At 40.8% G+C, this 113,473-nt stretch overlaps 12 protein-coding genes across 27 annotated transcripts; 7 read left to right on the top strand and 5 right to left on the bottom strand.

Annotated features, from left to right (window-relative positions):
• The first annotated feature begins 2,408 nt into the window (after window positions 1-2,408).
• On the top strand, window positions 2,409-6,233 carry LOC113146323 (zinc finger protein with KRAB and SCAN domains 5-like). 2 transcript variants are annotated; one of them, XM_026333748.1, is made up of 4 exons: window positions 2,409-2,835; window positions 2,937-3,030; window positions 3,407-3,535; window positions 3,679-6,233. In XM_026333748.1, exons 1-4 carry the CDS (start codon window positions 2,637-2,639, stop codon window positions 3,692-3,694), a joined length of 438 nt encoding a protein of 145 aa, XP_026189533.1. In that variant the 5' UTR covers window positions 2,409-2,636; the 3' UTR covers window positions 3,695-6,233. The 2 variants fall into 2 exon arrangements, with proteins under 2 accessions (XP_026189533.1, XP_026189532.1); XM_026333747.1 differs by having other exon boundaries at window positions 3,407-3,557.
• A 1,631-nt stretch (window positions 6,234-7,864) lies between these two features.
• Window positions 7,865-13,808, top strand: LOC113145763 (protein-serine O-palmitoleoyltransferase porcupine). Of its 4 annotated transcripts, XM_026332828.1 has the most exons (14): window positions 7,865-8,000; window positions 8,161-8,353; window positions 8,508-8,551; window positions 8,691-8,872; window positions 8,992-9,122; window positions 9,215-9,235; window positions 9,537-9,551; window positions 9,660-9,785; window positions 9,879-9,979; window positions 10,102-10,178; window positions 10,263-10,326; window positions 10,516-10,601; window positions 12,069-12,179; window positions 12,621-13,808. In XM_026332828.1, the coding sequence occupies exons 1-14, from the start codon at window positions 7,865-7,867 to the stop codon at window positions 12,720-12,722; spliced, it is 1,389 nt and encodes a 462-aa protein (XP_026188613.1). In that variant the 3' UTR covers window positions 12,723-13,808. The 4 variants fall into 4 exon arrangements, with proteins under 4 accessions (XP_026188613.1, XP_026188615.1, XP_026188611.1 ...); XM_026332830.1 differs by lacking the exon at window positions 9,215-9,235; XM_026332826.1 differs by lacking the exon at window positions 9,537-9,551.
• Window positions 13,809-16,719: 2,911 nt separating this feature from the next.
• On the top strand, window positions 16,720-23,080 carry wdr13 (WD repeat domain 13). The gene is made up of 10 exons (XM_026333268.1): window positions 16,720-16,795; window positions 17,246-17,333; window positions 17,472-17,703; window positions 18,118-18,227; window positions 18,323-18,453; window positions 18,550-18,857; window positions 20,543-20,723; window positions 20,900-21,041; window positions 21,198-21,316; window positions 22,183-23,080. The coding sequence occupies exons 2-10, from the start codon at window positions 17,293-17,295 to the stop codon at window positions 22,365-22,367; spliced, it is 1,449 nt and encodes a 482-aa protein (XP_026189053.1). The 5' UTR covers window positions 16,720-16,795; window positions 17,246-17,292; the 3' UTR covers window positions 22,368-23,080.
• Window positions 23,081-26,674: 3,594 nt separating this feature from the next.
• On the bottom strand, window positions 26,675-33,208 carry LOC113145078 (probable G-protein coupled receptor 173). 2 transcript variants are annotated; one of them, XM_026331443.1, is made up of 2 exons: window positions 33,094-33,208; window positions 26,675-29,111 (listed from the first exon to the last, which is right to left on the bottom strand). In XM_026331443.1, the coding sequence occupies exon 2, from the start codon at window positions 28,944-28,946 to the stop codon at window positions 27,738-27,740; it is 1,209 nt and encodes a 402-aa protein (XP_026187228.1). In that variant the 5' UTR covers window positions 28,947-29,111; window positions 33,094-33,208; the 3' UTR covers window positions 26,675-27,737. The 2 variants fall into 2 exon arrangements, with proteins under 2 accessions (XP_026187228.1, XP_026187229.1); XM_026331444.1 differs by lacking the exon at window positions 33,094-33,208 and adding an exon at window positions 30,169-30,452.
• A 247-nt stretch (window positions 33,209-33,455) lies between these two features.
• ppp1r3f (protein phosphatase 1, regulatory subunit 3F) lies at window positions 33,456-43,201 on the bottom strand. Of its 2 annotated transcripts, none has more exons than XM_026333678.1 (4): window positions 41,897-43,201; window positions 38,478-38,524; window positions 37,704-37,789; window positions 33,456-35,377 (listed from the first exon to the last, which is right to left on the bottom strand). In XM_026333678.1, the coding sequence occupies exons 1-4, from the start codon at window positions 42,763-42,765 to the stop codon at window positions 34,424-34,426; spliced, it is 1,956 nt and encodes a 651-aa protein (XP_026189463.1). In that variant the 5' UTR covers window positions 42,766-43,201; the 3' UTR covers window positions 33,456-34,423. The 2 variants fall into 2 exon arrangements, with proteins under 2 accessions (XP_026189463.1, XP_026189464.1); XM_026333679.2 differs by having other exon boundaries at window positions 37,704-37,786; window positions 41,897-43,135.
• Window positions 43,202-43,396: 195 nt separating this feature from the next.
• Window positions 43,397-49,484, top strand: tspy (testis specific protein Y-linked). 4 transcript variants are annotated; one of them, XM_026333681.2, is made up of 8 exons: window positions 43,397-45,243; window positions 45,347-45,424; window positions 45,514-45,625; window positions 46,288-46,442; window positions 46,846-46,922; window positions 47,177-47,343; window positions 47,693-47,740; window positions 47,974-49,484. In XM_026333681.2, exons 1-8 carry the CDS (start codon window positions 44,305-44,307, stop codon window positions 48,006-48,008), a joined length of 1,611 nt encoding a protein of 536 aa, XP_026189466.1. In that variant the 5' UTR covers window positions 43,397-44,304; the 3' UTR covers window positions 48,009-49,484. The 4 variants fall into 4 exon arrangements, with proteins under 4 accessions (XP_026189466.1, XP_026189465.1, XP_026189468.1 ...); XM_026333680.2 differs by having other exon boundaries at window positions 47,675-47,740; XM_026333683.2 differs by having other exon boundaries at window positions 47,671-47,740.
• A 4,223-nt stretch (window positions 49,485-53,707) lies between these two features.
• On the top strand, window positions 53,708-64,220 carry LOC113145293 (semaphorin-3F-like). Of its 2 annotated transcripts, none has more exons than XM_026331844.2 (19): window positions 53,708-53,891; window positions 53,994-54,157; window positions 55,840-55,976; window positions 58,913-59,073; window positions 59,198-59,260; window positions 59,377-59,496; window positions 59,672-59,765; window positions 59,860-59,979; window positions 60,096-60,241; window positions 60,330-60,444; window positions 60,548-60,617; window positions 60,753-60,897; window positions 61,012-61,234; window positions 61,322-61,410; window positions 61,504-61,545; window positions 61,645-61,802; window positions 61,902-61,969; window positions 62,062-62,189; window positions 62,574-64,220. In XM_026331844.2, the coding sequence occupies exons 3-19, from the start codon at window positions 55,865-55,867 to the stop codon at window positions 62,946-62,948; spliced, it is 2,229 nt and encodes a 742-aa protein (XP_026187629.1). In that variant the 5' UTR covers window positions 53,708-53,891; window positions 53,994-54,157; window positions 55,840-55,864; the 3' UTR covers window positions 62,949-64,220. The 2 variants fall into 2 exon arrangements, with proteins under 2 accessions (XP_026187629.1, XP_026187630.1); XM_026331845.2 differs by having other exon boundaries at window positions 53,708-53,899.
• A 7-nt stretch (window positions 64,221-64,227) lies between these two features.
• Window positions 64,228-68,981, bottom strand: LOC113145295 (WASP actin nucleation promoting factor). 2 transcript variants are annotated; one of them, XM_026331848.2, is made up of 11 exons: window positions 68,695-68,981; window positions 67,725-67,865; window positions 67,449-67,535; window positions 67,194-67,290; window positions 66,708-66,737; window positions 66,446-66,481; window positions 66,139-66,325; window positions 65,846-66,021; window positions 65,167-65,738; window positions 64,922-65,033; window positions 64,228-64,470 (listed from the first exon to the last, which is right to left on the bottom strand). In XM_026331848.2, the coding sequence occupies exons 1-11, from the start codon at window positions 68,794-68,796 to the stop codon at window positions 64,412-64,414; spliced, it is 1,599 nt and encodes a 532-aa protein (XP_026187633.1). In that variant the 5' UTR covers window positions 68,797-68,981; the 3' UTR covers window positions 64,228-64,411. The 2 variants fall into 2 exon arrangements, with proteins under 2 accessions (XP_026187633.1, XP_026187634.1); XM_026331849.2 differs by having other exon boundaries at window positions 68,702-68,981.
• A 1,128-nt stretch (window positions 68,982-70,109) lies between these two features.
• On the bottom strand, window positions 70,110-79,174 carry LOC113145296 (sodium-coupled neutral amino acid transporter 3-like). Of its 3 annotated transcripts, XM_026331852.2 has the most exons (17): window positions 79,019-79,169; window positions 78,711-78,785; window positions 75,529-75,652; window positions 75,367-75,451; window positions 75,139-75,254; window positions 74,006-74,079; window positions 73,821-73,913; window positions 73,605-73,686; window positions 73,438-73,520; window positions 73,230-73,288; window positions 73,002-73,142; window positions 72,741-72,820; window positions 72,517-72,617; window positions 72,289-72,413; window positions 70,713-70,857; window positions 70,475-70,578; window positions 70,110-70,355 (listed from the first exon to the last, which is right to left on the bottom strand). In XM_026331852.2, exons 3-17 carry the CDS (start codon window positions 75,567-75,569, stop codon window positions 70,251-70,253), a joined length of 1,434 nt encoding a protein of 477 aa, XP_026187637.1. In that variant the 5' UTR covers window positions 75,570-75,652; window positions 78,711-78,785; window positions 79,019-79,169; the 3' UTR covers window positions 70,110-70,250. The 3 variants fall into 3 exon arrangements, with proteins under 3 accessions (XP_026187637.1, XP_026187635.1, XP_026187636.1); XM_026331850.1 differs by lacking the exon at window positions 78,711-78,785 and having other exon boundaries at window positions 79,019-79,174; XM_026331851.2 differs by lacking the exons at window positions 78,711-78,785; window positions 79,019-79,169 and adding an exon at window positions 77,463-77,778.
• A 654-nt stretch (window positions 79,175-79,828) lies between these two features.
• apex2 (APEX nuclease (apurinic/apyrimidinic endonuclease) 2) lies at window positions 79,829-82,672 on the bottom strand. The gene is made up of 6 exons (XM_026331846.2): window positions 82,434-82,672; window positions 82,249-82,332; window positions 81,887-82,067; window positions 81,555-81,698; window positions 81,134-81,203; window positions 79,829-81,037 (listed from the first exon to the last, which is right to left on the bottom strand). The coding sequence occupies exons 1-6, from the start codon at window positions 82,546-82,548 to the stop codon at window positions 79,889-79,891; spliced, it is 1,743 nt and encodes a 580-aa protein (XP_026187631.1). The 5' UTR covers window positions 82,549-82,672; the 3' UTR covers window positions 79,829-79,888.
• Window positions 82,673-82,680: 8 nt separating this feature from the next.
• Window positions 82,681-96,981, top strand: LOC113145291 (protein bicaudal D homolog 2). 3 transcript variants are annotated; one of them, XM_026331841.2, is made up of 10 exons: window positions 82,681-83,005; window positions 84,285-84,608; window positions 86,471-86,683; window positions 86,868-87,020; window positions 88,018-88,527; window positions 89,535-90,410; window positions 90,657-90,836; window positions 91,888-92,039; window positions 93,115-93,475; window positions 94,565-96,981. In XM_026331841.2, the coding sequence occupies exons 2-10, from the start codon at window positions 84,357-84,359 to the stop codon at window positions 94,568-94,570; spliced, it is 2,703 nt and encodes a 900-aa protein (XP_026187626.1). In that variant the 5' UTR covers window positions 82,681-83,005; window positions 84,285-84,356; the 3' UTR covers window positions 94,571-96,981. The 3 variants fall into 3 exon arrangements, with proteins under 3 accessions (XP_026187626.1, XP_026187628.1, XP_026187627.1); XM_026331842.2 differs by lacking the exon at window positions 82,681-83,005 and adding an exon at window positions 83,406-83,767; XM_026331843.2 differs by lacking the exons at window positions 93,115-93,475; window positions 94,565-96,981 and adding an exon at window positions 90,942-91,009 and having other exon boundaries at window positions 91,888-92,017.
• Window positions 96,982-99,112: 2,131 nt separating this feature from the next.
• nt5dc2 (5'-nucleotidase domain containing 2) lies at window positions 99,113-107,517 on the top strand. Its single transcript, XM_026333126.2, has 14 exons — window positions 99,113-99,561; window positions 101,567-101,751; window positions 101,845-101,919; window positions 102,010-102,065; window positions 102,309-102,402; window positions 103,560-103,688; window positions 104,161-104,221; window positions 104,330-104,432; window positions 104,511-104,612; window positions 104,747-104,828; window positions 105,003-105,089; window positions 105,614-105,754; window positions 105,994-106,058; window positions 106,895-107,517. Exons 1-14 carry the CDS (start codon window positions 99,183-99,185, stop codon window positions 107,154-107,156), a joined length of 1,821 nt encoding a protein of 606 aa, XP_026188911.1. The 5' UTR covers window positions 99,113-99,182; the 3' UTR covers window positions 107,157-107,517.
• Window positions 107,518-113,473: the final 5,956 nt, after the last annotated feature.

Here is a 113,473-nt window from a genome sequence, read left to right as displayed (position 1 = left end):
AACAGACTGCACGGTACAACGTAAAAGAACCAGTGTGCATCATTTGTTCCTTGGGCTCCATACTGCCCAAACTTTCTTAATGCATCATTTCTTAGTTACATTCAGCTCTGGAATACCAGATATCCAACAATGACTCGTATCATATACATATTAGTCTACATGTGTTGTCCCTTGTATTGAAGTAGTGCATTATGTTGAGCTTTTAACAAGTATGCATCATTATTTCACAGCAACCTTTCCATTAGCTCTCCATTTTGAATAATTCCAAAACTAATTGTCAGCTGTGTACACAATTATTCCTGGTTTATTTGTAAATAATTAATTGGTAATTACTCAGAATAAAAAAACAAAATATACACACAGTATGTTATTTCAAACTGTACCATGAAAGGATCAGCAGGCTAGTGTGTGACCAACAATAACTAGGAGAGCATCTGTGATCTTTTCAAAAAAGGGGTTTAAATTAATGCCACGTGTGTAGCAGTGCTTTAAGCTAAACTCAGGGACAATTTAAATTCAACATGTCAGAGAAAAATGAAATGACCACTTATCACATGCTAAAATAGCGAGAGGGAGAACAGTGCACTCAGCACTGTATGGGCCTCTGTCCTCAAAACTACCATCTTAAAAGGTTTATTTAGTTACAAGATAGAGGCTAGTGCAGCTTTGGGAGCATTATGACTGTGTATTAGGCAGAGGAAAGCCTTTAATGTTGAAATGCTTCAAATTTGAAAGAGCCCTTGACTACATTTGGAAAGATTCACTCGGTTGGCTACATTGGTTATTGAAAATTATTTGATTTAAACCTTTATTGAGAAGCTCAAGGATAAATGTACTTCTTGAGTGCAGACTCATCTGGTGTGCAAATTTCACACAAACACTGTACCTTTCTAAATTTAACATGTTATAAAACTACTTCGGATAGAATATAAAATATGCACATAAAAGTATGCTTACTTGTTTATTTTTTCATTATTTTCTTGTTTATTTTTTCATTATTTTCCTGCATCACACATTTAATCTATCATAGCAAATGCCATAACCAATCAAATTAGCTGTCATCAGCACATAAATATACCATTATTTTTTTATAGTTAAAACCTACATTTGCTACAGCTTGTAAAATTAATGTAAACTTGTTATTGTTTTCTAAGTATAACAATCTTCGCTGCAGATTACAGGTGTTGGGATCTGAAATATTTTGTCATACATGTATCCCAATCTGTATTTTAATAGATGTTACTGAAAATGGTGCCATCATGGACAGTAAACAATTGGTTCACAGTTTTTTCATATTGTGAACTGACAGTGTCAGTCCCTGCAGGTGTTGCTTATTGTTCATGCTATTTCAGTTCATGAAACAAGTTAATAGTGCTCATATTTCAGTGTCCATAGTTTTTAATGTTTGTCTGCAGCAAGGGTCATATTATAATTTGTATTGTGGAGCACTAGCAGCTTACATTGATTGCAGTTTCACAGAAAATGGACTTCTAGAGCACTTTTTCACACTCAAGTGTACTAAAAGTGCTTTACACTATTTGTCCATTTGCACACACAGTCATTCACCAATGAAACAGCCACTTGGAACAATTACGGTTTTAGTGTTGTGGACTAGAGAAGGAAGGGCTCAAACCACTGACCCTTTGGTTACAGGACAAAATGCTTTTCCTCCTGAGCTACAGTTGCCCAGGCAACCCTTCACTGACTAGTTCCACTTCTGTACTACAAAATCTGCCACTGAGGCAAACGGGGTAAAACGGGCAAAGTGCGCCAAATATTTTGTGTTTCATAATTTGATTAATCACAAATTTGTCAGAACTTTACACGAATGACAGGCCCTGCATTCTACATTTTGTGACGCAGTAGAGACCCTTTGTAATAATCTAGTTGTAATACATAAAAATGCTTTAGTTTATATTTTTCTAATTTGTTGTATAGTTTTATAAAATATATTACATTAGTCTTGTTGCTAAGTAATTAACAGATTAGTGGAAAAGTGGAAAATTTTCATAATTACACCAAAAGGTCCAGCTTTTTAAAATCTGAACAGCCCAATACCCAAAGATGTTGAGTTTGTTATCATAAAAACTACAACTAGCACTAATTACAACTGAGACAATAATATTAGTGATAGTTGGATATTTTTGTTCTGAAGAAAGATTGAATCAATTGAATCTATAGTAATTATTGCCAATTTATTAATCAAACACCTGCAGTTTTAGATGCCTGGGCTGTTATGTTGTGTACAGTGGGGTTAAATTTGCCCAACAACAATCTTTCTGACCCAATCTTTTTGTGTGGCCTTTTACTCTTGGCCTCCTTTACAGAGATAATCAGTAGCACGGGTCTGCCAGCAGGGGTCCTCAGCGCTCCGCTCACACATTGTGCTGCTCCAGTGGACGCTCAACAACAGTCCGCCCTTACCGAAGCCGCTCTACGTAAAAGGAGCAGACAGAGTGCCGGTAACTATAACTGGTTAACTCTGACCGTGAACATAAACCGGTGCCGTTATTCACACACTATGCTGACGTCTGCACGAGGATGCGCGCGCGTCTTGGCAACGGAAATGGAGTTAGTGGCTGCCGATAACTTCCTTTACCGAAGCTAAACACTAATCTTATCAGTTTCAAGCAACAATGTCGGCCTGTTGTTTGTCTGGATGTAAAAATAGACATTCCTCTACCACTAAACTCAAATTTTACAGAATACCGTCTGGATACCGGCCGTTTCAGGCGAACAGGAGGCGTTTATGGCTCCAAGCAATCCAAGCAGTGAACGGCAGCACCGACGGACTCGGGGGAAACGCTCGTGTCTGTAGCGCCCATTTTATATCAGGTAGGTTTTTTCCACCAGACCACCGACTTAAATTTAGAGAAAGGAGAGGTGTAACAACCTTTAAAACTGACTGCAAACTTCTCTGTTTTTATATTCCTCAGGCGAGGCGTCCATGGACCACGACAGTCCTGACTTCGTGCCTTCTGTGTTTACATGCAGCAAACCGGGTCCGAAGCCCAGGAGAAAAGTGAAAGGGTAGGAAATGTAAATTTTTGTTGTTAAACTCAGTGATGTAGCTGTTCATGTTTTAAAACGGCACGTCCACAATGTACAAATACTCTTTTACAACGCTTTTATTACAATGCACATTTTCTGTTAACTTAAATTCAAATTCTGTAATTAGCAGCATCAAAGTTAATTAATTTCAGAATATTGTTTACTAGATTGTTGGATTGTTATTAATAATGCATTAATGTGTAACATCACTTTAATATTGTTGATCATGAAGGAGAGGTTATGTAGGGGTATGCTGGGTAATTTGTGAATTCCACTCTTAAGGATTTTTTTATGTGTGACCTATTTTCCATGCACTTAGATGGCTTTGTTTTTAATTCATTTATTTTTCCCAAAGGTTTTACAGTCGTAGGAGAAGGCGCCGTTGTAAAGCCAGCGCCGAAAAGGAAGAAAAATCGACTGTGGGCCTCCAGCCTTCTGATCTGATGGAAACCGAATGTGAACATTCACAAGAAATCCAGACAACGTCAGTCCTATCAGTGCTGAAGGTAGCAACAACCTTCTATATGACATTTTTCTGTCATATAGAAGGAGTTTCCTCCATATAGAAATGGTTGTCCTACTGTCTTGAATTTCTCTCCCTTTTTCTTGTGTGTGTATGTTTTCTAGGAAGGAGAAACACTGACTAAAGAGGTTGAGACTGAAGCTGAAACCAAAACAAGTACATCACCTACAACCCCCATCCTAAACAAGACATTGCCATCATTTAGAGCACTAGCAGAAAGGCTAAAGCTAGATAAAAAGTGTCCTGTTGTGATCCTAAAACATGTAGTTGCACCAGCGGGCGGGTATCGGTGTGAGGTGTGCGGTCAGAACTTCATCAGTGTCTCACAACTTGTAAAGCACAGTCAGCTGCATGAAGAAGGGTCCTTCATCTGTGAAATTTGTGGAAAGTTCTTCACAGTTCTGGGTGATTTCACTGAGCACCAACGTGTCCACAAGGCTGAATCTTTTTCATGCAACATGTGTGATCGATCTTTCTCTACGAATCATAAACTCAAGCGTCATAAATTGTTGCATGTCAAAGATGGCAGGAAGTGCAGCAAGTGTGGCGTACTGTTCTGTCAACGTCATAACCACGTTTTATTTCTGCCGCAGCCTGAGCCTCTAACCAAGTCTGAACAGGGTTCCTTCATTATTGAGTCACAAAATGGAAACAGTGATTTAATGCTAGAAAATGGCATATTGGAGAAGCCTGGGCCAAGCAAGACTGCTCACCTGGGTGACAACGATCAGAGCCTCAGTGTTCTACCTTTCTTGATAACTACAGTGCAGGCTGTTTTGCCTACACCCCCAAACCCTGAACCTTCATCCAGCACTTGTAAGGACCCATCTCCACCCTTACACACAAAGACTGCATCAGACATCCCTGTACAAATGATGCTAAAAAGTTCCCCCCTACCCTGCCCACCCCCACCAGTACCCAGGTGTTCAGTAAACCGAGGTACCTCCTTTCAGTGTAAGCAGCCCCTGCCCGACTACCCTGCGACCTTCGTTCAGCCCCATCTTCCTCAACATCCAGAACTCCCACCCTCACTAAAGATCTTTTCACCCCAGTTCCTCACCTCGGCACTACTTGAGGTTAAACGAAATTATAAATATATTTTAAGCAAACCAGGGAATGTTAAGAAGGAAGAACAATGTCAGCAGCCACTGATATCTCCAGGTGAGCAAGGCGTTGAGCCTGTCAAAAAGGAAAGAACAGCTTATGATCTGGAGATTGTGCTCTGACCTGATGAGGCAAAATGTCTCATTTTTAAAACCAGACATTGATCTGTACATTATTTAACTATAACCTTTTGCCTCAGTCATAATGCCTCAGCTTGTCAAATTTTGTGTAGTGTTCCTGTGATGTATGTAAACTTTGAATGTGCACATCTCAGTGCTTCTCTTTGGCAGTCAGGCCTAATCGGGTTCAGCACAGTATATTTTAAATGTGATTGAATTGCTGCTATTTTTTATTTTCTGAGAGTTGAGGTGGTGTCATTTCTTAATCACTGATAAGACGAAATTTGTTTTACCACTACCATTTTCTAAATAATACGTATGTATTATTGTACATGGGATGTAACTGACCTGGATTGTAAAGCTGTGCACCAGGTGGCATTTTGGCTCCAGGCTATGTTGTGTACTTGACAGTCTGTGGAAGACTAATTAGTTTAGTCTGTGAGCAACTGCACTGTCTTATAAACAGGAATGATGTAATTATCTAGCATTGTGTTTGATCATTTTAAGTGGGTCCAGTTTTCCCATCTACCTCAGCCACCAGGAATGACATTGGTTTTTTATTATCTAAATCTGTTGGCAGAAAATATGCATGTATGCAAAGAAAACTATAGGTTGAGTTGGTTTGTGTGTAGTAAAATATGGAATTGGAAGAATGCAAGGTGCTATGGTGTAAGATGAAACAGCCCAGACAAAGTCGTGATTGGCTGAACAGCAAGCACCTAATCTGCTAAACAGTAAGTGAACAAGACACTAGTTCCCTCCCTATCAGCTCAGGGCTGCAGTTTTCTATCTGATTCTGCCTTTTAAGACCCTTTTTTACTGTTAGATATTAGATCACCTTTTATATCAATTTCAGTCACTACAGTCAATGGATGGTACAGAACAGTATTTTATTTCACTGTCATCGCATTGACTCTTCACAAGACAGGCATTAACACTATCCTTTTTAAAATGGATAAAATTACAACATTACATTGTTGGCTTTGCTTCATATGTCAAATGGATTTACTAAAATAGATGCACTGGAGTCAAGGAACCTAAAAAAAAGAACAGTGTGCATTTACATTGTGCATCTACATTGTGTCTTTATCAGGTTGACTTTCAATTAGATAAAGGAAAAAATTAACTCTTAATATGTCTAAACTGAAATATAGTCTGTACATAACTGGAAATATAATTGCCACACTTTATTTGTAGGAATGTTTTGTTAGAACAAATATCATAGAGGAAATCTTTTGAAGATTTATGGTCCAAGTCTTACCATTTGTTTTCATAGTGGCAGTACAGAGGTTGTTAAATTAACCCAAAAATGTCTCCCTGCCTTTCTTAGTCCGAACGTTCACCCATGGGTCATATTACATTAACATGACCAGCTTGTTCTGTGAGCTGCCATACAATCCCACTGCAGAAAAAAAGCCCACTGTACTACAACAATAAAGTGCCTTCAAGCCTTCACACCTTTTTTGTTACTATCTGTGGTTGTGGTTTATAAAGAGTACTCTTAAAACAATCACTACAACGTGGTTTGAAAGTAAAATAAAAACAGGTTGTTGCTCAATAATACAACTTAAAGCTAATGTATATGGTTTTTTTGGCGTTAATGAGGAGTAGCCTTAACCTTAGCCTTAAGTATTTACTGCAACCTGGCAACCCAAGCCTTGTTTTCAGTATCTTGTAGCTAATGTGTAAAGAATCATTGGATGTTTTTTGAACTATTCATGAAACCAGTATTTACATATTAAAAACTTTTTAAAAGGGTGACTTACTACTTGCGTCACATAGAAATCCAAATTTCAGCAAACTCCCTTCTATGCACCTAGTGTATACATGATAAAAGGGTTGGTACAGTTTTCTGGATTTTTTTTTTTTTTTTTTTTTTTTTTGTGGATAGACTCATTATAAATATTGATTAAAGTTAGGGTATATTGGTTTTGTTGAACATATCCACAGTGCATTCCCCTCTTGCACCACATCTCAGCCAGATCTGAATTCAGTCTCCTGTCAGTCCGTCTGCTCGCTGTACACATCCTATTGGTGGGAAGGCACCTGTAACGGTGGGCGCTGTTTCTGATTGGTGTTTTCGGCTGTCATTTAAACCCAACCAAAGTCGTGATTGGCTAAAGTCAAGGTATCTAAGAAGCAGATTGGTTGGTGTGTGCTCGCGTGGCTGCTTAGACGACAAGGCAAGCGGTGCTGATGCTGTGACAATGGGAGTCATCCAGATAAGCATCATCTGGACGGAGAGTTCTTGAACACAGCACCACGCGTAGTGACTGCAAAGGAGGACAACAGCTGGGTAGAGGCACAGGGAGGGACCTCCAGCTGCTGCTCTGAAGGGGTAAGTTTTGCCCTGGAAAACAAAGTGACATGCCCGGGGGCTTCCAGTTTGCTGTTTGTGAGTGGGGGCTGGGGGGGGGGGGGGGGGGACGCAGCTCTCACGTACTGTGGTAGCAAGACCGCAAATCCCGCTGGCCGAGTGAACCGAGGTTAGCAGCCTTTACCAGCTTTAAACCGAATAGATTTAAGACGCTTTCCTGTGTTGGAGGTCGCCCAGCGCTGAGTAAATAACGTTACTGTACTATATGTGCAGCTGTTTTTGGCAGCTCTGAGTCAACTCATCCCTCATCCCCCTTGGTCGACTGCATTGCGGAGAGAGCATGTGTCTAACATTCTTCATCCTGCCCAGTGAATAAGTGTTCAGTACAAACAACACCAGGGTGAAATAAACCTGTGCTGTCTGTGCCGTGGATTTGACGCTGTGTGTCATGTTCAGAGTTCAGCCTGTCTGACACGAATTTATCATCTAGTTGATGCATTTGTCTAAATACAATGATCACACTGTACATACAAAAACACATCATTATCATCATTGATTACATGCATTTGCACATGTAGTGAGTTGCTTTGCATGCTGGGATTTGAAGTTGGAAGTGTGAGTGAATTTAGTGAGTGTTGTGTGCTTGCCTGAGTGCAGTACATATACAGTATATTATAGCATTATGCAGGTATCACTTTGGTTGATGTGACAATGCAGTGTTCAGCTTCCCTCTGCTTTTTCAGTCCAGTGATGGGAACATTCAGCAGACAGAAGTTTTTCCAGGAGCTTGCTCATGGCTGCCTGCTGCCTACAGCTCAGCAGGGCCTGGAGCAGGTATGGCAGCTGCTACTTATCTGCCTGCTCTGTCGGCTTCTCTGGATGTTGGGTAAGAGTCTGGTTATTTTGCATTGTTCTGTGTTTGTATACAGTAGCCTGCGTCATCACAATCCCATGTTCTATTCCTTTGTGTATGTGTGTGTGTGTGTGTGTGTGTGTGTGTGTGTGTGTGTGTGTGTGTGTGTGTTTTTTTCATCTTTCCATGTCAGGCCTCCCTTCTTATGTGAAACACCTGACTACGGTGGCTGGAGGTTTCTACACTCTCTATCTGTTCTTTGAGCTTCATATGATCTGGGTGGTCCTCCTCAGCCTTCTCTGCTACCTCTTCCTCTTCTTGTGCCGCCACTCTACCATCCGAGGCACCTTCCTCTCCATCACAGTTCTCATTTACCTGCTGCTGGGGTAAGAATGTTCTTCTCTGATATCTGACAATCTAGGAGATACGTCAAGTATGTGTTTGAAAAAAAGTCCTTCAGAGCCAGTGCCTTATTTAAAGTTGGAGGTTTCAGTGAGAGCTATATGAAAGCTCACACTATTCTTATTCCAATTTTATCAGAGAACTGCACATGATGGATGCCACCAACTGGCACAAGATGAGAGGTAGGTCCAGCATCTCTTCTCTAAGTAACAATATACGTCATTACGCTGCTGTTAATATAGGTTCACCTTTATATTCTGCATCAGCAAGGGTTTTATTTTGGAGTCGAGTGACTGTTTGAGCCCTGCTGCTGTCATCCAGGTTCACAGATGGTGGTTGCAATGAAAGCCATCTCACTGGCCTTCGATTTAGACCGGGGCGTTGTCACCAGTGTACCCTCACCCATTGAGTTCATGGGCTATATTTATTTTGTGGGCACAGTCATCTTTGGTCCCTGGATTAGCTTCAATAGCTACAAAGAAGCTCTGGAAGGACGCAAGCTGGTATGTGTGATACAGTATCTCTAAAGTAAGGAAGAAGGTGGGGTGAGGATTATTTAAAAGGTTTATCCTGAGAGCAGCTGTTAACTCTTCGAATCTGTGGGTCTTTTTTCCCCCCTCAGAGCTTTTCGTGGCTTTTCAAAGTGTCTGCAAGCTGGGTGAAGAGCCAGGTCTGTCTTGTTATTTCCAACTGTGTGGCACCATACCTCTTCCCTTATTTCATACCTGTCTATGGAGACAAGCTGCTACGAAGGTGAAAGAAATAGTGATACAATTTCTTTAACAATATGGTTGTTTACTCCAAGCCTTTTACTTCTTTCTAATTATTTCCATCTTTGCTTACAGCAAAAAGAGGAGGAAGATCAGGTAAGACTCTGAACATGCTCAAAACTGAAGACATGTTTATTTTCTGTTTACCCTTTGTGTATGACCATCACCTGTATCCATGCATGCATATATCCACATCATTCCCCTTCTCTGTGCAGCCACATGTGTGCCAGGACACCTGTCTCTTCTTCTCATTAACCACAACTGTTTCACCCTCTTTAAAAACCATTGTGAGACCATGGGGGATCATCACATGGCAAGTCAGTAAAACTTTTGTATGAATCTAATATATCACTAACATTAATTGCTACAACTTCTCTCTTTATTTGTTGCTTCTCAGAGGTACGCCGGCAAAGTATGTGTTTTAATGTTGCTTAATAATGATTTTATTTTAGACAGATTTTACCTGTAAGTGGAATGCAATATCTAACTGTTTCTTTATGTTTTAATGTCATTTCATTAGGTGGTTGCTGGCGTATGAGAACACACTCTCTTTCCACTTCAGCAATTATTTTGTTGGTTATTTGAGCGAGACGACTACTAGTCTGGCTGGAGCAGGCTTCACTGAGGAGAAGGATAATCTAAAATGGTCAGAACTGCATGAACAGCATTAACATATAGTGTGGTCCTCTGTATTTGCACTTTTAAACATGCTCTCTATCCTTTAACATTTATTTTGTAGGGATATTACCGTGTCCAAGCCCCTGAATGTAGAGTTCCCCCGCTCCATGGTGGAGGTGGTAACATCATGGAATCTGCCCATGTCTCGCTTTTTGCACACCTGTGAGTTACATATTAACTGAGATTGCTTGAGTGCAGCAGCTGTTTTGGTCTCTTTATGAATGGAATGATAATGGCTCATCTGAACAGACACTGTTATGCAAGCTGATGCTCTTGTCTCACAGATGTTTTTAAGAGCGCTCTTAAATTTGGTACGTTCTCTGCTATCATGGTGACGTATACAGCCAGCGCCCTTTTGCATGTGAGTACTGTCTTACCTCACAGTCTGTCTATGTGTCTGTGTCAACAAACAGAATGTTTTGATTCGCACTTTTGTGTCTGGTAGGGGTTGAGTTTTCATCTGGGTGCAGTGCTAATATCACTGGGCTTCATAACGTACATTGAGCATGGTAAGAATCTGCCTAATGTAACTTTTCCACATTACAACCTTTCCACTTAAAAAAGATGCTTAGCTTTGCAGTAATGGTTAATTTCACTCACTATTACAAAGTTTCTGTTCACCACAGTGCTCATAACTTGCCTCTCGTGGTTGGGAAGAAATTCTTCCCCAGCTTCTTTTTAATTCTTTGGTGTTTCAGTGTTGCGGAAGAGGCTTGCAGTGGTTTTTAATGCCTGTATACTGTCCAGGAAATGCCAGTCAAACTGCACTCACCAGAACAAAAAGGTAATAAGCACCTTTTTCTTTCTTTCTGTCTTTGAGAGAACAACCTTTATTATCAGTCAATTACCATTATCATTGTGGTGAGCATGCATAGGCTGTTTGTTTCCTTGTTGAGAGTTAATAAGAAATATATGAAGTTAATATAAAGCTACAGCCAGGCAATGATTAGTTTAGATATAGCCTTAAAACTGATAGCAGGAGGAGACCACTGGGCTTGCTCTGGCTGAAAGTAATACAAAAACAAGTCAAACTGATTTATGAGGAGTTATGTGCTGGACTATTTCTTGGCCGGTCAGAGTGACTTCCTGGTGTCACAGATTTTCTTTGGCTGGGGCAAGGCAAGCTTTTTCCTCCATACTAAGCTAAGCTAACTGGGTCCCAGCTTAGTCATCTTTAATGCAAAGATGCGCATAGCTCTACAAGAAAATAAATAGATGAGAGGTGACGTATTAGAATGACATAAAAAATATCATTAAAAACCAGTTAATAAAACCAGACAAAATAAAACACGTCAAAAATGTAGGTAAAATACATAAAATGAAAAAATATGTAGAAATAGAAAAAGATAAAAGAAAACGAAATACAACTATAGTGCAGGTAGAGTGCAGTAATTGTAAGCTAGCCCCAAATGAGGCAGAGGAAACATATGTGCAGCAGAGATACCGATCAATCAAAAGCACAGGAAAACAACAGAATTTTCAGTTTGGATTTGAACGTGGCGAGAGTTGGCGCACATTCAAGGATATGATGAAGCTTGTTCCTTCTGTGTGCAGCGTAGTGACTAACATGTTAAATTCTTGACTTCAGGCTCTCCAAGCTCATTGTTTCCTGAAGAGTTTACAACCCTGCTGGGTTTTTATTGTCCAAGGAGATCAGAGATGTATTTTTGACCCCATACCACTGCTTTATAAAGTAGCAATAGCACTTATAGTCACTAGTATACAGATCTAAAACAGGACTGATGTGCTCAGTTCTCCTGGTTGTTGTTAAAACTCTGGCACTGAGTCTGAATGAGATGAATTGGGTTGTTTTTTCTGGGAATACCAATAAAAAGACTGAAAATAGTCCACCTTGCTTACGATGGAGGCTGTTTCTTTAAGATGATAAAATATGTGTTCATATGTGTTCCTCATTGTACACACATAGAAATGGGCTGTCTTTTTTTTTCTAGATCATTTATCTCTGAAAATGTCCATTTGCACTGTCACTAGTGGCACATCCTTTCTGGCAGGAGGTGCTAGAGGGGTGTTGGGGGTGGGGGGTAGTGTATCTTAGAATGTCTTCTGTCCCAGTTAGCAAAATAGTGCAACATAGTTAAAGAAAAATGTTTTCATTATGAGTTTCACATTCAAACACCCAGAATAGTTTTTCAGGAAAAGACAGGCCACACAGATTAAGTAAAAAGATAAGGATAACGGTGTCTGCAATAATTTCTTGCTCTTATATGATGCTTGGTCTGTCTCTCTGCAGGAGCTGTGGGTGTACATGATTAACATAGCATTCAGTGCATTGGCAATACTCCACCTGACATACCTGGGCTCTGTGTTCAACTCCAGTGTGGACTACATGGAGGAGGATGAGGTACAGGTAGATAAGAATATATTGATCACTGAGAGGAAATTTACATGTTCCTGCAGTAAATGAAACAGTATTCAAGAGCAGGAAACAGATAAAGATCTATGCAAAATATGCAAAGTTGTCCAATTGTATATGTACAGAAGTAAAGTGACTAGTCTTATTCAGGTAAAAGTGTGTCACAAGGTTGAAGGTCACAACATGTTTGGAAGAGTGTATGTCTGTACTCACACTATATTACATGAAATGGTATAAAAAGTAACCTGTAGTATTTTTTCTTCGAAGCATAGAAGTGCACTGTCATATTATTGTTTTGATGGTTAATCTTTTCATAAAGTAGGATCAAATGATGAATAATTTTTTTGTGAAAATATGTTATTGAAGGCTATAAATAATTTTATACATTGAGATATTGAGCTTACATTGGACATTGTATGGCCGTTACAGGATGATATCACCCATCATACCATTCAAAAGTGGTCAGAGCTGAGCTGGACAAGCCACTGGGTCACGTTTGGATGCTGGATACTGTACCGTCTCATTCTCTAATTATAAGAGACAGAGAAAGGGTGAAGGAAGCAATAATAAGAGATGTAAGGCTGGTTCTCCATTTCTGCACTGTGACTTTATCCTGCATCAGACCGAAGGGAAAAGAAGCATCCTGTATACAACAATAAACCAACGCACAGTGTTCAGGTTGCACCTCGGCGTGGCTGGGTGATCTCAGATTCTAACCTCCTGGAGACTAGTTTTGATATCCAAGTTCTCTTCTCCCTTCTGTTCTCCATATCACATCCTTTCTATCTGTGCCACAGTTGTTGAGCCCTCATGTTATGACAGCAGACACCAATGTCTCACTGTGAGGCACGGTCAATATCTGACAGCATGGTGGAGATTGGCTGCTCCTTTCTGCAGACACATGATAGAGCCCGTTATCTAGGTTTCACTGTCAACCACGACAGCCAATTTTCTTTCAAGTGTTTTACATTCATATTGTTAGGCTGACAAGTTTCTACAGTTTTCTTATTGTCAATAAATCCCTTTAAAAAAGCAAAACTAACAATGTGACTATACATCTCTCAATACTTTCTGCCTGTCTTCCTGTGGCCTATTAATTATACTTTGATTAAAAAAAAAAGGATAATTATTCTCCTAAAACAACTGGGCCCTCTACTTTTTAACAAACATTACTCATACAGGAGTGCATTTGTCGGGAACTATTTTCAATGACTGATTTATATACCTTTGGTACTCTAGGGACTGTTTATGGCAACAGAAAGGTTAAGGTAGTTCTAACTATGGTGCTGTTGTTTGTTATAATGAAGGAACATGTCACTCACTGCAAAAACAACAGTGGCTCATAGATACCTTTTTAGGTCTATGATAAAGAAGAATAAGCTATATCAAAATTTTGGGTATACAGGCAGCACTCTTACTGTTGGCTTTTGGATTTTTATGGGATTTGTTGGCAGTAAGAAAAATATAGAATATCACTAGACTTATTCTTTAACAGAGCTTGTCTGCAGAGACTATGTAAAACAACAAAGAGCACAGGTTACGATTATACGGCAGCAGCTGTATTCCTAAAACAATTTCCCCAACTGTGAATTTTAGAATTTTATTTATTTTATTTTATTTTTTTTTTTGGTGCAATTTCGTAAATGTATTTGTATTTTGTGTTATTTTGATGATTATCTCTAAGTTGAATTCCTTGCCTTTGCTTTGAGAAGGTGTTAATAGTATTTGTATTTTAATTATACTTTCATTTGTCAGTATTGGAAATAAAAGTTTAGAATCAGGGTATTACACGTGTTACTGTAAAAATGTTTAAATATCTCTCATAGTGTCCTATTACAGAAACAAGATGAAATTATACAGTACACTATATTAAATATATATCCTTAAGTGCAGATTTTTTTTATTGCACTGCTGCTTTCAATGATCCATTTATGTAATGATTACCTGATGAAAGAACATTAGCATTTGTTTCAGACTGTGGGCACGTTCTGTCTTTATCTTTCTAAATAGAAGCTCAAATGATTTGCTTGACTAAGATGTAGTGTTTTAGATTAGAGCCTGAATGTTAGTTCATGCCTGAGCACAGTGCTCAATCTGCATATGAAATACCACTCAAGTATTTTAAACCTTGTTCCAATATGTACTTTAACTTTTTTCCCTGTAAATGTGAAGGCACTGATCCACTTGTGATATTTTTATAAAATTTTACATGAAACCTGGATTAATGTCTTTGTTTAATTCAGTGTGGAGAAGTCATGCATGTCTGGATCTCAGGTATAAAAATGGACTGCTGTAAGAAATCGTTGTTTATTTAATCATCATTATTTACAAGAAGAATGCAGGCACTGTTGGACAGTCGGTCATTTTATGCGGATGAGGTAGGGAAGGCTTTCAAAAGGGTGACACAGTTTTTTTCTGCTTGAAGCAATTTTTCAGTTTAACCTGTAGAATGTTTCTGAGTCTTCAATAAGCCAGATGAGACAGAAAAAATTGAGGGGGGAATCGAGGGGTTGAACAACAGATACGATGGATGGCGATCAGGTTGACTTTCTGCCTCTGTGAGAGCTGAGCAGACCACACAGCAGCCCAGTCTACAGGCTCAGGGGGGAAAAGTGCGGAGGGGAGGGGAGGTGCAATCAGCCCTGTCTGCCCCGAGGACCCCCATGTTTACGACGGCAGGACCCCAGCAGTGTCTCCAAAGCCATCTTCACAAAAGCCTGGAAGTTACTGCTTCTCTCCCTTCGGCTGTCCTGCGAGGAGATGAAACACAGACAGATACCTTCACTGGGGACTCAGCAATCACAGCATCTCATTTCTGTGCTGTGCACCAGACAGAGGAAAGGCGTGTATTGAGTCTGTACAAAACTGGAGATTTATTTTTTTTAAATTGGGAATCATGTAGTCTCTGCACAGGTTTGCTTCACTGGGTTCAAAGAACATCCTGACATAAAATGAAAAATACATTTCAGTTCATAAAAAAGCTTACCTCCTTGCTTCTTGTTATCATCTCCTTTCTGATCACCTTTCTTCGGCTGCTCTTTAGGACTCTGAGGTTGCTGTGAAATAAAAACAAAAATAAATATAGTGAAGCAAAAAACTTACAGATTGAGAAAGAAAAATTACAATTTTAATGATTTCCCTACCTTGGTAGTTGATTTCTTGTCCGACTTATTACCTGAAAATTGTGGTAAACAGACATATGACAGTTATTTGAAAGCAAGGTCACTTTTGCTATTTTTTTCTATTTGTTGTAGAACTTTTTATGTTTCAATTAATATATAACTTTCATGGTATTTTGATAGACTGATTGATAAAAAAAATGTTTTGTAACATATAATTTTTATTGCCAGTACCTACCTTTCGTTCCTGGCATTTTGGCTGTGCTCCAGAGTCAGTGCTGTTTTTTTTGAGAATGCTGTGCCTAATGTGGTGTTCACCTCGGTCATTTATGGCCTGTGCCTCTCAATGGCTCTGTTGGTGGGGCCCTTTCGAGAAAGAGCACCATGAACAAGCAAAGAGCCCTGTCAGCTGAGCAGTATGCCCCATAGCTCTACAGGTCTTTGCTGAGCCAGGCGAAACCTCAGAGCTGACCTTGTAATACTGCCATTGTGGACCCACTGGAACTGTGATTTCATCCATTGTCCATGACAAGAAAGCATTTTCATCATGCTACAGGTGAAGTGGTGAGGGACTTTATCTGTTTGTAATGCTAGGTCATGAATCACACTCGATCAGCTACATTGGACTATCATTTAGCCCATAAAACCCAGATGAAGGAATTAAGCTTTCTTATATGACTACAGTAAAATAGTCATCAATGACATCAGTACTGTAAGAGGAGTACAGCTGCATCATTAGGCAATGCTCAAAACCACAGGATGACTCTGCACAGGCCCTGTGGCTCAATGTGTCAGGGGACCCCTAGACCACAGATCTGTGAAGGGGCTGTTGACTTTCTGTTTGAAAGTTAGTCGAATGAATGCACAATGACCACCAAAAACTCAAAAGGAGAGAACATCTACAAAAAGATACAAAACCATTAAAATGACAACATAAAATTACTGAAAAAAAGACCGTAGGCAGCGAAATAACTACACACATACTCAAAACAACAAAAAGAGACACAAAAGACACACAGAGATGTAAAAGTAATAAAGGAACACAACATGACTAAAAAAAAAAAAGAAAACAACTACAAAATGATACAAAATACCCACAGTGACACAGTGACTCTTTGCTCACTCTGTGGTTCTTGCTCCCAGAGGTGCAGGAGAGGTAGGGGCTTTTTACATGTCTGTGCACAGGAGCCCACTGTCTCATTATCCACCCATGTCAAAATCCTTCCACTCTATGTGGACTGATATAGTCCCTATAACATCGTATGCAAATATAGGAAAACATTCATGAAACATGGCACTGCAGTCAGGATGTTGTTACTCTCATACTGTCTGTTTTGGACACTGTGCAAATATTAATCAGATCTGAGACCTGATCAAACGCCAGTCGCTGTCAATCATCAGCTGGTCCACATCAATGAGTGGGCGGGGTACGCCGTGTCACGTGACCCGACAGAAAAACGCAGCTATGGAGAAAAGCTAAGGAAGGTGAGGCGTTTTCCAAAGTATTTCTCGCTCTGCCTTTGTAGTATTTCCACAGTGAACGGCGTACACCGTGTATACAGTTGCTAACGAATAGACTGTCTATGTGCGTCGACGAGTGTGTGTAAAAACTGTTTTTTATGCGAGGACGTGGCATGTGATGCTGTGGCTAACAGGCTAGTTGCTAGCTAAGGTGAGGCTCGCCTGCTGTTGGTGCTGCTGTGTGGCTGCAACAATGTCAAGCCCTCCATCCTGTAGACATTTGACTGTTTAGGTTCACTTTTCTGGTGACAGAACAATGTCTTTTTCCCATTATAGTCAGCATGCTCACCTGACCCAACACTGTGGATGGGAGGGTGCGGGCCATGGTTCACTTATACGAGAGTAATATGGGCTGTTTGAATGTGAAGATGTTTAGTTAGGGTAGCTAACGGTCTGAGCTGTGTATTTTGACAGGGATCTGCCCTGGCTGTGTCTTCCTCATTACCCAGAGTGCTTGTGGTATGGCAGCAGTTTGGCAGCAGGTTTTGGCAGTGGACGCAAGGTGAGACTGAGTCAGGTCACAGGACTGAAGACTTTGAACTGATGAAGACACTATTCAGACGTGTAATTGCTTAAAGGATCTGGCTGTAAAACTGGCCCATTGTTGTGTGTGTGTTGTGTCACTTCCTTCTCTCCCCAGGTACAATGCTTACCGCACGCCTACCTTTCCACAGTTCCGAACTCAGTACATCCGCAGACGCAGCCAGCTGCTCAGAGAGAACGCCAAGTGTGGCTTTGAGCCGGGGCTGCGCAGGCAGTACCTGAGGCTGCGCAGTCAGCTGCTGGCCCTGCGCTACGGGCCCCTGTCTGAGCAGAGCAGCTTCAGGGCCAGCAGTGTGCGCAGCTCCCGCACCACACTGGACCGCATGGAGGTCAGACCCGGTGAAACAGAAAGGACAGGGAAAGTAGAAGAGAAATATTAGGAGGGGGTGTGTGTACTAATTTGGAGAGGGTGATATGAAAATATCTTATTGGTGGAATAACATTAGGAATACAACATTATGAGAGCCATTTAAATGGCTAGACTTTATCAGCAGTGTAGTCAGACAGCACTTTGGTGCCCATGCATATTAAACTGAGCAGCTTGGTTGAAATGGCTGGAATTGCCCATGTGTAGGGGCAGTATCATTACAATTGCATGGTAATATCAGTAGGTTTTTAATATTTGATAGTTATTTTATTATTTGTGGTCAACAATTTCTGTCTTGGCTTGCACTCACTCCTACAAGGTTCTGTCTCCACCTATGGCTCCCCTCCGTGTTTTTTTGTCTCCTGTTTTTGTGCAGGACTTTGAGGAGGACCCCCGTGCCCAAGGGGCTCGTGGTCACCGCCGGTCCGTCAGCAGAGGCTCCTACCAGCTACAGGCCCAGATGAACCGAGCTGTCTATGATGAGAGGTACCAGGAAAAAAACAAGCTGAGATTCTTGGCTGTAATTATCAGATCGTCCATAGATTACATGTTTAACTGGTGGTGTCTTTGTCTGGCCACAGGCCTCCGGGCAGTTTGGTGCCCACCTCAGTGGCAGAGGCCAGTCGTGCCATGGCAGGGGACACAACTTTGGGTGAAAATTACGCTTTTGCTGGCATGCACCATATATTTGACCAACATGTAGACTCTGCTGGTAAGGAAATTAAATGTATAATAATCAGTTTGTGAACATGACGTGTCACCATTTATTTTAAACTTGCCTTTCTCCCCTGTTTATTTATTTTTTAAGTTCCACGGCTGCAGTTTGCCAATGATGACAAGCACCTCCTTGCATGCTGCTCACTGGATGGCACCCTATCAATCATGACATTGTCCCCGCCCCCTCCCAGCGTGAAGGTGAGCCTGAAAGGTCACGGAGGTCCCGTCACAGACTTTGCCTGGTCTCTCAGCAATGACATCATTGTGTCAACATCACTGGATGGGACTCTTCGAATCTGGAACACAGAGGATGGTCGGTGCATCCGAGAGGTCAGGGACCCAGAATCTAGCGAGTTGCTCTGCTGCACTTTCCAGCCCATGAATAACAATCTTACAGTGGTAAGTTCCTTTTGAGATATGTTATCAGAGAAGCACATTTAAACACTCAGCTAGGTAACCTCTGAGAACCAGCATATTAATCAGTCTGTCTTCAGTCAAGCTGTTAATCATGAACATGCAAAATAAACTTCCCCTCATTAACTAAATTAATATCCCTGCTTTGCTTTACTGACCTCAACTCCTCCATGGTGACCATCATTCTGTTTTTTGTTGGGTCCTTCAGGCTCATCTGAAGATCCAAATATAATTTGAGAAATAAGATAAGTGTCTGAGTTTGTACCTCTCGTATGATCAGAACATTATGATCAAGGTATTAATTAAACCATTTATTTGTGCAGGCAAATTAAAAATTTGTTCTCCCACTGCTTTTAAGCAAATAATCATATTTTGAAGCATAGGCCTCAGGCTCCCACTAATATCCAGATAATGAAGCGGCACATTCATTTGTGCACCTTTGTGCATCACCTTATTGTTTAGGCCCTGAACATGTGATAGTCAGTGTTATGCATTACAATGCGTCTTTACAGTGCACAGATATTCAAAGCATTCCATGTCTCATACTATTTTGAAAGTCTAGATTTTTCTTTTTTAGAACACAAAGATAACATGAACAAGCATGAATTACTTTTGTTGTAAGTCATATGGGAAACATTAGTATTAAATAGGAACAGGACCGACCTATATTAAAACCGCTGGGAAAATGAGGTAAGACACCAGTTAAAACTAAAAAACATCACAATATCCGTAGTGTCATGTATCAGAAACGCACAGCCAGCTGTGTTGTCCAAAACATCTTTACTATGTTTTTGATAGCAAGAAGTAGAAGTCCAAATTTGATGACATATGGCATCTAGAGAGCCCAACTGTGAAATTTTGTTCTGCTTCTGGTATACACAGAAACCTCAAATGACAATGACTTTTTCATAACATGCAGTCACATTAATTATTTGTCATAAATCTGGGTTTAATTAAAACATGTTTCAGTTTTGTGTCTCTGACGTATATTGACAAAATTCTGCATGCAGAGGAAAAAAAAACTCCAGTTAATGTCCTTTTATCAAATTTTCAGTAATGGCATGCATTATTTATATCATGAACACATTGACTGAAATTTAGAATTAAACAAACAAAAAAAGTGCTAAATGTCTTGGCTGTTTTATTTTTAATTTAACTGTATTTTCAATTGCAAATTAATTAATGAGGAGGATAGAAAATGAAACCAATGTGGTGATCAATAGAGCCCATTTCTCCCTTAAGTGGAACATGAGTGAGATGGATATTTGTTGTAGCAACAATAAGAAAATGAGAAGTAAAACACTGGTTTCTGTAGAACAAACTTTATAATTTGTACCGTTTTTAACAGGCCTGTCAACCAGTGCCACCCTGCAATGGTCTCAGCTACCTCATCCTCATTCCTCATTTACAGCAAGGCAGCTGATGATTTCTGTTTGTGTGCACAGTGTCTCTGTTGTCATATTGCTGTATTACACACAATATTTAGTGTATTTCCAACACTCTACACATTATTGCTTTATAAGCAGAGTATAGAGCAGAGTAGTATTTCTCAAAGAAATATTTTGCATTTTACAAAGATAAGCACTATAAACAGTGCTTTTCCCCAGTCAGTTTCTCAGTACTGCCATGTGGAAATAATAAAGGTCATCACTCCCAGTTCTGTGTTCCAGGTAGGAAACAGCAAGCACCACCTGCAGGTGGTGAACATCTCCACTGGGAAGAAGGTGAAGGGGGGCTCCAGTAAGCTGACAGGACGCGTGCTGTCTCTGTCCTTTGATGCTCCGGGGAGGATCCTTTGGGCTGGCGATGACAGGGGCAGCATCTTCTCCTTCCTCTTTGACATGGCCACAGGTATTTCCACAACATTTACATTTGGCAGAAGGCAAAGTGATGGACAGGGTGCCATCCAGTGATCACATTACAAATTTTTAAGGTGTCATGAATTGAGCAGTGTCTTTGGTTGATAGAGAAAGCGGTTGTTACAGTATATCTGTGCTGGTCTCCACTGTTTCTACCCCATCCCACAGGGAAGCTGACCAAAGCCAAGCGTCTGGTTGTGAGTGAAGGCAGTTCCATCTGCAGCATTTCTGCTCGGTCCTGGATTAGCAGAGAGGCCAGAGACCCATCCCTGCTGGTCAATGCCTGTGTCAATAAGCTGCTGCTATACAGGTCAGTCTGTGAGGACAAGTCACTGTTCATTTATTTGTCTGCTGTGAAGAAATGAAATTTGAAGCTGCACTATCTTCAGTGATGTAACATGTATATGTAGATATATTTGTATTGTTGCATTGAATTTGATCAGTTATGTCACCTTTTCTTTGGCAGGGTGGTGGACAATGAGGGCACACTACAGCTGAAGAGAAGTTTCCCTATCCAGCACGGTTCCCAACACGTTCATAGCATCTTCTGCCCCCTCATGTCTTTCAGGCAGGGGGCCTGTGTGGGTAAGACGTCTCCTAGTGTTCATGCTGTGGTATTTGAATAGAAAATGAGACCACAGTTCATTACTTGCTTCAGGCTATACAGTGTGTGGGGGAAAAAGATATGGATGCAATTGGGATAAATAAAAAAACACAAATTGGCAGACTCTCAACAACAATGCAACCCACCTTGATCTTAGGTTGTGTTTTGAGTGAAATTAATTGGTGTTGTAACGTTCATCCACCAGGAGTTATAGAATTTTCAGCAATCACAGAAATATGTAATGAATTGAAGTTATACAATACAAAGTTGTTTACATGAGAGCAGTGATATCATTGCTCTGCCTTGGCGCTTACTTCACCTTCCTGGATTGTTCTCACCTTTTTTTTTTTTCTCAAGAATCAACTTTTTATTTTATGCAAAGCTCGTCAGTGTTTAAATTGTCAGCTTTGTGTCTCCAATTAACAGTTTCTCACTCATAAAAATATCCTCGAGAGTCTTCCGTTAAGGTCGTGTTGTAAATTAATTATTACAAAAGCTACTGATATTTTGCACAGCAGTTACTTACATGATTTACAAAAGAACACAAACCTGACAAAGAGTGAAGACACCTGAGAAGTATTTGTGTCAAAATTGACAGCATTTAAATTCTTTTGTTCTGTTAGAAATGTAAAGGGTATAATCTGCATACATGTGATTTTTTTTTTTTTTTTTTTTTTTTTTTATGGTTGTAAGAACAGTAACTTTTTTTTTTTTTTTTTTTTTTTGAACTGAGTGAACTGATTTCTAATGCAAAATAATTTGTTTTAATGAGACGTTTAGCGTTTGTTTACAAACTGCTACTTGTAATTTCTCTTAACTCTGGTCTTTCTGGTTTTTACTTTGACAGTGACAGGCAGTGAGGATGGCTGTGTCTACTTCTTTGATGTTGAACGCAACACCAAGGCAATAGTGAACAAGCTGCAGGGTCATGGGGGACCAGTGCTGGATGTCAGCTTCAACTGTGACGAGAGTTTACTGGCATCTGCCGATTCCACTGGCATGGTCATCATCTGGAGGCGGGAGCAAAAGTGACTGATTGATAGATGAAATGCTTCCATACACTGTACAAACAACCTGCCCTTCTTATCCGTCCAATAATAAGCGTGTAGATTTTTCACTGGAATGTAACAGGCTACATTAATGTTAAGCATAATGATATTCAAGTGCAATCACAGAGAGCACCATGCTGTGTAGGTGGCAGGGTTGTCTTAGAAATTTAAGGGTGAGTGTAGGTGTATGTGTGTGTGTGTGTGTGTGTGTGTGTGTGTGTCGGTCAGTACTCCTACAGGTGTGGCTGAGGGCTTGCTTCTCAACAAAGAGAAATCACTGCTCCCGTGCATGTGTCATGGTTTTACCTCCAACTCGTATGGAAATGACTAAATTGATGTGGCGAGGACACGGCATAATCTTTGTGAAAAATCCAGCAGTTCATATCACACTGAGTCCCTCTGGCAGACATCTACAGTAGTTCACTACTTATGTAACTGTTATTCAAGCAGTGTGTTCGAGTGTAGTAAAACCGCATTATTTGCTTTCAGTTCTGCTATTGCCTGTTTGCCTTTTGAGACCATGTGCATGAGACTAAACTCAGAATCGGTCAATAGCCGTATCAGATTGATCATAAAAATATACAAGTGTGTTTTAAGTATGTTTGTACCATTTGTGTGTGTGTGTTCAGTTCATGCTGGTAGCAAATTCATAATATTTATTTAGCGCACATACAGAATAAACTGCTGTAACTAACAGATGTCTTTGTTTCCTTTCTCACAAACTGAAATTTAAAAGTGGAAATTCCAATGTCAGAGGAGCTCAGTGCAGTAGGGTGGTCAAACCTACAGTGTAGGAGATTGTTAGTCATTGTGTGGGTCTTCAAGCTTCAAGGATTCCCCTTACATGGGTGACTAACAGGTGTGTAGAAATATACTGTTTCTGTAATATTGTTATGACCATAAAGCAGCCTGGTTGCCTGGTAGTTATTAGCCACCATAGTATCTAATGTTTTCATAGGTGGCAGTGTCAGTCACACCTGTACTATTGGGGAAAACAAGAGGTTAACATTGTCATTTGGGAGTTAAATAGCTTGTTGGATGAATTGGTGTTAAATTTATTCCATTAAAGATTCCCAGAGAACAAATTTAAAATAAATTATAATCCAGCTACTGAAAATGTTTGTCCAATACAATCCTAGTTTATGACAAGATGCCTGAAAAACTGTATGGACATCCTCTAACATACCTGAATTTCCCTTCGGGGATTAATAAAGTTTATCTCATCTTCATCTCATTCCCATCATTGTCAGCTGTACTTTGTATGAAATGCTCATTAGCAAATGTCAGCATGTTATCGCACTAATCCAAGATGGTGAACATGGGAAACAGGCTAAACACTCATGTTGACATTCTCATGAGCATGTTAGCAAGATGTTAGCATTTAGCACATTTTGTTTATCAGTTTTTAACGAAGGAAAAATTATTTTTTAATGTAAATTTAGCTAATATTTCACTTAAAAAAACAATAGTTTGTTTATCAGAAATGTCTGATGACCCATCTAAGTTGTCTTGGGACCCTTTAATGGGTCCTAGTGCCAATCTTGGGAACCACTGAGGCAGATCAGAATCACACCTTCAATCTTACATATGTAGAAATGTCTATTTCCTAGGTCTTGATCAGCTATAACAATGATTGATTAACATTAGCATTGCATTGACAAACTAATGTAGTGTATCATGGTGCTGTAAGGCATTAGTCTCACAGTCCCATCTCCACACTATTTGCACCACAGCATCTCAGTGCAGGAGAAAGACAGACAAATATAATTAACTCAAAATTGTAAGGGAAAAAAAGCCACAGAGAAGTACAGAACGCATCTTGGGTTGTACACAGTCAATGATTTCTCCACAAACCCAACACTTTCAGACTTGACTGTTTTCCTCTTAGGGCTGCTGAGGGTATTGGGATGTATAAATGTGGCTGTGTGGGAGTGAAAGCACAGTGAATGGTTGCTGTCTGGGCAGGTCAGGGCTTGTCTTTGAAACACTAGGTGCTGATAAAAAAAAATACAGAAACCTATCTCAGAGGGCAACACAAAACTTCTCCTGTGTAAACCTGCGTGCACTGATAGGAACGAGGGCTCTACACAGCTCTGCATCTGTCGAACATACATAAGTTTGTACAGATGAGTAAGACAGGCCTTTGTTGTGGTTTGTCGTGGAGGGAAGTGGTAAGGAAACTAAAAATAAGCACTTTAGATGAATCTCCAACATCAGATGTGGAGAGACAGAGGCACGTTTGGCTAAAACCTGTTAAAGCTCATCTATTTAGAGGATGTTCACACAGCTGATGCTGCTCACTATGGAAACATCTTTCCCATCAGTACCAATAAAGACAATGGAAATTATCTCTCTTTCAAATTCAAAGTACAGTCTAATTGCTTATCTGGAGAATACACAATCATTGGATGGCTGCATATCCATCAGGCCTGAATTAAGAGTGAAAAACAGAGTTTTATTTGCCCAATATTATGGGCAAATAAATGTCAGAAGCATTTTAAAGCTATGTCATTTCAGTGGATTCATGCGGATTGGATACCACCTTAAACCCATTCTTCAGTTTACACAAATAGAAAACCTGGCACAGAGGAGCAGTCATCTTACTTCTATGGTATTATAGTCTCTACTTCTAGATTTTGAGTTGTTTTTAAATGTTTTTATTTGTATCATGTGATAAAATGATAACGTTTTGTTTTTGAATGCAAATTTCAATGTCTCCTGTACATAATGTTGCTAAACTGAACTCATGATCTTTGCTTACTCTTTTTGGATAATAATATGCAAAGTCCCTCTTGTCTTTTTTTTAAAATGCATTTCAGGGATACAGAATCTGAATTTGTTCTGCTTTTTTGATAATAGAAATAACACATACATGCAAAACGTTGAAGTCATAAAAACAAACATTCATCCCTGATTATCACTTATTGTTTTTGCTTTTATGGCCATCCCTCCTCTGGTATCACCAGTTAATTATGGCAGCTAGTGTAATGTTAGCAAAAGATTTTAGGTTTTACTATTTGTGGTACTGTGACACTATATTTTAGCATTTAACATCATCCTGTAATTTTCATTCATAACCACACTGGCTCCTGTTAAGCAAATGTTACATTGTCTTACTTTGCATTTTGTTAAAGGAAGGTTAAAATTAGACCACTAGCTTAAGAAATGTATTGGATCTACATTTTTTCCACTTAGATGTTCAGGTCAAACCTTGGATGACATTTCAAATTCACAGACATCTCTATACTGTTTTGTGTATTTGCACATCTGTCTCCACAGATTTGCAGGGTTGGTATTGAGTAAATAAACCACAAATCCTTTTGACTCTACAGTGGTTGTTGGTCAGTGCTCAGTGGAGAGGAAATAGTCAAGATGGCCTTTTCATTTTGTGCAGTGAAGTGTACAAAACTAGACTGATGCATCACAAATCCATCTTTTCTGAACATGCCGAGGAACTAAAATGCCCCCAGAATAAATTTTGAGTAACATACACTGTGAAGTGGTGTATTTCCTGTGAAGTGATCTCTACAGAGATCCAGCCATGTCAACATCCAGGCAGGTCAGAACTCAGTTTGCATCAAAAGTAGAGTCTTTATTGATGAGTGGGCAAAAGAACCACCTCAGTTAAACTGTACAGTTACAGGATATCATCTCACAAAGGAATGCCAGACGTAAAAGTTATGGACCTCAGTTCACTTTTCACCTTGTCTTTCCATATCAACATCTGTACAAGTTGTAATCCCCAGTCCTGAATCTATGAAATGCAGTGGAATGCATGCTAATACAGTATGCTGTGCAAGTGTCCACGTTTAGAAAATTGACTGCACAAATATATCTATGCCTAACATACTGTAGGTCAGACATTTGCATTACACAAATCTTAATTTGGAGAGACAGCTTAATGTAGTCTAAGCCGGTTTCAATACATCAAACATCTCTAGGGTCATACCCAGGCTGAAGACGTTTTGATTTTGAACCATCCGGATACTCAAATATTGACGTTTATGGTGAGGAGAAATATAAGAGGGCCTGGCAGCATTCAAGTTTCCTTCACATTAAGTGCCACTTCATATCTTCTTTTTTTGTATTCTCATATGAGCTTACCAACACTTTACAACATTCCCAAGATCATCATTTGCAAATAAATGTTCATTTGCTAATGAGTTGGTTTTTTTTTTATACATTTTTTAGTCATTTCATCCTATGGCCTGTTTGCAATGTACAAGTGTTTTTTTTTTTGTTTTTTTTTTAATTATCCCCCCACCCCCCACCCCCTTTTCATTATCCTTCTGTATTTCACATTTGCTTGTACATTAAAAAGCAGACTACATTTTCAGCTATGGAAATCCATTTAAAGGATACATTTCCATGTGGTGACTGCTCAGTTTCGCATGATTTTGAGACCACAAGATGAGGCTGCTTTCATATTTACTCAATGTTACTGGAACCTATTCTATCATCATTATTTCTCTCTCTCTCTTTCTTTCTCCTCTCTTTCCCTTCTACCTCTTCCTCTCACACACACATACACACAAATGCTATATAAAAAGACACAAGCAGGAATATAGATTCCTGTACAGTCTATACAATATGAAATCAAGTCATATTTCAAAATAGTGTCATCTGCTTAACATGTATTGTTTACAAATAAAGGAAAACAGGCAATTTTTATGATACAAAGAAACCTGACACGCCCTAAAATCAAGTCCAAAAAATCAAGCATGTTAGGGGCTTCTTGGGTTCACAACAGCTATTTAAATCTATCCAGGGTTATTGGGTCCATTCGGTATTCTGCAGTGTCCTTTGAATTACATGAAAAGGCGTCCAAGGTAGTCTATCAATCCACTCAGACCCTTTGAGTTCCTTGAAAGTGTTTCAGAATTAGTAACACTCTCGTCAACACTTTCTATTCACAATCCACAGCTCATTTCTTCAAGGATTTCAACCCTCTGTCTTTTTTGTGCCTCATCTGACACAGAAACTAATTCTCAGTTGAAAGCTCTGGGGCGTGTCCCTCCGAGATAAGGCAACAATATTTTAAAATGGCATCTCTCACACTTAAGAGTGATGATTGTTGTGACCTTTCCTACTTTTGAATCATACTGTACATCATCAGAAATAAAACACCGTTAAAAGTGTTACCAGGGCATTTCTGTTGCCCCATTCAGCCTTTGCACCTGACACTTTTATTCAAAACATTCTTCATAAAATGGCGCTATGCCTGCATTTGATGGCAAAATTTGGATTTTGTCGTGCAAAACAACAAAACACACACTGACACTAAACCAAGGTGCATTACATCACGTCTACTTTTCACGTTTCCCTGTAAAACCTGAAACATTCCCTTATCTTATCACATAATGCAGTAGGCCTCATCCTGGGGCAGGTGTTGTTTAGTCCTCCAGTAGGTGGGCAGGTGAGCTCTCAGCACTTTCCTCAGGTCCTCATTGAGCAGGAGGCAGAAGATGGGGTTGACTCCAGCCTGGGCGAAGCTCATCCACACCGTAATGGAGAGGTACCTCTGAGGGATGGTGCAGGACTTGACGAACACCCTCCAGAAGCATGCCACGATGTAGGGAGCCCAGAGCACCAGGAAGAGTAGAGTGATGGTGTAGAACATCCTGCCCAGCCTCCTCTCTGACCTCACCTCTTCCATCCCAAGCAGCCGCCGGTGTTGATTGTGTAAATTTTGCCTGATGCCCAACAGAGTGGGTGGCATGGGACCACGACCGAATCCTGCAATCCAGTTAGCCGCAGCTTGACCAGTGGCCCCAGGACCGTGGAAGGTCCAGTTCTGGCTGATAGCTGGCACTAGCTGGACAGGTTTCATCTTGCGGTGCCTGTACTCAAACAGCAGCAGCTTGGCGTAGAAACCGTGGGTGGCTAGAACCACCACAGCCAGCATGAGCATGAAGCCCAGGGTGTCGTTGGTCTTCAGGTAGCGGTGTTCAAAAATACACTGATCTTCATCACGGATGAACTTGTATGTCCCCACATCAAAGACAGGTGGGAATGCCATGGCAACAGCCAGAGTCCACACCATGCAAATGATGGCGGCGCAGGTCCATATGGTCATGCGCTTGGCATAGAATCGGTGGTGGGCGATGGCAAGGTACCGGGTGACAGCGACACAAAACAGCATGAAGGCAGCGTGAAAACAAAACAGCACAGCCATGAAAGCCACAACTTTACAACTCAAGGCACTGTAAGTCCAGGCCGAGCTGTTGTGGACGGAAACCAGCACAAATGGGAAGCAGGCAGCAGAGCGAACTGCATCGGCCAGGCACAGGTCCAGCAGAAAGAAGTAGGGAGCTTTGTGAAGTGTCCTGTCTCGTAGGACCAGCAGGGAGACCAAGAGGTTGCCTACAAGGCTGACACAGATGATCAACCCCAAAAAGACCAGCTTAAAGTAGGCAGACACATCTGTGGCAGAGACTCCTCCACCGTTACTGCTGCCGTCACTGCTGCTGCTGCTGCTGCCGCCTCTTGCCAGTCCACTCTGTGAAGCCAGCACAGCCAGCAAACTGCCAGGGCCGTCGATGGCAAAGCTCTGGTTAGCCATTCTATCTCCTTCCACAAGAGCCTGCCTGGTGCAGCCCTTTCTGAACGCTACTGATCCTCCAACAGCCGTCGTCACCCACGGCTCTCTTGTCTTTACAAGGAGAGGCCGTAAGGATCTTTTCTACATGACAGACTCATCTTTCCTCTTTGTCCACAAGCTCACCACCTGTGAACAGAGACACACATTTTGAAGAATGAAAAACAAGATGTCTGATGTGCTTGTTAGGTGTTAATGGCTACACCAAACAGGAACAAATCTTATATTTAACAGTAGGAATATAAGAAATGCTGTGTTGGGCACCACAGTGGAAATCTCTGCCTTCCTGTTTCTATAAGACTGGGATCAGATCAGCAGCTCTACAGCATGCCAGCTCCTTGGCTCTCTCAGTAATTACCTTGCCCGTTGCTAAGATACAACAGCTCACATACTTTGTGCAAGTGTGGGTGTTTGAGTGAATGCATGGGGGTGTACAGGGGGATGGAGCAGACACGGTACAACCGACACTAGGCATGTCCAAGAAACAGAGGTGTTGTAAACGAGCAAAGAACATTTTATGCTTTCTCTCTGCTGCTCTGTTCGTGTGTGTGTGTGTGTGTGTGTGTGTGTGCGTGACAGTTCGTTAAAGAGCCGAGGGTGTAATCTGCACCATTCACAGCACACAACAAATATGAGAATATAATGGCAGAACAGGCAGCCATTTGGCTTTCACTGTAGGCCTGTATGTGTGAAGTGTGGAATTTTACTCAGCAGGAGGAGAAAATTGTCATTGTGATTATCACGGGCAGGCCTTGGTGTTGAAGCAAGCAGACATGAATCAGTCTTGATTAAAGACAACATGATTAAAAACATAAAAAATAATCAGTTAAAAACAGATTTGACATGCAGCCTCTGCTAAAAACCAGCCATAGGGTGATAATAAATCATTAGCTGTGCTTGCCTGGGTGGGCCTTGTCTATGTAGGCCATGAAACACAATATGATTTGCTGTAACTGTAGGCATATTTCCCCCCCCCCCCATACAGCAGCCCTCTGCCACCTCAACAAATATCATTCCACCTAATTAGATGGATGCCATGTCAGCTAGGCCTGAAACACAAGCAGGACTGAAAAACAGATGAACAGGTGTCAAAATCTCCTCTGCTGTGTGTTACTGTGTGTTCCTGTGTGTGTGTGTGTGTGTGTGTGTGTGTGTGAGACAGACACAGAGGGAAATCATAACCTACCTTTCAGCCCCTCATGTTCTGGGGAATATGTTCCTCTGTCACGGTAAAAACAAAGCAAGAAAAAAAAAAAACCGATCCCTGTCGCTGTGTTTCACTGTTTGTCAAACCGAGGGAACAACACATAATAAAGCCTCATGCTCTCGCTGTGCTCTCGGGCTCAAACAACACCTGTTATGCATAAATCCATCGCAAGGAAATCGAAGTGAGCAACATATAATAATAAACATAAGACGGCAGATGCGATCTACTAATCAGCAGCTGATCAAACACCCCGGGATGAGTCCTCTGCTGTCAAGCCACATTTAAGAGCTATATGTGTAGACAACAAAAAAAAAAAAAAAAAAAAAAAAAAAAAGATCCACTGCCTCCCTTCTACAGTTTCATGGAGAGGGATGTGTCCATTCGGGTCTGTGTCTGAAAATCATCCGAGAAACAGATTTTATGTTGCATCACGTCGAAGAGGAGTTTCCAGAAGGCTGGAAAGAGACGCGATAAAAACATATCTTGTTGTCTTCATATATCCAAATGATGTCAGATTTTCAATGCTTATAATAACCCACCCACAAACGGTAGAGAGGAAAAAAAGATCGCGCATCCCCTAAATGAATCGCCTTGGCATGTACATTGGCTAGTAGCACCGGAACAATTAGTCCGCACAGACAACAGGCTCGATACGGCTCTTTTTGCCATCTTTCATTAAAAAAAATGATATTAATAATAATTTTTTTTTTTTTTTTTAAAAAGCCGGTGTATTTACCCTGCACTGTTAATATGCAGTCTTTGTTTTGCTGTCCAGCGAAGGTGGACTACATTTTAATAGTCCCCAGGAAAAAAAAAAAAAAGCCTCCGTGAGAGAACACATATATTTTTGGACAAATCCAGCGATGTCAGAGCGAAATTCACATCGCAAAGGCTGTCGAGACCGCGATGTAAATGTCTAGGCTGTATATTTAACAAGACAAACAAAGACAACACGGCTGGATTAGACGAATTATTCCTGAATAATCCCAATTATGGCTGCTTGCAAGGAGGCAGCTCGCACATTCGCGGAAACCGTCGGTTTTATTCGGAGAGAGGAGGAGGAGGAGGGGGGGAGGGGGGAGCAGACCTGTGCAGCAACACTGAGGACCATAACTGGAAAGTGATGTTTTATTCCATCCATCTCTCTGACTACGGAGGGTTTTTGGCCTCCATATTCATTTCCCATTTCATTTTGCGATTGGCAATTCAATGTGCACTGAAACTGAACTGAACTACAACTGAATAAAGAGAGCAAAATAATTAAAAAAAACACACACACGAAAACAAAACATGGCAGTATTGTGAATTCTGATTGGTGATATTTGGATCCAATTATTGATCATCATGTTAATCATTGAAGTTTTATTAGCCCTGCTAGTTGGGGAACTGGTGGTCCAGACACTGATATTCAGGATAATGAATCTTAATGATTTTGGTGATCCCTCAAATTTTCCCTTAGCATACACATCCTGGTTCCCCACAGAGCTGCCACAGCTTTGGTGATCCCCTGACAGCTCACTGAACATCACAATCAGGTCCACATTCACACATGAAACTCCAATAACCCTCAGCTGCACTTTGTATTTGGAGCAAATATTAATGCTAAAAAACATGATAAACATTAGACCTGCTGAACATCAGCATGTTAACATTCATCACTGAACGTGTTAACATGCTGATGTTAGCAATCAGCTCAGGCCATGTAATTCTGCCTGTATAGCATATTGCTTAACCCCTTTATGGAAGTTTTAAATGACAAAACTCCTAAATCCTTAATTCAATATAAACATTCTTAACTGAAAGACCAATAGGTTTGTTTATTTTATAGATTAAGGGAATTCTGTCCTTATTTGCTCTCAGACAGCAGATAGGTGGCAGAAAATGAGTGATGCAACAAGGCTCCCATGGGGGATGTGAAAGCTGAGACATTGCATGGTCAGCATAGACCCCTAGGGCAACACAACACTCCATTGTTTGCAGTATTGATTAATCTAAGGCTTTTTGTTAAACAAATGTGAATGATGTAAGATTTTTCATTATATCAATAAGGTTTCAAAGCTTCATTTAACGTTAGAAGTGAAAGGTTTTTTGCTTCAGAATGGGTGGAACCATGGGAGCTTGAGGAACAGACCAAACAGATGTCTGTTTTGGACAAAAGTCGTGTAGCAAACAGTCACATTTCAGGCTAAATAGCAGCTGTGATGGACCAGATAAATCCAATAAACATCCATGGACCATGGGTGCTACTTCTTTTAAAGTACAATGACATGTTAAAGGAGGGGTATTACAGAAAACAAGATTTGTCTTGTCTCAGGGGATTTTGCTGTCAAAGATTTTATCTCAGTAAAAGCTGGTATTCATCCCTGTTTCAGCAGCTTTTTGTGATAAAAAAGAACCATTTGAGAAAGCCAGGTGGCCCTCAGAGTGATGTCATACTGAACGAGCAACAAAGAGTGAGAAAATAACCGATTTAACTGCTGTTTGTTAATACGCCACATCCTCTTCTGAAATCACTGCTTAACATGGCTTTCAGTGGTGTAGATTACTGCTTCAAAAGGAATTAATTATTACAAAGTGAGCGTCTGTTGTAGAATTCACACTGCTTATCCTTCTTGGGTCAGTTTTAAGTCTGCTTAAATTTTTAATACTTTCCACACTGCAGCTATGTGACCATCACACAAATTAATCACTCCCACCCTTTGCCTTGCACAAGTCTATGTAATGCTAGTGTGCTCTGATTAATAATTTTGTTTTTAGCCAAATACATAGTCAACATATAACTCAATGGATACCTAACATCCAAGGACTATTTATCAACTCAACAGAAGATGCAATGAGCTGATTCAGCAGAAAAACACTGAAGTAGTTTCCCTAAAGACAAGGTAAAAAATAAAGATGTCTTACAAATAGGAGCCTATCGCCACTCCCATCAGAGATAGGCTGTGACAGCTCACCACGTAGCACCTGAGGAGCTTTCTTGAGAACTGTCGGCTTCCAAAGACTACTCTCAGTTCCTAATGGCCACTGTGCACTATACTCTTCACCATGACTTCATTGCAATGCATGACCTTTGGCTTATGTCTCACATTGCCGTCTGTGTATTTCCACTTCAAGCAAAAGAGTCAGAGGCGCTAAAGGCTGTGATGTTATTTTAGTGCCACGTCGGTCGCTCCGACAGTTTCTGCTCTGCACTGCAGCATCATTACTGTGCACAGATTTCAGAATGGATGAAAAGAAAGAGAAATAAACAAAGACACATAGCAGTACAGGGTATAAGGCCAGGTTTAATGGCAATACACTGCAAAAACTTTGATCACTTCAAACATGTCATTCAGCGCCTCAGTCTACCTGTGAGGTTGTCAGAGTAGTGCTACAAAGTGTGATGTTGTGCGACAACAACAATGTGGGTTCGCTAACAAGAATCAACAGGAACACATCAAATGATTTGTGCAATAGTGAGGAGGCTGGTGTTTTCTAATGATAAATATCACTTTCACATGTCCCACCGACAATTTTCCACTTTGCTTTTTCCCTCGAGCAGCATCCATTTCAGTCTGACGTTAATGAAGGTCATTAGGTTTATGTTTTTTACACATTAAGGCCATGTTTTGCTTTTGCATTTTGTAAACAAAATTCCATCTCGGTAATACATCTCTTTAGTCTCTCTCTATGGTAATGTTTCGTTTTTTTTTTTTTTTGTTGTTGTTTTTTTGCCTCTCATTAAAGCCATGATATCAGATGGAATTCACAACAGATAAATTTACGGCTGTATGGTTAAACAACAACCTAATCTACACTGACAACAATCAACAAACAAGTGCATTGTAGGACAGATTGAATAAATCAGAATATAACACCACATGTACACATCTCCACGTGTCAAAAAAAGTAATTACAGACCACTTAAAACTATTTCTGATAATATACTGTGTTATAGTATTAGTGGTCAGAACAATGTGGTAAAAATAGCATAATATTTGACACTACCATTCTCTTAATGCTTAAAATATTGCCAATATATTTATATTTACGTTCTACTTGCATGGAAATAGAATCTATCCAAAAGTTTTTTCATCTGATGAAAATAATAATCTAAAATCTCACACAGTGATGTACAACTTCAACAGGAGACGTGCATGTGTTTTGTTTTGTTTTTAACTCGATGGCTTTTAACTGGGAATCACGAAAAGGCACTTAACTTGAAAGCATGGCAAAATTTTCTTTTGCGGCATAATCAGAAATGGTGCAAGACCAGAAGCAGTCCAATGAAGAAGAGGTTACTGGGTTCCTGCATTACTATGGAGATTGAGACAACTCCACTCAGAAAGATGATGGCTGGCATCAGATTCCTGTTTACACCATGCTCGGGCTGGGGCTGGGGCTGGGAAACCTCTGACAATGTATCTGGTAGATTCTCTAATAATGTGTCAGGGGAAATCTGGGGAGCATCTTCTTTCTCTTCCAAGGGTGAGACAGACTGAAGAGCTGGGTTTTGACTCACCTCAGTGACACCTGTGCTCACTGAGCTGTTCTCTGTGAGTTCAGGCGATGGTGGAGCTTCACCTTCTGCTCCCGCAGATGCCTGACTCTCTGCCACAGGAGAAGAGAGTGCAGGCACACTGCCTTCATACTGTGCTGCAAACCCGGTGGAACCTTCCCATAATCCTGCAACAATTTCATTTGATCCCACTGCAACCTCTCGCTCATAGCCTTGAGTCACACTGGGAGCAGAAACACACTCAGCAGGTAGTTCAAGGCCACAACGAATGGCTGAGCTTTCAGTCGATCCATCCTTTCCTCCTGGCCGCAGATCTGGCTCTGTGCTAGGAAGATGTATGCACAAGGCCTCTGAGGAAGGGATTTCCTCACCACCAGCCTGGGAGCTGTTTGATTTCAGCACTGACTCTTGCAGTGGAGACGGCAGCAGTGCAGAAGAACTACTGTCTATTGGCTGCTCTGATATTTGGTTGCCTAATTCACAGTGGAGTGCAGGTAAGGGCTGTGACTTATTTGACTGGGCTAATTCACTGTCACAGATTACAGAGCATGAATTTTTTGGAAGTGTGGTTTCAGAAGACATACAAGTGAAGTGTTCACCTGGGATTACAGTGTGAGCGGACAGTGCTCCATCAACAGATGGAAGCTCTTGGTTGGGTAGGATAGAAGGAGCAGATGGGTGAACTCCATCCTGTTAAAGTAAGACAGTGAGACAACAGTGACAGCTAAAAGAGTATAAAGACAAGGCAGAACGGTTTGTATTCTACAGTAATGTTGCAGAGAAGAAAAGCATTTTACTGCATACTAATGCTTTTCTGTATAATGGATCCCATGCTGACATTGTAATTGAAAGGAATTGCAATAATAATGGTATTGACTGACATTTTTATAAAACTGTTGGCAGAAATGAACATTGTAACGCCTTGTCAAGACTACAAAATGATAAATATACTTCCAAAATAATTTTCTTTAACTGGTTTCCACACAGCCTCTAAGCAGAAAAATAATGTGATCCTTATGTGTATATTTTCACAGATTGAAGTGGAAGGTGAATGTTTCATCCTAACACCAGGTATTGGAACTGAATGCTGTCCCTACAACATTATTTTCATTTTCATTTTGAAAAGATGCAGCTTTGAGGCTGCAGTGAAAAACACCCAAGGTCGAATCGAAGATAAAATCATATCAATAAAAGTAAAACCAAAAGACAGATTACTAAAATACCACCCCGAACGACAAGGGCAAGAGCAAGACACAAAACAAAACAAAAAAATAACAGAAAGGCTAAGACAAAGCAGATAGGGGTTAGGCAGTGTGGAAGGCATAGATGAATATGACTTTAACATCATATTCTTTGTTAATGTGACCTGCTATTATTTCTGAAGGCAAAAATAAATAAATACATAAAATACAGAATGACATCACTTATGAGTAAAACACACAACTATAACTTTGTGTGCTGCAGTTTTATTACTGGAATTCAATGTTTCATAAATTTACACCAAATACTTTCCAGGTAGTTTGACTCAAGAGACCACTTTGTTTAAATCTTAGAGGTAAAATCTATTGAGAAATTACTTAAAAGGATCATGAAATGAGTAAAAACTTAAAGGGAAACCACACCGTTGCACAGATGTGAACACTTAGCAGGCAAAGGATTAAAACAGTGGATACGAACAATTATACTGCCAACATTTAACTTATTACAAAATTGATTATCAGGAATGATGTTGTTTGAAAGTGTAACCCCTGAATACTGAAGGTAACAACTGGAGGCTGCTCTTCATACAATAGTTGACTGGTTCATCTTTAATTGCTCTACCAGAGGGAAAGAACATGCATGTGAATATTGATGTAGAACAAACAGCTAGATGAGCACATGCCTAATAGATATATTTGATATATCACTGAGTTGTGAATATCACATCACATTATTTTGTTATTCTGTTAGATGGGATGTCATCAACTGACTCTGGGCTGTCTGAAGTAGTTTGATCAGTGATGTGCGGACGGGCAGTAACTGCCACCTGTTTCTGAAATGCACATTTCTTCCAGTCTAATATGTTTTATTTACGGAACTGCTACAAAATCAACTTTTGTTTATCTGAATGCTGATGCAAACCCTCTTGCAATCCTAGTTTTAAAGACCTCAACACCATTTTGTCTTTCAACATTTTATAATAAAGAAAAAAAGATGGTTAGCTTAACATAAAAACTAAAAGTGGTTAATCCCACAAGGTGAAAAACAAAAACTGATTCTTTTACTCTTCAGTTTTAGTGATCAAAAATAAGTTTCAGTAACATTTTAATACAACAAAAAAAATCATAAACAAGTTGCAAGCATAAAAATAGTTCAGTATCATATTCACAAATAATGGAGACATACACAATATTAGACATGATAACACATGGTGTGAATGAATATTAGTGTTCGGAATCAATTAACTGAAAAAAGACATTAATTCAAATGTAACATGGAGAACTTCAAAAGGTGAAAAAACATGAACAGCATGCATCATGATATGAAAACAATAAGAAGCCGCCATATGGAATAGCATACAGTGCTCGTGCTACAGCGGTGAAAAGTGAGACATTACCTAAGTTGTTGCTGAAGCTTCAATGAGCTGTGAACAATATAAACAACCAAGCCAATGATGATAAGCTTTAAAAGTTGAAAAGAAATGTTTGTTATGTTTTATTAGACACACAATCCACATAAAGGGATAAAGCACTTTTGCCTGCTTACCTGTTAAATGGGAATGTGTCAACAACTGCATGCAAATCAAGATAATATGAACATAATCCAGCAAGTAATCTGCTAAATGTGTGCCCTCTGTTGGCAGGTAAGCCAACAAGCTACAGTAGCACATTCCAAATGTGAGACTATTTCAACTTTTGCAGGTCGTTCAAGATTTATCAAAAAAAAAAAAAAAAAAAAAAGAGCCATCCCGTTAGTTCATGATTTATGTCATTAAAAGCTGCTTCTTTCTTTCCAGTTCAACTTATGTTCCTCTTACCTCTATATCAATCTCTGGCTGTAAGATGTCTGGGCTGGCAGGTGTAGGTCTGACAAGTACAGTCTCGGAGGTCCCTGCTTCTTCTGCTGATGAAAAACAGATCAAACACTCTGTGAAACCATGAACAGTCTGAACAGAGAAAAAACCATCGACTTGGTTAAGAAAACACCAATTATCCACATGTTTAAACTACAGTATATCAATAATTAAAGATGGTTTGTCACTAATTTCACATTTGAAGCATTAAAGGGAGGGCTACTCGGCCTGTAAAAACATTACATAATGTTGTAGACTTCTGGGGCTGTGAAGGGAGATCTGTCAATTCAAAGAAAATAACCATGATTATGTCATCATGGTTTGGGCTACAGACTTAGGTAGGCCTCAGAGTCAGAATCAGCTTTATTGGCCAAATATGTTGGACACACAAGGAATTTGCCTCCAGTACAGCAGCTCTCAGTGTGTTCTGTAGGCAACAAGAAAATGAATTTAAAAAGAAAACAAACGAGACAAAACAAGTTGCATCACAAACTGGAGGTGGTGGGTTTTAACAGATGTGCATTTACATGTTCATGACAATACTGAAAGATGCCAGTGAGTTGCATTATGGGAAATGCAGAATTCACCGGCCTTGCTACTAAATAAACACTAAATACTAAAAGACAGGATATCTATACCTCATTAACTTTTTCAAATCGTTGTGGAAGTGTAATACATTTTTGCACAATTCTATATCCTAAGCTATGAGAGGCTATGATATTTGCATCCATACTGTACCTTCTTCCTTTTCCTGCTCTTCCTCTGAATCTAAATCATCATTCAAACTGAAAAAGGGAAGACATTTGGGTTAAAACACAAAATAACAGCACACACACATTCAAAAGAAGTACTTGAAACACAGCCATATGTTGCCATGATTTTATATTCTTACATACAAGGCGGCTGAAACCACACACAGATATCTTATGCTTAGATGCCAACGTGGTAAAAGCCATACAATTTAGAATGGTCTGTTTACAGTGTCGATCTGACTGAGCTGGAATGCATGAGGCCCGTGAAAAGAAAAACACTGATAAAAACAACAAGACTATGGATTTATGGCCAAATCTTATATGTGTACTGAGACAGTTTGATATTTCAAGCTTTTTGTGTGATAATGGCAACATCTGACACAAATGCAGTGGCCATGTCTGAAAAGAAATGATGCCATTTTGGGCCTCGCGATGTACTGTTTAAATAGCAGTTCATGTATAAAGAAGGTACTGAAAGCGACAGAAGGAGATGGTTATATACCAACTTTCTAGATAATCAGCCTCATTATTTGCTGATGCACTTTAGCTGTTAATGTGCTAAATTGGCCATTTTAATCTACCAGAGCAAAACCTTTTTCTACTGCATGCTTTGTACAATTCTATTTCAGCTGCTGCTCTGGCTACCTCAGAGCCCTTTGAAGCCAAATCCCCCAGCGATGACCCATTGCATTAGACTGTTTGTTAAAATAGATGGCGAGGTGGGAAATAACTGAGTCAAACATTGTTGACTGAGGGGACGGGTCATTGTAAAGTGCAAACTAACAGAAGTCCTATTTTTATATCAAAGTTGATGTCTCAAATGTGATTGTCGTGATGGCAATTAATCACAGGTAATTTATCTAAATAGCTTTCTTTGGATATAATGTTGTGTTGTGTGCTATAAGTAGGTACATCAGAACCAACATATTTTTAATCTGACAGGAGGGTTTACAAACTATAGCTATGGTTCATTGTCTTCAATATCATGAAGCATTAATATTTTCTCTAAGAAGCCTCAAAGGGGTGGAGGCAACATTGCCAGGAGCCCTGCAAAGGTTGCCAAATGAAATAAAGGTCAAGAGATATGTGGTGAGCATGTGACAGAAGCTACACAAATAGAGTGGGAATAACCTGACAAGCTGTTCACACTCCCTGCACTTCCAGTTTTATAGAAGAGGGGCACATTTAAAATCTGATAGATCTTTGCATTTTACTTCAGAAAATATATTTTCATTTTGCACACTTTGCAATTTAACTTTGAATGGATAAGATTTCTGTTATGCACATATTCACACCCAACAATTGCAAATGGAAACATGAATTCAGAAATGTATTAAAAGTTAAAAACTCCATGGTCAGGTACACTCTGTTTGGTTTAATTATTCTTGAGATAACTGTGTCTGCCTGTAGCAAGCTGAACTGATTAGAAATAGTTTAAAAAGGCACACACCTGTGTATATAAGATCCCACATTTCACACTGCATGTCAGGAAAAAAACCAAGCCCTAGGGACTATCTGTAGACCTCTGCAATAAAACTGTGGCAAGGCATAGATCAGGCAAGAGTATAAAACCATTTCCAAAGCTTTGAGTGGTCCCAGGAGAACAGTGGTCTCAATGATTGTGAAATGGAAGAAGTCTGGAACCACCAGCATCTCAGCAGCACTCCATCAATCAGGTCTTTATGGTAGAGTGGCTAGACAGGAGCCATTCTGAGTAAAAGACATTAACACTACGGTGAAGCATGATGGTGGCAGCCTGGTGCAATATTTGGGCAGGAGAGTGCAAAGGTCTACATACACAGAACTGAAGAAAAAAAATCTAAATACTCATTTAAATACAGTTAACATAACTAACTCTGCTACTCCTGCTCTATCCTAGTCTGGAGATGTGGTCCAGTTTGGCCCAGGTCACAATGCAGTCCTCTAGACTGACTCAGCAGCAAGTTGATAAGAAAAAAAAGAAGAAAAAAAGATTGAGACAGGCAAAACTCAGCATCACCACTTGGCAATGAAGGCAAATGACACTGAAATAGAAGCACACCGTGGATCCTGTTCTGGCCTTCTTCACATACAGCACAATAATGTGGGATAGCTATATTTACTTGGGGTGGATACATTTTGGTTAAATATAAACTAAAGCAGTGTTAGCCTTGCTTCAGAGTAGACACTAAACCATGGAGCTGATATTAAGGAATTAAGGAACTGATATTAAAGAATACATTCAACTTTCCGATCCTTTCCTCCTGTCTTGTTCACGTCTTAAAATCCAATTATCAGGTCATTTCAAAGCACCTAGTGATTGTATAATAGATGACACGATGGGGGTGCCAATACACTTTCTGTTCCCTAAACTCCTCCTTTTCAATCAGTGGCTTATCTAGCCATGACAGCCCATTTGGTCCCGCCCTGCTTGCTAACAGCTACAGCAATGAAGATCTACAGTACATTACAACTACAACAGTTTATACTCTGTTTTCTCCTTTGATAAGTCCTTATAAGCATTGGTGACCTTCCCTGTTGCCTTCTGTCTCTGACAGATGCACAGTGTGAGATTCATCATGCACTTTCATGTTGATGTATCAATAAATCAGAGGATTAGTTCACTTTTAAAGAGTAAAGCAGGAAGAGAAGCGGTTTGCAATTCAGCCTCTGTCTATGTAAGTGAATGAGGTCGTTCTTCAACTCAACCCTTCAAAGGTCAGAGGTAAAAATTTAGTGCAGAGAAACGCCAGGGCTGAAAACGACACCTGCCCTTTGCCTATTTTGATCGTCCTCACACACCACTGGATGGCTGGCATTCTGGGAGGTGTGTACTCTCTCCAAAACGCTCTCTATCTGACACTGCAGTCACTGAAGACACCAAAACGGTAAAGAGTCAAACCATTCATACACAATCTTTTATGAGAGCATAACTAGTTAAACAGGGCCCTTGTGCTCTCATTATGAAACAGACTGTGTAAGTGTGTTTAATAACATCCTGTTGTTCTTCAGGCTTGAGATTTTGCCATGCTAAAGGCAATCTCCAGGCAGAGCCACTGAAAACAGCTGAATGCTCTTTTCAGTCACAAAACCTCTCAGGGAATTAGTAAGCAACTGGAGCTCTGCAGCTGTCGCACAACCCCAATGTCAAGCGCTATTGTGGCTTTGTTTACATCTAGCTCTTTTGGATTTGATGGCCAGTGTGGTCTCCATGCTGAAATTAGCCTGGACCTGAAACTTTAATCTGAAAGTTTTATAATTGCATCCTAGTTTTCTCTTTGATTAAAACGATGTGCAGCTTGCAAGGATTTGAATAGAGGTTTAACACTAAGCTGAGCAAGTGTGGATGTCAGAGGTCAATTAAATCTCAGGCAAATAGTGGCCAGAATATTGCAGAGACAGCACACTGGATGACTGGATGATTACCTGTAAGCTTTTGGAGGTTTGAGGATACTTCTTTTTTGCTGTATGCTGAGGTTTGTTTGAGATGAATCATCCTCATAGGACAACAGCAGAGTTACCACATAATTTGCAGAGGAGTTATTTGCCCAGAAATCACCATCAGCGGTTTCATAGCGAACAACAAACTCAATGCTAGAGCCATCTGTGATATAAGGTGGTGCAAAAGACAGCTTGAAGGAGAACTGATCAGTGTCCCCATCATAAGATCCCTGGACATACTCTGCAGGGTGGTCAAAGTATGTAGCCCATTTGTCCATGGTCGATCTGATGTAAACTGCCTTGTGGAAGGAGATGTTCAGGACTCGTACTAGCCCAGTGAAGGCCAGAGGCTCATTCTCAACTGGAGACAGCTGCTCAACCTCCACTTTATTAGCGCGCACAGCCTGCAGCAGTGCACTGCCGACCAGTGCCTCAAACTCTGGGCGCACATGATAGGTCGGCTCTCGCTGCGGCTTTCGGTACTTTGCATCCTCTTCTTTCCACCTTGCACTATCCTCTTCCTCATCCGAGTCAAAGGCAACAAATTCCTTCACATCCACCAGGTCCCCACCTGTTGTATCGGCGAATGACACTCTCTTTCCGCCAGCCAGAGCCAAATGGATCCGCATATACTCGGCCGTCTCATCGTAGATGGACGGGCCCCGCTTTCTGGGCACCGGGGAGGATCTAGGGATGAGGCGCACGTCCTCGGTGTCATCATCTTCATCATCATCTTCATAATCGTTATTATTCTCGTCATCCATGTCAGAGCGACTCATTCCCTGTTGAGCTGCCTTCCCAGTTTTAATCGTGGTAAAAAGACCCTCTTGACTTGGTATGGTTAAAAATGACATTTCGATGTGCGCTGAAGATAGTACATATGGCGTCTCCAAAAAAACATCAGATACTCATGATATGCGCAGCATTGGCCAGTGGAGATCCAGCGCTGCCCCTGCGTTACGCACAGAGTCTCCTCAGTCAGCGTGTGGCGTCAAATGTCAGCCATGGAAAACTTGTCTTTACTGCCAGCCCTTGTGATAGCGGATCCCACGGTGGACATGACTTTATGCATCGCTGTTTGGCTGCTATCGCGGAAGGAGCAGCCTCTAATTTTAGCACTGACCTACTGGGATCTCCATTCCCCAAATGTGCCTTTTATATTGGTATAATCCTGCGACTCCCCCTCTTCTGTTTGGTTCCGGCTGGCTAAACGCTCGAATTGAGATATTAAAGTCGAATTTGGTTATATCGCTGTTATATCGCCAGTATGAGTAAGACAGGAAGATACGTGTGACCCAGTTAGAACCAGTAGTCTCTGTAGACGTGATCATGAGGAAATGATTTCAGGATGGGGTGTATTTCCTCACCAAGAGATCGTTATGTTTAACAATGAATTACGCACCAAACAAAAACAAAATGTGCCTTGAATGTGATTGTTTGAGTCTCCATTCCAACTGTGGCCTATTAAAACATCAGGAGGGATGGATCCCAGACTGGTTTTACATGGATGTCCCTGCAAGCACCAGAATCCTCATCATAGTAGACACATATTAAGTCAAAGGAGACCTGAAAGGGTAAAACCAGCTATACAGATCTGACTTTATTTATTTATAGCTGTGCTTCTTCAAACCAAGCCATTGTTTACCGCCTGAGCCGCATTCATAAAGACCTTGTTTATATCTGGCTTGACATTTGGAGTCTTGAACCATGTGTGTGATTAATAGCCAATTCCCCTGGCTAAATCCCTCCGACAGAAGCGCAGCGTTAAAGTGGAGCAGCTTACAGTCTGTGGCGCGTCCGTAAACCTGTGCGGGGCAGTGTGAGTGTGTTGACGCGGGGCTCGCTGCGCAGTTAAACAGGCTGATTACCGTGTAAACACACCCTTGTAGCTGATTGGTGGAGAGGTTTTAGCGCGGCGTGCCGCAGCCAATCACAACATTGTTTTCTTGTGTACGTCGGTGCAAAGGTAGTAAGCTAACGGATAATGCAAACATAAACTAACGTAAAGAAGTCGGATAGCGACTAAAGGCGGTGTAGCAGGGGAAGGTTTGATAATGCGGGCCGACTCTTTTTTGTTGGACTACTATTCGTGAAAATGTGGCGCGGCCGTGACTGCGAGGACACGCGAACTGGGTAACGTAGGCTAGCTAGCGTTAGCAACAGCCTGCTAATTGTAACGCTGCTTAAGGCCGCTGATAAATAACGACGAGAGCCGCTTCCTGTCTGGCTCCTTTGACAATGTAGCTCACATTACTGTCCGAGTGGTAACATCGCGGCGGGTATCTGCGTACTTGGGTCCGCGGAGCAGTCGATTGCATTTACGCTTGTTTTAGTTGGGTTTGTGGGCCATCTAGCTAATTTGTTAGCTACTTGGCTAGCTAACGTTAGGCAGCATGAGCGAGGTGACTGGCTGCAAACAGTCCGCTGACTCCGCAGCGAGGAAACGGGGTCCATCACCGGACCAGGATGGAGGCAACGCGATTCCCCACAAGTCCACAAAAGTCAGTGACGCTTCAAACGAAGCGGGGGTTACTTCGGAAAGTTGCAAAAACACTGAAGATGAGAGTAAAGAAGCAGCTGGAAGCGAGTGCCAGGCAAAAGAGAGCGTGGAAGAAACAGCTACCGTACCAGCGGATCAAGGTTCAGGTGACACCGGTACACCACCTGTCAACAACTCCGCTGGCAACACCGAAAAACCACAGTTTTCAGACGCACAGGGGTCTTCTGACGCAAAGGAAGCTGCAGAGAAATCAGCAGAAACAGAACAGCTTCCCCCGACACCTCTGGACCAGTCCGACTCTGCAGCCATAGCAGCTGCTGAAGCACTTGCCAGTCTCACAGGGGGAGACGGGGAAGACAGTCAAGAGACTCCTTGCTCATCTGAAAAGGCCAAACAGGTGAGACAGGGAAGCAAATTCAAACAACGCGGGGGACTCCAGTCCTCCAGAGCCGGCTCTAAAACACAGGCAGCTGCAGCAGACAGCTCCACATCTGTGCATAGCACTGACAGAGAGGATGCAGATGATGTGCCAGAAGCAGAAGAAGGCGATGAATCCATATCTGGATCTTCATCCACACCAAGCTCTTCTTTCCCATCAGAAAATGAGGACAATGATGATGGAGAGTGTGCCATTGTGTCGGTTAAGATGGCCCCTGAGATGAGACAGTCAGTGGCTCTCCTGGCACAGGTGCAGATGCGACTGGAAGCCCTTGAGAAGAAAAGCGCCCGGCTTCACCAACGTCTGGAGCTGAAGATTAGTCGCCAGCGGCGCCCGCACCTGGATCAGCGCAGCTCCATTACAAAAACTATCCCAGGTTTCTGGGTGACAGCTGTATCCTTAAAATAAAGAACTTCACTCTTTCTTAAATACTGCTTTGTTTTGGGGTATTTGAAATAACTAGATGTTGATTTTTTTCATAACTTTAATGTACCAGCTGCTGAACCATCCTCATCTCTCAGCTCACATCGATGAGACTGATGAAGATGCTCTTAGTTATATGACTGATCTTGAGGTATGTGATGTTTGTGTTGTGTCCTACAAAGTCTGGTTATTCCATACTCCTACTAACAAAATTCAGGCTTTTCCTTGTGTCTTTCCCAGATTGAGTCTTTCAGGAATAACAAACTGGGCTATAGGATCCGCTTCCACTTCAGACGAAATCCGTACTTCCAGAACAACATCATAATGAAGGAGCTGCACCTCGGCATGGGAGGTAAAAATAAGCATGCAGAACTTTGCATCCTGGAACTATAAATGCAGTTTATACAGAGGATTATCTGAATTCTTTACCAAAACGGATATATTTGCCATGTACATTTTGATTTTCATTAGGTACCTTTTCTGGGTCACCTACCAAAAACTGCTGAGTGAAGAGTTTAACAAACATCTAAACTTTACATCCACAGTCTTCAAAAAATCCAGCTGTGCAGTGCGAGCGTGTAAAACAGAGTATATTGTGAGAATATTGTAGTTCTGTGCTTCTTGTTTATAAATGTGGATTAAGAAAACGTTTGCAATGCCTTCCAATACAATACAACTGAGTGTAATGCAGATACTTAAAATAACACTAACTAGTGTATACATCTGACTCAGTTGCATCAGAAACCTGTATTATAATATTTCATAAATATTGCATTCCAGGAATTGTGCATTGCATTGCAGTATACAGGCCTTTCTAGTTTTTGGGGGCAGTCAGTGTGTTTTCTTATATACTGTAAACCAGCAACTGTTCTGTAATTAAAAGATCAACATTTAGGATATTCAGTGTAAAAGGCGAAGGGTTTATTACATGAATATTATCATCTGTATGTAATGTCTGACCATTACCGGCCTGTTCACATTTTCAGTTCTAATCGCATGCTCTTGTATGTTCAGGATCTCCCATGTCTTTCTCCAACCCCATCCTATGGCACCGTGGACAGAACCTGACGGCCCACAGCGAACCCAGGAAGTCATCACGTGGGGTCTACAAGACTTTTTTCAACTGGTTTAGTGACCATAGCAACCCAGGACAAGACGATGTAGCGCAGGTAAAGATGCCAGTGCCTTCATACTGGCGTGAGTTCATGATTACAGCACACACAGATAAGCAGGTTGAACATTAATTCTACAACCTTTGGAGTCAATGGTCTCCTGCTTTTAACTTTGCATTCCTCTGGCATATTCAGACCTGGCAACCTGGCTTTAATATTATGTAAAATTTTATCCCACTAGATCGGCGTCAGTAGCTTATCTCTATGTCCCAAATGTATGCTTGAAGATGGTTAAAGCTATTATACCACGTAGATCAACAAATACATTTAATGACACTTTGATAATGTGCTGAGTGGTATTCCTACTGAACCTGTGTTCTTTGTATGCTGTTTTAAAGCACCTACAGAAAGTATGTGCTTATTAAAATGTACTGAAAATGACATTGTTTCTGGTGTTTAGATACTTAAGGATGACCTGTACAGAGACCCTCTGAGATACTACCTCACTCCTCTTTGGGAGCCGAGGGAGAATGGCAGGTATGACCCACACCTGCTCAGCTGTGAATATAATGTGTAGTCAGTGGACAAACCACTTATTAAGCGCTAATGTCATGAAGATATTTTGAGCCGCAGGGTCTTGAAATTATAGTTCAGGACTTTTAATTGACTTTGACTTGACTTTTTAACAGTTTCCTGATAGTGTATATATATATATTTTTCTCTTAAGAACAGCTGGGTTGCATACCAAGACAATGAGCGCATTTATTGTATGTGTGCATGTTCTTCTCCAGTGGTGGCAGTGGAGCAAGACCAGCTGACAATGGAAATGGTGATGAGTGCGTTGTAATCTCTGACTCGGACGATGAGCCTGGTGAGGAGACTGGTGAGGCTGAACAAAGCCAGAGTAGGGAGGAGGAAGAGGAGGAAGAAGAAGAGGTGGACAGAGGGGCAAGCGCAGGTCAGTGCAATAGTAAAACTCACAGACAACACTTTATACCCCACTGGTCCAGACAGCTGGTCAGAATACAGTTCAGAGTTACGTATATATATATATATATATATATATATATATATAGGTACACAGACTTCCACGCTGAATTTGATTTTATGCAGATCAAGATATATTTTATCTTATTTTAAAAGATGGATTTCCACAAAGTTGTAGAACAATTGTTGCTGTTTCTGATGTTGTGAATGAGAGGCCAAGGCTTGCGAGCATCAAATTGACTGCCTTGTTTTGTAGCTGAAATATAAATGTCTGAGTAATGCAGGCTAAACTGAATAGACAGGAAATATTTCCTCCTCAGATGAGAGCCCAGAGGAGGAGGATGATGGTGGAGAAATTGTGATTGACGGTAAGACACCACTCTCAACAGTAGTGTTGTAAATTCACCCACTATCACCAACAAATCAGTGGGACGTTGGGGAACCTGTGGGGTGGCAGTTTATTTAGTTTATTTCGATTTTCACTCTTTTTGAGTATCCTGCTTTTATGTTTCACAATCTGCCCTCTGCATTACCGCTAAGAGTGTTTGGTGTCACAACAACCATCTTTTGAAATGATAGCTGTCGTACTTCTGTCCCGTAGGCTCTGATGACAGCGACCAAGAGGAAGACGCCTAAGAGCAAGTGAAGAGAAGAACGAGGTACATGTCGAAGAAGGCGAGTCATCAAGGGACCAGAGACCAAGAAGATGCAGAGGCTTAGGTCAATGAAGGATACCAGAACAAACATTAAGTCCTTCTTCCTAATGTTAGTCATTTTTATGCACATATCTGTGTTTGTTTATTTTCTACTTAAATTACATTGAAGCATTTCAATTCAGGGTTAACTGTAATAATAAAGCCAAGGCAGCATGTTTCCCCTCCATTTTATACAGTTGGTACTGTGTATTCTAACATCCTCTGATTTTTGCGAAACGTTTTCCTCTTCATACATGTGGTGTTCTTCTGTTCACCGAAGAACATTGTGTGACAGCCTAGAGGCATGCGGGTTACATTTTAACTGCCACTACCTGCTGGCATTAAATTTTAACATTACAGTTCTCTAAACAAATAACACAGAAATCTTCAGAGGCATTATTAGTGCTCATCTCATTGCATTCATCATTGGCTATTTTTAGATTTGTCTTTTAGAAGTGTGACCAGGCGGACATGTCACACACTAAATTTGATATTACGACAGTACATTACAGATGCACTGAGTACTGAATTAAAATTTGTTCTCAGGGATGATCATGGCGATAATTTTATTCAAAGATCCTTACTGATTTTCAGACATTTACACTCTGGTTACTGTTGGCTGTGTATAAGGAAACGTGTACTCTACTGTAGTAATAGGAACAGATATTGTTTTAGTATGCTACCTGTGTTTTTCCCATCCTCTTCTATATGTTCGGTCTTATCACACACCAACCGCCACTTCTCTAAGTCCATCTCTGATGTTTAAAATCATTGTGTAGTTTGACTATTGTTTCTGTGGGTTTCTATGTTTTTGTAATACACTTCTAGTGTAAGTGGCTTTGTTTTGTACTTCTCTTGTTTCCTTAAACTCTAACTTAAGTTGAATTTGCTTTCTAAAACATTTAAGGTTTGTTTCTCTGTTACATGTTTTCAAATTTGATTTATCTCCTTTTTAAATAAGATGGTATTTATTACATTGTGCACTTCCACATTATGGCATGCCTGTGAACATGAACTGTTAGATAGGAAATTACATTACTTGCAAGACTGCATAGAGCATATGTGACGCACAGTGTCACGGTGTCAGGAAATGTTATTTTCACAGCAACATCATGAGGTGCACTGTAACAAAACTAATATTTGCTTACTTTTCTTGGCAATGAACCTGTAAATAATATTTCAGCATTGTCTTTTGGATAAGACAGTACATGTTTAATCGGTGAATAAATTTATCAAATAATCAGGAGTTTTTTTCATAAACATGATCAGAAAGTTATATTTTATGTGCTGTGTTTTATAGAACACTGTAGTTTTAAGATACCTACTTGTTTGTTGCTTTGGTTACTTTTGTTTTGCTTAAAGGTAAATGTCCACCTTCTGACGTTAACCTAATAAAATAGGCAGTTGTTTCACCTTACTGTTTGTTGTGCTTTAATATCAAAACAGCAACAAAAACACTTTGACCAATGAGCTTGTTCTACACTCCGGTAGAAACTGCTTAAAGGAGCCATAAGATGGCAGTGTAGTTCAACTTATTACACTTTGTACATTTAGGTTACGTGTGGAAGTAGTATGGAATATAGAGCTTTAATACCAGTATGTTACACTCTCAGATGTAAATAAATGACAAACACAAATTAAAAAATGTCAAAAACTTCAAATTTTAGAAAATCCTAAAAACAAAGGATACGTGTAATGCCTTTTGGCATAAAAGTCACCTCTGATATGCTTGGCTGCAACATGTTCCCACTGCAGGAAAGAATCAAACAGTATCCAGTGAGATACAGCTGTTCTTTAATGTATTCCTTTGATATGACAGCAGTGTGTGATGTCACTGACATTTTCAGTGTAGCACTGCAAATAGCTTCAGGCAAGACATTTTTGGACAGGCCCAGACAAAGGAACAGCGGTGGTGTTGCAATGGTACACTTAAACCTTTGATTCCACTTTTAATGCACAGCTATAAATATTCCACTAGCAAAAACCTGTCCTGCTGTGGGCCCAGCAGCACCCAGAGTATGCAGTCTAGGATGGGCCTATACTATTAATACTGATGATGGAAACACATTACACCCCATGAAATGATCCCATGTGAAACACAGTGTTTGTCTCCTCTTTGAAGCAGCTTTATTCAGCCTACCTCAGGGCACAACATGTTTTCATGACTATGAATTAATAATGGGTTTGGTTCCTACAATATTGATTGTGACAAACTAAGTACAGATTGCTGGGACAACAAAGCCATCCTCCGGCTGCTTTGTGGTCTGAGGGTTTTCTGTGAAGCCTTTGTTATGTATAGGGTGGCAAAAACCGAAATGGATTTCCCAACGTAAACTACACTCCCCTGGGTTAAGCTGGTGTTGCTACTGTACACAAATCATCTTGTCATGCTGCTTCATGCTCTCATGTTTCATAAAGTAGTCCCCTGGAATCTTCTACTGACACCGATTCAGCGTAGCCTGAAGAATGAAAAGATAACACAGCAGCTTGCTTTTCATCTGTGTGATTGATGTTGGGAAGAGCATTTTCTGCTCCAAAGTGTACAAGAAAAGGGCTTCTGCTTCTCTCTGAGGATCATCTATAGGTAATCTGAGAGGTTGAGGTAGGGCCTCTGAATACCAACTACCTGTGTGTGTGTGTGTGTGTGTGTGTGTGTGTGTTTATCCACGTGCACATGCTTGTAAGCGTGTTTGTGAAAGCTTGTGTTCTTTTAAGCACCTCCATGCATACATTCTTGCAGAACCTGCACGTCTCACATATTTGCCCGTTTTCAGCACTACAGTGCACGTATGCGTGATTGTCTGCTTGTCAGCTAATCAAGATGAAGCACAGCATTTGAACTGTGCAGAGGGGAAAACAGAAAGGAGCGGGGAAAGAGAATAGAATGAGTATGACTGAGGGAAATGGATGAGCGCAGTGATAAGCGGGGCTGCCTGGGCCCTGACAGATACACACAGCAGATGGATGACTCTTATCTGGGAAATCTCAGAGTGCATGCTCGCGCCTAGACCCAGTTACAGACAGCCATGATCACACCAGACAGATGAATAACCCCCCCCCCCCCCAAATAACTCTACACATACTGTATACACACAAGTACATGTGTGCACCTACACACGCAATTACTTTACAGAATGAACAGATTGCGGCACTTTCGTTACCTTCATGACACTGACATTGAAATTCACCTGGAGTCCAGTGTCTGAAGGATGTGCACAAGGTGAGGAGAGAGGAAGGGTGTGAGGGGGAGAGATAAGAGAAATCAATTCACTTTTAATTCAAGCTGCAGACCAAGTGCACGTCAGCTTGTGCATCTGTGTCTGCATGCACACACTGTATACATGTGTTTTTTGCACTCAGAATCATCTGCCAACACGCACTCTAGTCTCACTTTTTTCAGCATGACAGATTTTTTCGCTGGTTCTTTGATCACAGACAGTGTCTGTCACAGCGGTTAAGATGGAGCTGAAGTCACACATGTCCAAAAACATTTTGGGCTGTTTTTGGGCCTAATCATTAACAGGTTATTACCAGAGGCTTTTGCAAGATTGCTGACAGATTTACCTTAAGGACTGTACTTTCACTTATCCTCCTCACATTCTCCCTATCCTCCTTTTCTTGTGCAGTAACTCCCTCCCACCCTGACACACACCCCTTTTTATTTGAAACAAAAGGTCTTCTTCAACAGCTGTTGATTCCCCCAGCTGTATTTTATTGTGAAGCAGAGTGCCAGTCTTGTCTTCAGGGCAGATGGTGGCTGGCTGCCCCGGCGGACACGTGGCATGTTGGATGACAGCAGACGGTGCTTCATCTCAGGGAAGCTGCAGCTAGGACAGTGTATGTTACTCTTTTTAAAAACCTGGAATCACCTCACTTCTACAGCACAAGCCGAGCAGGCTGTGACTGGAATGTGCGCCACGTATGCGCCCTTCGTGTCAAAGATGTTTTCCGAAGTTGCTCCCCATTGATAGTAACTGGTGTGTGAAGTTCATTGATGTCACACAGCACCTGTTCTCTTATCTTGCATTTTGATGTTTACATTTTTTTTTCCTGACCTGTAAGATAATAATTATAAGACTTGTAAAGTCATGTGAGAGGAGTTGTGGTTGAAAATAGAGCGGCTAATCCTGGTGACTGTTGTACCTTTATTTTCTCTACTCTATTATTTCCTCACAAGGTCGTGGTAGTACACGGTGATGCCCTGAACTTTCTGTAGCAGGCATGTTCAAACACTCTTCAATTCATCAGTAGGTTATACTGTCTGAGAAACAATTTGTGGGCCAAATAATGGGTTGTTTTTCCCCAAGGGGACAATGCTCTGCCTCTGGAAATGTCATGATTGATGTGTCTGAGGGCCTCGACCTACGGGGATACACGTCTACCTCACATTTCACATTACCTATCCATTAAATGAGAAGGTCCTTCTGTCAGAGCTTTTTGTGGGATCAAAAAAATGGGCTAATTCTAATCCACATTGTCCGTCTCCACGATACAAAATCCCTCCATCATGCTTAACATCCCTCGTACTCACATGCACATAAAAAAGTACAGCAAAGTTGAGGCAGTAGTGGGTGCATGCTGTTCAGATAAGTCCAGAGGATGGAGGATGACAAAGTTAGAGACAGTGACGTTAATAGGTGCTTATCAAGCTGTGGGAGCTGGTCGGTGTAATAGTGTCCATGGCCAAAGTTGAGAGCACACGGAAACCTGAACTCAGCACATACTCGTGACTCATTTCCTCAGCTGGAAACAGGAGGCTGCCTCCTGTGGGGCGGGAAACAAAAGACTCCCTCCTGGACATGGATCTTGACACATTACTGCCTGTGCATCACATCTGGCTGATGCCCAATCTGAGATAAGGTCACTGCTTACACGCTCTCTTCCACAAGCGATAATGAATACAACCCAAGAATGTGGAGTAAAAGTAAATTCAGAAAGTAAGAATTAAAGCTTCCTCACACTTGCTGCCCCCCTCAGGCTTTTTATAAACCGACACACCACATTGCCTCATGTGTTTATTTGGTTTTACTGTCTTTCAGAACCATTGCTCAGAATAGATTCACTCTGTGCTTTTGTGTCTTCGCTGCACCATACTCCGTCAGAGCTCACCACAAAGCCCAAGCTGTTTTAATTTCAACCTCAAGGCTTTGTTAACAGGATAGATGTCCTATAGGTCCAGTGCCCCCCCCCACTTCTGACTGCTTTGTCACTGTTGTCATGAGCACGGGGCCCAGCCAGAGAGGCATCCCAGGAATCTTTTTCGGCTGACCTGGCTCTCATGTAGAGCTGAAGAATAATTGTGACATGGTCCAAGTAGCAGACTATGGGCTCCTCTTTAATAGTGAATCACAGCCCCTGCATCATGTATAAGAATAGTCCTTTGGCCCCACTGCTGGATGAGAAAAGCCTTTATATAAACTGTCTGCCCGTCAACATTCAGCTGAATTATTCAGGTTAAATAAACTTCACCAGGAGAAAACTTAGCGCAGTGACAGAAATTATTAGCAGTTTGCAGGAGAGTGGAGCAGTGTGCTGAACTCATCAGCAGTGACAGGGTTAATCATACCCATATGGTGTACCAAGAGGTTTGGTCCAATGCTGCTGTGGGCCAACAGGAGAGGGAAGGCTGGGTGGGGGCAGAACAGACGGGAGAGGACAGCGGGGCAGACGCTCTCCCCACACCTGCACCTGGTCATTTGACTCACATTCAAACACCCTCAAACTCCCTTCAGAGGATCAATGGACCAACATCTAGACCACGACGCGCTGATGGTTTTTGCCTTCCAGGTTTAAACTTTGGGAAAGAATGAGACAAGCGTCTAAGGTTGAGCTGTGCGCTGTTCTGGTTTTCTTTTAATATTGGGCTACAAGGAAGAAACGTGGTAACAGCGAGTGATTAGTTAGAGTTTTTTTCTTTCTTTTCAAGGGGAATTTGCAAACCTATCGGATTGTTTTATGACTGCGCAGCAAGGCGGAGAGAGATTTTCCAATCCAGCTCCGAGGCGCAAAACGCGGGGAATGCAGCGGTAACATCCCGCAAGTTTTGGATCCGAGAAGCGTAGCGGCCGTCGAGAAACTCAGAAATCAAAGGTAGGACATTTAACTTGTCTCTGGTTTAACTTTTAACTCAGGTTTGGTTACTCTGTACCGTAGCCTGAATGGGAGGTGACTCAAGTACACACATTTGTTCGGCTCCTATTTCTGGATGTTGAGTTCACAGGTAAATGCGCACTCTGCGGAAAAAGAAGCTGGGTTATAGAAATCCTGTAATTATTTTTTTTTTTAGGAAAAGCATTTATTATTACAGCCGAACTGTCCTGCCGTCACCACCCAGTACAGAAACCCAGCAGAAATTCCAAATACCACAAAGTGCCATCATGCATGGAGCCCCTCTGGCACAATATTACGTTTTAGTCACATTCCTCTATTGGCTGTTGAGGCTTAGTGGTAGTTACTTTCATTTTAATAATCCTGAGATAAATTCATCTTCAGCCTGTTGCCTGACCACATTAACATTTTCAAATATGGATTGAAAAAGCGTCTGTGGTGATCAGATGGATGATTGGCTGAATAACAATAAATATTTATTTATCTAGTTCTTATTTATAAAGTCACCCTGGCCCAGTGCTGTTATCTGTTTTTTAGTCTCTTCATAATAAATAATGTGTCCACATGATGTTGATTGAACATCTCATTGTGCTTAATTATTATTAACAGTTACCTATGAGGTGTTTGATAAGAATAATAGAGATCAAGCCCCCCTGCTGAGAAGCTACAGTATAAGGCGACTGTATGATTATGCCTGTGATGCCTTCCCAGTGACTTCTGCTTCCAATTTCAGCTTTCCAGTCATTTCATCAGACTTATTTTTTATAGCGTTAACATAAAAACACATAAATTAATGCCTTATTGAGAAATTTAGGAACATCTAGTGAAATCTCATAGGTGCCTCACCCTAAAAGCCTTAATTTTATGGCTTGTACCTTGTGCCACTGGAGGCCCTGGTTACATGGGTAACATGAGATAAAGGAAAGCCCGCGGGATGGCTTATAGCCTGAGCAAAGCACACCTTCAGGGAGACAATTTAATGGATGTTATGGACTCAGCTTTTAGTATTCATAATTTATATGGGATCCTCTCCAGCAAAGTGCAGATGCATAATGAATGCTTGAGTTAAAGTCTAACAGTTAGGGTACGTTTCAACACCCCTTAACTGTCAGAAATTGTTTCAGAGAGGGCTACCTGTTTCTTTGAACTGTCATGTATTTCGCTCGTCAGCGTCTGATAGAATATTGACATGCTTTGTTGAAAGGCTCAGAGAGAGCAGAGGGAATCGCTGATGGGCATCAGGGTCTGGTTTTATACAGTCTTCTTTGGAAATGTGGGTGAAATATATATTTAGGAAAGTGTTGTATGTTTAGTAAAATGTATAAGATGAAGACAGCAAGATGTTAACCTCATTTTTTTTCATGTGGCTGTGATTGCAAAACCATTATACAGTCTTAACACATAGCTCACTACATTTGCACTTTAAATAAATAATAGGGCTGTCATATTTTCCAGAGCAGGTGTGAAGGGTTGGACGTTGTTCTTTCCTGCCAAACTATACATCTCGCCTTGGAAGGCTGCAGGCCAAACTTCTGATCAGAGACATCAGAGAAAGAGAGAGAGTCTCTTGTCTGTCTCCTTCTTTTTCTGTCTCATATTCCTCATGGGGCACTCTATAATAATAGTTCATTCCTCTTTTTTTTTTTTTTTTTTTTTTTGTCCAGATTTAGATCTCTGTGGGCTACCTGCATGGCTGTTACCATGACAGCATCTGGAGCCCAAGTCCTCCTGTTGGCCTTATGTGTTTACAGAGGCTTGGGCATGCAGCAGACTGCTCCGCGGGTTCGCCTGTCCTTCAAAGGTGAGTTCATACAGATGAACTAAAACTCCTCTGACAGCAGAGATTGTTGTAAGTGGTTCTTTTTACTTTGTGTTTCTCCCACTAAGTCATTTGTGCACAAACAAACTCATGCACATACCAGCGCCCGCATCTACACCATGCAGTTATGTTTCCTCTTTATACATATGTACAGAACGTATTTCCTGCCACATGTCAAACAGTGCAACACTGAAAACAAAAGGTGGATATTACGTGTAGTTGGTTACTGGTAGTGCCCTTCAACAGAGTTTCTTCCCACACCCTAAAACCCACACGCACTGTAGCCTGACCTGTCAGTTCTTTGTTTTTGATGTCTGACATGATGACACAAGAAGGAAACACCTGAAATCTGATCATAAAGGAAAAAAGATACTTTAGAACCGTAATGTTTTGGCCGCAAGGTGTAAATTCAAAAAGAGGGTGGATCATGTTTTTTGCAGGCATTTGGGATTTTCCCATAGAGTCTGCTCCCTGCCCTCATTATCTCTAATGACGATTGGAGTTTCACGTTACTAATACATGGATGACACCTTTGATCAGAACGATTCTGTTTGATTTTTGTGTCCTGCATCTCTATCATGTTGTCACTTCAAATGCACATGTGCATGTGTATGCACATTCTCCCAAACACACAAACGTCACACCTGAAGTACCTGTAAGTGGGAGTTTGAGGTGCCAGTCAGGTTTATAAGATCCTTTAGTGCTTTGATATGGAAGTGGTCTGGGCCTATGTTGGATGTAGGCAGAGTGGGTGTGGTTGCCTTATCTGGGTAAAGTACAGTAATTCAATGAGAGATTTTTATAATTTTGTACTTTTTCAACAAGAGACATCTGAAGCAAATTAGAGGTGAGCTAATCGTGACATCTGTGCTTGATAACTGGCACTTGGCGCCTACATGCAGTGCTGTTTTGAATTCAGCTGATTTTGTAACAGTGAAAACAGCTGTATACACGCTGTTCGCTCCATCTGAGGCTCGAGAGGGTAATTGCAGTGCATTTTTATATGACCTCCAGCACTAATCCCCTTTCAATAAACAGCTTATACACACCAGTGTGTTCTTGCAGCAGAGTGCACAAAGTGGTAGTCTGACCAATTACACAAGTTTGGTCTTGAACTTGGTCATGTTCCCACCCTGTGTAGGATACAGGAATTCACATCTCTGCAGAGCTCGCCAGCACAAATTCACACACGTTTAAAGCAGCTGGGAGGTGTTGAATTATTTGATCGCTGGTAAGGTTTTGTAGATAAAGCTGCCACATTCACAGGCCTCGCTCACCCTTCCCCCTAATTCCAAACAAAAAGGAAAAAAGTTGGATTTACTCGCCAACTGTTTTCTGCCACTCAGAGGATTTATTGTTCATTGTTTGTGACAGCGAGTCTCTTTGTTCCCCGAGGCGCCTGTGGAGGAGGCTTCGGGGCGGCTGGAGGACATGTGACTCCTGTGGACAAATGAGCCTTCCAGAGTGACACTCTGGGGTACAGGAGGGCTTCAGAGAATAGAGATCTTGTATTGTTTCCTCCCTCGCTGGGAAGCTGTGTCAGTTGTGCACACTTCAAAGGAAGTTTCATTGAAGAGAATTAGTCAGCATTGCTAGACAGCAAAATGTGCAGAGTAACTGAAGCCATGTTTTAGGATCTCATGCCCTCACGGAGCTGTCACCAGTTTGTTCATACTTGAGATAGGGAATAGGCAGCAGTGGTCATTAGTGCTTTGGTGACAATATGTTGTCAAGCTGTAACATGAGCGCTTATAGTGGCCCAGCTGTAGCTCCATACTTCAATCTTCTGTCCTTCCCAGTGTTTCCCTAGCCGTGTCAGAATGTTGTCAGGGGATAATGTTTGCTGAATGTTTACCAGATGATGGCAGTACATTGTTTGCTATTTTTGGAGAATAGAGACATGTATAGGGGTGTGGTGTTTCTACATTTAGCCTGTTCACTGAATCCACTATAGCCCAGTGGAGCTTGGCCAGAGGCTTGTTATCCTGTGTTTACCTCTCAGGAACAGAACCAGACCCCATCCCACTTCTTAAGACTCCATCTCATGTTGTCCGGAGATCCGATTGCATAGCATATTTTTGTGGCACCTTGACTGCATCCTGTTAACATTGACCTCAGGAGGAAGATGGAAGGCACTTTGATGTGAATAGAGACTGTGCTTCCTCTTGAATCCCTATAAGCCGACTGCTGGGGGTCTTTGTGAACATTTGTCACTATATAAGCCTGCTGTGTTTTAAAATGGCAGTGTATATATATATGGTGGTCAATATCTTACACATACCACAGATATATGTGTGTGTGCGTGTGCTCCTGCCTTACTTTTTCAGTTTTTTTTATGTGTTTAAAATGATGCAATCAATTGCTATATGGAAGAATGGAAACCAGAATCACATTTAGAGTGCAAAGAAGAGTCCATTTGTCTTGCAGCAGATGAAAAATTTTCAATCAAAGCTTTCAGAAGAACAAAAAAAGAGAAACACTTTCCACCGCAGCGTGCCTTAACAGGTTATGCTCTGCTGAACACAATCCTGATCTTAAGAATTAGCTGCAAGTTCCACTGACCGTGTTTCCTAAGAGACTGGCTTTTTTGTCTAACTCCACATGGCATGTGGCGCCTCAAACTCTATCAGACAGTCAGGACACATAAAATATTGAGATCTTAAAAGCAAATATGTTTCTTAAAATGCTCTAAGTTGAGTTATATTTAATCAGTGACACACATTTTCCAGAGAAATAGCGAGAAGTTTGTTGTTCAAGGCACCAGAAGTTCATCCAAGTCAGTAATGAGACCTTAAAAGCATAAAGGGAATAATGTGAACAGATGTTCAGATGTAGCCTCTGGACACCCTGGTGTTGGTTTTCCAAATGGTGTAAATGTTTTTTAACAAGCCTGCAACTTTCCCCTCCGCCACACACAGAACTGATGGACACAAGGGCAGCACGACCCTTCAGTTTCACCTTCAACACCAGTGATTACCGCGTCCTCCTGATGGATCAGGATCAGGGCCGTCTGTACCTGGGCAGCCGGGAGTACCTGGTGGCTCTGGACATGCAGAATGTTAACAAGGAGCCACTCATAGTGCGTATAAGCTTCTTTTATTTAAATCCAGTCTGTTTTTTGGTATGTGGCATTAAGTCTCTTAATGCAATGATCCTCACTAATCCAATATTTATGGGTGTTTTTTAAAAAAAAAACAAAATAGATCCACTGGCCAGCATCTGCTAAGAGAAAAGGAGAATGTCAGATGACAGGAAAGGGAAGACAGGTGGGCTCATTTATTTACATCCTGTCCTTTTAAAAGTCACAGACTTGTTCTTTCAAGATAGAACAATGATGATGATGATGCTTGAATTCCATTTTGTCTTGCTCCTATTTATCCAGGGTGAATGTGCCAATTTTGTGAGGTTGATCGAGCCGTGGAACCGCACCCACCTCTACACCTGTGGAACAGGGGCGTACCAACCTATCTGCACATTCATTAACAGAGGCTGGAGGGCAGAGGTGAACACAAAGAAAAAAATCTCTCTGCAGTGGACTTGGAAAGCGTTGTCCCTGCTAAATATTTCAAGACTACAAACTGGGACGCTGATTTTGTTTATGATTTTCCCACACTCTCTTGGGATGTTTCAGCAGCCTATTTTTAACATCATTTTTCCTGTCTCATCTGTCCCTGCAGGACTACCTGTTTAGGCTGGTCCCTGGGTACGTGGATTCGGGGAAGGGCAAATGTTCCTATGATCCCAAACAGGAGAGCGTTGCAGTTCTGATAAGTAAGAAATGCTGTAAAACACAAAATCTTTAAACATTTTATGCAGCTGAATCACAGCCTTACCTGTCTGTTCTCTTGTTGTCTCACCTGTACAGATGGTAACCTATATGCAGGGGTCCATATTGACTTCATGAGTACAGATGCTGCTCTGTTTAGGACTATGGGAGGGAGAACAGCCATCAGGACAGAGCAGTATGACTCCAGGTGGCTCAACGGTGAGTATGTGTGGGTGTGAGGAGGCAAACGTTGATTATAGGTTACGGTTCTTCTCATTTTATTTGACAACCACTTGCCTTAATCCTCTCTCTGCTTATCTGTTTTTACCTCCTAGAGCCTGTGTTTGTTCAGATCCAGCAGATCCCTGACAGCGCAGAAAGGAATGACGACAAACTTTATTTTTTCTTTCGTGAGAAGACCTTAGATTCCAGCGGTGGGACGAGCCCCAGCGTTTTAGCCAGGGTGGGACGAGTGTGTCTGGTGAGCCAAAGCACATTGTTACTGTGACGATCATACAAGAACCTTACCTCATACAAATTGACTCATGGCCTAATTTCTTTCTGTCTAGAATGATGAAGGAGGGCAGAAGTCCCTGGTGAACCGCTGGACGACTTTCCTGAAAGCTCGTCTTATCTGCTCAGTGATAGGAGAAGATGGAGTGGAGACTCGATTTGATGAACTACGTGAGGCCACGTTACAAATAAGCACTGCTTTTAATCTGATTGTGTTTTAATTGCAACCACATTTGCTGTTGTGTTATTGATTTGTGCATAATTCTTCTTCCAGGGGATGTTTTTATTCAACCCACGCAGGATGAGCGAAACCCTATGGTCTATGCTCTCTTCACCACAGCTGGGTGAGTCCTTTTTGGAGGCTTGTCTTGTAAATGCACATACAACCAACATTTTTTAGACATATTTTAGTGGACGGTTCATGCTTCAAGCTGGTTCCTAACTCTATGTTTTAATTTAACTGCCTGTTTCTGTTTAAGTTCTGTGTTTAAGGGCTCAGCTGTCTGTGTGTACTCAATGGCTGATATCCGCAACGTCTTCAATGGACCATTTGCTCACAAACATGGTCATAATTACCAATGGACAGAATACACTGGCAAGATCCCCTACCCACGGCCTGGGACTGTACGTTTCAGTCACATTGTCACCTAAGTGTCATCCTTACACAACCTTTTTACAACAGGTATATACATATATGTGTATCTAAATTCAACCTCATGCTTCTTTCTTTCCATTCAGTGCCCAGGAGGAACTTTCACTCCTGGTATCCGTTCCTCCAAGAACTTTTCAGATGAGGCTGTGAATTTCATTAGAGCCCATCCTCTCATGTTCCATCCAGTTTATCCTATCCACCGACGCCCCCTGGTGGTCCGAACCGGGGTGGACTACCGCTACACCGCCATGGTGGTAGACCAGGTGGATGCTGTGGATGGACGTTATGAGGTGCTTTTCCTAGGAACAGGTGAGACAGCTACAGGTCTGAAGGTCTACAGGTCTACAGGTTTATACTGGCAAGAAATCAAACATAAACAATTTCTCTCCCTTCTAGATCATGGCACCGTGCAAAAAGTTATTGTTTTGCCTAAGGACCCAACCAGCATGGAGGAACTCACACTGGAAGAAGTGGAGGTTTTCCGGGTATGTTTAAATACATGGTCCCAATATGGCTAAAATATTCTAATCTGGAGATAAAGTCTTCTTCATCATTCTGTTGCCCCTATCAATTTACAGACCAGTGCTCCAGTCAAAACAATGAAGATATCATCTAAAAGAGTAAGAGAGCTCTTCTTAAAGACAAATCTGACTTGGTGATACAGATTTCAGTGAATATTCCTTGTAAGCTCACTGTTTGATTTGCTTGTGTCACCGCAGCAACAACTGTACGTGTCATCAGACGCGGGGCTGACCCAGGTGTCGCTGCACCGCTGTGACGTCTACGGCAGGGCCTGCTCTGACTGCTGTCTTGCCCGGGACCCCTACTGTGCCTGGGATGGAGAGAGCTGCTCGGCCTTCACTCCATCCGCCAAGAGGTCAGGGAAATGCCTAAGTTCCAGGGTGCATTGTTTCCAGACATTAAAGTGAGGATGTGTTTAAGTCAACTCAACTCCTAATACTGATTTTTGTCTCAGGAGGAGCAGAAGACAGGACGTTAAACATGGTGATCCACTGAGGCAGTGCAGAGGCTTTAATGCCAAAGGTGTGCCATTCTGGGGGATTTTAACAATCATGCATGCTTCAGTTTTTTTTTTTATGAAATGGTCATCGTTTCTTTTTTCTCAATCTGTGCAGTGGAGAAACGTCTACGAGAAACAGTGCAGTTTGGGGTGGAGGGCAGCAGTACATTCTTAGAGTGTCAGCCTCGCTCTCCCCAGGCCACCATCAAGTGGCTCTTCCAAAGGGAAGGAAAGAGGAAAGTGGTGAGGAAGAACAAATGAATTCTAGTAAATCTTAAAGGAGTGGTTTGGCATTTGTGGGAATATGATGATGGACTTTCTTGCTGAGAGTTAGATCAAAACATTGATACCACTCAGTGTGACATTGGCAAGAAATAGCCCTGTATATATACACCATTCAAAGCTGCTATTAGTTTTGATATATTGGTTTGGCTTTTGATGGCGCCAGGCTGGCTCTATCCATTTATGCCAAACTAAGATAACTGCTGCTTGTAGCGTCATATTTATTAGACAGATATGAGGGAACTAGCCTTTTATTCTAACACTTGGCAAGAAAGCGAATAAGCATGGTGTGCCCAATGTTGAGCTAATACTTTTGGAATGTCAACTGTTTGCTTGTTTTCACAGTTAAACCGTGTGGGAGGTATTCTGAAGACCAACCATGGTATTCTCCTCAAGTCTCTTAACCAGTCCGATGCAGGGCTCTACCACTGCCTCGCCACTGAGAACAACTTTAAACACACAGTGGCCCGTGTGGCGCTGCGCATCCTGGATCGAGACATTGTTTTAGCTCTCACTGCTCAAGATGAGGATGAAGAGCCAAAAACTCGCCAAGCGGGACCTTACCCTCAGTCACCCCTTCTCTCTACACCTTTCCCACCAGAGATTAGACTGATTAACCAGTATTGCCAGTCCTATTGGGAACAGCTTAATCCCAAACAGCAGCAGCGCAAGCGCACCAGCCGCAGGCACACAGAGAGCCAGGACCAAGGGCTTGGATAGAGGCTGATGCTGTCTGGGGTGGGTATGTCTGGACTTGAACCTTTATGTCTGACATGCATTTTTGGGTTTCACCTCAATTCATTAGGCAGGTGATGCTATCATGCTGTTGACAAATTACTATATTGGTGGTTTTGCAAGTGTCAGCCTAAAGGCAAACTGTGGATTTTTTAAATCTGACATTTAAATCACTTGAAACTTGCTCCAGATCAATCACCTACAGTAGGGCAGCCTTTTTCTTCTTTGTTCGTTCAGTTCAGTGACTTTAGAATCACTGCAGAAGATTAGTAACTTTATTGAAAGAAACCAAAAAACTATACATCATCTTTTTCACAACATCCATGTTTCCTTATATTTTGTCTTCTAGCTTGCTCCCAGGATATACTGTAAAAATAGGGAGTTTATGTCGGCGTTAAATGTCAAATATTAGGTGGCCCTTGAAAGCACCACCAAAGAGTGATTTTTCAAAAAATCTCAAAACGCAGCTCAGTAATTATTCAACTATAATGTTATTGTGACAAAAATTTAAAACTTCCTCATTGGGTCACATTATCACACAGGTTTGTTTTAAAAAAATGTTTGTGATGTAAATGGAAATGTAGTTCATACGGTGTAACATGCAAAACCACAGGTATGGTCCTTTTAAGTATCAAACACAAATGTAATATATTGATTGTGAATATAATATATATGATCATTGGATTACTCTTGTATGAAGTTCTATGATATAAATGCATATTTTGCATGCGTATCTGTTGTTGTATCTGCAAGTTGTACATTTTACTGTTCTGATTTCAGCCTTGGTGTGTAGTGATGTTTGTAAGGTATCCTGTTAAGCTAATTCCATTGGATGTTGTCAATGACCTTACTGTCCTTGCTAGTGACCTTCCGTATGTGAGTATTGAAGATATGTATAGCATACAGTGTTCTTCCAGTTACGCACTTTGTTGGTGGTGGTATTAGAGGGAATCGGGGATCTTTGCACAGATGTATGAGAAACTATTAAAGGAACATAATTTTTAATGTACAGTATGTTATTATAAATATGGGAGTGAATCCGGCTCATATTTAGTATTGACTGTTTGTGTTCTGTCCTATGCTGTATTTACAGATTTTTAAAATGGCTCTTTTTAATAAAAGTGCAAGGAACAAGCTATTTTCCAGTCAGAGCCACCATTCACCTTCATTGTGAGTAACACAGTTCTATGTGCTGTCATGCTGATCAATCCTACTCTGGAAATGTTTGGACAAATATATCAACATTTCAGAATTGTCTTAAATGTGTCCTTTGCGGTCCTTTGTGTTTAACTACTTGTTTATTTATGCATCTACAGAGTTTGTCTCATACAAAATTCATATTCCAGTTTGCAATTTAAGATAATATAACAATCCCTTAATAGATGTTGCAATTCAGAGGCTTGAAACTAAAATCACAGTTCAAAATCACACAAACAACAGCTTCTACTTCAGTCATCCCATTCGTCATCTTCATCATCTTCATCTCCGCCCTCATCTTCACTTTCATCTGAAAGAAAAGTGAATTTAAACATTTTGGGCTTTGCACTTATGCATCGTCAAAAAAACAAACCTTTTCTCCCTTTATTGATATTGGACTGAATATAAGCTAGTATATTTTTTATATTCATTTTCAAAATAGAAGGGGTGGGCTTTTATTTAAGATGAAATGAATCAAGATGTAAAATGCATTGCATAGAGTATCTGGGCCCTTATTTTGGAATTCACTGTAAAAGGTCATTATGCATTTTCAACAGAAGATGGCGTCTGTAAAAAGCTTCGGAACAGCCAAATGAGACGGACAGATGCAGAGTTTGCAGCACAGTTAATAAAGGCTTGAGAATCTAAAAAATTTGACACATTAAAAAATGTTACAGAACGGGGGCCAGGCAGCGGGTCGTCTTATAATCAATATAGGCCTATTTTAGATTAAATACGGGAAATATTGATCTTATATTTACCAGAGGAATGGATGGCTTTACTCCTCTTCTGCATGACCATCATGAGGGCACCAACAATTCCTTCCCCTGACGCTGGAGAAGTAGGTGGAGGTGGATCAGGGCTCTCTGTTACCTGAAAGACACCAGGATGAGAGCACAGCATTTAAACATCTGTTACACTGTCCATACATGAGAGTTTATGATAGTGCCTATGAGTTTAAATGTTGTATATATGAAATATGTTGGAGAAAATGAAACTGCTTTACATTTCTGAGCTTCTTCCCCAGTCGAATCTGATCCAGCAGAGCCCCTCTACTGTCTCCTCCTCCAAAGGATGCTGTGGCAGGGGATGATAGACCAGAAGAGATGGGGGCAGGGGGAGGTGGGAAATCTGAGGTTTGTGGAGCTGGGGGGGGTGGAGGAGGAGGTGGAGGAGGTCCTCCACCTCCTTCCCCAAGGCCTACTCTGCTAGGCGTTGATGGGGCAGGAGGAGGTGGGAAGCCCATGGAACGCTGTTGACCAGATGGTGGCAGGGGGGGAGGCAGGTTGTGGGAGGACTTTGAGGATGGTGGTGAGGGGAAATGAGGAGGTGTAGAATGTGCTGGTGGTGGCGGTGGTGGTGGCCCGCCTCTGCTTGTTGGAGGAGGTGGGGGTGGCACACCTCCGCGTGCTGGAACTGGCTGAGGGGGTGGGGCACCTCGCTGTGACTGTCCTGGGATGGGAGGCAGAGGGCCAGAACGGCCTCGTGGAGGTGGTGGGGTTGGAGCAGAGGGACTAGAGCCTGGCGGAGGAGGCAGGGGTCCTTGTCTGCCAGGTGGAGGTGGTGGAGGTCCACCAGCTATAACACAATGAGAGATATGCATTACAATTCAGCCCAAGGTATATAGACCATTAGATCAGCACGAGCACTGAGATAAAAAGAAATGAAATGATAAAGTGTCCAACCTTTGTTCACCTCCCTTTTGACTGCCTCCATGCCACCAGACTGCTCAATGATATTATAGATGAGCTGGGAGGTCTGTTCATCCCTCATCTCAGCTTCGCCAATCCCAGCTCTGGAGAGCAGCTGCAACAGGTCAGGGTCAAGGCTGTTAGGATCCCAGCCGACATGACTAACATGCCTGTCACGAAGGAAGTGAAAAGAGACATGTGAAACACAATTGCACTTATAGTAATAATGAGCAACAGCATTCACTACCTGACATCAAGACAACACGTTCATCTTCTGAAAAACTCACTTAAATCCGCTGGGTGCTCCTATGTCTGCTTTGGAGAGTTTGGGACCTTTTTTCTTATTCTTCTTGTCTTTCTTCTTTTCTTTGCTGCTCAGAACGGATGAAGGTGAAGGCATCGAGCGGTAGCGTGAAGACTGGATATCTGGGTTTTGGATGTCCACTGTGGCCATATGAAAAGAACCAGGACTACCTGGTGATGTTTTTGGAGGAGATACACAATACACATAAATTGGCACTCATTTCATTTCAGGAATTATTGGTGGTACTAAATGTCACAGCAAAGACATTTTGATGTGGTGGGGTTACGCACCCTTTTCAGGTGGGGGTGGCGGAAGGGAACCTCTGTCTACAATAAGTGGAAACAATGTGAGAGGAAAGAAATATATTTACTTTTATAGTTTACTGCTGTTGTACCAACTGTTGAAATGGAATGCATTATACAGAGTGGTGTTTCTCTTATTTAGCCTAGCTTCATTAATACAAATTGGATGAATAAAACAATAGAAACACCTGTCCATATTATGCTTTACATTATTATGACATATGAGTCATGAAGTTAATTGCTATCTTACCGTTAGAAGGCAGGGGGTGCTGTTTTCTGTCTGTTAGTAAAAAAGGAGGTGAGGGGAAACCATTTTGCATCACTTTACATTGACCATAGTGCAATATTTATGCAGCCATTAACACCCATAACAATCACATATTATTTAATTCACACATTATTTATCAATTCATTTTTCATCCATTCTTTATATTTTTCAAAAATAACCCAGAGAACTGGTTTATTTCTGTTCAGTAGATACAGAAGTCTCTGTAACAGGCTTAATGATAGGGATTCACATGTAAAATTATTAGAATCTGCCAATGCAACTATATCAAAGTAGGTTCAGTTAGTTCAGCATATTTTGCGAACAACACGTTAGCCTAAGAATATATAGACAAGCATACTGTAGTTGCAAGTATGAGGCTATAAGGCTATGAGTTATCGTGATAAAGTGAATTTAATTTTCTCTAATTCTAAGAATAAACATCAAAGCGGTGGCTGTGTCCTCACTGACCTTGGCGGCTGTTCCTTTGGTTGATTTTCTGCTCTACCGCATATTGGAAGGCCTCTGCTTCCTGTTGCTCACAAAAGTTCAACCCAACTTGACAGTCCTATATTGCATAACAAACAGTGATAAAAAAAAAAAAAAAACAACACTAAAACATCTGTGACCTAGTAATTATTTTACCACAAATAACTGTAGGGCACCATGTTATAACTAGACAGTAACTGAAGTGTGCAGGAAGAGGGTAGATAAAAATGTGCTTACATCTGCAGCAAAGGTATGAAAATATGGCAGAGGGGTGGAGTAGACAATTTGGTTGTAGAGCTCCTGCTCCCAAACCTGTCTCCCTGCCTGTGGAAACACAGTATTAATATTTCAGTCTCTTGGCAACATTCATGTGAGATGGTGACATCTTTGAGATATCTGTTTCAGACTTTGGTAACTTGTCAATGGACAACATACTTATACATATCAGCGTAAAGTGTTTTTATGTCGTTCTGTAATTAAAGTCTTTATTGTCTCTGTTGTCTGAGATGTTACCTTCAGATCAAACATCCGTATGAAGTAGGAGCGTTGAGGATTGTCTTTGACGAAGCAGACCACTCCGGTATGCTGCAAGCTCCACATAGCTGGACTGTGTGGCAGAGCCATAAACAGCTGTGCTACTGCAGTGGCCATGGACTAAACACACACAGACATCACTTTAGTTGAAAACAGCTCAGTGCAGATAGGACAACTGGCGGCATTGTTTTCTCTTTTTGCAAATCTAAATTTAAATTTATGATGATGATTCACTTCCTTGTGTAGTTTAATTTGTTCAAGTAGCTGACTGCTGCAGATGTTTACAGTATGTCATAAAAACATACAACTCACGATATTTGATTGTTTTGATGCAGGTTTGTGGGAATGTTTCCCCCAGTAACTAAAAGCGAGCTGGTAACAAATCAACTTCTGCTCTGCTGTAAGATTAGACCCAATGATAGTGTCTAATTCTGACACCAGAGGAAGAAATGGTTCAGCCACCATTTCCTGTTAAAACTACCTCCTTTCTGGTGACCTAATGTCAGCGACTCATTTTAAACTGTATTTACATTGACACAAAAGACTCTTACATGTTCAAAATATGTCAAAATAAGTCTTGACTTAAAATTGACTTAAACATAAAACATAACTCAACAAATAAAAAGTAAGTACACCATAAATGAGTAAGTAAGCAAGAAATTACAAGACTGATGTTGCTATAGTCAAATATATATTGTAACTGGGTTCAACCCTCAGCTGAGTTTTGACTAAAATTCAGGATATGATGCTAAACCAAAGGTAAAGTCTTTAGGGGTTAAACAATTTACAGTTTTAAATAGCAACGAGAATTTCATGTACTACGTTACACACATTCTCTTTCACCCACATAAAATAAACTCTTCTCCAGATAGGACACAAGTCTGGGCAGATACAGCTAAATATTACGGAACACTACAGCAAAGCCCTTCGAGCTCAGTTCAGAACTTACAGCACACCTTCTGCCCATTAGCTCCTCCAGCTTCTCATTCTCCTGTGGGCTCAGCAGAGAGCTCTGGGCGCTCTCCGATTTAGATTTAGACCCACGGCTCATGGTCCTCTGGTAAAGCTGCTAGTTTATTTTAAATTAATGTGTAGAGCATTTGAAAAAGTCCCGTCTATCTACACTGTCAGAATACTAAGCTCTAAAGTCAAGGAAGTTTCTCTTCTCTGTTCTGTGCACACATCAACTCTCAAAGCAGGAAACGGACAACCGCACTTCTCTAACCCCCGCATTTCTTCTTTCTCTCAGATGAAGCGCACAAATGAACGTGTTACTTCCATTTTCAGGAGGCAGTGCACTGTTGCGCTTCCACTGCAGCAGGCACATTCTTTATACTGCTACACTACTGCTTTTTAGCACACTTAATATTTTATGCAGACAAAGAAGCAATTGAATGTGTATTTACAAATGAAAGACATTTTATTAAAGGATAACATTCAAATTAATTTAAAAATGTACAGGACATATTTTAAAGACAAAAAAAAAAAAAAAGAATCCATATATTTATTTAGAATGACAATTCATTATCCTCTTTCAGGGACAACTTTTTTAACACTGGATTTTATGTTTTTTTTTAGGTTTTTTTTATTTATTTAGCCTTTGACAAACATGGTAAAAAAATACATGTTTCTTAATGTGACAGTAAATATATTCTTTGGTTTGCAATGATGGATGTTTTCAGAAACACAATAAAACAATCACCTTTCTGTGTTTGCTGTCTCACGGGTGATTGTCAGTAACTGTTTGACCTTAATGAATAGCAGCAAAAACCTGGTGGAACATCAGCTCAGACTCAGCATTTCACGAGTCTCAATGGTTATGCTGAGTGCCAGAATATATCCATAAAATATCACATTAAACACATAAATTCCACAGACTAATCATCAGAAATTGTATTTCGATAGACTGGAAAGGTTAGTGTGGAACAGCTGGTCACATTTGGCTGAATCTGTGAGTTTCAGAGAAATCTGGACACCACTGCATCAGCAGATCTGACAGCTTTAGATCTATAATAAAATAGCAGCCGATGAACAAACAGACAAGAATGTCTTTTTTGTTGGATAAAAAGCTAATCTCTGGGAAAATGAAAGATTCAAATTTCTGCGTAAAATCTGGTGATGATAAGGAAGTAGATAGGAAGGGTTTTGGCAGTGACTGAGCTATTCCGTGGTACTGTACACATCCATATTTTAAAATGGGATTTCCATTTGAGTCATGCTTTTCCCATTCATCCTTTATCCTCCTTATTGCCAGCCATGACATAGGTTTGATTCTTTCACGATGCATTACCATGTATTCTCGTGCATCCGTGTTCTTTCCTCCATTACAGGACATTTTGTGTGCCCCATCATATTTCAAAAAACTTTTGGTTGTAGGCAAAGGTTCTTCATGTATCCTTTATCGTATGCAGCCAGACTTTGCTATTTGCCTTTGGATTAGGGTAATTTAATGACAGGGAGAGCTTTAGTTGGCATTTTTATAGTATCTCTGTTGAGTTCTGGCCACTAGTGCCCACCTCCACTTCGAGACTGTCCAGTCACCCAGTCAATGATGATAAACGACAAACTCATGACCATAAAGATGAATCCTAATGCAGCAAAACATGCAGCCTAAAGAAGCGGAAGCAAAGAAAGGAACATCTGTCAACAACACTTAAAATATATAGAGAAAAATTCATGACCAAGAACAGTTCATAGTATCCTTAATAGCTCAAAGAAGAGACTTGTACCTGAATCTTGGGTCTGGACAGCAAAGGTTCCTGCTCTGAAGGAACAATGCGAAGGTAGAAGATTCCAGGTAGGATGAAGATAAGGCTGGGAGCAGATGTGGCTCCTGTCAATGAAGACATGAGTTTGTTTAAAGCTGCACAAGGTGATTTTACACAGTTTACTCATACTATAGATAACAACACAATATCGGCACTGAAGCCCAGACTACACAGCCATTCATGCCGTGCAAAAACATACCAATGAGGCCAAAGATGTCGCGGATGGAGGGCACAAAGATAACAAGTATGTTGACTATGACGATGAGACCAAATGCAATGCCGATGTGTTTGGCCCAATGGAAAGGCTTGTCAGGCCATATGGTCTGGAGCACTGCCCTGCGGATCTGCACAGGGAAAGAAAAAAAAGGAGAATGACATGTTTTTCTTTACATCAAAACTGATAAACAAAACAATATAGTGTATGTAATAGTTTAATCTTGTTTCATCACCAAAGGTAACAGAGCTTTATAAGCTGTTGGCCAAGGTTGGCGCATATTAAAAGCAAAATATCTGCTTCATTATGCTATGGAGTGAGACCAGAGGCAACAGAGTGTTCTGCTCTCAGTAGAATAATTTAGTATTAAAGGAACAGACCGTCATTTTGCGCAGTACACTCATTTGCTCTATTAGTGAGATGTAGTTAGTTAGTACCTCTAGGTCCCACCATAGCTTTTGACACATTGGTATTTCAGTGGGTTAAATAAATAGATACAGTGTAATATGTTAATTTGAAAACTTGATGTGCTGGTAGATGCATCTTTTAGCTTGTGAACAGTGAAACGGAAACAGCTTGTCTGGGAAGTTTCACTCTGCAGCACTAAAATAGTAAGACAGTTTCACTGGAAGTGAAGACTCCTGCAACAAGACTCTTAAAGTTACACATACACACTTCAGTGTCAAATCCCATTTTCTGTTTCACTGAGAAATTGCTTACCAGAAACCAGAAACACTGCATGGCTTAATTCCAGGCCAACAACTACCACTTGCTACCACTTGGGGTCGTTGCACACAGCATGTTTAGTTTTAATTGTTACACAAGCTGTTTCCACAGTTGCTTAGAAACTGAAGTGCTAATATTTATTTGTTGGAAGATGGAACTACATTTTATCTTTTGATGATTTTTACACAGGTCATACTGTGACACATCACCAACCAACAGTCCAAAATGTCTTAAACTATTAACTGATGGTCTTAATTTTTGCTGATAATCAGCTATTTAACTAATCATTTCTGTTTTAGATGCTTTTGAATTTTTTTCTATTGTGTTTGGTAGTTCTGTGTATTTTATCTGCATTGGTAATAATTGGTTTTATGTTAATAAGAGTGTGAGGACATCTCAAAAATATTCTTGTTGATAAAATCTATCCATCAATCATCTATACCCACTTATTCCTAACTAGGGTACCAGGGATCTGCTGGAGCCTATCCCAGCTCTCTTTGGGTGAAAGGCAGGGGTCCACCCTGGACAGGTGACCAGTCCATCACAGGACCACATAGAGACAAACAACCTCACAAACTCACACTCACTCCTATGGGCAATTTAGAGTCACCAATCAACCTGACATACATGTTTTTGGACTGTGGGAGGAAACCAGAGTACCTGGAGAAAACCCACACAAGCACAGGGAGAACATGCAAACTCCACACAGAAAGGTCCCTGCCGGGATGCAACTCCAGGATCTTCTTGCTGTGAGGCAACAGTGCTAACCACTAATCCACCGTTCTGCCCCGTTGATAAAAATATTTTTGCTAAACTAATATGACAGATATCTTACCGGGAAGAGAACCACAGGGACAGTCAGAGTGACGGCCACCAGCACAGCCAAACGAACACAGAGAATCAGGACATCGAGGGCATCGACCTTACTGTAAGTGTGTAACAGCTCTGGTTCCACAGCACCTACCCACAGAGACGTACGTATATCACATCACTTTATGGTGATTGATTCCTTTGAAACCTTCAGAACTAACTAACTAAGTAACTAACTTCAGCTGTAGCTTACCAAAAAATGTGAGGTAACCAAAAAGAGCAGTCAGCAGGTACATGGTGAACATGGCCAGGATGGAGATGTTGGCAACCTTCTGCATGCGTTTCTTCGTGGCACTGAGATGAAGGCAAGCAGAAAAATTAGGATATGTATTAATAATACTTTATTACTGTTCTATGTGCGTCACTAAGGGACCTGCCATAGAATTTCATTAAATGGATGATGGCATTCTGACTTACTCTCGTAGCTCAGTGTAGATTGGTAAAACCTCTGGGTGGCAGACGAAAGCAAAGGCCAGAATTGGGATGGTGTAGGCTGTCTAAAAGACAAATACACACCAAAGTTTAGTGTGTAACCCACAGGTAAATACTTGTACATTGCTTTAACATGGCTGCTGATGTGGCAGTGTGTTGGTGTAGAGTGTGATGGTGAGTATGTTGTGATAATCAACTGACAATATCAAGTGGAAGCAGGCAATGTAAAAATGTTTTTTCTATAACCTGTGAGTTGATGGTAAATAGCTTGGCTTCACAGACATGTTCTGTCCCATTTAAATCACTGTGGACATCAGTATCATTAGGTAAGGCGTTTTGGTGTCTGTCCTCCAGCGGGCATGTGATGTTGAATTTCTTGTAGATAACCTAAGGAGGCGCACCCACCGGTTATTTCAAGATAAATATTTATTGAAGGAACAGCTGATTATAATTTTTGTATTCTTGCTGACTCACCGAAATGAGGAAAAACACCATGCAAGTGAGGGAGAAACCACTTGTATATCCCAGGTAACCTGTATTACAATAACAATGACAAATGACACATTCGCATTTGGTAATGATATTACTGTTAGTACTGTTTCAAAAGAGGACATAATGGTGGGTAATGGAGGCATGAGGAATAAATAAATAAAGAAAATGTGATGACGTAAAGAAAACATACCAAGTTGTTTCATGAGTGCTAGAGGAAGGATGATGACAATGCTAACAATGATGACCAAGTAGTTTCCATCCAAGAACCACTCTCTACCCAGACAAACAGATGAAAAAAAGAAAATCAGTACTCCACCAAACTGAAAACTGAAACTACAAGACGACGTCAGCACTCACCCTGTGTTTTCTTGTTTGCCAAGGAAAGCTTGAATAACCAGCGGCAGCTCAGACTTGACAATAAAGAGGTAGCTGGACATTGCTGAAAGGAAGAAACAATCTTGTATTACTTATTTACTTATGTGTGTTTAATCCTACATGTTTAATATGCGTGCAATCCGTGACAGTTATCAGATATAAACATGACAATAAACATGAAAAAAGGCAGAGCACTACCTCCAACATTGTGTACTGTAATGACAAAAGCAGCCAGTATTTTTCCTTTGGTACCAAAAGCCCGATTCCCAAGCTGCTCATAAGCCCGGATGCCTGGGAACACAAACATTATAAATACATATTATATGAATATTGTCTATATACTGAATGTTGAGTTGCGTGTTTTGAATTTAGCCTCGGCTTACCAATGACTCCTGCACTCTTCAGCAGGAGATGAATAGAATATGCAGACAGAATGGCAATGAACACCAACAAGATTCTGAAAAACATGAAAAAAAAAAAAGAAAAAAAAAAAGATATTTTCTGGGAAATGTAACTGATGTCTAAAAATGACATGACCAAAATGGTCTCACAAACATTATTATTATTAGACTTAAACCTGTGCAAAATATAAAAATCAAATAATAAAGACATTGAGATCTTGTTTCTTTTTGCCCAAAGATAGACAAGAGTTTGGCGTTGTGGGACTGGTTCGTCAGCCACTCAACCCACACCACATAGTGGCAGACGTGCCTTGGATTTCATCACTAGCGTCTATATTTACCCACTCAAATCTGATTTAGAGAAGCTGTATGTATATGAGCTCTAGCGTAAATTCTGACAGACCAGGCATTGCCTCATTGCCTGGTAGTAGTTGCATACATAGTGTTGCCATTACAGTTCACACAGGTACATGGACAGAAGCACAGTCATACTCAAGCAGGGCCCATTCTTCCTTCACCACACAGGTTTGTTCAAACGCAAACACACGTAGACAGTCAGATGACACACACCCTGCTTCAAACCTTATAATGGCTCTCTACCTACGTAATCCAGTCTGCTTCCACTGAGACATGCCTTAAACAAATCCAAATTCAGCCTAAAATAATGCCTCTTTGTGATATTTTTATAGATCATTTTGTTTAGACAACAATTAGACAACAGAATAAAGGGTAGAGTATAAAATATGTACAGTTCTCAGAAAAACAGAAAAAGGAGACATTAAAAAATATCCCTTCAAGAATAAAAACAGCTTCATTTTGCAAATATCTTCACTGTCGGTCAACAAAGCATATACTTACACACACAACCCTACTCTATTTCTGTAAACTGGCTTCACCCAAGTACTAAATATATGGAAAAAATATCACACCCTACACAAGCTCTGTGAGAAAACACGTGCACCTACAAACACACACACACACACACACACACACACACACACACACACGGACACACACACAAAATACAGACAAAATACAGACAAAATACAGACAAAATACAGCCAGAAACAAAGTTCAGCCAAAGTAAGGACTACATGTTTGGCTTGCTTACTCACATAAAAAGAATCACTCCAGTGTTGGACATTGCAAAAGCCAATCCCAGAATTCCACTGCCCATTATGGCATTACTGAGGTTAAAAACGGACATGCCAAATGAAGTCTTTCCCTCGAACTGTAGTAAGTAGAGAAAAGAGGATGATATGCAGATAAATAAATTAATATGTGGTGTTTATCTCATTTTGCTACAGGCATATGGCTAACATATGGCTGACAAAATTACTCACATCTGTAAAGTGGATTTCTTTCTTGCCACCAGATTTGTGTGGGAGAAACTCCTCATGTTCAGCCAAGGCATCCAGACCATCAAACCTACAACAGATAGGTTAGAACACCTGTACTACAATATGATCACAGATCAGTAATTACTGTTTATCTGGGAGTCTTACCCTTCATTCTTGCAATGTCCGTTCATCTTCTGAAGCTCCATTCTGGTTGCTGGTGATGTGATTTGTAAAACTTGAATTTTTACTTATGCTTGATTGAAAGAATCCACTTTGAATGTTTGCCTTGCTGGAAGTGAAGAGAAAAGGGTTATTTAATTTGTGATATGCTTGCTTGGGTAAATCTCCTCCAAATGTTGATGGCGTAGTGAAGGTTTGATGTCATCTGGGGTTTGATGTCATCTGGGGTTGTTTTTCCAGCACACCTCAGGCACAGACTCAATGTTCCCATTATTTGAAGTGGGCTTACCTCAGCATGTGTCATGAACTGGTTTACATTGCTTTAGAATGCTTAAATTTCCTGAAATCATGCCCTAACTTGTTGCATTTGGGACAAGATCTCACAATCATTCTTTGCAGAAATTAAAATGTGATGTATTTGCATTGTAGTTTTATGAGATTGATATGAGGTGTTGGCTCATATAGACGTAAATATAAAGTGATGCAACTGCGGAAGACTGACTAAGCTGTTTCAATACCTTCAAATGTTAGAGGTAAACTACTTATTGCACTTCAGTGCTTCGTACCCTGTGTACTCATACACTGAAGTAGCAGAAACAGAAAACAGCAGAACCTATTTGTAAAGTCTTTAAACGCACCAGTGACATTTCTCCCACTTGCCAAGAACAACACAAATCTTACTTTTTAATGTTTTTTTCCATTGGTGATCCAAGAATTCTTTGGCACAACTTTATTTTTAAGTTCAGCTCCTTGCATAAGATATAAGGATAAAAAGATTTCTACAGAAGTAACAGAAAAAGGGGCACTTTTTTTACTACTTTTTACTTGGGATTTCAGTCCATTTAAAACTTATGCAACATGATAGGTTTTAAATAACAAATGTTGTTAAAGGACTTAATGTTAATCTAATCTGCTGTGGGCCTCACAAAGCTCATATGGACAGACTATGGGAATGAGTGTAGGTCTGTGCTCCTGCTATGGGGTCATGGGATACTTGCCTTCTCTGTGGGTCAGGCTGCCCTCAGAATTTTCATCTGACCCCCAGAGACACACTTGCAATACAGAGTGCCATTCCTTAAGAGTTTTACACAAAACCGGAATTTTTTATATTCCTACGCTCTTCACTGAACCGGCCTGTGGAGGCACAGTAATCCATACAACTTGGTTCCTGATAGCAGTGAGCCACAGAGGTAAACAAAGGGTTTCTGTGTAAATGGTGGTATTTAGTTTAAAGAGTAACTTTTTCCCTGAAAGTTGGTTAGAAGAACTTTCTATAGTTACATACCTGAAGGCTTTCCCATGACGCATTTTCAACACACCCAACCAAAAAAAAAACAAAAAAAAAAAAACCTTAGTCTAAATGACAGGAATAATTTCTAATTTCACTTTTACAGAAAGCTGATTCCCCAACAAATTTATTTATGTATTTACCGCTCTCACTTTGAAAAGGGTAGATTGTACAGTTGGGCCAACTTTTTTTACATTTGAATGTGGACAGGTAGAAAAACTAGACAAACATATATAGAAACCTTCGATAAACATTTGTTATTTCATTGGTTACTGGTGAAGTTCTTAGAATGGCAACAAAGGTGGTAAAAAGTAATCAAAACAGAAAAGTACTCCTGTATTTTACATCTACCCCCCCACCCCCACCCCCCAACAAGCTGCTCACAGTGGGTTCAATTAACTCAAAAATCTATTTCAATAACACATCATAATAAATCATATCAACAAATCACCTACATAATAATCTCATCAATGAACAACTCTTCTTGTGCTCTGAAATCCAGCAGTGGAACACATGGCTCTTGTCTGATGCAAGACCTGCTCAGTATTGACAGTTAGGCCTTCCCTTCTCTTCCTCAACATCTAAAACCCAAGGACATTCACACACACATACATAGTTTTCAGCAACTCACCCTGGTGGCCAAGGACAAGCCTAGTTTTCTTTTATGAATGGACAGAATAAATCCTTGTAGAGGTTCTCTCAATATTTAGACTCTTCCAGTGTGTATATATATATAGCTTTGTTCTAAGGACTCTTTCTCTAAAGCTCCCTGGTAGTGAAGAGAGGAGAGAGTGAAGAGATTAGTGGCTGGGAGGGAGTAAACGGGAAATGGGAACACCCATGCTTAACCCTTTGTTAAACCGGTTAGGACAAATGCCATGGCTTCAAATAAACTGGATCTACCAGCAGGTGTTTGCACTCAAATGGTTTCGATATTAGTGCCCAAAATAAATCCAAAAACAAATAAGAACAACAAAAAAACAAGCAAATGAACAAACAAAAAAAAAGAGTAATTGCCTGAGGAATTCAGAAGAGATCTGCAGTTCAAGACTACAGGTAATCCTAGGAACCCATCTAATCAGCAGGGATTGTGGTGTTCATGTTGGGGGCCAATTACCATATGAACACAGAGTAGACAGTAGAAAGGAGGGGAGGAGTGGGTGTCATCTGAGGGGGCCTTTCTTGCAGAATGGGCGGATCCTTGCTGACAGTTTGCATCCTACTGGCAGTCACAGTGATGGTAATTAGCTTAGGGGATAAGTGCTTTTTTTAAAGGCAGCCCACGTGTTTGTTAAAAACAGAAACACTGCACATGCTTACAGATTATGATGCTTCATCCAAAACAAAGTGAGACCTGAGCTGACACAGAACTGTAGAAATTTACAAGATGACACACACACACACACACACACACACACACACTCAAAAAAAGTATACTTTAAATGTTCCTGTTCAAAACACAGAAAACTTGGGTTTTCAGGGATCACAATTAGCTTTTCAACATCACATGAGCCACGAGGCATGCAGTACAACATTACTTCCTGAATGCAGCAACTAAAACACATGTTTAACCTGTAGGAGCAGTTGTTGTTAACGTAAAAGGTCACTTCACGAGAAAGACATTTCAGTTGGCTGATACAACTCAACTTAACTGAGATATGAGTTTTACTAGCACACCCCAGGAACACCCTAATCTTATCTCCCCCGGCACATATTCTGTACTAAAAGTGTGTTATATTGTACCCAGGTCTCAGCTAGTGTGGTGCTAACAAAGGTGTCAGGTTGCTTTTTATACCTTTCAAAAGTTTCATTTCATCATTATAACAAAATCATCATAATAATAATAACAATAATAATAATAGAAAAAACACACACTCACACGAAACATCACTTCCACATTTCAAAACATCCAAGTAATTCGGAGCAGCGTGCCAGCTCGATTATGGTGTCTGTTCTGAAAATTTAAATGATGTAAAGTTCCATTTAAATTCAGTCACCTAAGTCAAATTAAATACCCTTAATGACTTGTGAGTTCAAAACAGGTGATTTTGTTACCTTTATTGCCACTGCCTACATACAGTTTAGAGATAAATATAATTTCCTTCTGTTGGTTTCCCATTGTATGAAGGGAAAGTTGTGTCATGGACCAAATCCTGGAACAAATGAAAGCCTTCTTCTGGTACTCACCTCTCTAGAAACAGGCAGATGGATGTCTTCAGTTTAGACACAAGTAACAGGGTAAAAGTTAAAACTTGCCGGCTGGTTCACCTTTAAAATCTGTCTTTCAAAGACCCACGAGTTTCTCTGCAGCTGTGAGAACAGAGAGAAAATGGGGGAGGAGGGGTAATAATAGCGCGGGTAAGCAATTTCCTGCCATGTCACAAGTCAAGCCACTCCTTCATCCTGGTCGGTGCTCAGTAACTATGAAATACTGTACTTTAATTATACAGGTCTGGACTGTCAGCAGTGGTCCTAGTTTTCTGCCAGTGGAATGAGTTGGTACATAGAACCAGGTTTCCTAATATACTGTGATTCTAAAACTGACAAAAAAAGAAAAAAATCAAAAAGGAAAAAACATCTTAGTCATACAGAAGCCATATGATGTGAGGAACTTTAACTCAACCATTGTTTCATTCATTTGGCCAAGTTACATGTCTGAACCAGCTGATTTATGTAAAAATACCCATAACATTTCCCCAGGGTCCGATGTGATACCTTCAAATTGCTTTTTCCACAACTTCCACAATTCTAGGACATTCAGTCTACAACAATATAACAGAGAAAAGTGGAAAGCCTCCCATTGGAAGCTGGACCAGAGGATATCTGTAATTTTTTGCCAAATAACGAGTATTATTAAAATTTTTATTTTCTGTTGATCATCTAATCTATTGGTTTCCAAAATGTTTAGGATGTAAGAGCAAATAAAACGAAATTGAGCAATTAAAAAACTTTATTATTAAAAAAAAAAAAAACAAGTAAAATAAGTGAAATGAGGCATTTGTGTAGTAGTTTTAGAGTACATGGTCGAGCTAGAGTCAAGAAAAATAAATTGTCACTTCATTTTCCCTTATCAACCCATGCGAAGAAATTACATCGGGCTTCAGGGTTGGAAGCATGTCCCTGAGGACGGGCGCATACAAAAAACTGCTTGCCCATGTTTGGACCCTCTTTTTTTACGGTACGAAGCACACAGGGTTCCCCGTGGACCTTACAGGAGGGTGGTGGAGGGGGCCCATGAAGCACTGACTTCCAAAACACTTTGGATTCCCCTTTCTTCACATTATACTGTCCCACTGTGGGCTGTGGGGTTGAATGTTTAGTCATCATGTGTTTGTCATTTACCTCTGTGGTGATGCTGGTAAACACATGTGAAGAACCACCAGAGAGTAGTGCTTTGTCTTCAGGCGCAATGTCTGTGACCATAGACTCTTTTCCTTTAGTTGTGGACACTTGCTGGGAGTTTTGCATTGTAGTAATTTTGTCCAGTGTTTCTTCACACTGCTTGGTAGAAGTGTCAGTAGGGGGAACAACATTTGTAAGTTTAGGTTTGAAAAAGGAAAGGAGACTGCCCTGTGGCTTTGAAGACGGCTTTATTTTTTTTGTCTTCTTCCCCTGTGGTGCGACGGAATCTGACGGAAATACCCGTTTTTTACCAGAGATATCTGCAGGTCCAGATGGGTGTAAATTCTCCCTCCTTTCCCCCTCTTCTTGAGATCCAGGTAGCACGTCCATCTGCTCAGACTGAATTGATTTTTGATCCACCCTAACAAGGAAGCGGGAGAGTTTCTGCTGTTTGCCAGCAAATTCTGGCAAGAAGCGAGTACAGAGGGGAGGAGGCTTGTAGCTGGGCAGGAGAGGGCAGCTCAGCTGCCCCCACACAGGGCAGTGGTCTGACCCCTCCACCTCTGGCATAATGTCTGCTGCCACAAACTGCTCCTTGGTTAGCTGGCAGTCAGCAAATATATAGTCGATACGCGTGCCATAGTTGGTCTGCCGTGCTCCAGTGAGAGTGGACCAGCATGTGAAGGCGTTTGTGCGAGTTGGGTGGAAAAACCGAAAGACATCCACAAACTTTCCAGTGTGGATGCCATCTATTGATTCTTCGGATTCTTTATATTGTTCTTCCACATTTCTGTAATCTTCTTGTTTGCCACTGTGCAAAAACTCATTCAGCCATTTCCTCCCAGGGTTTTCACCAAAATCATCCTAAGCAATGAGAAAAGCAAAGTAGGTTGAGTTTCATGGCTAGAAATATGCATACACTTTCCCCCTCATATGACAATATTCAGATTTTTTACTTACAACATCACTGGGGTCACAGTGGTCTATAGGCTGGTGAGATGTATTTACATCCCCTAAAACAATCACATGGCTGAAAAATAAAACAGAAAAAAACATGACTGTTTCATTTTTTACACAGAGAGAATAATATAAAAATCGGTTCCAAAATTAGAATGATATGACAAAAGAGGACAGAAAAAATATCAGTGGGTACTAGAACTTTTCTTTTGCAAATGGATGTTATTGCATGAGTTTTAGCCCCTGCACTGTGAACTGAAACTCAAAGCACCTAAGCCCCTGATATTAAACAAGTGCACACATCTTTGGATTTTTAATATACAGACTGCAATTAAGAGTGCTGTTGTTCAAGTGCAAATCTACAACAGCCATAAACTGGTGAAAAAGTCAGCAACAGAGTCCTAAAACTTTTCTTAGCACTCACCTGCCGCCTTTCAGTACAGCTTCAGCCCGACACTGAAGCAACTTGTAGAACTGCAGTTTGAACTGCTTTCGCTCTGGCTTTTCAGGGTCAGCCCGTGGGCAGTATACATTAATTACAGTAAGAGTTTTCACATTCTCCTGGCACCTGTAGGGAAAAAGTCAAAAAGAGAGATTAACAGTAATATTTCGATCCATTACTTACATGATCCGGAAGAAATGTTGAATCACAGGATTGCAACGTACATTTATTTTCAATCAATTAACTATTTAGTCTTTAAGGCATCAAATAATGCAAATGACATAAATGCAAACTCCTCAGAAGTTTGCTCTCACATTATTCTGTGCTGCGTGATGACAGCTCGGCCTTCATTGTCCAAAAGCTGCAGATCCTCGCCTGAAAACTCTGCGTGGTCACCGTAGCATCCGACAGCTCCCTCATGGTTGGTCAGCAGACCTGTGAGACCCTCTTCAGCAGCAAAAGGAGTGGCGCTGTCCTTACAGTAGGTGGCAACCCCTGTGCACACGAGGGATGGGAGGAGAGCTTGTTTGCATAGTGTCAGCAGATCATGTCCTGTGGGTGCAGTGACTAACAGTGTGGACTTATTCGATAGAGTCTTTTAGTCTAAGGACATTGAAAACAACAACATGAGCTTCATAAATCTGGGACACTGAGTTGGTGTGAATGGGTAATAAACCTGAATAGCCGCTGCGTCCTCGACTGTAGCTGAAATAGGAGCTGTAGCCGTCAACAATGGCAGTTCTTTCATCAAGCAGGTCTCCTGTGGGAACAGACTGGATTTAACATCTTAGTATTTCTGCTTCTGACTGTGGGACACATATCAGCTCCCGAATTTTCCTAACTCCCGACTGAACAACTTACTCGTCACTTTTGTTTCCTGAACACAGATAATATCTGCGTCCAGTGAATCCAGGGCCTTTTTAATGCCGTCTCTGAACGTCCTAATGCCGTTTATGTTCCAGGTAATCAGCTTCATTGTGCTAAACACCCGCCATCAACCTAGAGTCTAACGCGCCAATGTGCCCACCCGGAAGAAAACCGGAAGTCAGGAAAGATACGAGCGGAAGTGTATTTCATCACAAATCTTTCCTGATTCTTCTCCTGTGTCATGTTTGTTGATAAAATGAAACTGTTTCATTCGTCGCGTTAATATGTAATTGCTATCTCGGGCTAGGTAACACGGGATATATCCAGCTAAATACAGAGCAAATAGGATTTGCGGTGTAATTGCATTTCTCCGTTGTCCAGCTAGAGGGAGTGGTCGTGCTTCGTGTCTCGGCCTGGCTATGATGAGACGACACAAGTGGGGCTTCGGTGGCCGTGTTACCGCTGGACGCTGTCGCCATTAGCCGCCGCTGACAGCCCCACGGGGAGGTGTACAGCACAGGTTTGCTCGCAGCCGACGAGCGTCATCTCTGAGACACAGCCCGGGGGTGAGTATTAGTTTGGCTGTGAGGGCTGACGGTGCGTGGTGTTAGCTGGTTAGCCGGGCTGAGTGGGTCCGACCCCGTGTTGTCGTCCCTTCTGCTGTTTCAATTTCACCAGTCTTAACTATCTCACAGGCTGTGTGATGGTTTTGCCTCCACGTTTCTAGCTGCGTTAGTGAGCTGAAGCTCATGCTAGTTGTCCGACCGCATCCTGTTACCAGTTCGGTGTCGTGTTTGTACCGATGTGTCAGATTAGTTTACTCCCCCGTAACATTGGTCAGGTCTCAGTTTGCTTTGGAGCAAGGCTGGACCAGCCTAAAGCCTCCTTCAGTCTGCTAGAAGAACTGGTTGGTGGGCCAGGAGAAACCGATGCTCTGGAGAACCATCCTCGGTCAGAGATAAGGACACTGGGGAACATCGCCCCACCCAGTATGGTTGGTTCGCGTTAGCGCTAATACTGGCGGGCACAGTGGATCTTACCGTACAGTTTCCACGGCATTTTGACCAGGACTCTAGGCAATGTGCCATTATATCACGTTGGTATTAGTGTAATAGCGAGCCTTGTTGAATATCACTAACTTTGCTCAGTGAAGCGATCAGACCAACCTTGCGCCTCCTTAGTTACAGCCTGTTTAGTGTGCGGCTATAAGTAGAAAGGTCAATAGCAGCTACATGGCAGGTGTAAGACCAGATAGTTTGTTATAACCAGTGATGAAAAAGTGCTGGTCTATAAATATTCACATCACTTCAGTGTTGCAGCTGGCAAAGGTAGGGCTAAAACAATTTCATATACTGTTTGGTAGTTTCTGAAGACTTATCCTGTTACATGATGATGTATATTATATATATTTGTTGTTTATATTTTGGATTTTTAATCCGAATCCACAAAGTAATTTATTACCAAATCTTCAACTAAACAGTAATAAAAATAAATGTAGTAGTCAAAAGAATTCAATATTTCCTTCTATAATATAGAGCTATAAAATAGCACAAAAAAGGAAATACACAAAATATCTAAAAATTGTACTAAATTACTGTACTGTAGTTAATGTAAAATAACACCGGAATTGATATGGCTAGGTGATATTCACAAGTAATATTTGCAAACTGTATTAATTAGATGGATTGGTTTGGTGTATTTGCCATTTTGAAGTGTTTATCCACTCAAAGTTAATCTTTTCCTTTAGTTTGCTCAACAATGTAAGTTATCCAAAACCTCTTTGCCATCTTAGCCAGTGCTGTGAGTAGTTTACATAACTATCATTTCTGTATTTCACCTCTGTAGTGTAATGAGAGTGGAGGAGTGAACAAGGCAGGTGTCCGAGAAGAACTTTGGCAATTGTGAGGCCAAGCAAGAATGCTGGAGGCGGACGCAGACCTGTCCGGTGCAGCAGTTGAGGGAGAAGGAGAGGCAGAGATGGAGAGCAGGGACTTGAAGGCTGAGGTGTTACGACTGACTTTGGAGCTCCAGGAGGCCACAGAGGAAAAGCAGCAGGCAGCCCGCTATGGCCTGGTGGTTCTGGAAGAAAGTGCTGCTCTCAAAATGAAACATGGGCAGCTAGAAGAAGAACACGAAGCCCTCAAAGTGGAGCTACAGCAGCTCAAAGAGGTAGGGACACTCCAGGTCTCCTTATTTTTCTATAATACACTACACTTTTGTCCACTTTTCTACAGATTTCTCTTGGATAGTATTAAAACATTTTTTTGCATTTATAAATATCCTATTGTGTTTTTAAATAAAGCTTGGTGTGCTGAGATAACATTATGTTTGCATTTGCAACAGTTCATGATGATGCCTAGTTGAAATTTCTGATTTTCCCATAAAATTTCTTATGTTGTCAGCTGTGGTAACGGACAGTGGTTTTTCACACCGTGATTCTGGATGTCCTGTTTTTTCCATGTTTTGAAAGAAAACAGGTTTTGTTATCTGTTGGCAAGATAAAAATGTAGTCAACATTTTAGTGGCAGACATTTTTATAAGGAGATACATTCCCTCTGCTCAATTCACTCTTTTAAATTTCACAGTTCAGGAGTTGGATGTTATGTAGCTAGCAGTCTAATAAAGATGCCATTGTTGTTTGTTCAATATGTATCACTCAACTATGACACTAAATTGATTGCTCATCCTTTCTGTGCCTTTCTTTGGTAACTGTCTTTTACTACCACAAAAACAGCTCTGTTACAACCGTGACCTCATACTAAAATTTCATTGAAGATGCTTGTGATCGCATGCTGAGTCAGTTTTGCTCTCATGTGGCATTTGATGCTGATGGATTCAGTTTAGATTAGACAATCTCCACATCATATCAAATACTTTAGGATTAGACCAAAACTTTATTGTGAATAGGCATATTGCTGTAATTGTCTTAATGTTCTACACAAGTTATGTGCTTCTCTGAATTTTTCCATAATTGCCTTACTCTTTTTAATAATTGACCAGTGTTCAGTAAAACTGACGACCGCCCAATCGGTGTAGAATATTTTGTACCAGTGCACTCCACTACAGCAGAGTACAGTTTCTTATAAAGATACAGTTTGTGGAAATGTGTATATTAAACCTTATGCTCATGCTTTACCCATCACACATCAGAGCTGATGTGTGCAATGTCAATAATGTTTCCTAATGTAAACTTCAACACAAATGCACCAGGTGGGTGTTGAAAGTGTTTTGAATTGCTGGAATAAGCTTTTTAAAACTGGTTTACGTAAGAAGGTAAGACCATAATATTAAATCCCATCATGTGGAAAGATTTTTTGATTTTGTAATTGTTCCATGTATGTGTTTAATTTAAGAGTGAAACATGTTTAAATCCGTCTTACAGGCAGTTGGACATTAAGCAATACATTTGTGTGGGAGTAATGCTAAAATTGGTCCATCCCATTATTTTATAATCACATATTAAGCAAAGCTCTTTATGTCTGAATGCAGTTGTACAGAATTCCAGCATTTTTTTAATAATCTGTATAAACCCAATGTCTTAGCTCTTTACCTACTTAGAATTTGGCAGGATTTTAACAAAGCAGAATGGACTCAAGTTGTTTTTATCATTACATAACCAGACCATGATTTTCAGTGGAATGTGTTAAGTAGCATGTTCATTTCATTTAAGCTCAATTTGATAGTTCTTCAGCAGCTAAGGCTCCTGATTATGGCTGTGAACAAAGCATGTTATTACAGTGTTAGGCATAACGTGTTGGACTTGTTTAAAAATACACTGTGAAATGATGTGGAAATTTCTGTTAAGGTCTAATGTGTCTTGTAACCATAACAACTATTCCACCACTGTGATCAGGTTTCAAGTAATGGCCGCTAGGGAAGTCCTGCTTCCTTTCCTTTGTTTAACATGTCTACTTTTCTGGGCTTGATATAAGTAACGCAGCATGAATGCACGTGTCTTTCAGCACTGCAAATGTTGTTCCAATGGTGCTAAAAGGTTTCCCCCTTTCTCATTCCTGTTTGTTTATATAAAGGCATTTGCTGATTCCGTAAGCAGCCAGAAGCGTGCAGCTGCTGATGGAGAGTGCCGGGAGGAGAGCCTCCTGCAGGAGACTCTCACCAAGGAGGCTGCCATGGCAACCCGCATAGAGGAGGTCCAGGCAGAACTCAAGCAAGCACGCCTTGCTCTGAGCAATGCCCATGCAGAGATTGATAGACTGGGGGTTCTCTCTGGTCAACTAAAGAAGGTATGGTGTGCTTGAGTATGCCAGTAGACCAAGTTCCAGGTCTTAGTCTTGTCCTAATCATACATTTGATGAAACCCTAAATAATTGGAAGCTATATTGACTGTGTACATCATCCCTGAAATAAAATCAACTCAATTTGGTAAATGTGCAGCTAAATGTTTGTTCTCTGGGTTGTGTTACACAGGAGTGTGAATGTCTCGAGGCAGAGAAAGGCCATCTGAGGGACGAGATGAAGGAATATAAAGTACGTGAGCTGCGCCAGTTACAGGATACTGGAGAGCTTGAAGAAGAGAACATATCTCTGCAAAAACAGGTGTCTGTGCTCAAGGAAAACCAGGTCAGTTATCACTCACGTGGGGGGATGGGGTTAAAGAGACTGGTCAAATTTGTATGGGTCATCCTGACATAAAATTTATGATTTTGTCTCATTCCAGTAGTCAACTGAAATCTTTTTCTAAATGTGCACAAAACACTCAGCAAAAATGTTGTGCCCTACATGATAACAGATGGTCAGTAGTTATGTGAGTTATATGAAGTAGTTATGAGGAACTGGTATTGTTTGAATTTTTGAAGGTGTCAGAGAAGTACTTTTGAATCCATATAGGTCCTCTGTGTACACTCCAGTTTGTCCAGGACAAGCTGTCCTTGTCTTGTTCTAAACATAACTGAGGCTTGTTAGTTTGTGCATGACCTTTTGATTTTAGATAAAATCTGTCTTGCATCAGCAGTCCCTGGTGTCATAAACAAATTGTTGTTGTTTTGTATAAAATGCTCAAAATATCTAAAGTACTATCAGTCTTGCATTAAGTTGTATTGTAAGAAGATGATCTTATTGTCTTAACATTTATTGTTATTTATGTAAGCTATATATATAAGTACTAAGGCAGTTAAACAAGCTGTTGAATATCATTCCGCATTTCTACTTTGTTGTGTTGAATATTTGATATTAATAACTTTAGGAAACATGTAAAGAGAGACACAGAGGGCGTGTCATGTTGGTCAGGCGAGGGCTTCTTAAAAATATTGAAAATATAATGTAGTGAAAGCACTTTGTACAGTTTTAAAATACAGTGGCCCAGACAATATTATTACTATGTATATATAATTACCAAGGGAAAGTAATATTGTTGATGATCATGAAATCATAACCACTGGATTTCCATTTGTGTACCCAAGCCATCTACACCAGGTATGTGTCTATAATACTAAATTGCTGAATGCATTGGTGTATTTGTAAGTTGAGGTGGAAATTTTCATTCATGTTGGTTAACTAAAGTACAGAGAAACATTTCACTATAAAGAGTCATGTGGTTGTGTTTATTCTGACTTTTCAGATTGAGTTTGAATCAATAAAGCTGGAGCTGACCCAGAAGAATGAGGAGCAGGAGGAGCTGAGAGCTCAACTGGAAGAGGCAGCAAGACTGAGGGAGATAGCAGAGAGGCAGCTGGATGAGGCCCTTGAAGCCCTGAAGGAGGAGAGGGAGCAGAAGAACAGTCTGCGGCGAGAGCTCTCTGCCCTGACCCTTAACCCCTTTGATTCTGTGGGGAACCTGGAGCTCCACTTGGAGCAGCTGGATGACAGCCAGGAGGAGGGCCAGGGGGGAGAGGGATTAGGTGAGGGAGAGGACCAGGACAGTGGCTATAATAATGCTCCTGGTTCTGGTCCCAGTTCTGCTCACCCTCCTCACTTGGGCAGCTCCAAAAGTAATGGCCTCATCCATCGCTACTCTACTCCACGCAACAGTGATGTATTCCTGCGTGCTCCGGCCTCTGGGCTGGTGTCAGACCTGCTGAGTGAGCTGCACTTTTCAGACAGTCAGAAACTAAAACAACAACTCTTACAGGTAGGCAACAGTATGATGTTCCTATGTTGTTCCTACCAGTTTCAGTACTAATCATCATGTCATCATTAGTCCACTACAAGGTTGATCATCCTGTAGACATGAATGTTAGTTTTAATATTACTCTCTTATGGTTTTGCAAAGTAGCTGCTTTATGGTTAAATGTAAACTGTAGTGTTGCAGTGATTAGGGGATTGATATGGCCTTCTTCTCATTCCAGTGATTATATTGGCAGGTTCTCCAAAATAATTGGGCTTAATTGTTAAAATCACTGAGAGCCTTAAGCAGTAATGAATCAATGTGAAATGTCTAAAGTACAGAGTAATGTACTGTATGTAGTAGTGTGTCAGAACTACCAGTCGACCAGAGACACAGTGTAAATAGAAATATCTGTGATTCACAGAGCTGTATCTGTTGTGACCAGGTTGGCTTTAAACACTGCCACATTTTGTTCGGAGCACTGAGGTTGTCAAAGATATGTGGCAGAGCTGCTGACAGGGATGTCTGCTACTTCCTTCTGTAGACCACATCCGCTGTTAGCCGGTGAAGGAGTCTGTCTGCATTAATGAAGCCACCTGGCACCCCATACTGTCAACTGTTCTACTAAACAATTTAGTCAACTCCCTTCTGAATAATGAAAGTTATGCTTCACAAATATAGAGCACTTAAGAAAGCAAAGGGTTGAACTGTCATCCCCCTGTGTCTGAAGGAAATCTATTATTCATGATGTCCTTAAGTTGGGGGTTGGGAAACCCTGGCCAGCAGATGTTGGGAGTGTGGAGTGGAAAGGGGTCAGCCACTGTTTTACATAAAAAATGCATTAGTTGTAAAGATGAAAGTGGGAGAAGTTTGTGCTTTAGAGAAAATAATCAACATATAGCATTGGCCTATTACCTTGGCTTGATATAGGTAATTAGGTAACTAATAGCTCTAAATAATCTCAGCAAGTTTAAGACATGTATGCTCATAAGATTTTTATCTTTTGTGTGTGTGTGTTTGTGCGTTCCCAGGCAGAACGAGAGAAGTCCAGTCTGGCTAGCAAAGTGGAGGAACTTCAGATGCAGTTGGTAATGTCTAAACAGGCACTTAGTCAGCAAGAAGATAAGGTCGGGTCTCTCACCCAACAACTGGAGGCCGTGCAGAGCAGCCAACAGCACAACCATGAGGCAGAGGACAGGGGAGATGATGAGACAGGGAATGAAGATGATGGCAGTGGTGTCTTGGACTACGAGGTAGACGCCAGGAGCAAGGAGGATTTAGAGGCCCACATGCGTTCAGCCAGCGAAGAGCTCCTGAAGCTACGAGATGAACTGTCTCAGGCAGGAGCTCGTTACAACACCCTGGAGCAGCGATACAAGCAAGAGAAGGATCGCTGGAGGGCAGAGGCCCAGGAGCTGGCTGACAAGATCCGTCAGTGCATCAAGTCTAGCAAACAGGACCAGGAGCGCATCAGTGAGCTGGAGAAGGAGATAGGAGCCACACGGAAAGTGGCAATTGATTCTGAGGGGCACTTGAGTGTTGCCCAGGAAGAGCTGCTGGCCTTCTCTGAGGAGCTGTCCAACCTCTATCACCACATCTGCGTGTGCAACAATCTGACACCCAAACGGGTCACCCTGGACTATTACCGCGATGGTGCCAGAGCTAGTGGTGGAGGGAGTGCAAGAAAAACACACATTTACTCCCAGCACAACCCCCAGAAGAAGCCGCGAGCCAATGACATGTTCATCTCTAAAGCTGCAGCACTGCAGTTAATGGGAGAGGTGGACAGCTCAGGAGCCAGCGGAGACTCTCCTAATTGCCCTGGATCCCCCACCCTGGATTTCAGGGACCCTTCCAATGTTCGCAACTTGGTAGCAGTCATCCGTTGTCAGATCAAACATCTCAGGGTAAGATAACACAGCATATCACATATGTCAGACTTTTATATGATTATTTTCTCTGTGGTTATTGCTGTCTGTGGGTATTAAAAAAAAAAAAAGCAAAGAATTTTCCCAAACTGAAAGGACACCATTTTTTCTTGCCAGTGAAAAAAACTAAACTTTTAAATTAAAAAAAATAACAATTTTAACTATCTATTTTTGCTTACATTTCTATATAAATAAATTATTGAGCTTATATTTATATTCCTTCAGGTGGCAGTGGACCTCTGTCGTCAGAGAGGTGCGATGCCTTACTCAGGGTTCAGCAGCAGCGGAGAGTCAGAGCGGGATGCTGAGAGTCTCCTGGAGGAAGTACTAAAACTCAAGTCCCTTCTTAGCACCAAGCGAGAACAGATCGCTACTCTCAGGACTGTCCTCAAGGCTAATAAACAGGTAGGTCACAGCAAGCACTGGCTAAAATACAGCGTTCCCATTTGATCTCTTTGCACTGTTTTAAAACAGCTGCAGTCTGGTAACAGCATACTTTTTGCATTTTAGGACATTGTCAACCAGACCTGCTAGATGTTTTATGAATGCAGTCATCTCATCTCCAAGCTCAGCATGCAGTGCGTTTTATAGGTTTCCACTTAAAAAAGGCTTTTAGAGATTTTGGTTTTGTTTTATGCTGGTCTCATCAGTTTCTTTGTATGTACCGAACAGAAAACAGATGCCTTGCTACATAGTGGTTGTCTGGTTTGCATTTAGTCTTCCTTCTGCTGTCAATATATTTGATTTTAATTAAGGTGGTTGTCCTAATAAAGAGAGAGAGCAACATGATTATATTGTATTGTCAGTGTCTTGTCCAGACAGACATTTTGGTTCACCTGGTTCTGCACCTTCAGGGCAGTGTGATGCTGCACTCCTCATAGATTGATCTCTCTTCCTCCTCGTCTTTCCTGTGTCTTAAGCACTACATAGCCTGCTTCTGTCTTTCCCTGAGCTGCCGCCCTTCCTTTTTCATACACACAAACACGCCTGGTAATCTGCTTGGCAGGGCCATGCTCACAGACAGTGCTTAACTGTCTCAAGTTAACCTGCTCTAGAGCTGTGTTGCCCCCCGTTTGTACCTCAAGTAAAATCATGGTATCTGCATCTGAGAATTCTGCACTGATGGATGTGTTCAAGTTACAGGGACAAAATGGGATTTTGACTGAATGTCCTTTAGGAGAAAAACTCACAGTACTGTTCTCATACTGTTATCATTATCAAAGCAATGATTGTTTTATTGCCCTTCCAATCGCTGATACAGATGGCTCTTTGACACAGTAGTTACATTGAAGAGGAATTAAGTAGCAGTAGTGATGACAATTAAAGCTTGTTGAGTAATATTGCATTTGGTTTATTAAAGTCTACAAAAGTTGTTTAAGTGCCGTAGCAGGGGTCTCAGGGTATGATAGTGCTATCAGTATTGTGCATTTGTGTTTTTTTTTTTTTGTAATTGCAGACAGCAGAGTTGGCCCTGTCCAATTTGAAAGCCAAGTATGAGACAGAGAAGAGCATGGTGTCTGAGACCATGATGAAACTGAGGAACGAACTCAAAGCACTAAAGGAGGATGCTGCCACCTTCTCTTCACTCCGAGTCATGTTTGCCAGTCGGTAAGATTTCCTTTTTTTATACTTGAGGCAAAAATAATAATAATTCTGTGCTAGTGTTCTTCGTAGTTAGTACTGGTGCTCATTTTGTGGTACAGTGTCTGCTGCCATTCTTGTACTAAGCTTGTCACACTGATTCTGCCTGTGAACAATCCACTAGTTCAAGTGAAGATTACAAACCACATGTTCTGCCCTGTGCCCATGGGGGAGGAGGCAAGGACAGATTTAGCCCATCAAGCCAGGTCACCTTAGTGAAGGAGAAGCCGAGCGTTTGGCGGGAGATGAGTGGGAAGATGTTCTTTAGGGTTGAACTTACAGACCACAAGTTTTCACTCACTAACCACTAACTTCAGAGCAACAGGCATGAATAATTGTTTGGAGGATTTTTTTTGTATTGGGTGGAGTGAGTAAACTGTCTGTTTGTAATGGACAGTAGACATGAGAATCTTAGACTGCCTAGCCTTCTCCAGACAGTTACGAGCTGGCACTTGATAATGATTATCCTTAAGAAGGACTGGAGAACAGACAGTGGATAAGGACTACTGTCTGTTGCAACAGGCCAAGGAATACTGCTTAAAAAAATCGCCTTGCTAGTTATTAAGTTTTGTGGTGCCATCATGTGGACTCCTAGAGTGACTGCATTTGTATGTGATAAGAGTAAACTCTTATCAACCACAATTCACTCTTATTGTCATTTTCACATGCATCCCTCTGTTCTTGCTTTTGAAATTATTTTAAGTGGTTTGTCAAGATCAACTTAATTAATTGCTCAAACATCGATGTTATTTATTGGCAGCAGCTTCTCAAACACTGAGCATAGGTGGATTTTCTGTTTCTTATTCATTTAAGTCCAGCAATTTTGTGATTATTATCATGGTACTCATTTAGGAATATTTAATCAATTAAATAATCAGATTAATCAATATAAATAATAATCTATAGGTGCTGTCCTCTTGTTTGGTCACAGCTGGAGTTTAAAATTGAATAACGTTTCCAGTGTGTCGTGTGTCTTTTGCTTTGCTTTAATTTGTCCTTGCCTGCTTCTGCATGTTGCATATTTTCACTGTGTGTGCATCAGGTGTGACCAGTATGTCACGCAGCTGGATGAGATGCAGAGGCAGCTGGCTGCAGCCGAGGATGAGAAGAAGACACTGAATTCTCTGCTACGTATGGCCATCCAGCAGAAACTGGCTCTTACTCAGCGCCTGGAAGACCTGGAGGCCCCCGCGTCTCCCCACAGCTTAAACAGCAGCCCTCGCCGGTCCCGAGCCAAAGAACTGGCTACCAAGTCAGGACGGGCCCCTCGAAGCCCCCGAAGCAGTCCTGCGCGCCCTTCACTTAGGAGCAGTCCAAGGGCCAGCCCAGTTTTTGGCAGCAGTGTTCCTGCAACGGCCACACATCACCTGCGAGCTCTAACCCGAAGCCTCCACACAAGCCCCGTAAGAACCCCACTCTCTCTTTGTTCTGACAAACCCATCCATGCAAGCAGCCGCTCTCGCAGAGGCAAAGGTCTGGCACGAGATGCCACTTTCATTAGAAGTCATAGTGTCAGTGATGTTTTTAATGCAGAGAGGAGTCCTGGCTATCCTCAGACACGTAAAGACTCCACTAGCTCTGCGAGCAGTGAAGTAATGGTCAGAACACATGCCAGCAATTCAAGAAAGGGTGCAACAGGCCGCAGAGCTTCAGTTCCTGCACGTCAGGATACCTTCATCACAACTCGCTTTGTACCTGCCACCTCCACTGGGCTAAAGTCGTCTTTGTTTTCTTCATCCACAGATAATCTAACATCTACTGATGCTTTGAGTGTGTACGCTAACATATCTGAAGCATGTGGTGAGAGTAAACAAAAACCTGGTCTAAAACCAAATGTAGATACTGCTGTGCGGAAAAAACAGCCATTGGCTTATAGGTCTAATTCTGTCAGAGCAGCAGCCACAGGCCGTAATACAGTTCAGTCTGACCCGGTCTCTTCTCAGTTCAACTCTAAATCTCCGGGGCTCCTGACAACCACATCTCTCTCTGTTCACAAGCCACCTGGTAAGACCAGGATGGCTGGGGTCTGTAGAGAGTCCAGGCGTAGATCATCCACCTCCACAAGTAGAACCACTGAGGAATCACACACTAATATTAGTAAGAGCTCTGATATTCAAGCTCGAGCCACATCTGCCAGAGCCCAGAGCTCACATTCTAAATCCTCTCGCAGACGATGAGATGAAGTAGTTAGAGATTCATGTTCTGTACTAAATACTCTAAACTGTGTACAGTAAGTATAATAATCATACTTCACTATAAAATATCAAGCTACCATAAATAATTGGTACAGTTGCATGTTTTTGCACAAAGTAATGCTTATTAGGATTAAACATTTTTTTTATTTATACATTTCTTTAACAGATCATTCCTAATTTGCTGATCCATTTTATGTTGTATGGATCTGTTTATCCTTTCAAATTACCCTCGCTTTCTTTTAAGTTTAAGTTGAACTAAATGTTTTCTTTTGTCTCTGTCTCACCCTGTCTCTGTAGCGCTGAAACACTCTTTCCATTACTCCAAACCCCCTCTTCTTCATAAGGACCTGTCTCCATGTTGACTCCCCGGCTCCCTCCTCCTTTCCTGACTCAAGACATCCTGTCCATCCCAGATATGATGCCTACATTCCCCACTCTACCCACCAGAACCAGATTTTAAAAAAGAAAAGGAAAAAAAAAATCTCTCATCCCACCTTCTTGGTCTTCTCTGCTTGGAGTGGAGAAACCTGCATGCAGCCTGGAGAAGGATGAAGAGACAGTTGTGCTGCTCATTCCTCTGTGAAGTCAATGACTGTGACTTGTTTCCAGTTGTTCTGCATCTGGTTTTGTTCTAGGCGGTGTGTTGTGGTGAAGCATTGACAGTATTTATTCCAGAATCACAGACTCTTCATGTACATTATCACATGTCCTCAGACTTTGATTTAAGGCTATGATCTGTTTTAAGACTGTATATGCCTGCACTCTTGCCTTTAGTCTGGCATCCTGGTTAGGCCTGTTTGGCTTTTACTGTGCTTAGTGTATGTATGCCATTAGCTCATCTATGGTAGCTCTACCAGGTATTTGTTTTTCTAGAACAGTGCAGCCTTACTAACAGAATTACTATCCTAAAAGCAGAGAGCTTGCTATTGTCTTGAAGTTCCTCCCTTTTACTGGTGGTACTGTTACATGCCTTTTTAAAATCCAGTGATGTGTTCGGCTCCTTGGCTTTTGACGTCACACCCTTTAACAAAATGTTAGTAAACCTCCTATTTCATTGATGGAAGTAAATACGCCAGAAGTTCACCACCTCAGGTCAAACATGGTGTGGCAGATCTTTAATGTGCATCTTACTTTTGCAAACTATGCAGACTAAGTCGGGACAGTGCCTGACGGGCTACTTCCTGCTGTGTCATTAGAGTGGCTCGCTGCCGCTATTTTGCTATAGCCATTTAGCCTTCCTGACAATGGCCAGTTTTCAGAAGTCATCTGGGGGTGCTAAGTGGTTCAGTTTCAGTCATCCTATTGGCTGATAATGCACTCCTATGTTTGAGCTAGGAGTTTAAAAAGACACACTCTTAATATCATTCAAGAATTCCAGTGGCTTGGTGTCCCTAAGGTTAATACTAACATGCTCATGTTCATTTCTCTTGATTACATAGTCATAATAACCGCTTCCATTCAGCTTCTGCTTTTTCTCCCTCTTTTGATCAGCAACAATGTTCATGTTTTGAATTTCATCATTTGATGTTGTCATGCTTTTGTGTGCTACCAAAGTTAAGCATGTTGTAATTAACTAGTGTGGCCCTCTGCAAGCTCATTTCTTCTCCTGTGGCTAAAGCATCTATGTTTTAGTTAGGAATGCTAGCAAGCTGCTGTCCAGGTAACTGTAAACAATAATGTACTATAATTGTTAAAGCATTGCAGAGAATTTTACATTGAGCAGCCTGCTACAATTTGAAACAAAGGATAAATTATTTAAGAAATGAATTTCCCATAGATGGCCAGAACATGGGAGTAAGACCAGGGCATTGATTTAAGGACACTATGTCATATATAAATTCAGATTGAACTGACCTCACGTCACGTGACCAAATGTGAGAATAGATGAAAAATGGGAACTTTATGTAAAAAAAAAAAAAAGAAAATTAAAGTTAACATTTTTCTGAATTCATTTGGTTGAATAGGAGAAGACACATCCTACTGATTGTTTTTGTTGTTATTTTTGGTGCCTTGGTTTTGTTTTTTGTTTTTTTGTTTGTTTGTTTGGTTTTTTTTTTTTAGACTTCATTTGTTCTAGATAGAGGTTATTGAACACTGTAGTTGTGACTTTTTTGAAGCTATGTTTTATCTGCTTTTGAGGAAACCCATTGAGCAATGTTAGCACTGAACAAAATTTCATTTTGGGAGAATATTTTCACTTTTTAGCTAGCATACCTTGTATGACCTCATCAGTATTAACTAATGAATGATTTGACATTAGCTTCACCTGAAATTAATGATCAGCAGCTATATTTATTTTAGAGAACTGTTACTATGAGAAAAACTGCTGTATGGAGATTGAGAATGGAGAAAATGAGAAACAGAATGTTTCAAACAATATAAAATCACAATCCCAGTTTTTTGCACTGCTGTACTGCTAAAAAGTGAAAATGTTTTAACTTGATGTTGCATTACTTTGAAGGATGTAAATAGATTTCTTAATCTATTTAAGTTGTTCTGTGCAGATTTGTGTATAATTTAATTACCATTGTTGTATAATATTTTAACTGTATTTATGTGGTTTGCGTTCTGTGTAAATTGCTCTACATCACACGCACACATCTGCACCTGTGTAACATATGACGGTCGTCAACTTTTTATGTGTATGCAACTTGACTTTTCATTAACCTGTGAACCACTTTTGTCATGAACAATAAAAACAAACCCACACTGTACAATGATGCGTTAAGGTGTGTTAGAGGAGACTTGAGATGCTTTAGCTCATTTTATGGGATCACTGAGCTTTGTGTCAGCTTTGTGTTTTTCCAAATAGAAGTTAATAAAGTGGGAGAGTGTAGACAAACCAGTAGTTGAAGTGCTTAGGCAGCTGTTCTGCTGCGTCACAGAAAGGTGACTCAGCTGAACAGTTTAACTAATAACAGACTTTCCAATTTGGGGTCACAGCTACGTGATAAACAGCCTGCTTCAGAAAAAGGGTTAATCTTCTGCAAATGTTCCTCAGCATTTTTTTAAAAACTAGTACAGATAATCTTATCTGAGGTACACAGCACAAGATGATAAAAGCTGCAATGTGTAAGAACAGAAGACCTCTTGTGCATGACAATTTACATTTTACAAATAAAAAAATAAATAATTTGACATAAATTCCAGTAAAACAAGCAAAGAACTGGGTGTATTAAAAAAGAAATATATTAATAAACATGACCCCTAATCTGAAATATTTACAACAAAGATTAAAGCCCTAAATGAGTTCTGAATTCTCTGAAAACATATTTCATCAGAGGATCAGACTATAAAGCTTCATAATCTGTTTCAAATGGACTTTTATCTTCCAGCAGGCATTATGGCCTGTCGGACCTGCATGTGAAAGTCTATTAAAGAACTTTACAGAAACCAGAGACCACATTTTAATCACGAGTACAGTTCTGTATACAGAGATACACAAATGGGCTAGACATCTTCGGTTTATACATGGATATAGATGATATTAATGTCTACAAAATCAAGTATTAGATATGATTAATTCGTAAGTAATTAAGTATTATTAGCCTAATTAGTATTAAGTATTAATATTTATAGGCTACCTGAAGCTCATCATCGGTTGTAAATTTTGTCAGTTCCCACTCAGATTCCCTAATGAGAGACATTTTAAAACTGTGATATTTAATTGTTATTGACTTGGGCTATTTAGCAATACTTTGATTAATTTGCATTTAAACGTTTTAGTGCTTACAGCAATAGGAAGTAGCTGATAAGCAACTAAGCAGTTTCACAAGTTAGTGATCGGACAGTGTTCAAATACCGGTGATCGATCTGGGAAACGGATGACAAGGGGCTGATGGAATCAGGACGGAAAGGACATGGGAAACACTCCTCAGATAAAAGCTGATTATCAGCAGTGGGGTTTACAACATGTGATCGATGTCAGCAGGCATAACAAAGAATAGTATGCTCATTGCTTAGGCAATGGTTAAAATGTGATTCTACATCCACAAAAAACAAAAACAAAAAAAGAAAAGAAAAGGAAAAACTGCAGATGGACCCAGCCTTTGGCCGCAGGCAGTGTTTCACAATATTTATGTTCAGTTAGGGAGGGGTCGGCCATGTTTTTGTGCTGGTCTCAGAGCCCTGGAGGTATGCATGTGTGCATGTGTTAGTGAGCTATTGTTTAGCCGGTCTCATCGGCTGGAGAAACCTGTATTTAACCACCTGCACCTCCCCTCACTCCAGTCCCTGAGCATTTATGGGAACCTGCAGTTTGTCTGGTGCGTATTTGTATAAAGCAGTGTGTCACTCTTCCACACTGTTGGCAGCAGTCCTGCATATATTCATAGCAGTCAACTAGAACCGAAACACACATAAACATCCTCCTCAAACTAACGGGACACTTATGCACTGCGGCTCAGAACAAAATGTTCTTTTTCACTCTGCAATTTGACGTGCAGCAAAGAAGTAGCGCCATTATGCAACTACAAACTACTCACACATTAAACCAAAAACTGCATTTTGCAGTTAAAGGTAAAATTGTGTACTTTTACTAACATTACTAATGCATGACTTTTACTTGCAATTTGTTTTAGTATGATAATTCATTTACAAAGAAAAGACCTGAATTCTCCTTTTACCACTGCATCTCATATACAATGTCAAATAAACTAATGTAAACAAAATCAATGTCTTGAAATCTTTCAGAAAAGTAGTATAATTTATAATATAATATAATAGGAGAAAATGTTGTTTTGCCAAGGGTGTCAGATGTCAGCATGGATACACGGTTGTGATTGGCTGCCGCAGCCACGGACTGCCCCTTGGGCGTGGCCAGGCAGGGCGCTGTGTTGGAGGCGAGGGTATGTTTATTTGTTTGCAAGAGTGCGACCTGTAGGAGTAGGAGTCTTGCAGTGTATTTACAGTAAAGATGTCTCTTAAAACAGTTGGAACAGTTTTAACCCGTACCCTGTGGGCTACGGGAAACAAGAGTCCCCCTGCTGCAAGGTCGCCTCAAGTGAACAGACTTCGTAGCACTTGCAGTGAGTCTGGAGCTACGCAGCAGGGCCGCGGAAAAACAAAAGAACAAAGTTGGAGCTCGGACGGGGCCAGGCAGAATGGCGACGTGCCAACATCCAGCGAGCTGCCTCACAGATGTACGACTGGAAATGACAAGCGATCGAAGGAGCCCGTGGGTGCTGCCGGTGTAACTGGTGTAAGAAGACGGTCATACACTTCCACCGCCGCTCCCATGGACACGAAGTCCCAGCTGTGGGCTCGTTACAATGACACGAAACGGCTGGTGCACGGTAAGAACAGGGTCCCCCTTTCACCCACGTCCGTCCGCTTTAGCAGTGGAGGACTCCCTGTTCCCAACGGCGGCGGTGGTTACCCTCTAGCTGTTAAATGGTAGCGAAGACACTGTGTCCATTGTCTTTCCAAGTCCGCCAAATGTCACAGCAGCTACACGGTTCTCCTGCGAGCTGTTTTAAATGAAGTGATAAGTTAGTAAACACCAGGTGGAGGTTTCTTATCCCGCGGTTTGATCTGAACAACAGATCAAACCGTTAGCTAACTCTTCCCGCTAACGTTAACCAAGACACCAGCGGTAGCTCCGTGTTAGAGGATGTGACTAACGTACAGTTAGTTAGAGTACAGTTTTAGTTAACCATGACAAAGTCTTATTCGGGACAAACTACAAATGTTAGTGTAATGTCTCTGAACTTAAAGTCGTCCACGTTATTAGACGGAGAGTTCAGGGCTTAGCTAGGACATAACAGCTAACATTGGTGTGACTTTCCATTTAGCCAAAGTTATTAAAGCTGGTCTTTTCCAGCAAAATAAAACATGAAAACACAGGGGGATTTAATTTGAAACATGCAGTGACCTTTTTAACACAGTGAAGTTAAATGTTGTCAGTCCTGTTTATGTAACAGATGTTGATCCAAAGCATTTACCAGTCAGAGTTAATATTACTCTGTCCACATGACCCGGCCCAACTCTGAGCGTGTTCGTACAGGAGTGGAAAGAAATATTCAGCTTCTTCTTATTAGAAACGACTAACAACACAAGTAACAACTGGAAAATCAGCTGAGAAAATGCTCCGTAAAAATGCGCACGCAAAATATACTTAATTTGAAGAAAGTGGTTCGCCTCAGTGCTATTATTATTATTATTATTTTTTATTTTTAGTACTAATGCATTCACGTACAAACATTTAAAGCTGTCTGACGTGCTACTTTATAACCTGTTGAATTTTTACATTAACTTTAATCATCATAATTTGTGATTGTGTAATATGTCTTGATAATGTTTATGTTTATGTAAAATCTGAAGGGTGTGTTTTTTAGAGTTCAAAGCCCAATGTTTTATTCTGAAGTGTGTCGGAGTTGAAATATCTAATAGCATAAAATTGAAATACTCAAATGGTGCTTAGTTTTGTTTTACTACTTGTTAATTTGCATATTAAGTTTCTCATATGTTATCAATGGTTCATTCATATAGACCATTTGCTCATTGACTTAGTGCAAAGTGTGACTTCTTGTCTCACGGTTTTACTCAAAGCTGGTCATGCATTCTCACTTAAATTCCACAGATCTAATCTTTTGAAATGTGACTCAGCATGGGAGAAAATAGGCGGCCTAGCAGTAGGGTTGCTGCAGGGGAACTAGCCTCAGGGTTGGCACATGCATGTCTCCTGCCCAGCTGCAGTCCTGTTTGAAGTGTCCATAAGGCCATGACCTGCTTTCTCCTATGGACAGGGAGCCCTGTGCTCATGTTCCAGCCGGGGTATTAAGAGAAAACCCCGGGCAGGCTAGCAAGTGTTTGTTTAATCTGTGTGCATGCGTTTGCTGCGTGCCTGCTGCACTAGTCAAAATATTGCAAAACAAATTCAATAGACATTGCAAAGAATCTCAATTACATGCAGTAATAAAAGTTCCCATTCATACATTAGATTCCCTTAGTTTTATGTGATTTGTACAAAATGTTCTATTTGGATTGACTTATTTCAGTGAAGTGTCAGTTGACAACTTGGGAGCACGCATTACGCAACCTCTGGCGAACATGACAACTTGACTAGATTGAAAACAGCAGTAGAATTCCTTGTTTCCTCACCACAGAAGTGCTTAATCAGCAGGTTTCATAGTAGAAACATTACAGCATGAGTCTGACTTTTAGAAAAGCCTCATCCTATGGTGACTTGTGTTTTTTTTCTCCTTTATCTTGCTTAGTCATTGATGTCTGTTTGATGTTGATTATTATTTTGCTTGTTTAATTTGAATGCGTGTTTCCCATCTGCTCTCCCTGGATCAGTGCTGATCCCACCAGGTGCGTGTCACCTACTCAACTCCTCCACTGTCTACGCTAACAATGAGGTCAACCTGGACGAAGTGGACATTTACGGCTTTGACTATGACTACACGCTGGCTCTGTACTCAAATGCACTCAATCCACTCATCTACAATACAGCAAGAACCTTCCTCATTGAACACTTTAAGGTGTGTTTAGCTTTTGCTTCGATCAGATATATTGGCGTGACAGTTGCTATTAGATTCAGATGAATTCATCCATTTTGTCCTCCCATTTGACAGTACCCCGAGGCCATCCGTAAATATGATTACATTCCCAACTTTGCTGTTCGGGGTCTTCACTATGACATCCAAAAGGTAAATTCTTTAGAATGACAAAGAAAAATGTTTCAATTTTTATGAATAGATATTTACAACTGAGACTTGTTTTTTTTTAACCTGGCATAGGGTCTTCTGATGAAGATAGATGCGTTCCATTACATTCAGCCAGGAACAGTGTATCGGTAAGATGTTGATGCTTTCTGTGTCTAGATTGCAACAAATTAGATGGCTATATTGAAATGCAATGTAGTAATTATGAACCATCAACTTTGATTTGTCTGTTTTTATCCATGTATGCCACATTCATTTTATCCAGCTTCTTTATCTCCATTCCTGCTACTAAATGCAAAGTCACTGTTTGCATTGTTTGATAATGTAATATGTTTTTAAGGACTACTGCATTCATTCGTGTTTGATGTTCTCAGGGGCCTGAGCCCGGTGCCAGATGAGGAGGTCCTTCAGCTCTATGGAGGGACTTACCATGTCCCTCTGCAGCAGGACAGTGGCTTCTATGGAAAGGTAAGGCATATTGTTTTTTTTTTTTTTTAAAGGGAATATAATAGTGGAATATAATATTAACATGAATGCAACTGGATAATCTTTATAAGGATAATTAGTTTGGTGTTTTTGAATGTTTAAAATAACTTGAAACCAGAGCTGTGTCGTGAGAACTGGCTGGCATTTGTTACAGTTACTGCACTCTGTTGTCTTTTCTGTGTTGTTCCTGTGAAATGTGGCACAGATGAGAAGGATCCAACACATCTGTTAATCTCATCTCATCCTATCTGTAACTAGAATGTAGTTCAGGATTTAATCTGTCACTTTTCACTGAGATTTCAAGAGATTTTACTATTGCATAAGTCCTGATGGCAAATTTTGTAATCTCATTTGTTCCATTGTCGTCATGGATCAACTGGAAGGCAGTGTTCCAGTCCCTAAAAAGCGTACCACAAGAGCTGTGTCAAATTAATTTGTTTTTTACAAGCTGCACTCAGTATTTCATTAAAAGTTGAAATTTGTATTGGATCTGGCAGTCACAAAGATTAATCTGACTTGTTTGTTAATCAGGAGCAGTTTGGCCTCTGATGTTTTGAATCAGCTTCAAATAGTTTTCAGTCCATCGGGTCTCTTTAAGTGCTTTCCTGCAGCAGGAAGTTTGCCTCTCTATCTTGTAATCCTTCTCAAAACAATATTATCCAAAAAAAGTTTTGGTCTGGCTCTAATCTCATTCAGGGACTTGGCTATGTTTTCAGGGTGGTTTCTTAGTTGGTAGTGGTGGTAGTGGGGAAATTAAAAGAAAACTTTATTTTGAAGTTGGTCCAAACAGTGCTGTTTCTGTCAGGGCATGTCCACACATGATAGAAAGGATTTCTCTGTGGTACTTCAGATCGTCAGCTCTGTGTCTCTGGGCCTGAGACATAGAGGCGTCAAGATGTAAATGAAAAGGTTAGACAATAGGTAACAGTACAAAAGAGTTGTCCACCATTGAGCTCCTAGTGACAAATTTACAAAACTAAAAGCAGTAGAAATCTTAAAAGTAAGTCTTCAACAGTTCCAGATGTGATTGGGAAGTAATTAAAAATATCAGTGCTGCTGACGCTTTCCAAACATTTCCTGCATTGCCGATAGTCAAGTAGAAGTAATATTCAAACATTAACATTTATTTCCTCTCATAGGGACCGAAGGTGAAGCAGTTCATGGACATCTTCTCCATTCCTGAGATGACTCTCATGGCTGTGGCAAATGATTTTTTCATCACCAACGACATTGAATATGATCCACTTCACCTCTTCAAGGATGTTTCGGTTAGCATGCCCCCCGACTGTTGCAGTGTTAAACATTACACGCTGAGTTTTAAGTTCTGGCCTTGCCCTTTAGCTCATACTGAGAATCACACAGATTTGACTGTTTTCACATCTAGCAAGTCTTCAGCAGGAGGCTCAGGAATCTGCTGAGCTCAGTTAAAAGGTTGCCGTGGATTGTCATGGGCAAAACTCACAACCACCACTGCTTTTCCGCTTGGTGCATTCCAGCTAAAGGGCAGTGCAGTGTACGCATTCATGATATCTCCTTTGATTAAAAAAAAAAAAAAGAAAACAAACATGCAAGCATTTTCACATCATGGATCAGTTCTTTGAGTGACTGTAGTTTGGAGATACCACTCAGCAGAAAATACCTGCTAGATACTAGATACAAAAAAAGGACCTTGACATTCAAACAGTACAGATCTGCTGTTCAAGTCTGTTAATTTATTGTAACACTTATTTAATCCCCCAGGAAGCAATTGGCATGGTTCACCTCAAAGGCTACATGTACAAATGGATCATGCAAGATCTGGGTAAGAAGTCAGTTTCTTGTTATTGTGCTGACTCGTGACATTGCTTTGCAGCAAATGACATTAGAGTCAGACTATGTGCTTCAAAGTTTTCCTTCCTTCTCTTCACAGATAAGTTCATTCTGAGGGGAGAAGAGACAGATGCTGTTTTGCATCGATTGGTCAGTCATGGGAAGAAACTTTTCCTCATTACCAACAGTCCCTTCAGCTTTGTGTAAGTTGTATCCTGACTTATTATGAATGCAAACAGTTCTTTTACAGTCTGGCACAATAATGTTTTTTCTGCCCTCAGGGATAAAGGAATGACACATATGGTGGGGAAAAACTGGAGAGACTTCTTTGATGTTGTCATTGTACAGGCGGACAAACCTCACTTCTTCACTGATTGCATTAAGTGAGTGACTATTGCAGAAATAGTACATTTCAGCACAGAATGACATTGGTTACTTGGTTTGGAGAGTGATGTCAGCAACATCCTTCAAAACTGGTACTCTTACAGCACAATGTTCTTTACCTTTACTCTTCCAGGCCTTTCAGGCGGTTGGATGGTAACGGAGACCTTCGATGGGAAAAGATAAATAGTTTAGACAAAGGGCAGATCTACAAACAGGTCAGTATTATTACTTTGAAAACTAAATATTGCCTTATGTTCACACCACTTTTCTCTTTCACTGTGTTTTATAGCTGTGCTTTTACATGTTGTACATCTTTTTACATTTACTCTATTTGCCTTAATGAGCTAAAAAGAACAGCCTGTGGTTTGTGGTTTCTTCTTGTCTTGCAGGGAAACCTGTTTGACTTCCTCAGATTGACAGGCTGGCGAGGATCTAAGGTTCTTTACTTTGGAGACCATCTATATAGTGACTTGGCTGTAAGTGTCATGGAGTTTGTTGATGTCATCAGTAATGAATCAAGAGCTGTGATTTACAGTGCACCTTCCTTTTCTAGTGTCTTCAGCATTTCATCCTCAGTGGGGAATCATACAAGAAATGTAATTTTTCTAATATGGAAGCAGTAACTAAAATTTGTAATTTACCATTATGCATTATTTACAGTCCAGACCCTGTCGGACAACACAGTCAGATGCATGCACTGCTAGATGCTATCTCCATCTATTGCACAATAGATATTTTTCAGTTTGCTATTTAGGTGGGGCTGCACTGTGAAAATTTCAAATACCAGATGGCAGTACTATCTGCATGATATTGGTCTGGAAATGTAGATTAAAAGACATGGATTACTATCTAGAAGGTATACAATCACATCACATGTTTTATAGTCTTCAAGCAGATGAAAAAAGCATATTTGTTTTTGATTGTTTAGGGTTCTTAAGTACGTGTAAGCACACTGACTCTACAGGCTAAAGCTTGACAAAGCTATTTCATTTTGCTGCAGGACCTGATGTTGCGACATGGCTGGCGTACCGGAGCCATAGTACCTGAGTTGGAGCAGGAAACACGAGTAGTGAGCACAAGCCGGTATGCGCTGAACCTGACCTGGCTACAGGCTCTGACCGGCCTGATGGAGCGCCTCCAGGTTAGATTTTGTTCAGAGCTTTTGCTCCATTTTCACTCATCTAATGGACACTCGCCAAAATAACAAGAATGTGTCAATCCAGTCACCAATAGACAAAAAAAATAAAAATTTTCACTACAAACTGCGTGTTCTCATCTATGAACTGCTGATAAGACTATTGTTTTCTTATGTCCGGGTAAATATTATATACTAGTGTAGTAGGTGATTTGTGCGTAATGTTGTTTTTGTCCTTATCATAGGTACATCGGGACCCAGAGTCTGTACAGATTCTTCAGGAATGGCAGAAGGAAAGAGAAGAACTCAGGTAAGTTCAGCACATGAATCAGTGAACACAGTGGCCCTGCTTTCATCATGTGTATATCCTGTGTGTATTTAATGAAACACTGGGGTTATGTACATTTACTTGACTAGTATTTGGTACTTTTCTACTCCTACTTGTTAAAAGCCTAAGCATTGACTAAATCAAATGAAAACTTCCCATTTGTGTATAAAAGAGGATGTTATTAGATGTGTTCATGTTGGAATGAACTCCACCTCGACCAGTTGCAATATTTAAGTAAGAAGAAGAAGTACTTTATTAATCCCCAAGGGGAAAGTCAATTGTTACAGCTATTCTAATTTAAAGTTATTAAATTTAATATTATTTAAATTATATAAATTAATAAAGTAATTAACTTGTATGTAGAAAGGTAATGTAATTATTTATTTAGGGGTAAAATACTGTTTAATTGTTAATGCATTGGTACCAGGAATTTAATATATATAATGCAGACAAGCCATCTTGCCTGGTACATTTGCTTTAACATAAAAGACATTCAAGAGAAACCACATTTTATTCACACAACCCAGTATCACAAATCACAAATTTGCCTCAAGGGCGTTTGCAATCGGCATAGCACACACCACCCAGTGTTCTTCGACCCTTGAACTGAATAATGAAAAACTCCCTCCCAAAAAATCTTTAACAGGAACAAAAATGGAACAAACCTAAAGAAGGGCAACAGATACTTACTTGTGTTATTCTTACTCTGTGGTAGTGTTACTCTTGCTTAGCTAAAAAATATGAGTTCCAATAATAAATGTCTGAATGCATATGTACCTACAATCATAGTAACTTTTACTTAACATTTTCTGTCCTAGGGTGATGACAAAGAACATGTTCAACCCTCATTTTGGCAGCATCTTCAGAACATGTCACAACCCCACCTACTTCTCCAGGCGTCTGTGCCGTTTCTCAGACATCTACATGGCCTCCCTAAGCTGTCTCTTGAATTATGACCTCACCTACACTTTCTATCCTCGCCGCACCCCTCTGCAGCACGAGGCTCCTCTGTGGATGGATCAGCTTTGCACAGGCTGCAGGAAGACACCTTTCCTGGAGGAGATGTCTCAAATACGATGAGAGTTGTGCTCTCCCTCAGACTGATAGGATTTCATATTTTAGGCATGGTAAACACTTGATATAAACTGGGTATTCTGTCATATGGCAGGGTTTCTTTTTAGCCAAGGTGCAGCGCAACTCCCTCCACTGGGCAAAGCAGCCCTGTTCCACATGGTGACCCACTTACTCAGTCAACTCACTAGAGGGTGCTGTAGATTTAGCTGCTGTCTGGAGTGCATGTCCTTCAATTAAACATGCTGTGGTACAAGACTGGGACACACACTGGTTTCTGTCCATATCAAAGCGATCTTGAAATGCAAAGCAGTATTAAGCTACCGTCGCACAATTATAATGAATAAAGAAATAAAGTCTTAAAACATGAGTGTTGGATCTCTTACTAACTTTCTTATACAGTGCATGTATAAGTATATGTTCCTGCAGTAACAGAGCAGGATTAACACAGCCTGGCACTGAAAGTAACCTTATCCATAAGATACATCTAGTGAACTGTGCATATGCAGGATGTGTCTCTGCTGTCCCATTTATTTCATTGGTCGTTTGGTTGCCAGGCAGTGCAGCGTCCATTCAGCGTTGTACCCACACCATCACACTCATTCACTGCAGCCGCCTGCCAGAAGACACCGGCTTAAGGTACCGTTCATTGTGCATGCTGTAACTCAGGGACTGGCCAGCACAATGTTCACGACGGATGGCTGCTATTATGTAGTAAATGCCTGCAACAGTTACAAGTATCGATAAATCCAAATCGCTGGCCTGTCGGGTATTGGAGTCCTAGTGAAGTTTTACCGTTCTGCCCCGTGGAGGGATCAGTTGTGTAGCTGCTACTTCCATTGCTGTACGGCCGCTGCTGCTGTAAGGGCGTTTGTGTTGACTAAAACAGGCTTTAATTGCTTCATCAGTTGTTGTTGAGCTTTCCGTATGTGCTTCTTTTTTTGTTTCTTATTGGATAGTTAGCCCCACGTGTCACGTGTGGTCCTTTTCGCCCCACTTTGTCAAAAAAAAAAACGAAACAGTGTTGTGCTGCACCTTAGGGTCCCCTCAGTGTGAGGCTGGGTCAGAACTAACTGGAACTGGAAATTATTTTGTTGTTGTTCTTGTAGTTAAAAAAAACAAAAAAAAAAAAACAACCTCAACTCTTTTATAAATATCGATTTTTTTTTTTTTTAAACTTCAAAAGTCATAATTTTGTTTTTTAAGTGGTTTCTCCCCAGTGACAGCCCCTGGGGCCTTCATTGAGGAACAATTGCTTTTGTTTTTTTAACCACCTTATGACAGCATATGGCATTCAGTGATAACCTGCACCTCAGTAAGGTTTACTGGCGTGTTTTTTCCTTCGGTCAACTACTGTCTATCCATTTGTAGTCAGTGTTCTTCCTTCAGGTTTCCTGTTTGCTTTTAGCAGCCCTGACTCTGTTGTTTCACCCTCTAGTGAGTGATAGGCTGCATGTTTTTGCACATCATTGCCTCTTTTGGTCCACTGCTTACTGGCTGCATATTGCATCCAGTGGTAATGCTCATTTATTTATTTATTTATTTTTGGATCACATTGTTTGTTATACTCTGACACCGTCTGTATACGTTATCAACTAACAAAGTGCTAGACTGAGTGTTTGTGCCGTCCAATGTTTTTCATGGACTGAAAAATGAGAGAGTTTAGGTTGTGTTGAATAAAACTATGTGAGAGGAGGTTTCTGGGAATTATCTGATACCTGTTTTCTCTAACAGTGAGGGTCACCTTACATCACAGCTGAAACTGGATCCGCCTCCTTTTCTGACAGTATTGATTATTTGAGGTTATTTTAAGTTTGTTTTTTTTTTTCTGTTAGTGAGATATTACTTTCTGCATGCAGCATGTGATCCTTAGTGGTGCATCTGTTTCTCTGCAGGGCTGACTGTTGTTTCAGTCCATTTCATGGCTCTGTGCCTTCAGTGAATAGACTTGCACATGGGAAGCAGAAGCTTCCATTTCTAACTTTTTTTCCTTGTGCTGACCTCTATAAATGTGGTAATGGATTGGGCAAGACAGCCAAAAGACTGTGTTTACTCTGAAACCAATGTGCAGGAATGAATACATTTAACAATTTACATTTTATTTAATATTGATATAAAGCCCTGCTTCAGTGGATAGAGGGATCTCTATAGACAGTCCCTAAAATGAAATGATTTCATAGATTTCAAAGTCAGACCTTCCTTTCCCAGCAACTTTTACCAACCTCAGTCTCTCATCCTTCACTGTCATCTAGGATTTTTCTACCTACATTGCTCTTTGCATTTGTGGTTTCTTTTCTTCGTTCTTTTCCTTATATTTCTCTGCCCCTACCTGTTTCCTCCTTCCATCTGGACACCATCATTTTCTCACCTCTAAATCTCTGTTCTTTTCCATGTACAGCCTCCCCTTTCTTCATTTCTTTGCTTCCAGTTGAGTGCTCCACTGTCTCTCACTATGCTGGCCGGCAGCTGTGCGCTCCCCTCCACACATCAGCCTTTTCTATTATTAAATATAACCAGGCCTTTACTTTTACAGTAAAACTGTGTCAACTTTAAGATGATTTTCTTATTACAGATGATGTTACTTCATCTGTGGCGAGAAATCAAAAAACAACAGCGAAAGTAACCCCCACACTGAAAACACCAACTTACATTGTTTTGCTGTATGATCAGTCGTGTTCTTCTGCAAAAGCATTATGAAACCACATCTTTGATAATTCATGAGCTTTGTGTTTCTTCTGGCCCACCAACAAAAAAAAAGCAGAAGCGCTAGGCTTGCTGGGTTTAGAAATCTACATTTCGATTATAACACACACAGTCAGGAAAGATGAGCAGTGGCAAGAGGCCTCGAGGCAGCAACTAATTGGCCTCTGCCAGTATCCTGGAGTGGGACACTTTGTGCAATCATTAATCAGATCTCACATGATGAGAGCAATTAGTCTGTATGAATAAGGTTAAATCATCATTAGCCCAAATTGTTTTTGCAGCAATTTTGTCTTTAGGCTTATAGGTCAAACCCATCAAGATAACTGATTTACTTGAGTTGGCAGTAATTATGCAGCTCTCACAACAGGATGTATAGTTCTGAGATACACAGTATACATTCTAATATGAAGTAATAATCTGCCTGTATTGTACTTAAGGAACCTCAAAGTGCATGAGCGAAAGATATAAAGTAAAAACAAAACCGATATCTGATGGTTAATGAGTACTGATATAAGGTATGTACTAGAGATTTTGAGCTCATATTAAATAAATAATTTTCTGCAGTTATATTTCATCTCTGAGATATTGTTGCAACTCTTGTGTAGTATAACATGGAGTGAATTATACATGTGTTTATCTTCCCTCTTCTTGGCTACTGCTTTACACCTGGACTATTATGAAGCATTAAAATGGTTGCAGCATGCCTATATCCAAAACTAACAAACAAGGCCATTTATCCTTTTAATGTCACTTCACTAGCTGACTCTTTGTTTTAGAAGTGACCTCAGTGTTTAGTTAATTATTTTTACAAGCTGGTCTGTAAAGGTGTCTCCTGACTCTTGAACCTGCACTGTATGAACGGGGTCAGGGTCAGTAGGTCTTATAAACACCTTCACCCTCTGCTTTTTATTCAGGTCGTTCTTATTGTCCAGTTTGCTTCTTATGACTGAGCTCATAACTTACTTTTTGCAGTTTATTCATTTCTATAGCCTATTAAAAGTATGGACAGTTTTGCAGTTTCTCTACTCACAACTGTCTCTTTAATAATAAAGAAACCAGAGGAAGCCATGGAACCCACCCAGTCAGTTTCTTCACAAGCTTTGCCAGATTTCACATGGATTATTTATTTACACTGGTCTATTTGAGGCCATTGGTTACTCCTGAGAAACTCCGCTCTTTCATCATCATATATGTAGGATGCCCCTTTGGACTGTGACAAACATGCAATTTACTCCCTCCTGCTCTTTTATGCTATAGTTTGATGTCTAATACACTATTGGATGCTTTTGTAAATTACAGCCCTGTCTGTGAAGTCTGAAATACAAGCCTGTGCTATAATTAACATAGTCAGTGGGCAAAGGATGAGAAGCTGCGTTAAATGAAAGCATTCTGTGTCATTGTGAGGCTGGGGACGCCTGCGCGACTAATGGGAACACAGAAAGAGAATGGTTTATGTGATTGGACAGCAGTGATATTTTGTTAGCAGCTAGATTTTTTTTTTTATTTTGTTTTTCGTATCACTCCCATATTAAAAGTCACTGTTGTTTCTTCGTACATGACATCTTAATTATAGTCATCCCAGTGTTTTTGCACCCTCACCAACCAAGCGAACAAATTTTAAAACCTCATCTTCATACTTAAAGGCCTTTTTTAAAGAATTATCATTCTCCTCCCTGTTGAATTATTCATCTGTCGACTGCATTTGTGTGTGTTCTCTGTTCAGAGGAGGGTGGCAGCTGGACCACATGCACACTGAATGTGTACTATTAGTTTGATGGGCTTTGAATGAGTCACCCCCTCTCTGCCTCTACATCTGTGAGGTTTCTATATTTATTCTTGATTTTCACCACAACTTGACTTTGTACTGGTACCTACAAGGGTGCAGGGTCATAATCACTGAGTTTGAGTTGATTTACTCTCGGCTATACACCTTTTGTCCCCAGTCTATGTTGTCACCCATGTTAATATTCAGAAAAGTGGCTTATCATATGTATAGTACTTTAGAATTGAACCTCTATAGTTTAGATTTTTATTTCCTTGTTTAGGTGAAAAAATGCATATGTAAAGTCTATTCTCATCACTTACCTCTTGAGGTGATTGGAGAAATATTGTGTGCTGTTCCTCTCTATAATGATTTCATATTGTTGCACCGCTGAGCTGAATGTCAAATAGTGAACAGACAGTGGAAAGGACCCCACACAGTATGACGTGTCTGAGATGCTTTTTTTCTCTTTAAACATAGCTGTGAATCTGCCTTTAAGGCAGACTGGGAAGGTAACTTGTAATAAATTGCATTGCATAAAAAAATGTTCATTTTAGTATAACATATAATTTTAATTTTTTCTTAATTGAATTAAGCTCCGACTTACAGTTTTGTTTTTTTTCTGCAGTAAATTTTGGAGCTGAGTCTAATAACGTTTACATCACAGTGCCCAGGAGAGGGCACTGGTGCTCCGTCTTGTCCTGTGCATCACTTCAATTTAGTAATAACGTGCACTCATATCGTGTTACGCTTCATTACACCTAAAGGTACTCATATCATATGCCCATTTTAAACCTTATCTATTAAGCGTTTTGGTGCAAACACTTTTAGAATCCACAAACTGCTAATATTACATTGATCAATACTGCAGCAGTGGTGGGTATAATGGAAATGAAAGCTATCAAATGTATTATTCCTACTCTGCATTCAAAGCAGAGGGTTTAAAACATGCCCTTATGTTGTCTGGCATTTCTCCATTGGCTGAGGGATTTAAAGTTGAGTGGTGTCAGACTAGGTCTGTCTCTGCTGTTGCAAGTCATCTATTGATTGCCTGGCATGGAGACAAAGTCCTTCTCAGCCGCAGAGACCCATCCATCATGGAGCTGCCTGGGATCTAGCGGAGAGCTGGCATGGCACTGAGGAGCCATTATAACTGAAACAGATCTTTCTCAGCAACAACAATCAACGAGCAGCATGCCCCTGTAGTTGTCACTGTCATATTTAATCAGGTCTTAATTGAAAGAGGCGGACTGCAATGATTCACTGATCTCCAGGTTGATAGTTCTTCCATTATTAGTTTATTGGTAGCTTTTTAGAAAATTCAACATGATGCAGTTGTAAATGAGGTAGATTAATAAAACCAAACATATGCATAGTCACTATCTTGAGTGTCTTGCTGATAAAATGACTACAGAGAAGTGATAAACCTGGATAGAGTGGAAAGTAAACAGGGACAGTGCTCAGTCAAGTTGAGCATGTTGCAACAAACACATCTTTCTTCTGCTGTGTCCACTGTAATATCCTGCCCCTGTAATGAGAAGTTATGAAAGGCCACAGTGTGTGTGTGTGTGTGTGTGCAAGGGGCTCCCAGGGGCCTGTGGGGCATGTGACCTCACTGGGAGGAGGACGGTTCAGTGCTCACTCATTCCTCTCAATCAGGCAGTCAGCAGCTCTCACTGATGCTGCTTTTCATATGTGTTATTTTCAGTCATTCGCTAGAGAAGTCTGCTCTCCATATGTGTCTTCAAATCCAGCAAAGGATGTAAAGCTGATGCAAATTCTCCATAAACTTGGGAGATAAGAAGGAGTGCTCCCTTCCAAAGCACATATACCATCAAATATTCCTTTATTGCCCTTGAGG

This window comes from Mastacembelus armatus, chromosome 7, assembly GCF_900324485.2.
Source record: "Mastacembelus armatus chromosome 7, fMasArm1.2, whole genome shotgun sequence".
Taxonomy (NCBI): Eukaryota; Metazoa; Chordata; class Actinopteri; order Synbranchiformes; family Mastacembelidae; genus Mastacembelus; species Mastacembelus armatus.
The sequence above is the reverse complement of the archived record's forward strand: the minus strand, read 5'-3'. Positions and strand labels throughout refer to the sequence as shown.

Excerpts from the sequence above, each read along its gene's own strand:
- LOC113145763 (XM_026332828.1), top strand. The coding sequence starts at position 7,865 with ATGGGAACATTCAGCAGACAGAAGTTTTTCCAGGAGCTTGCTCATGGC. Across the intron at positions 9,123-9,214 it reads GGAGACAAGCTGCTACGAAG|CAAAAAGAGGAGGAAGATCA; the intron begins GTGAAAGAAATA and ends CTTTGCTTACAG. Across the intron at positions 10,602-12,068 it reads GCACTCACCAGAACAAAAAG|GAGCTGTGGGTGTACATGAT; the intron begins GTAATAAGCACC and ends GTCTCTCTGCAG.
- LOC113145291 (XM_026331841.2), top strand. The coding sequence starts at position 84,357 with ATGCTGGAGGCGGACGCAGACCTGTCCGGTGCAGCAGTTGAGGGAGAA. Across the intron at positions 90,411-90,656 it reads GTCAGATCAAACATCTCAGG|GTGGCAGTGGACCTCTGTCG; the intron begins GTAAGATAACAC and ends ATATTCCTTCAG. Across the intron at positions 90,837-91,887 it reads TCCTCAAGGCTAATAAACAG|ACAGCAGAGTTGGCCCTGTC; the intron begins GTAGGTCACAGC and ends TTGTAATTGCAG.
- LOC113146323 (XM_026333747.1), top strand. The coding sequence starts at position 2,637 with ATGTCGGCCTGTTGTTTGTCTGGATGTAAAAATAGACATTCCTCTACC. Across the intron at positions 2,836-2,936 it reads TAGCGCCCATTTTATATCAG|GCGAGGCGTCCATGGACCAC; the intron begins GTAGGTTTTTTC and ends TATATTCCTCAG. Across the intron at positions 3,031-3,406 it reads CCCAGGAGAAAAGTGAAAGG|GTTTTACAGTCGTAGGAGAA; the intron begins GTAGGAAATGTA and ends TTTTTCCCAAAG.
- ppp1r3f (XM_026333678.1), bottom strand. The coding sequence starts at position 42,765 with ATGTCATTTTTAACCATACCAAGTCAAGAGGGTCTTTTTACCACGATT. Across the intron at positions 37,790-38,477 it reads AGAGCAGGAAAAGGAAGAAG|CAGAAGAAGCAGGGACCTCC; the intron begins GTACAGTATGGA and ends GTTTTTCATCAG. Across the intron at positions 35,378-37,703 it reads AGCCAGAGATTGATATAGAG|GATGGAGTTCACCCATCTGC; the intron begins GTAAGAGGAACA and ends TTACTTTAACAG.
- tspy (XM_026333680.2), top strand. The coding sequence starts at position 44,305 with ATGAGCGAGGTGACTGGCTGCAAACAGTCCGCTGACTCCGCAGCGAGG. Across the intron at positions 45,244-45,346 it reads CAGGTTTCTGGGTGACAGCT|CTGCTGAACCATCCTCATCT; the intron begins GTATCCTTAAAA and ends TTAATGTACCAG. Across the intron at positions 45,425-45,513 it reads GTTATATGACTGATCTTGAG|ATTGAGTCTTTCAGGAATAA; the intron begins GTATGTGATGTT and ends TGTCTTTCCCAG.
- wdr13 (XM_026333268.1), top strand. The coding sequence starts at position 17,293 with ATGGCAGCAGTTTGGCAGCAGGTTTTGGCAGTGGACGCAAG. Across the intron at positions 17,334-17,471 it reads GTTTTGGCAGTGGACGCAAG|GTACAATGCTTACCGCACGC; the intron begins GTGAGACTGAGT and ends TTCTCTCCCCAG. Across the intron at positions 18,454-18,549 it reads CCAACATGTAGACTCTGCTG|TTCCACGGCTGCAGTTTGCC; the intron begins GTAAGGAAATTA and ends TTATTTTTTAAG.
- nt5dc2 (XM_026333126.2), top strand. The coding sequence starts at position 99,183 with ATGTCTCTTAAAACAGTTGGAACAGTTTTAACCCGTACCCTGTGGGCT. Across the intron at positions 104,613-104,746 it reads TTCTTCACTGATTGCATTAA|GCCTTTCAGGCGGTTGGATG; the intron begins GTGAGTGACTAT and ends TTACTCTTCCAG. Across the intron at positions 105,755-105,993 it reads GCCTGATGGAGCGCCTCCAG|GTACATCGGGACCCAGAGTC; the intron begins GTTAGATTTTGT and ends TCCTTATCATAG.
- apex2 (XM_026331846.2), bottom strand. The coding sequence starts at position 82,548 with ATGAAGCTGATTACCTGGAACATAAACGGCATTAGGACGTTCAGAGAC. Across the intron at positions 82,068-82,248 it reads AGGACGCAGCGGCTATTCAG|GGGTTGCCACCTACTGTAAG; the intron begins GTTTATTACCCA and ends TCGTGTGCACAG. Across the intron at positions 81,038-81,133 it reads ACTGTGACCCCAGTGATGTT|GATGATTTTGGTGAAAACCC; the intron begins GTAAGTAAAAAA and ends CTCATTGCTTAG.
- LOC113145293 (XM_026331844.2), top strand. The coding sequence starts at position 55,865 with ATGGCTGTTACCATGACAGCATCTGGAGCCCAAGTCCTCCTGTTGGCC. Across the intron at positions 61,803-61,901 it reads TTCACTCCATCCGCCAAGAG|GAGGAGCAGAAGACAGGACG; the intron begins GTCAGGGAAATG and ends TTTTTGTCTCAG. Across the intron at positions 62,190-62,573 it reads GGGAAGGAAAGAGGAAAGTG|TTAAACCGTGTGGGAGGTAT; the intron begins GTGAGGAAGAAC and ends TTGTTTTCACAG.
- LOC113145296 (XM_026331850.1), bottom strand. The coding sequence starts at position 75,569 with ATGGAGCTTCAGAAGATGAACGGACATTGCAAGAATGAAGG. Across the intron at positions 73,143-73,229 it reads TGGTGTTTTTCCTCATTTCG|GTTATCTACAAGAAATTCAA; the intron begins GTGAGTCAGCAA and ends GCGCCTCCTTAG. Across the intron at positions 70,579-70,712 it reads CGACATCTTTGGCCTCATTG|GAGCCACATCTGCTCCCAGC; the intron begins GTATGTTTTTGC and ends CTTCATTGACAG.
- LOC113145078 (XM_026331443.1), bottom strand. The coding sequence starts at position 28,946 with ATGGCTAACCAGAGCTTTGCCATCGACGGCCCTGGCAGTTTGCTGGCT.
- LOC113145295 (XM_026331848.2), bottom strand. The coding sequence starts at position 68,796 with ATGAGCCGTGGGTCTAAATCTAAATCGGAGAGCGCCCAGAGCTCTCTG. Across the intron at positions 67,866-68,694 it reads TAATGGGCAGAAGGTGTGCT|TCCATGGCCACTGCAGTAGC; the intron begins GTAAGTTCTGAA and ends GTGTGTGTTTAG. Across the intron at positions 66,738-67,193 it reads CCAAAGGAACAGCCGCCAAG|ACAGAAAACAGCACCCCCTG; the intron begins GTCAGTGAGGAC and ends TTTTACTAACAG.